At 38.3% G+C, this 144179-nt stretch overlaps 3 protein-coding genes across 4 annotated transcripts in view; all 3 read right to left on the bottom strand.

Annotated features, from left to right (window-relative positions):
• Positions 1–8838, bottom strand: part of mef2ab (myocyte enhancer factor 2ab) — a 53916-nt gene extending 45078 nt beyond the window's left edge. For both annotated transcript variants that reach the window (XM_036585981.1, XM_036585982.1), the window contains exons 1-2: positions 8687–8838; positions 6051–6164 (exon numbers count right to left, since the gene is read on the bottom strand). The gene's annotated coding sequence lies outside the window, so the exon portion shown is untranslated. The remainder of the gene's footprint in view (positions 1–6050; positions 6165–8686) is intronic.
• A 6475-nt stretch (positions 8839–15313) lies between these two features.
• On the bottom strand, positions 15314–35007 carry lrrc28 (leucine rich repeat containing 28). The gene is made up of 10 exons (XM_036587029.1): positions 34915–35007; positions 33234–33459; positions 33105–33145; positions 32735–32772; positions 32511–32648; positions 26294–26500; positions 22649–22751; positions 20348–20523; positions 19491–19650; positions 15314–16536 (listed from the first exon to the last, which is right to left on the bottom strand). The coding sequence occupies exons 2-10, from the start codon at positions 33399–33401 to the stop codon at positions 16467–16469; spliced, it is 1101 nt and encodes a 366-aa protein (XP_036442922.1). The 5' UTR covers positions 33402–33459; positions 34915–35007; the 3' UTR covers positions 15314–16466.
• Positions 35008–38309: 3302 nt separating this feature from the next.
• igf1rb (insulin-like growth factor 1b receptor) lies at positions 38310–131112 on the bottom strand. The gene is made up of 21 exons (XM_036587277.1): positions 131001–131112; positions 127406–127966; positions 72948–73251; positions 71416–71552; positions 70781–70925; positions 69751–69959; positions 68646–68772; positions 68223–68464; positions 67966–68133; positions 67008–67215; positions 60837–61117; positions 60595–60728; positions 59292–59457; positions 58035–58128; positions 57582–57652; positions 55450–55679; positions 55158–55265; positions 54516–54675; positions 54045–54174; positions 49425–49559; positions 38310–45312 (listed from the first exon to the last, which is right to left on the bottom strand). The coding sequence occupies exons 1-21, from the start codon at positions 131092–131094 to the stop codon at positions 44829–44831; spliced, it is 4188 nt and encodes a 1395-aa protein (XP_036443170.1). The 5' UTR covers positions 131095–131112; the 3' UTR covers positions 38310–44828.
• Positions 131113–144179: the final 13067 nt, after the last annotated feature.

Here is a 144179-nt window from a genome sequence, read left to right as displayed (position 1 = left end):
AGATTTAAATTAATGGTAAGCCAGCAGTGCAGTGACATGCCTTCAGAGATGTTAATGCATGTTGGTGACTTAATAATTGATTAAAAATAAGGGCTAAAATTAGTCTTCCATTAGCACTATTTCACTGAAGCTAGAAGTTGCCTTTTATGTTCATGTAGAACCAGCTCTCCAAAGCCTGACCTTATCCGCTGTAACGGAAACGCCACAGCGCTCCCTGATCAGGAGAGAGAAATACGTTAACCCCTTAAAATCTCAGGCCTGTTACATACTAAAGTGTATTGTTCAGTAATTACAGGGACTTCAATGCAAACTGGCTAAGCTATTCCTAGGCTATAAAAGTGTGTAATAAAACTTTGGGCCTGGGGTTAACACTAGCCTTGCAGACCTGGCAACAATGGCACTAAATGTTGCTTCACATCTTCAACTCCACAAGGCTGAAGTTGGCTTCTTATTCGGCAGCTTTTTGTTCGAATTTTCCATTGTACCTTAAATGGTGCAGGAGCTGCATCCTAGACCATGAACAGGCGCCTGAAAGTAACTGCTGCACCTTTTAAAGTGGAACGGGAAATTCAAATAGGAAGAACTTTAGCTTTATTGAAGTTAAGTCATTCGTCTCAAATTTGCGTTCCACACACACATGCCTCCAATCATCAGAACTTGTTGGAATTTAGTGCAGCGGATAGAGCTCCTCAGGCGGTTTGAGCAGTTGCTCTGGTGTCCATGTTAAGCTAAGGCTAACCACAAAAGTCTGTCTATTTGTTTATTTGTTTGTGTCTGCTGCCTTGAAAAATTGACTTATTCAGATGGAACAGCTAGACAGCGTGATCAAGGGACTGCTGCGTTTTTTGATTTTCATTTGAAATGTCACAAACATCCCTGGTTCAGCCATTCAGCTAAATGGGACAGTGTTAGCATGGTTTGCACAATTTGTATGTCGTGTTATCTGGTCTCATTTGGGCCCCACCAGTATAACAGTTAAGATGAAGCAAAAAACCTTAAGAGTAATTTCAACCAGTACACTGGCCACTACTTGTGGACTTTTTAATGTCAAAATGCTTTTAAATGTTAGACAATATAAAAGTTTATCACACTTTACCATATTTAAGTTCCAGTGTTTAGCCTAACGACCCACTGGGTATTTTAGTCAGTGACTACTAGCTGTAATAGATAAAACAGCCAACAAATATACGTGCAACTCATGCCATAGTCAGGTTACGAGGGCCTTAACATGCAACGGACACAAGGGCCTTGGACATGACTGAGAAGTCTGCAGTTGTCCTAACCACAATAGCCGAAGTTAGAAATGATATTTTTCTGTTGTCAATGGGCTTCATTCATCAATATCTTCCTAAGTTTTTCTTTAAATCTGTTCTTGAGAAAGGTCCTAAGAAAAAGTCTATGTCAGATTCATGACGTTTATTAAACCACAGAACTGTTCACACCTTTGTGCTCTTGAGTGTGTGTATATTCGGTTCTTACCTAAGAACAAATTCCCAATAAGAAAACACTGGTGAATGTCAGAATCTTTGTAAAAACTGCATAACTGGGTTTTAAGAAGAAATTTCCTCTTAAGAACGGTTGGTGAATGAGGCCCAATGTCACCTCAACAAGCCAAAATGTTACCACATGCTTATCACATACAGTATCTATAGAAATTAATTAAGTGATCTTTTTTGGTTGAAGCTAGCCAAATTCTTTCCATAGTGTAACGTCTTCCTCTCAAGTCTAGCTAAACACAACACGTTTGGACGCACCATATGCATACAGTCATAAGTACACTGTAAGTATAGTAAATGCTGTGCAATGTGATGATATTTATTGTTATTGTGATAAATTAAGCCACAGTATGTCACAATACTTTTCTGAGCTTGTTCACCAGTACTTAAATAACACTGACCAACTGCATGTTTCATTACAAAGAGAACATAATAAGTCCTGTTTAATTAAAATTAGTCCAACACAGTGCGTGAAACAATGAATAAAAATGATTGATTGCATTGACACCCTTTGCTGTTTTTTTTAAATGTCGAACCACTGGCTCTTTTTTTGTCTGTTCCAACTTAGCAGATGTCACAAAAAATAAATATTGTGAAAATTTCTTGAAGTATTGTCATATTATGTTTTTGCCATATCGCCCATTTGTAGTTATAGTAACTATAACTGCATGCCACAATACAGTGTACATAAGACTAATCTCCTGCGCATGTCAGTTTAAACTAAATATGTCAACTTTTTTACGTTTATGTATTTGGCACATGCTTTTAAGTAGCATTAGGAGTCTTGTCCAAGGACTCATAATGGTGCAGCTAATGGGCATGCTATGCTACACCAACCTCTTCTGACAGCATCACGTTGTTACTGTAGTTTAAGAACTAGGAAGCTCCCCATACATTCTAATTTGTATCTTAAAGGTGGAAAGAACTATTGAAAAATAATAACTGCTTTTTTGCTAGCTAAATAGTGCAGAATAAAGCCAGATATCTAACTGCACTGCTAGGAAGTCAAATATCACATCTATATTTATTAGCTTATAAATCAATGGCTATGCTAGTGGCCGATATCCTTTATCGCAGTGGGTCGGTTCTCAGTGGCAGCACGATGTACTTGCATAGTGCATGCTGGGTATTGTAGTGAGAGAGCATATGATGAATGAAAACAAAAAAAAAAGATACAAAGTTGTGAATGTTTTCTTTAAACCAATCAGGCTGAGTGATACAATATTACAAATAACATAAAATGCTTGTTTTAGGCCAGACTGTCTCTTTACTGTCTACTGTCTCTTCTCCAAGTTACTGGAATGTTTACGAGGGTCTGTGCTGTTACACCGATAATACCATGAAACTGTGATATAATTCTCTTAATGAGACAAAATAGCTAGTGTTGGTGTTAGTGTTGGTTTATTTACATATTGTTTAGTTTTTCTCCATTTTTGCTGATTTTCATTCTTCTATATCATTTCAACACACCAGCTGTCCTTTGTGTTGTGTAAAAATTTCATGATGAATGGACCAATAAAAATGCTTGGAATACATTACTCTTTAACTTACACTGAAAGGTAAGTGTTTTTGCCCTCTCCTGTAAAGTAACCATTTTTTTGGAGATGCTTGTTTTTCTTTGGACAGCAATGATATATGTGTATACACACATACACACACATAACATTATATATATACACACACACAACAAAACTGTCAATTTTAGTTACATCTTCATATAAACCTTTGGCTACTGCCTAATATAAAGTTCTACTGTGAGAAGTTGAGCCTGTGAGATTCTCACATCAACTTGCGACAACATCAACTATTCAATAGTAATTTTTCATTACACCCACTCTAGAGACTACTGGGCACCGCTGTAAGAGGCGAGTAAGCATGTTTACATCAGATAAAGCGGTAATCAAATTTTTCATTTCAGCCACAAGAGAGAGAAATTTAGCTACAGTAGGTTTCCCATGAACACAGCCATTCACTCCAATATGTTTATTACATGTCATACAAGTTTAAAGATGTTATCTAAAGCATGAGTACATTTCAGATCAAACATTTAAGTAGAATTAGATGATTTATTACTTATTTCCATCACTTATTTTGTAGTTTTGGCTCCTTATTTCAGCACTGATTTTCTCAAAGCCCGCATGATAACACCTAAGGCTGCTCAGGTTCAGACCCCTTTCATGCTCTTTAAGTTGTACAAAGCGTGAGCCAGGCGGTGCTCACTAGCAATAAAGTGTAAAGCGGTTTGAAGGCCTTTGCCAGGGCACAGGTCCAAACCCTCGATCCCTCTGGTTTAGACGCCAGCGCTGGATCTTAACAGTAAGGTCAGTAAAGCGCACTCGTGTTGCCGTCCAGTTCTAATACACAGTTTGATTTGGCAGGCGCAGAGGTTTCTATTTACAATCCACAAAAGCCAGCTTCATGCGACTACAGGAAGGCAGATTGAGGAGCTAATATTTGCAGACAATTTTATTTGATTTCTGTATTTATTGAGTGTAATTTCTGAATCGCGGGGAACCTATTTAGCATCAAACGTGCGGCCTGGTGGTCAGACAGGAGGCAGCCAGAGGTTTTTGGTTTTTGGAGCTGGAGAGGTGGGATGAGACTAGAGGGAGACCCCACAAGGATAAGCTTTCAGCTCAGAGCTGAACCAACTCCAAAAACCACAGCTAGGGAGAAGTGAGTCCAGTGAAGATCAAATCGTACGACAGCACTGCTCAGAGACACTTGGGTTTGGCAGCAGACTACATTCATTCTCTCATTCACACTTACACGCAACGGCGCTAACCACGACACTCAGTTTAAGCGTCTTTGGGTTACTTGTGGCTAATATGATTAAAATATAAACTCCACTATAGATGGTAATAACTTTTACAACAGCTAATACTTAGTTTAGTATACCTAAAATATACACACACACACACTTCACTGTGCAAAGGTCAAAGACCACCCTCCCTTTGCTCGTGTTCCAGTCAAAACAGCCATTAAGTACAAGTCAATATTTCACAATAAAATTTATGAGGAGATCAGATACAAGACAATCAAGTTGCATAAAGAAGGAAAAAGTCAAATGAAAAATCAGGAGTTTCCAAAACTAGAGCTCAAAAAATGATTTAAAACTACAGAGAAAATGGTCTCCTAACAACCACCTACAAGACCTGGTAGACACCAAAACTGTCCCCATCAGATTGGTGACCAGGTGTTTCTGTCCATTCTTTTACTGTGAGAAGAAACTCAACATGGCTCTGAAAGGATGTGTAGCTGTGAAGGAGCCCTTACTGAGAAATGGAAATAGACAAAAAAGAACATTTGCACTCAAAGACCAAAACTGTCCTGCAGTTTTACGGACTGGCGAGTCTAAATTTGTAATTGGGATTACTTGGATTATGGAAAGCAGAAAATGCAACCAACATCTAAGACTGAACTTTGGAGGTGTGAAAAATATCCCTGCAGATTTCTTTGAAAAACCGAAAATGAGTCTCCTGAAAGAGCTATAAAAAGACAAAGTGTTGACACATCAAATACTGAGAAAACTGAAATTATATTTAGTTGTTAAGGTTTTCTGTTAAATATATGTTGTTTTTTTTACTGACACTGAAAAATGAATAACCTGTATTTAATGGCAGTTTTGACTGGAAATAAAATCAATAAAAAGGTTTCTGACTTTTACACAGTACTGTACACGACCATATATAGTAATAAATGGCTAATAATTTTGGCTAATACACATAATATGTATGACAGTGTGTACAGTAATTAAATGATATAATGGTTAACACTGCTAGCTAATATACTTAAAATATACAGTGCAGGATATACAATAATAAATTATTGCTGTCTGAAAAAAAACACTCATACCTCCAAAATTGGAACTTAAACAGAGAAGACAAAACATTATTAACTTGTAATGTGAGTTAATGTAACAAGATTATTTTCCAAGTAATTTTGGACTATTTTTATTGGTCCATTCATCATGCAATTTTAATATAAGGCAAAGAGTAAATGGACTTTTCAAATTATGAAAAAACATGAAAAAATTGGCAAACAGAGCTACAAGTTTTTTGCGCAACTGCAACAAAATACTTACAAAAAACCTATTTATTGCCAACTATTTCTACTGTGTGAAAGATTTAAACAGTAATAGTAAACAGAAACAGGAAAGTTAGACTTGAAAATGCAGTGTGATCTTTAGGATCAGATTCCTATTCTATGTGAAGCTAACTTGCCCAGTTTATTAGAGCAACAATAACAGAATAATGAGCTCTGCAGATGTTTTAAAAAAGAAAAAGTATAAAGAATCACCAGACTGAGAATTAATTCCTAACAGATGGTAACATTTTGAGCACAATGAGTATGAAACCAGTCTGGCAGGGTGGTTTGCAGTCATTATTATATAAGCAAGTTTTCAAGGAATAATAGTGAAAAATGAGTCAAATTAGTCCACACTATTTTAAAAGTGATGTTTACAGGACGCACATCTTACAGAAAGATTCATATTAGATAAGACAGGCAGTGTAATAGTGTTGGTCAGTAGTAACAGCCATTTCATAGTCTTACCAGGACAGGAAAGCAGAGTGGTCCTCCAGATTAGAAAGTCCTGAGCTCCAAATCTCTTCAGCTCTGAGCGTGAAGTAGGCTAGTTAGGCTCCTTCTGCTCCTCCTGAAACAAATCTTGAGGAGAATGGGGAGAGAGAGAGCGAGTGAGAGAGAGAGAGAAACCACATTTCAAGGACATGACATTGGTCTTCTCAAATGGAGACTTGAATTACCATCCACTCTCCCCTTGCTATGCCATATCACTACGAGGAAAAAGAGAAAAAAGGGTGCAGTGTTTCAGATATAAGAAAGTACTGTGGCCAACTACGGCGCCAACAAGCACAGCGTAACCTCAAACCCAAGGCATTAAAGCCCCCACCACCTGCTTCCTTTTCCAAAACACAATATACGGATTGAATGACCACATATTAATGTCCACGTATCTTAATGTACCTGTCTCAATGCATCACAGCCTATACTGAATGAGTACAAGTGCATCAGAGCTCAGCACGCAGTAATACACTTATGTTAAATGTGCTGCCTCATGATTTGCCATATGCACAGTGATGCATGTGATTTGTCTGAGCAGGCATCACTCAGCCTAATCAAATCGTCCACATCTCGAAATCTGGAGCACGGCGTTAGATTCTGCCCCTAATGTAATAGCCCAACCACTACTGACCTCAGAGAGCACCAGAAATAGCCGGAGAATGTACATAAACTCAGTGTGCGTGCTATTTTCAAGCCGTGTGGCTGCAAAAAAAGGCCCTGTTGAGCTATTTTGGTTTATGGTTGAGCCAGATATAACCGCATCATTAATGTGCCAAAGAGGCTACACAGGCAGTGTCCTGTGATGAGGTTGAAGGCTTGGGTTTAAAGGGCCCATATCATGGAAAAAAGTTTCATGCACATAAAAACGCACTGTTCCCTTGACCGTAAAGTCCATATATGGAAAATTATTTTTTTTTTAATTATTTGCTTTTGTGATGTTATAAATACCAGCACATTTATACATATCTGCCTATTCAGGCTGCAGCCCATGTGTCAAACACAAGGCCCACGGGCCAAAGTCTTTTAATTTTCCATTAATATTAGCCCATTTCACAATGCACTGCACTACAGTCCCCGGCATGCCAATAACAATCTATGGGACAGCGGTTACACCTCAGTTCTACACCAGTCATATCACCAAACACACTAGATGCATTTCACCTGCAGTTCAACCAACATAAACACCTAACATTAGCCTCACAGTTTAGAAACGGAGCCCAAGAATTAAAGCAAAGAAAAGATGTCAGGTGTGTAGTTCAAGCAAAGAGGCAGGTTTAAAAGACCGAGCTCCTGGGGACATTCAAATTTTGAATATTTCATGTATTTGTGTAATATTTCAAGGTCTACTTCAAGTGTCTATAGTTTGCTGCTGACAATTTGGCGCATTTTGAATAAACAATGGCCAGTTCGGGTCATTGTAAACTGTTAATTAAAAAGAAACAGAAACAGTGGTGTTATCTGGCCCACAGGTTTGCTGAGATTTTGTAATATGGCCCTTTTAGTGGCTGAGTTTGACACACCTGGCCTACAGCAGTTTAGCTCCGCCCATTTATGCTGAAGTTATAAGAAGTGTTTCATCACTCCTTGCTTTTTGAATGAGGCAGCCAATCACAACAGAGATTATTTACATAAAAATATTTTTATAAAAGGCACAGCAACAATACTGCCTAAAGGATAAAGACAGGTTGTGATAACAATAATTTGATAAAAATGATGACTGGTTTTGCTTCACAAAAGACAGACAAATGTTATAAGTGGACAAAATATAAGGACATGGGCGCTTTACCTGACCAATACTGTGATTTTTACAGAGCATATAGGGTTAAGTGGTCAGATCTGTGCAAGAACAGACCAACTGACAGGTCATGATAAATATCCAAAAGCAGAAAAGGCTTGTTACATTTGCACAGAGTAATCATTCACAGCAAGCTCAAAGCAATCATCATTCAAAACAAGCTGCTGCAAATACATCAAGCAGACATTTATGTAAAAGTACAATACTATTAATATACAAATACATAAAAATGAATGCTGTGAAGAGAATAATGGTAGAATGAAGCTGCACTTATGCTTCCTTTTGATTTAAATTGATTTTAAATCCTTTTGAATAGTTTTGTATGAAGCTAAGCTGGATAACACAGCACTTTAATATGGTTATAAACATCTCTGTACTTTGTCAATACTCCTGGGATTCTCTCAGGCTGTCCACAAACCGCTTTCAGCAGAGCATTTGAGGTAAAACCAGTACACAACAATCCGCTTACTGGTTCAACACACACTCTAAATCGGAATTATTAAATATATGTAAACTTTGACACGGCTATGAACCAAAAAAAGAAAACGGAAAACCGTTAACTACCCAATTGTCTCAAACTAGCAAGCAGCACTACTACAACACCGTCGCTATCAGCCCTGACGAGGCTTAAGTTGGCTTCCTATTCGCCAGCTTCTTAATCGAATTTTTCCGTTCCACCTTAAATAGTGCAGCAGTTCCAATGTAACTGCTGCACCATTTAAGGTGGAACGGGACAATTCGAACAAGAAGCTGGCAAATAAGCAGCTGACTTCAGCTTCGTACCGTCCGGACACCCTTCCTACTAACTTACCCTCTTTCTGAGAGAAAAATGAGCACATTCAGCGGCTAAAATCGAAATAAAAGGCAAACATATCCTCCGCCGTCCTCGACTTGTTTAGTGTAAAGCGGTGTAGTAATCCTGAGGCAGCAGCTCCAGCCCCGCGACTCCTCCCTCTCAGCCCAGCTAACTCATTCGAGGGGCGGACACGAGCTCGGAGGGAGTCCCGCTAACCCCCGGTTCTCTGTCACACGCGGAACGTTTGAGTGTTTTTCTTGCTCTAATACATCTAATTAAAGTAATTACTACATTAATAAACCCTACGTTACGTTAGAACAATGTGGGTTAATCTCAAATCTTACTGTTTGGTTGTAGAGGTCATTATTTCCTATGACCTGTGTGTAGGGCATATACACTGACCAGCTTTCCTTGTTACACCTTCTTGTTTCTACATTCATTGTCCATTTATCAGCTCCTCTTACCAGGTGTAGTTCTACAATTACAGACTGTAGTCTGCCTATTTATCTGCATACTTTGTTGATCCCCTTTCAGGACCCCCACAGGACCACCACAGAGCAGGTATTATTTGGGTGGTGGGTCATTCTCAGCGCTGCAGTGACTCTAACGTGATGGTGGCGTGTAAGTGTGTTGCGCTGGTGTGAGTGGATCAGACACAACATATTCACATTCACATTCGATGTAGTAATTTTCTGTGAGGGAGCCTTTAGAGACATTAAAGTCCTCAGACGTCTGGTTCCTATCACCACCACTGTGAGCAATGCTGACTCTGCAAGTTTCGTGCTTGATGATTAAATTATGAAGACTTAAAAAAAAAATAACATAAAATAAAAGATTTACTGATAAATGTTGACTGACAAAGTTACTAAAATGTTAATTCAATAACAGTCTCATTGGGCACCCTTTTTAGCTTAAAGGTTCATGGTTAGACTGACTTTTGCTGGTTTAAAGCTTCTTTTTAAGCTTCACTCAAAGCCATTAGCTTGTTTTCTCACTTCGTCTACACCGCAGCAGCTCCTTTTTTCTCCGAGGTGTTTTGCTACACAGTGTGAAAGAAAAGGGTTTGGAGAGGCTTATTTCCAGCTGCAGGCATCCTCGTACCAAAAATGTGCCACTGAATATATTTATTTGTGACATATGACTAATATAATCACAGATGACATCAGCCAAAGAGATAACCTCTTGTTAAATAACACTTGTCTGAATCTGAACCTCTTTTTATTGAAGATATTGTACCACTGAATTGACATTAGTTTTCAGGTAAAATATCAGATTCCAATAGTAGAATATTAGTAGACATTGGGTCTGAAAAACAGAGGGAGAGAGATAGACTTAAAGCTACACTATGTACGTTTTGCGGAATTTGGAGACCTCTGTGGTGGAAATGTGTAAATACACACAACACACACATAAGAACGCTTTGTAAAATGGGTTGTGTTTCTGACCCCTTCCCTGAGTGGATGAATCTGATGATTGTGAGTGCTTTGAAAGAGCATTCAAAGAGAACTCAGTCGAACTTGGTGAAAGACGTGTCTTCTGAGGATTTGAATAAACCATCTACTGTTGTCATCATATCTTTATCAGTACAATGTTGATTTTGCATTTGAGACCTAAACATTGAGACAGACCTTCTTTAAAGCCCGTACGACGCGGTCTGAAAAACTCCTGACCCGACACCTCTGACTTTTATGTTATCATTGCAGGCTTTACAGACTCCCATCAGCGCACTCGCACCATATTTTAGCACGCTTTTTTCCTCCTGTCATGCTACTTTTTACAATTTTAACCAAAAATAATATGTATTGTGCAGCTGTAAGTCGAGATGCTTTAGATAGAGAATAAAAAGACATTCACTGCTATTAAAACTTAGTCGTATGCAGAAGTTTGAACACCCCTGGTCAAATGATATGTTGATTTTCTAAGTGTAAATAAGTGAACACATCCTGTACAAAGAGCAAACTTAAATACGCCATTTTTCTGCAGATTTGGGTGACACTTTTTGAATGGTCCTTTTAAATGAAACAAACACTCAACTGGATCTCAGTAACACGTCAAAAACATATGAGGGTTAGGGTTAGGTTTTGGGTTGAGGTTTAGGGTTAGGGTTGAGGTTTTGGGTTGAGGTTTAGGATTAGGTTTTGGGTTGAGGTTAAGATTAGGGTGAGGATTAGGGCCAGGATTAGGTTTAGGTTTTGGTAAGGTTGGGTAAGGTTAGGTTTTGCATAATGGATGTAACATATTAACAAGACATCTACTTAATGTATGTAATGTATCAACAGAACATCTAGAAGATATTTACTTCAATGTATTCAGATGCTTCATTACTGCTACTTCACTGATATGTTGTTGATGTGTTACTGATAATCTGTTAAGAGTTTATATATGTTCAATTCTGCAAAAAAACAGTACTTGTGCATTATAATGTACAGAGGTGTGTAACTTATTTTCACCTAGAAAATCAACAAAACATTATCCAAAGTAAACAGAGTCATTCAGAGAGGTTTGGTGTGAAATGCTCTGTTCTAGAGACACTTACAGAGCCAGAATTGTTCACAGTGGTGGTGATAGGAAGCAGATGTCTGAAGCTATGGCATGAAATGGTTACAAATACGCCGATATCTGAGACATCGTTTTTATTTTTTTTGCCAATCATGGTGCAGGGCATTACAAGGCAAATAATAGCTAAAGAAATCAGATTTTCAGATTTACCACTTTTTACCATTTTCAACATCACATATGATTGACAGTTCACAGCAATACCTGCTCATATTAATGTCAATCTGCAGTGAAATAACAGTCTGTATCATTAAAACAACAGCAATGCCATCTGTGATCATATGATAGCAGCATTGAGAGTGAGCCTCTAGTCTTAATTAAAGTATGGTAATTGTCCATGACTAAAATGAAAACTGGATAAAAATTGTCAAATTCTATAATTACATTTACACTATAACTGTAATATCTAATATAATTACATTATAACTGATAACAGTCTTCAACGGGCAACTTTGCTGCCAGGCTTCTTACAGATTTTCTTTAGTGTATTTTCAGCCCATCAGCCTCTACATTATGATTAAACCAGTATTGCGGAATACTCTGATGAAATGACCAGACTGGGAATGTTTCTTTTTTATCCATTATGCAATCTGATGTTCATAGATCATCCTCTATAATTCATCTTGAAATATTCACACATTATGTTAACACTTGGATAGACAAAATCCTTTGGGGGGATGAACAGCTGAACAAGTTCAATAAAACATCTCTACTTTGTGAATCTCAGGCTTGAAATACGAGCTCAAAGACTGTATTTATTGGACGACATGATAACAGATTAAGCTGTCTGAGCTAATTTACTGTTCCATTGCTTTCCAGGAGTGGAACCACACCGAACACCGGTATCTGTCTGTTTTTCCAATCAGCCCCATTAATTATCCCTCACAAAACTGTCAGGAATTTTCCAGGGAGTCCCAGAGATTTGTTTTGTTCTGCTGAAATGAATAGTGGTTCATTGTGGCTACACTTAAAACAATGCATATTTGTTGCTATTATGATTTGTAATTTTTGGCACACACCAGTTTCTTTTAATCAACGTTTTGTTGATGAAGAGAATGATACGGAAATCTGTTTCACTTTAAGGAATATTTCAACATTTTACAAACAAATCTGTGTAGCATACAGCTGATTACCACAGTCAATAACTGATAATAATTTACATGAACCCTGCTACATAAGAATGACAGAACCAGGCAATAAACATGTCAAGGCAGATGTCATGTGATGTCATGAGTTGTCACAGCAATATAACAGTTTCATTACCTTTACTGTTACACATTTGGGGGCAGCCCTGGTCAAATGACATGTTTTGTTGATTGTCTAAGTGAAAATAAGTGAACACAACATCTGCATGATTAATACCTGATTACCATTCATTTGCTTAAGCTGTTTTTGTAAGGTCTCAAAACTTATTTGACTTATTAGGCCTTAATGCAAGTCAGTAATTCTGCTCACAGAATAATCAGATATTGAAAGCAAAACCGCCACATCATTGGCAAGGACATACAGGAATATAAGTTTGGCTGGCATGAAATAAAGATGCACTGTGTGTTTTTGGACAAACATCATCTACAAATCATCATCTATGTATGCAACACAAGTATGCAACACAACACTTAGATCAAGTTAAGAAGAGCCATTTTGTCCTTTTAACAAAAATCAAACCACCTCAGGAGTCACAACATTTTATGTCCATTTTACCATCTTGGCTGTAAATATGTCTCAGTATATGCTGATGTACTAGTATAGGCTAAAAATATAATATAAACGAAAACTCAGACTTTGCTCTGCTTAAAGCTTTAGCTCAGCTATTGCAGCTTTTCTCGCATCCTCAGCAGGAAACGTTTTCTTAAAAGTAGAACAGTTTCTTATAAAATGTCTCTCAACGTTCATTTTTTTATGAGGCTGTAGTCAGCTACTCATTCGCCAGCTTCTCATTCAAATGTTCCTGTTCCTTTGCTCTGCTTTAAGCTTTAGCTCAGCTACAGCTGCTTTTCTCTTCTCTCTGGCAAGAAACTTGTCTGCAAAGTAGAAGAGTTTCTTGTAAAATGTGTCTTAACGTTTGACTTTTTATGAGGCTGAAGTCAGTTTCTCATTCGCCAGCTTCTTGTTTGAATTTTCCCACTTCACCGTAAATGGTGCCCAGGGCGCAGAATGTAACTGCACCATTTAAGGTGGAACGGGAAAATAAAAATGAGAAGCTGGCTAGCGAGAAGCTGACTTCAGCCTTGTGACTTTTTAGTGTTTGACAGTTTCTCGTTGCAGATTAAACGTATCGGGAAACTAGCTAGAGTGATTATAAATGCAAATAAGTCAGATCATCTCCAAATTATTGATGTTCATCTTAAATCTTACTCTTCGCCTTTTCGTTAGGTGCTAGCTACTAGCATTGCTATGGTGACCAGCAGTCTGCACGCCAACCTTCAGGGTAACAAGGTGAATTAGCAGTTATACATTAACTCCAACGTTTAAAACCATTTATAGTTAAAACTGTTAGAACAATCAGCAGAGCTTTATTTTACTGTAAAGGAGGATTATTTTTATTACTCAAAAATCTAATTCTGCTGTGGAGCCGCAACAGGGCAGTAAAAGAGCTGCATGTTGCCGACCCCTGACTTAGATAAACCAGATACATTTTGAAATCAAATTCTGTGGTCTGATAAAACAAAAATGTAACTTTTTGGTTAAAATCACCAAAGGAATGTCTGAAGAAAAAATGAGCAGCATTTGATGAAAAAAACACCTTGAAAAGTGGCAAACAAGGAGGTGGATCAATTATGATCCAGGGTTGTGTGGCAGGAAGTGGCACAGGAAATGTTATGGGGATAAAGAGAAGGAAGGATTCTACTAAATGTCTGGAATCTGGAATGGAACATGATGTGCATCCTAAATTTCTGAACTTAAAGTGTTCTTCAAGGAAAAGTGGGAAATAAATCCTAAATCAAGGACAGGAAGACAGTTAGCTGGCTCTAAGAAACATCTGGAGACTGTGATTTCAGGGGTTTTACTTTTTTCCCCCCAATATATTCAGCAAATAAATAACAGCTGATATATCAGTTGGCTGGTAATGTCTACTGATACTGACAACCCCTGACAAAAATGCTGCAGATGATGCGCTGACTATAAACAACCTTTTTGGCAGAGATCTAGCTAGTACATGCGAACAGACTACAACTTAAATGGTTGGAAGATACAAAAATAAGAAACAAACAAAAACAAAATAGAAACTGATGGTCAGTTGCTTCAGTATGTCCCACTGGCAACTGATCTTTCTGATCTTTTACTAAGTAAAGATGTGGAAATGAGTGTCCACAGTAATCAACTGCAGACAAATCATCCTGTAGACTATTATACTGTTTACTTGATTAAAAACCCCCAAACAGAGAAGAATAAAACCATTTTCCCTCATTCCTGCTTTCCTCACTCCTTCCAGCCAAACTTTCCGTACTGTTTTACGATGCCACAATGGTTTAAAACATATGAACAAACAAATACTCAATATTAGAACAGTTAGGTTTATTTATGTATGTTCCCATGCCTACAGATACCTAGACATTCCTGGAAACATAACCATGACAAATGTCATTTAACAGTGGTCACAATCTGCAATGTTGGACGTGCTTATTGAGAGCTTCAGCTACAAAGATGGACAACACAAACCACATGTGCTGAGTCACAGATTCAAACCACACAGAAGCCTGAATGGTTAAACAGCTCTGGATGCAGATATGGACCCGTATTCTTAAAGGAATACGCCAACATCTCTTCAAACACATCTCTCTCTGACACATTTGGAGGGTTCAATCGATTACTGGAGCAATTTAACCCTACTTAGAAAAGAAGACTCAAAACTCATTTCTAATAGAAGCAAATGGGCAGTTGCTGAACTGTATTAGTAAATGTTTATGCAAAACACTTTCATGAATTATTTGGTTTGTATTTTTCTGCTGTCGCAACAAAACCTCGTATCTCCATTTTTGTTTTTCTGTTTTTGACATAATTTGAAAATGTCTGTTGTCCTTTACATTCTATGTAAATTTTATGATGAATGGACCAAAAGAAGCGGCCCAAAATTACTTGGAAAAAAGTCTGGTTCCATTGACTTACATTAAAAGTAAAGTATTTTTTCCTTCTCCTGTAACGTTACCATTTTGGAGATACAAGGTTTTGTTCCGACAACAGCAATTATTAATTCTGTATAATTTGTATGGAGTTTGTTTTCTAGAGGGAAAAACATGTTTTATCACTTATATGGTTGAAATGTTGGCCATATTTGTCTTCCCTATATATTTTCCCCCTATGTCATTTGTGTGTATTCATGTTCCAAAATCAGTCATATTTTTATTTGCTCTGATCTGATCAGCTGCCCTGTACTGTGCCTTATTTAAAAAAATTCAGTTTTCACTGAAATGGGCCCTCAAAGCAACCGCCCTATGGCCAGTTTTGAGTCAACAGGAAACGTGTCTGAATCATTCTCTGTGGTAATCGAAGGTACAATATAGATGTGGTGAACAGAGACAAGTTTGGGTAACGCTGATGAATTCCTTTAAATAGCCTGTATAACCTTTAACTTACATTCAGATGACATTTCACCGCAAGTTCATAGTCTGCCTGTGGTCCGCTGTGAGCGAATATTCAACAGAATGAAATTATTTTTAATTCTGTCTTTAATAACAAACTAGATTTATTTTTAGGGGTTCACCTGTCATGAAAGCTACTATTCAAAAGTTTCACACAAGGTATCTCCAAAACAGAGATAAATCTCCAGAAGAATAAATATTTTAGTAATATATGAAAAACATCACCTAAAATTGCCCCAAAAAATCCTTCAAGTAAAAATCTCTATTCAAAAATACATCTTTTCATGACAGCTCTACTCTTTCTAGAAGTTTGATGTTCATGAAGATGAAAAATTTTGGAGAGCACCAGCCTTTGCCAGCTAAAAAAGATAAAAGCATTCTTAGCTATTCTCTCAACATTCATTTCGAAAAATGTCTAAGAAACAGAGTCCATACTGACTGCTGCCAGAAGCTGATGAATAGCCTAGTATACTCTGATGGGGTGCTCAAACCTCTCCATCTGCCCCGGCCTTCAGAAAAAAGCAATGTTCTTTGTTAGTCTGTAGTGAACCTTTAGTTTTCAGGTACTTTAATATCAGTTCGGAGTCACAATATTCTCCCATTACTTCTGACTAGGAGAGCACCATGGTGGATGACACTGGGGAATGGCCAGACACTCATCAGCCCTGCAGGTCAAACATCTTCAAGCACTGGCTGGAGCAGCAGTATGCCACAAAACTCACTGTTGTTCTGTTGAGAGAGAGAGCGAGTGAGAGAGAGAGAGAAGACAAGATAAGCATTTAACAAGTTTCATTTGTACACATATATCACTCGAAACACTGATGTACCTTGTCATTTTAATCATTTTCATTTCATATACAGTGAAAAAAATATGATGCAGATTCACCAGTGTTTTTTAGGTGTTTTATTCAACAAAATTTAGTTATTAAATGATAATACACTGTAATTATACACTGACCAGCCACTTCATTAAGTGCACCTCCTTTAATCTATACTCACTGTCAATTTTATCAGCTCCACTGACCATATATGTGCACTATGTTGTTCTGTTCCATCTGCATACTTTGTTAGACCCCTTTACCCTGTTCTTCAAAGGTCAGGACCCCCACAGGATCCCCTCAGAGCACTTAAGTGGCTGGTCAGTGTACATGTACTGTCATTATGTACAGTACTGTGCAAAAGTCAGAGATCACCCTTCATGCAATTTCCGGTCAACATGGCCATTAAGTACAATTTCTTTTTTTTTTTCAATTAATTTTTCAGCATCAGGGAAAAAAAGCAAAAAACATATGTATCAGATATTTACAGAAGCCCCAAAAACAGAATTTATGTCAAATGTTTCAGTTTTTAGTGTGTCCACCATCTGCCTTCATTACAACTTCTTTTCTTTTCAGGAGACCTGCTTGTTTTTCCACACCTCCAAGGTTCAGTCTTAGAAGCTGGTTGCAATTTCTGCTTCACACAATCCAAAAATTTCAACACACTCAGTAATGCGGAGGTCTGGACTCAACATCACTGACTGGTGGTCAGTCCATTGTTCTGAGAACACCAGCAGTTTCTTTGTTTGATGTGTCTGTCTCCTTTTCTCAGTGAGGCTTCTTGACAGCTACACATCCTTTCAGAACCATAGTGCTGAGTTGTCTTCTCACAGTGGAAGGATGGACAGAAACACCTGTGGATTTTTTCAGACCTGAAGCAGCTTGATTTCCTCCTCTCTCTAAAAGATGAAGGCTTTAAGTGCTGCTTATCTGATGGGGACAAAAGGTCCTGAAAAATAAATAACTTGTACTTAATAACCTTTTTGACTGGAAATTAAACAAATAATGCATGGTCTCTGACTTTTACAAAGTGCCGTATCTGCAAGAAAATTGTCTTTGTATTAATGAAAACATTGATTTCAAACTTTTAAATAGTGGTGCACACACACACACACACACACACACACACACACACACACACACACACACACACACACACACACACACACACAGAGACCACTGCTGCTGACTACTACTAAACTATGGGCCGCAGTCGACTGGTCCAGAGGTAATTGGTGGGCCGATTAAATCTCTTAATGCATATGGAGGACCTGAGCCCTGGCAATTAGCTGCTCTGATTGGGTTAGGGTGGGAGATGTTTATACGGAAATGCTGGTGTCCCATTACAAATGGGCCGTGACAGGCAGCGGAGTGAGCCCAGCGCAGAAAAGCCAGCTCATCAGTTTAACCACAAGGTGGGAGATGAGAGGAGATAAAAGGAGAAGCGGGGAGCACAGGGCACAAAAATGAAGAAAAGAAAGATAAATATGATCTGAATGTGAGAGAAACTATGTTCCCATGAGTTTGAGGCAATGCATGGTAATTAGAGCTGCAATGTTGATAAGTCGCTGCTAGTGTTGTGTGTTTTTAATGCTTTAAAAACAAAAGCATTCTATGACGTTCATAAGATACACTGAGTCCTTCTGACAGATTGCAATACACTAAGGAGGAGGGGGCGTAGAGGGTGATATGACTTCTGTTGTTTTTGCTGCACTATGAAAGAAGAAATCTGTCACACAGACAGGCAAAGAACATAGGCAAGGTAAAGAATATGTATAGGACAAAAACTGCAGAATGTTTAATAGCTTCATTAGTGGATTAAATGGATAATTGAATAATCTAATATGTAAATAATCATTAGTTTACTAGCATGTTTGATGTCCAAATTGTGCTTCTTTTAGTTTAGAACTGGAGCTGTGACAGTGTTTTCTAATACTGAAAGTCAATAGTCACCAAAACCATTTCCTTACATTCGTGCAAAAGTTTTCATATATTTGCTTCAAATTATGTCGACTAGCTACATAAATTTGTTTAGAAATAAAAATCTGGAAAAATGACAAGGACAGACATTTACACATTCAAGTTAAACTGGAACTGCATTATCATCTGCATAATGCCCTGTTTTCCAGCTGGTATAGTGTAGTGGGTAACACCTTTGCTTTCTACACTGTACACTGGGGTTCAAGCACTCTACCCTATATCTTTATACTTATATCTATATAAGTTCTTGGGCAAGACTCATAACACCACCTTCGCCAACCTGTGTAAACCAGATCAAATTGTAAGTCGCTCTGGATAAGAGCATCTGCCAAATGTCATAAATGTAAATGTTTTTGTAGACAAAACAGCACCTTCAAACTCTGGGAGGCTGGAGTGCGGGGTGTGTGCTATAAATACTGCTACTCATTTCTTTGTGTGTGTTCAGGTACAAATATATGGCTGAGGCTCATCTGTGCAGAAAATGTGGTCCTCAAATTCATTGCCCAACACTGTATTGATTTTCTGAGTACACATAGCTTCTCTATCTACGTTACTCTACTGTGCGTCTGTGCTATAAACTCCCTTATGGCTCGATCTTTGGTCGTCTTGCGTGATACCAAACTGTGCTAAAGAAAGAAGTATCCTAAATGACTGCCCCTTCTTTTAGCTACACACGATTTATTTTAATGTATATAGTTGATAGTGAGTCATACTGCATTCTACACCACATCAACTTGTCTGTGCAACCTGAATTAAGACCTGGATGCAGTTTAAACAAGCTTGACAGAGGTTTTGGGGATGTATATACAAAAATGGTTTGGGTGACTACTGATTTCCGGTGTTTGTTAGCAACATTAGCCTCGTAGCTTTAATTCTAAACCATACCTTCCATGTACTCCAGCCAGCGCAGTCTCTCTGAGGGGGAAAAGCTTGGGGTAGACAATAGTGAACATAGGCTGACTGCAGCGGTGGCAGTGACCAAGTGGACACTGAAGCAGGTCCAGCAGACTGTTGGGCAGCAGGGATGGGGACAAGAACTTCGCATCTGAGAAGGGAGAGAAAAAAAAAAAGTAAGATGAGGCAAAATTATAATGAAGAAAGGAATGGCAACACTATCTGGCCCAGATTCTGAAGTTATAATATAAAATAGTAGTTTATAGTACGGTCTGAAAAGAGTCTGACTGAGTGTGGTTTTCAAAGATACAATATTTTTCAAATAAGAAGAGTGTCTGTATATGATCTCCCACTCCCCTTGTTGTTAAATGGACAAGGTGGCATTAAAAAAATCTTAAAACTTGTTATTTAGCAAATATTACGAATTATTCAGTAACTACAACGAAACTAATACGTAAGGTATGGTTGTGAGCAAAAGTTTAGGCACCCCGGTAACATCTTGGGGGGGAAATAAACGTAAAATGTGGCCTATGCAAATGTTATAGCATATTTCACTATTTTTTCAAAAACTTCAACTCGGCAAAAACATAGAAATTGCGCTGAAATTCAGAAATTGTGATGTTAACCTATTTTCACTAAAAATCAACAGAGCATGACATTTGACCAGGATTTGACCAAAATTCTGCATACAACAGTATGTGGGTTATGAGTGAGGAGCTGAGATGTGGACCCACATACAGTTCTTTGTAATTCAAGGGCTTAAATTTGTAGGATTCTTCTAGTAAACGGTAAGTGTACATATTGTTTATAGAATAAATAAGTCAGGAGAAGGCTGATGACAGGGTCACCTTTCCTGGGCCGGCTGTAGGCTACATGCAGCGTCCTCATGGCCATCTCCTCCAGGGTCAGCACCCGGTCAGCCTCTGAGCCAATAGATTTCACTTCTGAAGGCAGAGGCACACTTAGATCTCCGAGGGCCAGCGACAGCTGTTTCACATCAGACACCTGCAGGGACAGACCACACCTGCACACATACAAATACACAGACACACACACACACACACAGCCTGTTGAACAAGATTATCCACAAGGAATATTCCTAAAATTTATGCTTTATGACAGCAAAGAGCTTGAGTATAACTTTAACTGTCCTAGGCCTGGTTTCCCAAAAGCATCTTAGTGTTAAGATCATCTTAACTGGTAGAGAGAGTGTTCAGTGTGATGCTTGCTCTACCATTTAAGAAACAACTTTGTCCAAGATGCTTTTGGGAAATCCAGCCCTGATCATGTGAAATGTTAGACTTAAGCCAGAGTCAGAATTATGTGAATCAGAGTATTTGGGAGTAGGGATGTACGATGATCGGACAGATGTTTATATTTTCCAGGTGTTTCAAACCAATATTTGATTTATTTATTGTGCCCTGGAAGAGCAGAATGTTACAGTGAAGCTGGGTTTCTGCATTTTATTCATTTTACTGCATATGTAATCCTACAGAAATAAATGTTATATTTCTTCGCAATGCTATTCCAACTAGATGTAATCCCAAATTGTATATTTTACAAACAAATATGTATCAGCATCACATCCTCTAGAGAGAAACCACTAAATGTGTCATTTTTCCCCTTTTTTTGTTTCTAGTCTCTACTTATTTGAATTTAACATATTGGGGGAAAAACATTAAATCATTAAATTCAAAATATGCAAATATTAAAATGTGCAGAAGTGTGTCTGTACAGGGTGTTTTCACTTAGAAAATCAACACATGTAATTGACCGTGCATGAAAATTACTGGATTTCTGCATTATACAGCCCACAACTTCTATATCAGTGCATGCCTAGGTGGACACTAGGGATGGGAATCTCCAGGCACCTCACGATTCGATTACGATTCAGAGGGCTGCGATGCGATTATAAAACGATTATCGATGCATCTTTTTTTTCTCTACAAGATGTGTATTTTCTTACTGTCTGAGGACTTGGTAGTTTTAAAGCAAAGTATTTGTAATGATCCATAATGCATTTACTTCCAATATCTTTTATTGTTTGGAGCGCATGAGACGCTGCTGCCACTCATCTGCGATAAAATGCGCTGTTAGGGTGAAATAAGATCCATTGGGGATGGATGTCTACGCAGCACGTTACAGCTGTCCTCCCCATTTTCTTTAGTGATTTTATAACTTCGGTTTTGGTCTCGTTGTAGAGAGTTGGGAAATCGCTGTGTCAGTAAAATATCTTCAAGACGGGACGTGTGCAACATAGCGCGAAAGCCCTGTTTCGCAACGACTGAGAATTGGCGTTCAGACTGCAGGTCATCTAGCAACGAGGTTTCGCCAAGCGAGTAGTGAACAAAAAAGGAAAAGAGAAAGACAGACGAACATTTGGAGACGAATGGACTTATTTATAAGCAGCGCAGTTGGTTTCCTGGTACGTTAAATCTGCAACAAGAAACTGTCAAACACTAAAAAGTCACACAGCTGAAATCGCTTCTCTTTCGAATTTTCCCGTTCCACCTTAAATAGGAAAAGAAGCTGGAGAATAAGAAGCGACTTCAGCCTCGTAAAACAGTCAAGCTTTGAGAGACATTTTACAAGAAACTATTAAACTTTTGAGGAAAAGTTTTCTGGTGGAGGTGAAAGAAAAGCGGCTATAGCTGAAGCTTAAAGCAGAGCAAAGTAAATCTGCGTTTTCGTTTATATTTTTTAGCCTATAGTAGAACATTAAATGTAAACTGGACATTAAATGTTGTGGCTCCCAAGGTGGTTTGATATTTGTTGAAAGGACAAAATGGCTCTTCTTATCATTTGGGTTGTGGCTCCTGATATAACCTGGTTCTTAATGCAGAGGGAGCCGGTCGGATTTCTCACTCATCCAGTTGTGTTTTTGTTATGTGCGCATCCCAGACTGTCCGGGCGCTGCACTTCCGCACTTACAGGTTCCGCCTTTTGCGTTCCGTCAACATTACGTTACAAATTTAAATTTAGAAAATCGATTTTTGACATTTGTGAATCAATTCAGAATCGTTCACGTCCGCATCGCGATGCATCTAAGAATCGATTTTTTTCCCGCACCCTAGTGGACACTGACAGGATCTTTCTAATAAACATCAATTTTCAACTCCTACTGTATTGTCATTACTCTGGCTACTCACCCACTGCAGCCAATGACCTTGTTATACAGGTAAGACGGCAGGCCTTTGAGGTGAACGTTGTTGTCCACGAACACAAACTGCAGCTCCATGGAGCGCCCCAGATCTGCCAGGGAGGTCTGCAATTAGTCACTATACAGTCCAATAAAGATGGCTTTTACAAAATCATTGCCTATGCAGAAGCAGTAAGAGTGGAAGCAGAAATATTATGTACATTTATCAGATCTTGAGGGTGCACAGTAAACTCATTCATAGCGGAGCCTGAAATCAAAGCGCTCAGCTGACTGAGGGAGATACTCTGTCCTTGAGGTAAACTTGAGTTAGATGCTATCATGGCTGCTTTGGAGATTGGAAGCCTTTGAAGCTGTGTATAGCTGAGCACAGAGAGAGAGAGAGAGAGAGAGAGAGAGAGAGAGAGAGAGAGAGAGAGAGAAAGAAAGAGAGAGAGAGAGAGAGAGAGAGAGAGAGAGAGAGAGAGAGAGAGAGAGAGAGAGAAAGAGAGAGAGAAAGAGAGAGAGAGAGAGAGAGCGGAAGCAGTGTGAACACCATTATGAGTCGCATTCCTGGCTCATTATCACCCACAATGCCCCTGGGGTCCCTCACAGCGGGCGGCCCACCACAGCACCTGCAGTGCCATGTGACCCCCTCCGTACCTCAAGCTCAACTAACAGCCACAGGCCCTGAGCCCAGCCAGGGGGCTGCAGTCTGAAACGCTGCACACAGTGGAGGAAATAAAGAATGAGGGAATAAGTTTGTTGAAGGTTTTTGCTTAAAAATGTCTTTGCATGAAATGTTGCTTGTGTGTGTTAGAGCTGCAACAAGCAATTACTTCTATAACTGATTAATCTATTGACTATTTTTGGATTAATTGACAAATCAAACCATCATCTCTTGTGAGATTTCCTCTCACTCTGCCCTTTCACTATGTCTGCATCATTCATCACCACGTTCTAAATGTGCAACAAACGATTTAGAAGCAATATTGTGCCCTAAGCTTCTTATGCTGTTAGAAATAAAGGTTCTGCGCAGGTACATTTTTCATTCATCATGGTACAAACAATGTAAATGTTCCCTAAAAGGTACAACAATGGTTTTGAGGTCCAACTGTGAACCTTAAGTAAGTTTTTCCAGGTGAAAAGTACGCATTTGTACCTTTTCATAACCTAATGTTTTAAAACAAAACAGTGAAATAAAAAGCCTGGAGACGAGACGGGGTGTGTGGAGTCAGTACAATTTAGAAAATATAATTTCAATGGATTATGATACAATTATGCTCCTATGCACCCTTGAGGCTACCACCCCAGTGACAAGAGTGGTACTGCCCCAGTGAGAGTTTTCTACCTTTTTCTTTTTTAAAGTGTACCTGAGTCAGGAGAAAAAGAACACATTAAAACATTGTGTGTGTTGCTCTGTAAAGACTGACATATTGATTTAAAAGTCAGAGGCATTAGGTTGCGTTTTTCTGACCGCATCATACATTTTTTCATGTTTATGTCACAGGCACAGGCTTAAAATTAATGTTTGGCTCATTGTTTATATTTTCACATACTTGGAAGACACGTCCTTCACCACGTTTTGACTAAGTTCTCTTTGAATTCTTTTTTCAAAGCACTTACAATCATCAGATTCATCCACTCAAGGAAGGAGCCCGAAGCACAATCACCAATGCAAACTGTTCTTCTGCATGTTTTGTGCAATAACCAGAGAAAGTAACAGTGGAGTTTTAAAGCTAAAACTAATATACTCCTGGGCAAAAAATGGGCCAAGCCCAAATATAATGTTTTTGACTGATGGTTTTCGCTGGTCAGAGTAGATTTAAACCCTATAGAGAATATATGGTCTCATATTAAACATAAACTAGCTCGGCAATGCTTTTCAACTGTCTGAAGCCATCAATGCTGAGTGGTAAAATACTGATTTTTCTCTCTGTAAAAAATTGTCTGCAAATCTTCAACATTTAAAGAAAGCAAAGGGAAAAGCTCTCCCATATTTACTTTATTACTTTATCTATTTGGTTAATGATTTGTTGTTAAGACCATTAAAGCTTAATGTTTTGTCATTTTGGGCCATCTTGGCCCATTTTTTTGCACAGGCGTTTATGTTAGCACATCATCTACTGAGGAGAGAAGACCTTGCATAGAAAACAATGAGCCCTCATCAACATCCAACACTGTACTGGTTAGCACAGTTAGCTCATTAGCTCATCTGAAGAGGCAGCCTCAGTTGCCCATTCAGCACAAAAAAAATGATTTCCCTCTGCTATTTTTGAATGATAAAACAATTTCAAAATTTCCCTCCTAACATCAGGTCTATTGTCTGAAACGTAAGCCTACTACCCTGTGCCAAATTTTGTTTATTGCACGTTTCATATTTATTGCAGTTACTGCATATATCCTAATCTTTTCCTTTGCAGCCTGAAAAATAATTTATTTCACATTTGAATATATTTAAATATTCAACACACAAACCTTAAAATAGATTTCTGAGCCCAGCTAACAGCCCTATTACACAGCACGTCAGTTTTTTCAACTTCTTTCCAGAACTGATGTCATCAATGACTAATCGACTTTGACGACTAATTGTTGCAGCCCTACTGTGTGTGAGATGTCATTCAAGAGTCTTTGTGCTTCTGCTTGTTCACGCCAAATGGACCAACCAGTGAATCCACCTGTGTAACAGACTTGCACCCCAAGCGATCACTCCATATGAACACTTGTTCTGGCAGAGAGACACCTCTACTGTCCTGCCTGCTCTGAATTAAAAAGCCTGACTAGAATGACTCAACATGCAGGTGTAGGTCAGCGGTCACCAATGCAGCTCCTGGAGATCTACCTTTCTACTAGGGTTGCACCTCATGATTATGACTATAACTGATTATCGACTGGCTATTAATCTATTACTCTAAAATACTGTACTATTCAAAGGTTTGAAGTTACTTGTATTAATAGTAGTTATTCACTAATAACATATTATATATAATAAATAACAATTTAGATTCAAACATTTATAAACAAGAAGCCACAACATAAACCTATGGTCTATTCATATATTAGTATTTTGGGGTTATGACAGAATAAAAGAAATAGTAAATATTATTAATTAATTAACATAATTATCTATGTATAGTAATGTTGTCACAAAATTCACAATGAATGGCTATTTGGCCAGACTAGCAAGATTTGGTGACCGCTTTTCAAATATGAGGCATTCTGGATGTTAATTTAATAACAAATTAATTCTCAATGAAGCACAGCTTTATCAGTTATTGTGGAATTATCTACCCCTCCATTCATCATTCGAAAATGTCTTAATTTTTAGTTTCATAGAAATAGTTTGAAACCTTCAGTATATTAGCATCATATAACTGTATAGCTACATCCACAAAAACTAGTTTTATACTGTTAAAACCAACGATTTCAAATGTTTAAATAATGATTCCAAACTTCCGAGCGGTAGTGTAATTTTAATAAATGTGACTATTAATTGACTAATAGTACCATTATGTCATCTTTTGTTTCCCCTAACTTTGCAGTGTGACAGCACCACCATCATTCAAAGTTTTATGGGATTGGGGTTGCAACGGATATGAAGTTAGATCTCCAGCAGGAAGGCTGGTGACCACTGATGCAGACAGAAGGTGGGGCTCACCCAGGGGCAGCGAGGTCAGGCAGTTGGCGGCCATGGAGAGCTCGTTGAGGTCAGGCAGCAGGCAGAGTTGCCGGGGGATGCAGTGCAGCCGGTTGCGGTCAGCGGTCAGGCACTGCAGGGACAGGCACTGGGCAAGCCGCTCTGGAAGAGTCCGCAGAAGGTTCATGGACACGTCCAGAGTCTCCAGCTCCTTCAAATCGCCCAGTTCTAACATATCACCCAGACAGACAGACAAATAAAAACACATCATTCTGTTGCTGTTGCCTAGAAATAAAAATAAGATTCAACTGCACCAATCAGTTATAACTGTATACTTTGATATTCAACAAAGTTCAGTATAACATCTTTATTGTCTTTATTATACTGATGCAAAAGCCCATCATTTATTTAATTGCAAGTTTTTTCAAGTAATTTCATTTTTCAGGAGATATTTCTGAGTACATTAGATATGAAGATAATCCACTGGCATAAGGAAAGAGAAAGTTAAAAGACAAAAAGTGAAAAAACACTAGTTTTCAAAACTTTCAAAAGTTCAGAAAATTATAAAAAGCTACAGAGAAAATGGGACTCCTAACAACAGTGCAAGACCTGGCAGACACCAAAACTGCCCCCATCAGATAAACAGTACTTAAAGAAGACAACTCAGCGCTATGGGTCTGAAAGGATGTGTGGCTGTCAACCTCACTGAGAAATGGAGACAGACACATGAAACAAACACGCTGCTGCTGTTCTCAGAACAATGGACTGACCATCCCAGAGTCCAGACCTCAACATCACTGAATGTGCGGATCATGAAATGCAGAAAACGCAACCAACTTCTAAGACTGAACTTTGGAGGTGTGGAAAAATATCCCTGCAGATTTTTCTGAAAAACAGAAAGCGAGAAAGGAAGCTATAATAAAGGCAAAGGGTGAACACCCTAAATACTGAAAAAAATTATTATATTTCGTTCTTGAGGTGTCCATATAATTTTCTGTGAAATACTTTTTCCTGCCTTTTTTCTGATGCTAAAAAACTTGGACTAAATGGCCATTTTGACTGGGAATTAATTAAATGAAGGTTGGTCTCTGACTCTTGCACAGTGGTAATATGTAAGATTTCTGGATGCACTGACTCATTTGCTGAATAACTGTAACCCATTGTAAGAAATCAGTGTAAGGACAGAATTTTACCCCTGTGGACTGCACTGTTAACATTTTCCAGGATTTGCTGCCCTCTGCTGACTGAAATTGATGCCAATGCACAGTAAAATGGGAGCCAAACATACAGTCTTTTCTGCACTTTAGAAGAAACCTAAATTCAGCACAAGATGTATGATGCTTATATATACAATAAAATCCCATTTCTCTTATCAGTGTCTTCTATGAGGAGATAAAAGCATTGATGAGAGCAGGGAATAATTAAAAAGCATACTAAGCATCTAAAAATCGAGCCATCGGAACGCACACTCAGGTCTGGAAGCCATCATCCTGTGACACCAGCAACACTCAGACCGCAATAAGCAGCCCAAGTTTCTTCAAATTATATCATAATTATATCAGTTTTATGCCATCATTTGTTCTGTAATGAAAGGTAGGGAAGGGAATCACCAGAGGTCCCACAATATGGCACTTTATACTCGAGCCATGATATGATTCTACAGTGATATTTAAAGATTTGTACTGTGATATACTGAGATTTTTTACTTTTCTCTCCAAATTATTTGTCCAAAAGAAGCTTTCCATTTTATCTAATGAAATGTAGAGTCTGTTCTTCTCACTTGTGAAATCAACATTTAAAAATATTGTCATTATGTTTATGTACAGTCAACAGAATTAACGGCACCAATCATGAGAATGAGCCAAAAATCAATATATTAAAAAACCCACACATGCAACGAGAGATATTCTGGGCTTAAACAAATGGTTAAGATGCATACTGTTATTCTTAAACTATGTTTTTAAACCAAAAAAAGTTTTCTTTAGTAGGTTCTTTTGTAGATCTAAAAAATACTGGCACTTCCTTTGCTAATATTTGATGAAGCCTCCCATCAGCATTTTGTAAAGTAACAGCATTGTGTAAAGGTTGGAGAACACCTGGTGAGGGATTTTGGACAGCTTCCCCATGCAGAACATTTCCAGTTCCTTAACTTAGAGGTCTGCATTTCTGCAGCCACAATATCTTGCGGTGCAGGGCTAATTTTCAGTGTCGCGAGCAGATGCAGGTGGTTAACAAGTGCAGTACGAGCAGGTGCGGGATCAAAATAAACAAATAAAAAAATAAAAATAAAAGGAGTTTCAAAGGGCCCTATTTGAGAGACTAGAGAAAATCAAGCTCCACTCTTGCTTCAGCTCTTAATAAAAGTCCACAGATGCTTCTGTTCATCCTTCCACTGTGAGAAGACAACTCTTATGGGTCTGAAAGGATGTACAGCTGTCAAGCCTCACTGAGCAAAGAAAACTGACAAATCAAACAAAGAAGCTGCTGGTGTTCTCAGAACAATGGACTGACCACCCCAGAGTCCAGACCTCAACATCACTGAATGTGTTTGGGATTACTTGGATTGTGAGAAGCAAAAAATGCAACCAACTTCTAATACTGAACAAATCAAACTGACTGAATCACACTGAATCAAAGTTTTACAGTGGCCCTCTAAGCCTCCAGATTGTGTATCCAGTGTGTATTAGAGAGGGCAGTCCACAAGATCTGTCTGGTTCCTACAGATTACTGATCTAATTAGCAAGTAGCAGTAAAAAAAAAACCAAAAAAAAACTCAAGACTTTGAAAAAGACACAAGAACATGCAATCTTCAATCATTTGCTCTAAACACCATCTATGCCTAGTGCTGTAAAAGGAAGGACTCTGTTTAATTAGCCTTTACCTGTGTACGAGGCTGAAGTTGGTTTCTTACAGTCTTATATACCAAAATGTAATTGCTGAACCATTTAAAGTGGAACAAGGCTGCCAAATAAAAAGTCAACTTCAGTTTCACCTGTTTTGTGCTGTCAGTTGTTACAGTGCTTAATAGTCAGAAACATTTACCTCTGATACTGGCAACAAGTAGGTACTTTTTGAATGGCTTTGCTACAATGAAGTAGGCTAGTTGGTGGTCATCATCCTCACTATAGTGATGCCTCTGGGACATAATGTTTGCTAGCTGGCCCCTTTAACCTGGCTATGTAAGTACTCCAGAGCAATTTACAGTGGCAGATGGAAGTTTAGGAGTTTCCCCAAAGAATCGTATTACAATTAGATTGAAGTTTCCAAGTCCTGCCCAAAACCTTGTGACAGAAACCTTGGTCCCACCCGAAAGATACAGCACCAGAGCCAGTTTATGAGGAGGCTGGCCTCTTCCTATTTCCCCCGTTATATCAAAAACAGGGCTGCAAAATGCCCGCAGGGCACCCACGAGTGAGTCCTCAACAAATGGGGGTGAATGGAGCTAAACAGCTAAAAACAAAAAGTTAAAATAGTTTCTAATCACTTACACAGAACTTTCCTTTAATTTTAGAATGTAGAAGGATGTATTTTACTAAAAAAGCACAGAAAACTAACCCCTACATTTTTTTTTCTACAGCAAATGGGTTTTGGGCATTAGGACGCTAGCATCTTTTCTACTGAGTGCTGATTGGTTGGTGAGCGGAGAAGCTCATTGGCTGTTTCACGCTCACAGATGTCATGAATGTACATGAGGTGCCATTTTAAAAGAGTTCAAAAGTTCTTAAAAATATAACAGCAGTGTTTATGTTTTGTACTGTTCTGTGTTTGGAAAATGAATGTATTATTTTTATACTAAAATGTTTAAGCATTTATAAACTATGATTTTGCTAAAATGTTCCATCTTAACCCATTCATTTTGGACTCACTTGGGAGCACCCTCTAGCATTTGAGAAACCTGGAAGACATTACAGAGTGATAACTCTTCCAAGTTCTCTAATAGCACCTCTAATTTTGTGGATTAAGACAGAAAAGCAGTTTGGTAATCTAACTGTCAAACAACAGGCTTAACACACTGCAATTAAAACAATTAAAAATATTAATAATTAATTTACCTGAACCTCTGTGTATCTATACCATATTTAAACCTAAAATATTGCATATTATAACGTATTGCTTTTCTTTCACCTCTACTAATTAGGCTGTAAAATGATGAATGATGAAGCTGTAATAATAATCAAAGCTTATGAGGAATCACCTAAAGAGGATTTTGGCTGTACATCCTGCACCGTCTGCTCTGGAAGAGAAAAACACGATCTGTGCTCTCTGAGCACCTGCCTGAGGTATCAGACTCTATTTTTACAGCAGATTTTTACTCACTTCTGCTAAATTAGGAAAGCAGAGAAGGAGAAGGAACAGAAAGCCTTTGCCAAAAAAGCAGGAGGCTGATTTAGTGGTGGTGCCAGGGCCTCATCACCCAGCCCAGAAACATACTTCTGCCAAGGAGCAGGAGCAGGGTGTGCTCCATCTGACACCTCACTGTACTGGTGCTGCACAATATATCACCTGCTAATAATAATTGCAATAGTGAATTTGCTGAATACTGCAGAAAGCGAACAAGTCTGTACAACATCTCAAACATTCCAGATGAGTTTTTGTGGCTGTTTTGATGACACAGTACAATCAAAAGCCTGCCAAAGTGTTTTCCAGACAATGCTAGGCATACCACAACTGCAGTATAAAGCAATATAATTGTAATATGCTATTCTTTCCGTAGAGAAACATGAAAATCCAACCTCAAACAACTCCCAAGAGACTCATATAAGTGACAATGCTAACAAAACAAATAGTTTATAAAGGCATCCCATTTTTCAGGACTTCAACAATACTGAGAACCTTTGTCACTACATGCCTCAAACTAATTCAAAACAACAATGAGCCTCTTCTCTAGGCCACAATGGAAGTCTGTGGGAGACAAAACAAAGCCTGGTTCCAATATCTGAACTCAGGGAATCAGCTGATAATGAAAGTAGATCCGATGTCAGTGCACTGTTTAGTAGGGCTACATAATAATACCAATATCATATCAGAATCGGCAGATAATTGCTTTATCATTCTGATAAGACATTATCAGCTTCAGAAATATATTTACTTTGACCAATAAATACTTCAACCCATGTTCAGTGATGAAAAACAGAATGCTCAGGTGAAGCTGGGCTACTGGGCTAAAATATCTGCATTTTATTCATTTTACTGCATTTGTAACTCTACAGAAATAAACACATTTCTCTGTAATGTTAGCAAAGTCCCCCAAAAATATGCAAACAAGAACACATAGTAGATACTAATGTAGCATGGTGGAATTCATATTTTTCAGGCTTGTGACAATTTTTAAATTACAATTTGAATGGCATTTATAATTGTTTGTTTATATTAATATGTTTATTTAATAAGAACCATAATTAGGAAACATGCTTGTCATGTCTGATTGATAAGGTTAGTATTGGTTGTCACCTGCGCAATGGAGTAAATGGAGCAGATGCACTCCCAATTTCATTTGATCATAAATGTGACCTTTAAGGGAAATAACTGTGTGAGCATGATTTTATGAAGTTATATTTTCCATGTATTTTTATAAACTTACCATAAATCAAAGAGTTTTTCTGAGATGATCAGTGATAATGCTTCACAGTTTGCTGTGACATCTAAGCAGAAATAAGTCATGCCACAACGCAAAGGAGTACATTAGTCTGGAAGCCTAGTCTCACCAGGTAGAGAAGAAAAATGTCACCTCTTTTTTCTGCTCTGTTGCTGACAGGCATGTCAGGAATTTTTACCTCAAAATAGCTTGTTTTTAGAAATCTTTATTATGCTGAAATAATATTTTCTTGAGTTTTGACTGCTTATGTCAAAATAATTGCTTTGTTTTCTCAGGATTTTGACTTATGTTAAAATAATGGCTTGTCTTAATTATGACTTGCTATGTACAAATACTGGCTTATTTTCCCGATATTTTGACTGATTATGTCCAAATAATGTCTAATTTTCTTTATATTTTGACTGTTATGTTGAAATAATGTTTTTTTTTCTCTAGATTTTGACTGATTATGTCAAGATAATGTCTTGTTTTTTGGGAGATTTTCACTGATTATGTCAAAATAATGTTTTAATTTCATATGATTTTGACTGACTATATCCAAACGTCTTATTTGGTCAGCATTTTGACTGTGTTGAAATAAAATCACTACATGAAATAAAACCCCAAAATATTTGCATTATTTATTTATTCATTAATACACACCTTGTGGAAGGAACTTCAGCTGGTTGTTGGCCAATCGCAGATGCCGTAATGACCGCAGCCGTCCAATCTCTGGGCAGATCACCTGCAGTGCATTGTCACTTAGATCCAGAGACTGCAGTTTGACGAGGTTCCCAATAGCTGTGAGTTCAATTACAGCCATTAGTTACATAGAAAACCTACACAAAAATGAAGTAAAATAGAAACACAACTGATTGTGAAACTACCTTGCGGAATGATGGCAATATTGTTTGAGTGCAGATACCTACAGTTTAAAAACAGAGATTTGGGGCATTATTTGGGACCAGGAACAGAAGACGACATAAGCTATTTGTTGTTAGTATAAATGACAGACATTCCATGCATGTTTTTTAAGTAGATCACTCACACGTCTACATGCTCATTAGGTGACATCTGCTGGTCATTAGGGATATTGAACGCAAGTCGTTTACACTTTCTACAATATACAGGCAAGAACTGAAGAATACTGAGATCTAACACACAGACTTTCATGATCTGGATCCAATGCTTATCATTCATCAACAATCACACTTGCCACTAAACAGAACAATCACAGGACAACAATTCAATACTCACAATTCAATCAGGTTGGGAAGCTTCTGTGCTAGATTATCAGGCTGCAAAAAAAAGCAGAGTTATAAAAAATAATATTCATGAGTATAAAGTCAATACCCATCAGTGAAAACCAACTTTATCTTGTCTTACCAGTGTCGTGAGGGAGTTTCGTTTCATGTAGAGCCTTTCCAAGAACTGCAAACCCTCATCTTTAAGGAGCTCCACGGGAAAGATGTTCAGGTTCCTATAGTTTAGGAAGAGGTTCTTGTGTCGTTCTTGTTTGGCTGTGAATATTGCTTCGTGGAGTTCTGAGGCCATGGTCACAGCGGGCCTGTGGCCAGGGGGTTCCCTCTTTCGGTACCAGGATGATCAGGGCCTGAATTAAGAGAGGAAATAGGAGTGCAAATTAATGCATAACACATCTTTAAAGCTGTACTGAGTAGCTGAGCACTGAGGATGTGGACCTTCAAGCTACTGAAGCATATCAACAGCTAAAATGTGATACGACATTGATACACTGTCCAAATGATACAGTGTTGTCCATTTTTCCTAATGTACCCACACAGCCCTTTTCATTAGTGAACTGAGCCACTGTAAGCACCCACAGCTTGTATAATCTCCATAGAAAAGCACTGACCAAGAGAATGGGACACTAGCAGCTGCACATGAGCCTTAGGTTTTACCAGAGTGGTATAAAGCCTCCCAGCAATGCTGTGGAGCAGTGAAGTGATGGAGCTCCATCTAATACCTTTGGGATGAGTTGGAGTTATCCAGAACTGTTCATCCAACATCAGTACCTGACCTCACTAATGCCTCAGTAGCTGAATACAGCAATGTTCAAACATCTAGTGTAAAGCCTTCCCAGAAGAGTAGAGGCTGTTACTGCAGCAAAGGAGGACAAACTCCCTCTTAATACTCATGATTTCAGAGGAAATGCATTATGAACGACTGTCTACAAACTTTTAAACATGAAGTGCCAGTTCCTAAACACAGATTAAGCCTATATCTAGGCTAAAAAGCATATCCAGCGGTAGTTCTCCACTGACACTGAAATTTAGTCCAAGACTAGGCTTAATCCAGGCCTGGGAAACAGGTCCATAGTGTACATGACAGGTTGTGAATGTCATGGCCATTGCAGGCTTCAGCAAAGCCAAACAACATGACACTGGGCATAACGAAAAGCTCTGGTACTCAGTACTCAGTCATCTGAATAAAGGAGGGAAGAGGCACAGATCTATTTGCTATGGTCCGCTGTGACACCGCAGCTCTTATTTAATATTTAGATTATTATATTTAGATTTTGTGTGTAAAAGTATAAAACTGAAGGTTAGCTGGCTCGCTAATGTGTACAGCTGTGAACAGCTGTAAATATCACGCAGCTCGAGTCAGCTTCTTGTTCTAATTTCCTCGTTCCACCTTAAACAGTGCAGCAGTTCCATTCTGGCGCCTGAGGCTGGAACGCACCTGTCGCACATTTTAAGGTGGAATGGGAGAATTCGAATAAGAAGCTGGCGGAAAAGAAGCCAACTTCAGCCTCGGGTAAATATCAGACCCAAAAACAACAGGTGAAGCAAATATAGAGATTAACACCGTTAAACATGTGTTGACTAAATCAAGTTAATGATTCAGCTGCCAAACATTTTTAAAACCTTTTTATGTAACGTTATAACGTTCCAGTTATTCTCAGCTAGCTAGCTAGCATTAGCAGCAGAGCAGCTCACAACTACGACACTACAGACTATAAATACAAACATTCACATGCAGCAGTGCAGTTACCAGTAAGTATACAGCTGTGTGTTTAATTTGTTAGTTTATATGCAGTTTAACTTACATTACATCGCTGTTTAATAGCTGATAATGCTTCTGTTATTCTGCACAACGCTCTGCTACCGCTGCCTTTCCGACAGCTGCGGAATACGTCACATCCGGCGGACCGGACGAAGGTACTTCTAATGATGTAAAAGGGACTTTTTTATAATATAAAACCATTTCATGTTTAAATGGTTCTTCAGACTGATCCAGGTGGTACTGGTATTGTATATGGTTCTATATAGAACAATTTTGAAGATGGTGCTATATAGAACCATATACAACAATCTGAAAAGGCATTTCACCCTGCAAAGAACCACTTCAGCATGCAAATGGTTCTTTAACCTTTTCAACTCCTTGAGACCACCGGTGGTCCCAAAACGTACTTCTTCATATTCTTCATAACTTTCATATTTCATAAGCTACATTTAAAAGGTGGGTGTCATATGAGAGCTGTAACTGTCCTCTTTCCAGTCAAATAGATGGGTAATTTTAAACCCTTATAATAAAAGAAGCTGAACTCTGGGCTATGAACTATAAACAGATGGCGTCTCTTCAGTGATCTGCTCTGTAAACATTTTTTTTTATAAAATAATACAAAGAGCATTTGAGATTTTTCGCTTTCAGCAGTAAATTGTAAGCATATAGCAATATGTGTATGATCATAAAACGTGTTAATTTGAGGGGAGCTTTTACAAAAAATAAATTAATTAATAAAGTAAAAAAATTTAGTTATTTCATGCAGTTACTGAATAATTTGCCTTACGATTTGGTGTAAATTCAGATGGAAAAACCAAAATATGCCCTGGTCAATAAGAGGGTTCATGATTCTATATAGAACCCTCGTGTCTACCAAAGAACCCTTGAAGAACCAATCTTTTAAGGGAAGAAACAGACAAGGGTGTCACATGGAAATATTTTCTTTTATGAACTTACAATTATTTTTCTGAAGTTGTGTGATATTTTATGCTTCTTTTATTGGGCAACTACAGTTAGCAAACATTACCAATTTAAAACATCTTTGTTCACATTTATCAAAGCTGCATTACAGGATACTTGAAACATTAACTTAAGAAATACTGTATTAATCATATATTTATCCAAGTATTAGACAGTGTTACAAAGTATATTGTATGCTTTTCAGTGCTGTTCTGTGTAGCTGACTGAAGTGGCTGGTGAAGCTTACTTAAGCACAACACCATTAAACAATGAATACTGCTAATGTTCCTATTAATCATCTCGATATTTGTAATGTTCTCTTTCACTTCTTTCAGTTTCACAAAGATAAATACAAGGAATTCAGAGCAAACACGATCAATTACAACCAACATTTTCTCGAGCCGTATGTCGGCTGTCAGCCAAACTCTGCTGGGGAATCGTAAACACACCATGAGGGCAGAACATTTTTAAATATCTATTCATGGTGGACAGATTTTTTCAGGGCACTGTGAGGCAAAACAGTCCCCAAAGAAATCGCATTTTAATCGCATTAAATTTCCTAATTAAAAAAATGTTCAAAATCTTGTTCCCATAGCTTACATTAAAATGTTTTTTTCCTTCTCCTGTGATTTCGGAGGTTTTGTTGTGACACTGACCCACAGCTCCCACCAGCACCACTGTAAAGAAATCTGAGTCTGTAAATTAACCATTTCACATCAAACCACTCTGAATGACTCTGTTTACATCTCCAAAATTTCATTATGCAGAATTTTAAGGTGGAATTCATCGTAAACTTGCTGCTAGAGCATTATCTAGGGACCAACATGGCTGCAGTGGCACCTCCAATCAGGCAGGGAAATTAAAAAAAGTTACATAATTTAGCTTTAAAGTTAAGCTGAAAAGTTCTTGTTTTGTTTCCTCTCATATTTTACCACACTGGAGTTTTTTGCTTTATCTGATTTTTTTACATTGTAGTGCTTTTGTTTCATATTTCCGTGTTAAGAAACCAGCCTGAATGGAGGAGACTGAACTCCACTGTGCCAGTCCAGAGAGGCCATGAGGTAGTTTTTCTGGACTATCATCTTGAGATCTCAAGATAAACACTTGTGATCTCAAGATTGTGATCTGAGTTGTGATCTGGCGAAAGCAACTTTTATCTTGAGATCACAAGAAAAATAAGTTGCTATCTGAAGAAAACAACTTTTGTTATCTTGAGATCACAAGAAAAATAAGTTGTGACAGAGAAAACAACTTATGTTGACATCACAAGCCAAATAAGTCATGATCTCAAGATAACAGTCCAGAAAATGCTGACTACTTTATGGCCTCTCTGGAATTCTGCAGTCCCATTCTGAAGTGTTATTGTCCTTTAATAATGCTGAATGAAAACGTAAACATTAATATATTAACATAAGGCTCAATATTAGGCACTCATACTGAATCAAAAGTGTTACATTGCAGGAAATCATTTTAATCAGAGATCTATTATATGGGACGACTGTATATGTACATCAATATAATCAAACGTGGAATATTTTTTCTTTATAAATACCCAACCATTTAGCCTAGAAACATTATTTATACAGTTGTATGCAAAAGATTGGGCACCCCAAAGTCAAAATAAGTGAACACATCCTCTACAAAGAACACACTTCTGCAAAATTTAATGCAGAATTACTGTTTACTGTTAATTTAACATATTGAGGAAGAAAAGATTAAAACAATGTGGCCCATGTAAGAGTTATGGTACATATTATGTACATATGTACCATAACCATGTATATTTTATTATTATGTATATACATTCATGCAAAAGTTTGAAATATATATATATATATATATATATATATATATATATATATATATATATCTTTCCCCAATATGTTAGACAAAAAAACAAAACAAACTTGTATTTTAACTTGTACTATGATTGGGGGGTGTACAAACTTTTGCATGACTGTATAATGCTAAATAGTTTTAAATACCAGTTAATAACTCTCAGTCTGTACACAGGAACACAAATTACAAAGCTGGTGATCTGAATTTATTATTTTTTTTCTTAGCAAGTATCACATACACACGCGCGCACACGCACACTGAAAAAAAAATATCCAGCAATGTGCCACTATGAACAAAATCTTCATTATTAATCTCCATGTCATTCTTGGGGCACTTTGTTGTATTTTTTTATTTTTATTATTTTTTTTTTACAATGGAAAGTGAAAACAAAGTAATAAGTGCCTGTTTTTTTCCTCATATTTCTTTCTATATTTTAAACATGGAACAACCAGGCTTGAAGAGGCTTGGACCACAAACCTTTCGGCACCCTCCCCTCTCAAATATGCAACATGTTGGTTTCCATATCTATAATGAATCCTTTGTTAAATACGTTTGTACTGCTCCTTGTCACATGAACGGCATCACCGCGTATCTTCTGTTGTACAAATATCAGAATGGTCACTGGTAAAAATGTTTACATGGAATAAAGTGTATAAAAGTTGTTTTTTTTTTTTAAATTATTTTTTTGTTTTTTAAGAGATCTAGATTAAGCCATCGTTTCCCATCAACGTCATCTACCCTCTCTTGTCGGTCGTCATGTACTCGTGGAGTACGCCGTAAGTGTCCAAGAATTCGGAAATGCATTACATAAAAATGATCGGAAGCAGCAATATCATCAGCAGCAGAGCAGAGAAGGCTCTTGGGCCGCTCAAGGCCCCTCCTGTTCCGGGATGCCCCCCAACCTTCAGCCCTGAGTACATCTAGCCCATAGTGGATGGGGCCACGGATTCGGACGCCATCACTTGGAATGGTATTGCAGATTAAAGAGAGAGAAAGACGAAAAAAGAGAGAGAGTGGGTATGTTTGAGTAGAGACAGAATTACTGAAGTTCTGAGTGAGGAGAACCAGGATCATCAGGACCAGGTTTGTTCTTGAAGCACTAAGCAAAAGTACTGTATCTGCTTAAAACTCGAAATTTATGGGAATATTCCAACATTTTCCCACCAAATCTCCATCTTCAGCATCTGCAGCGTATGACCGACTACCACAGACAAGAGTTTACCCAAACTCAAAACCACTGCAAACTCAGCCAAAACAGAAGCCAGTGGGCCAATGTAAAACATTGAAATGTACGGTCATATGCCAAAAGTTTGAACACGCCTTGTTATGTTTTGTGGATTTTCCAAGTGAAAACAAGTTGACACATCCTCTACAGTGAACACACTTAAATATGGCATTTTTCTGCTGATTTTAGTGCACAATTTCCATTTATTTATTGTATATATATATGTATATTCCATATATGTATTTGTAATTCTGTATAACTTGCTCGTTCAGAGGTCGGACTAGTTTGCCTCAAAATCAAATTTAGTCATGTATTTCATACAGTTAATTCACAGAACTGCCCAATGATGTCTAGTATAAGTGAGTTGAGTCAATAGTCTTTTTTCTTTCTGAATTCAGGCAATGCAACAAAATTATTCTCTACAATATCTCCATGGCTTTACCACGAGCCCGTCGGCTTCTACTATAAGCGTGTTTCTCAACAGTTTTTCTGTTTGTTTTTGGCCAAATTTTCACCCTAATTTACACTCATTAAAAAAGGTGAGCAATTCCACAGAAGAGTCATTTTAGCTCTATAAAGAATCTCTTCTGTAAATGGTTTGTGTAAGCGTGAAGAACCTTAACTGTGAGCATAATGTAACGTTCTCTTGGACTCCTGGCAAACGGATGGCTGTGGCAACGCTGGGGGGCGAACTTGCAATCTCCTTGTTAGACTTTTCAGTTCTAGGTGTGCTAAAAGTATCACCCACGACAATCAACGATATGCTACAGATGCGGCAGGTAGAGACCAGATTTAAAAACGCTGAAGGACGAAAAAAGAAGAAAGTTGGCATTTTTGATCACTCCGTCCTCTTCAGCTACCTGTTTCATCAGCAGTCCTGAAATTGCTCAGATTGACACACATTGTGCCGTTATAAGCAGCGATTGTAGAAAGAGAGGGTGATGATGATGACGACTAAAAAAAAAAAGCTACCCAGACCACCCGTCATCAAACCCGTTTTCAAACAAACCCTATCCGTACTGACTGTTGGCTGCATCATGTAAAAGAACAAGGGAACGTTTTCTTTTAATTACAGTTAAAGTGAACAGTCCATCCAATGTAACTGCAAACTCCATCAAGATTGATTCTGAAAGTGGTTCAGCTTTCCAAGGCCCAGAAAAAAAATCAATGAAATCTCACCAGAACATACATTCGATACACCTGACAAACAGCACCGGATCATAGGCCAACAATATACAGTCAACAGCGTTCGTTGCGATTTGCAGCAGAAGTGTTTTCATTTCGATTTGTGTTTGGATTCCAAAAAACATCATAGTGGAAAAAAAAAAGTACAATGAAAATAAAGCTTGAGAGAAAAGACTACTAACCAGATGATCGAACACCAGGGGAGGAGAATAAAACATGAAGAAAGGACCATATCACTCCAACTGTAACTCAGCACGTCCCGATTTGACTGTTTAGGTTTGTGTACCGATTGCTCCCCCCCCCGTCTTAGCGAGACAAAAGAAGAATAAATTAATTGTCAGCAAAAGTTCCAGCACATTTGAAGCTAACTCATAAGGCCTGTCCTTTCACGGTTTAATCTCTCAAATAAATAATGAACAAATTGGAGATTCTTATAGGGAAATAAGAAAAGCAGCCAGTTTGTACAAACGTCCACAATGCCAGCACTTCTCCACTGCTAGGTTTGTGGTTTTGTAGTGTTTGAGGTTTACCCAGATACACAGAGCAGTAACATTGTCCATTTTTCGGTGCGTGTGGGGGGTTGGGGTGGGTGTTGGGGAGGAATCAGATGAATTTTCTTTATATACAGGTACATATATATTCATAAAAAAGGGTGAGGTAGATAAATGCTTGAAGGAGAAATGAAAAAAAAGTCCCAAAGTCATGAAAAAAATATATAAAAATATCTCAAATGTAACACTTAATCAAAAGGGGATTTGTACAGTGATTTTCAACATATCACGAAAAAATCAAAATAAATAATGAAAATAAAAAGGGAGGAGAGGGAAAGAGGAAGTGAATTAGGCTATGAAAGAAATCCTTCAAAACAAACAAAACATACATAACTGGCGCTAGTTGATTGACCTTTGATTGACTGTGAAATGTATGAAAGTGACCTCTCTAATGTATATTTGTAACATTTCATGTTAACACTAGATCTGCATAGAGATGCAAAATCATATCCTTTTCAATGCTAGCAGGTGGGCAACTGAGTTTAGATAAACATGGTGGCAATGAAGTATAAGGTCTACACATCTCTGGGAAAGTGTTGCAGTCAAATACATGCCCATAAAAGGAACTCCAGGTCTACACCATTTCTCTCTATGGGGAAAAATGAAACAGCATTTTCAAAAATCACCTGATCACAACCTGCGGTAAACAAAAGAGCTTCTAAAGCGAAAAAAACACACAAAAACCCACAATATCTGTAAAGCCTGAAATAGACATGTAAAAGCCCGAGGTGTCAGGTCGTATTTAGTGGGGGTTTTCGGATAACATTTAATTTTCCGCATTAAATGTTGCACACAAAGGCTCAGAAAGATGTTTGGGTCTCAAATACAAAATCAACGTTATACTGATGAAGATATGATGACAATAGTAGATCATTCTCTCACATTGTTGGAAGACATGTCTTTCACCAAATTTTGACCAAGTTCTCTTTGAATTCTCTTTCCACACGTTCACACCCATCAGATTCATCCTCTCGGGGAAGGGGTCCAAAACATGACCCATGTTACAAAATGTTCTGTGCGCAATTAAACATTTCTACCAATGAGGTCTCCAAACCCCAAATCTTTTCCCCCAAAGCTTTAAGTACGTGAAATATGAATATTGCTACGTGTAAGCTTACCAAAATACCCCCACGAACCAAGAAGCTGTGTCAAATGTGGCACTCAACAAGCTCTAGCAGTACTTAGCAGACGCTGTTATAGAAGTACAGTAGCAGGGACACACAAAGAACGGATTTGGGCAATTTTTGCTCCCAGCATGCATTTGGCAATCTGCCATTTTATTATTTTTATTTCAGCCAATCAGTGTTGTATTTTCATTATGTAAATGATGTGAGCTGGGTAGGTGCACTCAAACTGTATTTGAAAGCTGCTGATAGACCTGTACCAAAATATCACAGCATAATTATGGAAGACTTAATGTTCTAAGTAGCCAGTTCCCTCTCAATTTGATGTTTCATGTTGTTTAGACAACTGATTTTTCATTTAAGATTTAAAAAAAAAAACAGTCTGTCTCAAAAAAGCGCAAAAAATGTTATTTATACTGGGATAAATTGCTAATCTAAGGAAGTGCTGGAAATTTGCTAGTGTGTTTTAAGTGTTTAAAAAAAAAAAACAGAAAAATTGGCCAATTTGGCTGTAAAATTATTGGAATCCACCATAAAAATTAAAACCTGAGCATCCCTATATAGTAGTAGTCTTTCATGCAACGTCATTTCAATGCTTAGGAGTATTAGCTTGAACTAGCAATATTCATATTAGACCCCTTAATGAGGATTCAGTGATGGTCATGGGAAAAACTGACACAGGATGTTTTTGTTTACACAGAGATTTTTGAAAATGCAATTAAAATTTTCCCACAGAGAAAAACAGCTCAGACCCAGAGCTCCTTATTTGGGCATGTTGTGACCCACAAAATAATTCATAACTTCAGGGGTCTACATAGTAGTCTACTAGTGGTTCTCAAATCAGTCCTCAAGGGGACACCAGAGGGTCCACACTTTTGCTCTATCCAAAATCCTTACACATATGCATATAGGTAAAACATAGACCGTCTGGGGGGCCGTGAGAACCGGTTTAGGAACTAATGATAAGATGCAATGGGAATAAACCGGTAAAAATATAGCAAAACAAATGTTATGATAAGATGCCTTTGCAAATGAGATGAAGGCAGAAGTAACTGAGGGGGGAACGATGGAAATGAGTCTGCAACTTTGAATTTGACCTGAGATTCTGGTTGATGTTATGTAAGACACAGTGCTTGACTGCTGACCAGGCGTCTAAGAGTTCAGATGGTGCCACCATGAACTTAATGACGAATGTCAATTTGTAACCAAGTGACAGGAAAAAGCTCTAATTTCAGAAAAAACACTCAATACTGGGTTGAGATAAAGACAAGGGAAGAGAAGATGGGGGTAAAAACTTTTCACTTAGGGGCACAAATTATAAATAGTATATAGTTTTTTTCTTTTTTTTTCTGCAAAAGTACAAGCATAAGAAAATGGACTGTAGTGGACACAGTAAAGGATTCAACCCGAAGGATCTCTTTTACATATAGATATATATTACAACCACAAAAGAAAATGAGAATAAAATAGCAGCTTCTTTCAGTACAGACATACAGATGTTCATCTGAACTGTAAAAAAGGTACAAAAGTGACACAAACAAAATGATGTGTACGCTCCGTGGTCCGACATACAACTGAAAGACCAATAGAGAGATGTCTGAATTACGGTAGGGGAAATGTGACGGGACTACAAAAATACCTGCTCTCCACAATGCCTCAACTTTACGACTGAGAACATACGAATAAACCTTCAATTCAACTTTTTTTTTTGTCAATGCTAATCTCTTCTGGAGTTTTCTTGCTTTGTGGTCGTTGCATTTGTCATCTTTTTTAATCTTCCTAGGTGCTCCTTCTCATTTTTGCATCTCGTTTCTGACCGAATGCGGCTAGCTCACCCAATGGAAGTTCTGCAGTAGAATCGAATGTAAAAGACAAACAGACAGAGACAGACAGACATCTGGTCAAGAAAATAAAGAGGAGGCAAATTCGGTGAAATGCTGAAATACCTCTCTACTGATCACAACTGTTAAGCACAAGAAGAGCTGGAAAAAATTATATATAGATATATATATATATATTTGTACACCAGTGTAAAAAAAATGAAAAATGTGGAGTGTTGCATTTGCTTTCATGCTCTCTGAAGAACACAAAAGGGCCGAGAACAGAGACTGAGAGAGCGAAAGAGTGTATCTTTTGGCCAAAAAAAAAAAAAGAAAAAGAAATGGCAGGTTTGAGACTTTCTGCTCTACCAATTTGAATTTCCGGTAGGATAACTCCAACAGTGAGGGGTTTTGACTACCGTTGCCCAGCTCTACCTCAGCGGGCCCTGGCTTAAAGCCACAGTTATAAGGGGCCACTGAAAACCCCCCTGTACTGCTCTGAGGTGGGGGATACAGTGACATAAGAGCACATACTCAAGAAAAAACCCCTCTGGCACTCTCTCTTCAGTGCCACCACTGACTGTACAGCATGTCTTTGGACACACAGACCAAAAACAAAGACATGAGCATCCTCCCCAACCCCAAGTGCTTCTCTCTTGGATTTGCTTAAAGATATGCTCCATTTTGCGGTACAATAATGCCACCTTACCAATGACTGATTTCATTTAGGCTTCTAAACTCCTTTTTTTCCCTATTTGGAAATTTATAAAAGTAACAAAAAACAGTATAAAAGCAGTCCAGCTCTCAGGAGGGAGTTGGAAACTCCTTGGAAGTTATTATTTTCTTTTTCTCTTTTCCTTTTCAGTCAGAGTTCTGTTTCTCTGTACTTCTACAGCACTTCTCCGTACTTCTGGAGGTTTGCGCCACCTGCCTATGAATCAATGCAGGTCAGAAATACATAAAGAAAAACAAACCGAAAAACAAACCAAAAAACAAAAAAACAAAAAAACAAAAAAAAACCTCAAAAACAGCGTCCATTGAGGTATGATCGAAGGTACAGCCTGGACACCTTTCACCATGTTTTTTAAACCATTATGCCCCGCCTACTTTCTTTTCTGTCCATTTCCGTTCCAGAAGGGACGATGTGATTGGACAGACCTTGTGGGGCAAGGGGTGCTCCAGGCAAAAAGAGAGAGGCTCAATGTGATCTAGGAAAGAGATCTGAGGGGTGAAATGAGGGGGGAGGGTGTGGATCAGCACGCTGATGACTGGGGCAAGGGCAAGGCACGCTCGTTTTTCCGGCCGCCGTTCATGTGCGCGTAACGCTGGTTCTCGTCAAACGGGCTCCGCAGCACCACGGCTGGCCCATTGGCCGAGGAAACTGACCCCGAGCTGGAGCCCGTGCGTTTGTCCAGCCCCGAGGAGCCTGGGGACGAAGGAGGGGGTGAAGAAGGTCCTGGGACGGCCGAGCCCTGGGCCTGGATGCCCTGCGGGGGCGAGGCTGAAGCAGAAGTAAGCGGCTGCAGGCTGGTTGAAGGCTCCAGAGGAACGTTTTCCATGGTGCCCACCTTCTCCATGTCCAGCTCCTCTGTGTCAGGAGGCTTGTTCTCCTCGCTGTAGAAGAAGCTGACCTCCCTGAAGGGCGGCTCCAGGTCATCTTTGATGCTGCTGATAATCTCCAAGAAGGATGGCCGCATCTTGGGGTTGTACTGCCAGCACATGCGCATCAGCTCGAACCTAAACACAAAAACATAAAAGAAACAAGCATTTAAATCTCAGTAAAAATGCAGTGACGCATTATGATAGATGGAATTGTTTCCTTAAGAACTGCCATGAAATGGAATTGCTATAAGATCAGAGATTTACACCAGAAATTCTAAGATATCTCTATAACAATGTCTTCCAGAGAGTTTCTCAACTACGTTTCTGAATCAAATTGGGTTCAAATTTTACATTCTCTGATATTTTACCCTGCATTTCCCCTAGTTTAATTTTTTGTCCTTACTTCATTCTTCATTCCTACTTTCCCTACCAGTTTTTAATATTCTGAGCTGAAGTTACCCACGCAACCTTTTGACAAAAACTAGCAGTGAGGTTTGTGAGAAACTGGATGTGAGAGAAATAAAACAGCAAACTGTTTCAGAAAAGTACAGTTTACTGCAGCCAAAAGAACGTTTACATTGGTTTGGCCAAAAACATTTTTATATGTTCAATATGTAATATGATCTTTGTAAAGGAGAGGAAGGCTAACTCACTGTAGAACTGAGTAGAGGACAGTTTACTGAGACTAAAAATGTGTAGGATGTGGATCAAAAGCACTGTTTGGTTATTAAATCCAATTTAAATGTCATTTCAGACAGCTGATTATTTTATCATTTTTTAATATTCTTTATTACTTATCTGTGACCCGCCGACGGCTACTTAATGGTGTGATCATCAGAAATATGTGGTTTTATTCTACATGTTGGGTGATGGTCCCGTTTGGATCCTGGATTTGTTCCTTCTAAGAACTCTGTATTGCTGAAAAGATATTTGCATCTAACTGCAAAAGTCATATGCAAACAAAACTATTTTCTTTCAGGAACTTCCAGCAGGTTAAGAACTCTTCGATGTGTTTCCCACTCTGACCAACAGGTGGCAGTGTGGAGGAGAATAAAACATGCTCACTGACAGCAGCTACGGGCCAAACACAGCTGCAGTGATCTCATAGTGAATTCCAAAGGCCTGCTGCACTGCAAACCAAACACAGCACTTGTGATGAAATCGCAAGGCCAAACTGTTAAACAGCCGTAAAAAAGGCAGAGGCTGGCAGAGAAAAAACATAGGAGTAAGACCTGCTCTTATTCTAACACACGTACAGAGAGAGAGAGAGAGAGAGAGAGAGAGAGAAAGAGAGAGAGAGAGTGAGAGAAAGAGAGTGAGAGAAAGAGAGCGAGTGTAAGCGTTATAGTTTACACAGTGAAGCATTCCATTTCACCACTTTTAATTATACACAAACAAGCTAAGAATACCAGAGTCCACACACTGCTGCAATAAATACCACCCTGCTCTCTTCAGCAGCTTCACTTCAACTGATCTCCTACACACACACTTGTTTTATACAAAAAAATGTTAAAAATGTGGGGTTGTACATGTCCAGTAAGTATAATATATATAATATTATATATATATATATATATAGCAATTGAAATGTAATGTATGTACTAAGAACATGGTAAATCTAACCCCAGCCTTAACCTCAGTAACCAAAAAATAAATGGTCATGCCATTTGTTATGCTAGTTTTAAAAAAATGAAACATGTAGCTTTGCTAAAAAGCCTATTGTAAAGTCACTGTCACATTATAAGTTAATCCTGTTTTTCTCTGGTTTTATTTTTGTCCTGAAAATGTACAAAAACAAACACACACACACACACACACACACACACACACAAAGTGACAAATGCCAGATCTATGGTGCACACACATACAGCTCTCTACTTAGAGACAGGACTATTACAAACATCAGCTGACAACACACACACACACACACACACACAGCTCCAAATCTGAGTGCGGTACATACGCTGGAACACACACTACTTCAAACAAACCCCCGTCCACTCTGCCCCACCGCTGAGAGAGTGGACCCAGTGCCCTGAGCTTGTTTTTCCTGCATGGCACTTTATGAGGTTTCCACTGAGGGGGAGCGGCTCCAGGACCTCCACAGCTAAAATGGCTGCAGACGCTGCATTCTGCTGTTGCGCAATATATTCTTCAAAGCCTTTTCAATTCCACAGCATGGTAAACAATTCAATATTAATAAATTCAATATAAAAAATCTAAATTCAGAGTTTTTTAGTCAAATCTATGTTGACGGTATATTTTGACAACAGGTGATTCAAATCACACATTTAGCTAAGTTTAACCCCACAAACACTGGGTGTTCAGGCACCGACAAGTACTTTACATGTTTTGATTAACCATTGTGATAGAATACAATACTACATTATATAATCAGTATACAAGAAAAGTAACAGCACTCTATAGAAAAAAGGTGGTATTCAGAATAGACACATTATAAAAATACTGTGATCACTAGCAAGATTACACTAATACCACTGAAAGCTGATTTCTTGCTTGCAGTACTGTCCATGAGCGAAATTTGTCTGCTAAAAGCAGATCTTGCCGTGAGGGTTTTTTCCCCTTTGTTAGAGTTCATCACTCATCACACTGTTGCAGGTGGAGAAGGGAGACTCGCACAAAGTAAAAAAATTGTTATGACAAACAGAATGCTTACTAATCATGCTAACTCAAACTGCTAAATCCTAAAATTCACTTCTTTATGAGGTAAATGTCACTTTTCCACCAGTCAACTGAAAGGTTTAAACAGCTTGCTTAGGTAGGAAACCCACGTCATTTATCTGAATGTGATTTTAAGAGTAGTTTACCTTGCACGACAAAGAATGTAGAGCTGAGGGGGCTCAAATACTCCAATATTTAATTTTTATATTCCAAACTATGCAGGACTTTAATACTTGATTATTTTCACCAATAAATTTAGCAATAGGAGGCTGATCTACTGAAATGGTTTCTCTATGGTGTTGATTTAATTATATGACTTTATGAAGACAAAAAATCCAAAGGTAATGAAAGGTAATCAGATAACATTACTTCAATCGAGTAATCCTTTGGATTAAGTTACAAAATACATTTTTAAACAGCAAGAAAATGTGACAAGATACACCCAGATTAGCATTATGGATAGATGTACTATTTCTTTCTGTAAGGTTACAAATGTAGTCCAATGAATAAAGTGCAGACATTTTAGTAAATTAGCCCTAAACATTCTGCTCTTACACTGTACTATAAATACATCATCAAACACTGGTCTGAAATATTGGTCTAGACATCATGTCAAAGTTTAAACGGCTGCTTGCCGCCATCGATTGTGTACCGTGTTCTGCTGAGGCATGGAACAATGTTTTTTTTCTCCCAATGACCAGACTCTTAAGCAGAGTGACAGTTTCAGAAAGTAAAAAACAGGTCAGGCTTATAGTTCAGACCATGTGTGAGTGAGTGTAAGCTACACCTGAATACCATCAGACTGGTACCCCCTTCTACTGCTCTCACTTTACTGAGAAGAAACACACACACACACACACACACACACACACACACACACACACACACACACACACACACACACAGCTCCATGACGTCAGCCTCACATTATTTAAAACAAGTCAGTTCAGCTGGGTAAAACCGCAGAGGGTCTTGTGATACAGCTATGGACAGCTGGCCAGGGCCAGTAGTGCACACTCTCAGGCACGGGGGAGAAGGCCGGGAGCCAAGAACTAGCTGCTGTAATTGGACGCAAAAAACACAGGCAATAGCTGGACCCCAGAAAGTGGAAGGTCTCAAATTAAACGCGTTCCTTGGTTTTTGCTTGAGGAGCATGGAAATGACCCCCAAACAAGCCAATGTGATGTAGACTGGCCTGGGACAATTCACTAAAACAAAGCAACAGAGAGCTAGCACCCGAAAGCAGTTACCTTTTTCCCCTTCTATTATTAGGAATTATGCAGTTATTTCATTTTAACTGTAATGTTCTGCTCATTTTTCTGTGTTGAGAGTTTGTAACTAAAATGACAAAAGTGCTGTCAAATACCCATCTCACTTGCCAGCAAACTGCTGGTTCAAACGCTCCTCTATGGAGACCCTAATACAGCTGAATACTGACGCTAGTAACACAGCAGGTGGCAGGCTTGGTTCTTGCATTAAGTTACATCAGTTCCTCGTGCTTTAGCTGTCCAGCTCCTGACCTCAGCAGGAGATAGAGTAACAGAGAGAAGTACGAGGAGACTCACAGCATATCTGGGCAGTTGTCAGGCTTGTCCAGCAGGCCTCCGTCCATGACGAAGCGCAATACCTGCTCATTGGACATGCCCTGATAGGGCTGCTCTGCCAAGGTGGCAATCTCCCATAACACCACCCCGAATGACCTAGAGAAAGAGTGAGAAAGAGAGAGAGAGATTTAAATCCTGCTCTATTTTTGCCAAATGACAGAACCAAAGTGAACATTAACCTATAAAAGTCACAGTTATTGGTGGAGAGAAAAGCATGTAAATTTCTATTAATTATTTCTCACACATTGAAAAAAATGGAATTTTTTTTGGAAAGTGCAGATTCTAAACATTCAATCCATATCACATTTATCAGAGAAAATGACGTATTTTGTTATGATTTGAGTTTTGATGTCATTGTTGTGTGTACAGTCTTGTTTTGCTGGAATAAAAATGTCCCTTTACTTTTTTTCCCCCCCATGTTTTTCTTGTCATTTTGTGACATTAAAATGAACTGAAAAAGACAGAAGTCATTACAAAAGCATAAATATCAGTGGCAAACTGTGACTATTACAGTGTTTACACACCAAACGCAATGTATTTGTGTAATTTATCTGGACAACAGTAAATTAACTGATGGTCTCTTGCACACCAGCGTTTTTTGCACGCTGAAAATGGGACATTATTTTATTCGCCCTCTGTTTAATTTCTGTGAACTTTCCCCGGTGACATGAACTCAACGACCAATTACAGTCCCCTCTGCTATTGGCGTAATGACTACCAAGATGACAGAGCGGCTCTGTTCCAGCAAATAGAACTTTTTCACAGAAATCGGAGGGATCAGAATCTCCGAAAGCGGCTCAAACTGGACCACAAACATCAAAGTTAAATGTGGAAGAAAAAGTTTCAGCTTCTGAATAAAGTGATGAAGCTCTTCACGCTACTTTTACTTTTGGACAGTAGCCCAGTGTCACTGTGTGTCCGTTCTGCTGGAAGCAAAGAATTGGACCTTATTTGCACTTAAAGACATTCAGCCCATTTGTTTTTTGCTTTTTGTGCATGTCAACTGTCACGGTTTGCCTGTTTCTTGAGGAGAAAAGGATCTTCTTTGATATAGTTAATATATATTTGACCAGTATATATTTTTAATACATATTCTGCCCATTTTTCACAGTGTGATAAACAGCAGCATTCCAATAAAATCACGTTTTGTAGTTTTGATGTGAAAAAATCGTGTTCAAATATGTCCTTTCCGTCTTTTCGCGTCATGTACAGTGAGTAACAGCCTTTAGAGCTAGGCCTTCAGTTTGGGCCATAAATATCAAAACTCCATCAATAACAAGAAAAAAACATTGATGAGGTTTCTAATAGTATGTTAGCACTGAGCTTACATTGGTGCACATGAACTTTTTTTCGGCTGTTCAGGATTAAACCTGGACATTTGAAGCTTGTATCAGATATTAACATATATTTTGACCTTCTATGTAGCAGTTTTACAGTAACTATTCATATAGAGGTGCTGCTGTTCTAACAAGTGACAACATCTGATGCACTAAGCTGTCTGTTCTCTGAAGGCAGACTGATTTGCTTTATATGGAACTAAATTACACTGTCAATGAAGGTGTTTCAGTGAAAATCCTTTTAAATTCTTGGACTTAAAGTCTATTTTTAGCATGTTGGTCAAAAATTGTACTCAAACACAAGTATTGTTACTTTGAAATAAGTAAACTCAAGTACATGCAAAGGTAATTAAATGTAAATAATTATTCCAGTGAGAGTAAGTGCATGCACAACACTTCTATAATGTCTGGAATCCAAAGGCACTAGTCATGTGACTTATTTAAATTAGGCTAAAGTAAACACAATATAATTCATGTTATAATAATATAAGATTAAAGACTAAGGAAATATAATATCAATGTTTGGCCCAAACACAACTTTGATACAAACTGCCTTTGATGATCACATTCTGAAGAATAAAACCACACTGTTGAGATGGTAAAAAAAGGCTCAGGATGTGGGTGTGTAGTGAACTGTCTTCAGGAAGATGGAGTGGATTGTGATCAATATGCCGATTTAACAGAACTTTGAGACAGATACTTGACATATTGAGATTTAATGGCATTCAGCTGGGACTACAGCACTGCTCCCTTAAGGAAGCCAGCAGCACCAAAAAAAAAAGGACAACAAAGGTGTTACTCACTTGGAAACGAGTTAATTTGTACCGTGTTCCCATGCAATATTTTTCACCTCAGCCCTGTTTTTCCTAAGCTATGAAGTGATCAGCTTGATATATTCTTTGCAGAGCTGTTTTGAGCACAATCCATACATGGAAAAGGTCTATTAGTCATTGCAGCACTAAAAATCAAACTATCTGTAAACATTTAGGCCCAGTCCAAGCAGGGTTTATTACTCACTCAAGATTTAAGTTGACACTAATTCAAATATTGGGATGACTGGATGAAAAATAAAGCAATAAACAAAATCCTCTCCTCAGCAGAACAGTACAGAGGGAAGGGAGGCTTCTTATGGTTACATGGGAGTACTGCATGATGTACTGAAAGGTTATTTTTTTTCAATAAAATATCAGTAACCTAATTCTTTATCTAATTTTTAATTTCTTATTTAAAGAAGCCAACATTTACAAGGCATTCTGCCTGTAGGTGAAATAAAGCGTGCAAGGTAACTTGACTCAGATGGGCAGAGACACTCATTAGCATATCTGAAACATACAGATGAAGTTTTCTTCAGTAACTGTGATCTTATGTAAAAAAAAAAAAACAAAAAAACATTCAATATAAGGTATATAAGGTATACCCTGTTTTGTTGTACACTGCTGCTCCAAAGTTTAGAATCACTGCTCAAAAGTTTGGAATCACTAATACAACCAATAATACAACCAATTTTGTTGCAGACACATGTATAAAATTATTCTAATATGATGTCATCTATATATATATATATCTATAGTGCTGTTTCAGTACAGAGCACTGATACTACGCTTTTATTATAAACCTCTGGCATTGTGACAACTCTACATGGGATAGTAAACTGATGTGAGATACAGAATGTGCAGCTGTGTACAGTCGCCTGGTCTACTCCCTGAGGTTTCCTTTGAAAAACTGTCTAATGGGAGGAGCGGGAGGCCAATGTTTCTACCTCATGTCCACTGTGATGAGGCTTGCCTGCCAAATCTGCTTGAAACATATAGGGAAAAATATCCCTCCATTTCCTACCACATATATGTTATAACAGAAAACATGTGTCTGTGCTGGATGGATATGCCTCTCATCTAACGGCACCCTACTAAACAGTGCAGTCAGGGTTTAAGAGAATGATATCATTCAAAAACAGCACAGCCAATGATAACAAATAACAGCGTAATGCAAATCGGTCTAATTGGCTTGCACTGTCAGCACAGTTGGCATTTTTGGAGAACTTGTCCCATAACAGTAGCTTGATTCACAGCAAACACTAAACCTGAAAATTAACACTGTTCTAAACACACAAGTGCATGTACTAGGGGTGAATGATCCGAGTCATCCAGAGTCAGAATCGGCCATTATTTAGATCATTTCAGCTGATCTGTGATGCAATTTCATGACTTGCATAATGTAAACCAGTTAAGCACATGGTTACTGGATCCATATTTTTTTTTTGCCATTGCTTTGGCTGGGAATTGATGATGACAATTTAATTGTGTGTTATTGAAATGTCTGAATTTTTAAAAAAATAGTATTTAACTACCTCAACAAAACACAAAGCACTAGTATTCCACAGCAGTCCTCAATTACTCCTATAGTCATCTCCAAACCTACTAGCACAATCAGTGTAGTCTTTAGGCTTAGAATATTCCATAAAGTTCATGAGTTTTTCATTTTTCTGTCATATAATCATGACCTTTTTATTAAATAGCAGTATTTAATGTAGGACACAGCACAATGTGTTTACTATAGTTAAGAGCTGTTTACTTTATATACATGTGATTTCTAACTGCAAGCATACAATATGTTCAGTCAAAACTTGACCCCTAGTAAAAAAGCGCTAGGAGTCGTATTTGTTAAGGCTATATGAACCATGTGTTAGTAGGGCATTAACTATAAAATCTGTGCTCCTCTGAATGCTTTGTCTAAAGTGCATGCATATCTGTGCATTTGTTATGACTGCATTTTGTATTGTGTTCATTTAGCCTGCAAATTACAAGCTTCGGGTAAAAAAGTAAACAATGTTTCTGCCTGTTTATTTATTTATTTAATTTTTTAAGAAAAATAAATCATTATCTAAATCTGCCACAGAAATGTATGATTAACGCACTCGTAACATGGCCCAGGACAGCTGATGAAAACACCACTTACCAAAATCTGATAGATTTACACTGAACTAAGGCGCACTGACCCCGTTAACCCCTTAAATGATCCAATCTCTATTCCACACCTCTATAAATGAAAAATAACGACATAAATACTAAATAAAACTAAACAATAAGACTTACAATGTTATTAGCCTGAGATTTTAAGGGGTCAAATAAACAAAGTACAGTAAGAAGTCTTAAACCTACAGTATCCTTAAACAAATGTGTACAAGTGTTGTAGAGACAGAACCTCACAACCTAGAATAACAGACTAAAAGTGAACCTGTGCTTACCACACGTCAGACATGGTGGTGAAGACTCCGTCTTTGAGGGATTCTGGAGACATCCAGCGCACAGGCAGAAGTCCCTTCCCACCCTTTCTGTAGTAATCGGTCTCGTAAATGTCCCGCGTCATGCCAAAATCTACAGAGCCGGGACAAATGAGGTGAGATTTCTATAGAGTAAAAGCTGTCCCAGAGCCAAACAAAACCTGGAGCTTATACGCTTACGCTTGCGCGAAACTTTCACTGGTTCGTTACTGATTGATAGAAAAAAGGATTCTGAGCAAAGCTCTGCCAGACAGCGAAATTCATTTGAAGGAACTGAATACACATAAAGGATTAAACACATCAAAAACAGATGTTGTAGCCTAGCTACAGAATAAATACACAAATGCTAATTTGAGAAAACCTTTCTTTGTTCCTTGCTGGATGTGCTTCAGCCTGAACCAGAATAAAGAATTTTTAAACTTTTTTGTTTTATACCTCCGATTTTGACTGTGAAGTCTTCAGCCACCATGCAGTTCCTGGCTGCTAAGTCTCGGTGGACAAACTTGTTAGCGTTGAGGTATGCCATGCCATCTGCTATCTCTCCAGCCATCTGAATCATCTTCTTCAGCGGTGGCAAAGGCAGGCTGGATGTGCTCTATGGATGAGTGGAAAGGCAAGGTAAGAGAAGGAAATTATTCTGCCACTGCTAATAGATCTTCAGCAAGAAAAACAGAAAAATATCATTTTGAGTAGCCAAACAGTGAATGACAACTTTTTGTAAAACAGCACAACAGTCTTCATTCACTTCTGAAATCCTGTTTTGTTACCATCCTAATGAGCATTTTTTTAATGTCAGGAGGAAGATCCTCTGAGTATGAAACTGTACTAATGTGATAGTGCAGTGACACCAGAACTACTCTATATATCTAACAACCCCTGATAAAACTGCAAGTTATTTGATTAAAATGCAGTGACGACATCTCAATAACAGGAACTGTGTGTGTTGAGTATCAATGTACATCTTACTACTGAACACTGGCACATCTGTTAACCTGTATATAAAATTTTATTAAAAAAAAAAAGTCTGAGGGCAGTTAAATTAGCAGTGTGTAAAAATGGACTCCATTGTTTGCTTACCTCTTTGGATCGTAGCGTTCGTAGATAACTCTTCAGATCTCCCCGTGTCATGAGCTCCATGATCACTAGAGTAGGCTGTCCCTGTGAGACCACACCCAGCAGACGCACCTGCACCAATCACCACATGTTAGAATTTTTACATTTTACTGAATTAATCAGCTAATAAAACAAAGGCTTAATATCATGACAATCCACAAATCCTTTTTCAGGTTTAAATCCAAGACTGGTGCACAGAACCTATTACACAACCAAGTGATGGTCTACCATGATCATGATCCAATATCATCCATACCACATGGTGACAGTTAAACTCCTTCATGACAGATGCTTCATTAAGAAACTCGATGCGCTCGTGCATGCTAGCCGACTCGTTGACCGTTTTGATAGCCACCCTGGTTTCAGGCTCGTCCTTGACGACACCCTTAGCGATGCCCTCGTACACCATACCGAAGGAGCCCTGGCCCAGTTCTCGGCACATGGTGATTTTCTCTCGTGCCACTTCCCACTCATCAGGTACATACACTGGTGGAGGGAAGCAGGACACAAGTTTATGGACTGATGCATCTATACGTATACCTACATGCTCTTCATCCATATAGAACAATATAGCTTTGCTGGTGTAAAACGGGTGTCCAATGTTATCCATAAAGAGCCAAGCTGCAGGAGCACACAGGATCAATTATTTGAAGATGGAGAGCAACTGATTAAACAAGTGGAATCAGGTTCGCTGCTGCTTGATTGGAATAAAAACTTGCAGCTACACAGGCCCTTTGTGGATAAGACTGGACATCCCTGGTTTAAGACATCCTCAGAATCTTCAAAACAGCAGCTTTATAGATGAACAGCGGTAAAAAAAAAATCTGAATCAATAAATGAATGCAGACATTTTCTCATTAGCCAGCTTCAGTATTCAACAGTCAAACCAACACAAGCTGCTTGAGTGAGACTTATTCGTGGCTGTGACTAGGCCACACTTTTCATCTTTAGCCCAGCCGTAACCTACAGTTACCATTCAGTGTTTTCGCTCTATGATGAGCAGGCAGTAACTGTACAGAGCTGCAATTGGAGTAGTTCACTCAAAATCACATTTGGGCCCTGTTAGATGTGGATGTTTCTAGATGGACCAAACAGTTTATATATCAATATAAATATATATTCAACATTTTTTGTTTTTTTTCTCCAGCTGGTTGGCAAATTATAATCAGATTTCTCTCTTTATATACACTAATTGACTTGTCGACATAAATTTCCTCAAAACATATATTTCTAAAAAGTAAGACATTAAAAAAAACAAGAATCTACTTTTCTTCGCAAATCTCAGTGTATTTCTGTTGTGATCTGGTTCATTTTCTTCTTTGTGGTTTGTAGTTTTGGGGGGCTGGAGGTGGGACAAACCACTCGTTTCCCATTGGTTTCCAAAGTAAATTGTGTCAGAACACTGCTGCAGACGGCTCTGTTTTGGTTACAGTAGCTGGTTAGTGCACTTAGTGTAATTTGCAGTAAGAGGTGTGTTGCTGGTTGCAGAAATACTCCACTGAGATGTACAAATCACTGTTTATTTCCACTCATTTCCTCTGAGAGACAGAGATTTGTGCAAATTATGGCTACAAGCAATACAGCAGCCTAAATTTAGTGCTGATGTTGATATTTTTTGTCATATTACCTCAATATCATTGAGAGTCTGCCGTGATCACTTTGAGGCAGAAGATTACTTGAGGAACCATCTGAAACCAGGAGCTGTACACTGCTGTCCCATTGATTCATGTACAATCTTTAGAGGTAGGTTTGTTTTTGAGTAACATTATAAAATCATTTTTGGTCTTCATACAGCAACTTTGTGAGTAGCACAGGCAAAAACACATGTCTGGGAAGTACTCCCGCCATAGCTGATGAATACATTTGTGTTACTGAAGTATGCAAAGGCATAAACTATATGCTCCATTAACCTCCTGGAATGTTTTTTCAAAAGCACTGACAAGTCATAAAAGTTAATTTCTATCGGTATGTGTGTAATATGTATTTTGGTGATATATGGTAGTGGGGGAGCGGTTTTATTTGCACTTGTCTTAAAATGATTTAAGAAATATACCTAGAAATAGACCATTAATAGACCAGTTTTCTTAATATAACAATGCTTGTTTTGTAACAGAATGCATAGCATAGTATGTGCCATAGACTAAAAGTAAGAACATGCCATTGCAACTATTCCAGATGAATCCACACCATTTTCATTGGCCTGTTAATCAGGAAATATTTAAGCAAATATGAAAGGAAGCTAGGACATTATGAGAGCGTTCAATATATACACAAACATGCACAGAAAATCTAGTTTTAGCTCTTCAGTTCTCTTCAAAATAGGATGACATAGGATGAGGTGTTCTGTTCCAAAGACCTAAAGCCCACAGCCCATGGGATGGTACTTACTTTCAGCAGCGCTGAAATACTCTGGGTTGACTGAGGCATACAGAACTCCGTTTCCCAGTCTGTCACTTTTCCTGCAATTTTAGAAGACCACTCTATTTACTAAATGCAACACTAAAAACATTTAACACAGAACAAATACAAAGTGTTTTCGAACAATTACTCTGTTTTTCCTCTGACTTGCTGGCCTAATGAAACCTCACCTCAGTCTACCCACAAAAGAAGGAAAAAGCAGCTGCAATGTTTCAGACAAACCCCTGAAGCTCACACTTAAAGTGTGAAAAAAGCCCTTCATTAGTGTTGCGCTATTAAACATGTTGAGTGGAAAGAAAAGTACAGCCTGGCTTCTTCACGCTGAGGCTAAAAATAGGGTGTTATTTTTCTTTCTTTTTTTAGCGTGTTGCTGATGCTAATTACTAGACTGTAGGGGGTTAGAAAGAGCTAGAAAATGCATACCTTTTCTTATTGACCAGAGCCAGGGTCGCAGCAAGGAAGGCCAGAAAGATCACAGCGATGGGGATGATTATTAAATACAGCAAGTTTTCGTACCCTGTGTTTCCAGACAGAGAGGAAAGGCATCATCATTATTTTTAACTCTTCTCTTTTGATACCACTGCTGGGAAAGGTGCTGCTACACAACACTACAACCAGGGATTAGGAATGGTTAACACAGAACCAAAACCAATGTTTTTCACAGAACATAATTAAAAACAGAAACAAAATCATTTACTATTTCCAGAGTGAATCTTTCTTATTTTGTTCATGTTTTAGCTGCATCAGTGATTGATCTACTGTTACTGTCATCATCAGCCTTAAGAAATGGATTCTTTAAGGATTCTTTAAATTCAGCAAATAAACAGCAAAGCACAGCTTCACTGCGAAGATAATTAGTTCTGAACAGCTCTCAGCTGCTCATTAGAGCAAGATGAAGGTGGAAACAGATCAGATGTGTTGCTTTTCCACCATTTACTGGCTCTAACGTCATGTTAGACTCTGCTGCCATGTTAACTCTGTATGGTTGTGCCATGTTAACTCTTTGTGAAAAAAGAAAAAAAAAAAACCCCACATGAATTCCGATCTGAGCGTTTTCATTAAGGTCGCATGGCCACGATTTGGATACTTATCTGATGTAGGACACTAAACTGGCTTAGATCAGATCTGCGTGTCCACATAGCTCTGAAAATGTCAGATCTGTGTTACATTAAGGCAAAAATCTGATTTGTGCCACTTCAGCCTTGTAATGTGAACATAGCCTCGGTACATCTTGTATATACACTCTTTGTTACTTTTTATCAGGTCCATTTCTGGTACACTGTTCTTTTATTTTGTTGTAACAGGTTACTAACTGGAGAGATCAGCAAGAACACCAAAGCAGGAACAACAAAAACTACTGTTCCTGTATATAATAAACTCAAATGAAGAGAATGTTTTGATTCTGTGAGAAAGATCCAGAACAAAATAATAAATGTGGTTAATTGGTTAACCACTTTTTAAAATTGACAAACTTTAAAACATTTAACATAAAAAAATCCTGCTTTCAGTTATGCTCTGTTAAGATCAATTATTGTTCTCTGTACTGTTTTAAATCCCTCATTACAATTTACCAAAAGTTAATTATGGGTAATTACACCACAAAATGTGCATGCTATTTACAAAAGCATTTATAAGCCAGGCTGGCAGTCATTTTCAGTAACAGCAGTGGAAGGTACTCACGTTCAAGCTGTGGCACATAGAAAGCTATGGGTTCCGTCCATGAGCCGTTCCCTGCCAGCGAAGTGGCCCGCACACGGGCCGAGTAGTTCCCTGGCCCCAAGTTTGTGAGCCGCACACCTCGGTGCTCCTTATAGTGCTGACGTGACACACACTCATGCTTCTCCAGCTGAAACACAACAAGGTCAATTATAAGACTAATCAATTAATCAGTACATTATGATTTAAATCAATCAATTAACTGGGAAAAAATGCATTTACATTCATTTGTCAGTAATTAACATTAAAAGTATGACATCACATAAGGTTTTATTTTAAAAAAAAAGGAAAAATACATTTGCATTGCTCTTAAAACCTCTTTTTTTTAACTCTACAAAAATGGCAAAACAGCAAAGAAACTAATTATTGCCCTCTGAAACGAAAGCCAAGTTAAATGAATTAATTTCTGTGCAATCAAACCTGATATTACTGACCACACAGAAACAGCCTGGTCATCAGCCATTTTAGACATGGCAGCTAATCGATAACATGATTCACTACTAACTACTTTTTATTATCAACATACTTTAATTGATGTGTTGCTATAGCTTTACTGCTTTCACTAGTATAGTTCTTCATGAGTGCACAAATGTACCATTACTACTTGTGCATCAGTGTGAATTAACAGTCAGTGATGATTTTTTTCGAACTTCTGATTCTTAAAATCAGAAAAGTCTTAAGAAAAACAGCACTTAACAGAAATTTAGTTACACTCACCCTATTACCCGTCGACATAACAGAAAACATGCTGTTACAAGATAAACTTGTGTAATTACATGAGAAAAGTGAAGCTGATACACGTGTATGTAGATATGCTTTACTACTGTAATCCATCAACAACAATTAATACACAACCAGTAGTTACATTGTTGCATGTGTAGTTAATGTATAACTACACAGTTATTAATGACAATACAAAGTGGGACCAAATTTTGTAACATTAACATTAAGAACATTATTGTCTTCTCTGGTGAAAAGTTCTAGAGATTTGACTTTTTTTTTTATAGCAGTGATGGCATAGATACATAATTAAAAAGAGCCAAATCTCTGACAAGAGGTAAATATTGCATGCTGACTGGAATCAAAATATAGAAGTGTTTGAAACATTTGATCTTTAAAACTATCACTGTATTACTATTCCTCAGCTACCAACATCCCAATAAGTACACTCATCAGTGTCTGTGACAAATGCCGATCACAAACCAAAAACTAGTGCAGCTACAGGTGTAATGGCTGCTACAATGACAGAAATGCAAGAAAGGACCACCTCGGCGCCCAGGCGGAACTGGATCTCGTAGAGCAGGATGAGGCCGTTGGGCCTGACTGGCTCTGGCCACTTCAGAATGACCGTGTCCTCCTGACCTTCCCACGTCACTGGGCCAGGAATGTCATCTGCTTTGTCTAGAAGACAGAATGCAAAAAAAAAAAACGTGCTCACACAGACTTTCTAAACAATTTACACACACTGCAACTGAAATGTTCTTTTGCTGGTCCTGTTGCTCCTCTCACCAGCCGGTTTGGTCCTGGAGAAGACGAAGGAGGGGGCGCTGCACTGCTGGACCTCCTCGTTGCAGGCATGCAGGTCGATGCGGTAGACTGTGAAGGGCTGCAAGTCACTTATATCAGCGTTCCTCTCCTTCACCTTCCTCTCAAAGAAGGAGAATTCCCACCTGGGATGCTCCGGGTGGGAGAAGTTGCCCTCTGATAAGCTACCATTAGGCCCCAGCAGGGTGTGGATGAACGTGGCATTGGCCACACCAAACAGGTCCCTCCTCCGTCGGTCATGAGGCCTGAAGAGGGAAGGAGCGGGATGAGAATTTAGATTAGAAGCTGAGGAGCTTCAGGTGCAATCAAGAATGCCTTTTCTTCAAGAATGAGTATGTTTATTCAAATACACAGATATTTGAATTCATCTTCAGCCCTGTTCAAGCTGTTTTAGTTTTAGGAGGGAGTTCTATAATGAAATGTGAGGTCTGAGTGGCCGATTCATGTGAGAGAAAAGACATATGTTATAAAATGTCCATACAGGACCATACAGAACTGTCGGACTGTAGAAAACTATGGACATTTATGATTAAAACTGAATTAAAATTCACACATGTTTTTGGTAATCACTTAAACTTCAGTACCTTCCCAGGTAAAACTAATCCTCCTCATGCAGAGCTTTATTATTCATTTACTTTTCCTTTTGTGTGACAAATTAAATTTAATATATGAATACATGAACAGATGCAGTTTTTGACAGATTTGACATAGAACCACAATGAACTGTCGATTGTGTAAAGGGTGTTAAATCACATACTTCTAAAAAAAAATATATATATATACACATCAGAACGTTAAGAGTATGATTAGATCAACGTTTATGCTAATCTACATGTTAAACTTCCAAGTTAAGGTAACTAAATCTAGCATAACTTGAAGCTGGATTGGTTTCACTAAGCCAAGACAAATTTATTTATATATCACGTCATTCACAAGGGCAAATTTAGTGTTTTACATAAATAAATGCAAAATAAAAATTGTACTTAAAATAAAAACTTAAAAAGAACAAGCACCCTAAGTGAACATCAGCACTTGTAAGATATTAATCAACCCGTGGTATAACAGTCTAGTACAGAGGTCTTTAAATCTAGACTAGAGCACAAAAGCCTAGACTGGAAACTGGTGTAGCATTTGACATCTAACAGAGTTTTTCAAACAGTACAACTTAAAGTAACGCAAACCTCTACGGAAGAGATATTTTTCTAAGGTCTGGATAACTTACTAATGTAAATTAATGGCAACAGTGGTTGCCTTTTTAATGCTTAACTAATTAAATATTTTAGGCAACTAATAAAATAAGACAAATATAAAATATAGAAATATATTTTCAAAAACTCTACGGTTTTAACCTCCAAGAGTTGGAGTGAAGTGTGCACTGTGTATCTATGAAAATATCAGATCAGACTTGGTAACGCCAGATACTCACTATTACACTCAACCAAGAACTTGGATTGATATCGGGGGAAATCAGGGTTTGTTAGGACATCCTCAATTCGAACAGCAAAAATGCTTACAATGTCCATTGTAAAACTGTAAATTTTGCACACTTGGAGCAGCCTCATAAAAGACAGGGGGGGTAAGGGAGGAATCTGTGCCTGAGTGAGTGTGGAGGGGCTGGGGGCGAGGAGCGACAGCCGCCTGCCTGTTCTAAGCCTCCCCATGGGAGCGAGTCACACAATTGGTTGCCAAAGCAAGCACGGACTGTCCTCAGATGATCTGGCAAGGACGCTACAATCCCCCTCCCTTACTCCCCCCACCCCCTCAAGCCCGCCTTCCATACACACAAACACATCCCACCACAGCTGGTCCCCATTCCTCCAGACTCTATCACACTGGAACACTGTGGGGCTAAACCGGCCATAACCAGCATGCCTGACACAGACGAAGGCAGCATCGATTAATCGATTAAGCTACACTCATCATTAATCGACTAACTGAATCATTACACCTTCTGAAGTTTTGTCTCATTTGCCCAATTTCAGCACCACTATCTTTCAAAGTTTTGACTGTACTACTTCTCATTTCTTCTTTTGTAGTGGCTATATGGTGGTATTGTCCCCTGCACTCCTTACAGCAGAGGTCTCTCAGACTTGAATTATCTGGGGGCCAATAGAGAAGCGGTCTTCTCCAAGGGTCAACCATTGAAAAAAATGCAGAGAAACAATCAATTGCCTCAATTGTCTGTTTTTTTATTTGTGGAAGCCTCAGCCCAAGTATGAATTTTAATGACATGATATACAGGGCCTGAATTTCAATGCAGGATTGAGGGTATTGCGCATAATTTCATCGATTCCCACAAATCTAACACTTACAATGCGGGGAAATTCCCACAGACATTTACAACGATGTTTAATAATGTTCAGCCAACATTTGCACCAGTGTGGAATGCGGGACGACTGGCCGAACGGACCATATTCCGCACTGGACAACACACTCTCTCCCTCTATCTACATCATCTGAGGTGGAACCCGTTTCAGACTAAGTGGCTCATAATATATCCGTGACTCAAACTTAACAACAGTGAAATGAGCTGCTCGATTTGTAAAATGTACGGTGCTGCGCCTTTTACCAGCTGATGTCACAAAACGTCAACTTTAAGGTGCCACTCAGATAGCATTGCTCATATGGCAGCCTTGAAAAGAAAGCATGCAGGAGATTCGGCTAAGAACGTGATGGCTAATGCTATTGAAGTTGCACAGTAGGCAGTGGGAGGAGGAAACGAAGACGTTTCTCAAAAATGCCTACTTTATTGCAGAAAACAAATTGGCTAATTTGAAATTTGGTCATGTGGTTAAATTTGTGAAAGAGATGGAGTGTCCTTTTAAAAAGCTTTCAAAATGAACGGGACAAGGTAAGATCTATAGTTAAGCTCACAAGTAGTATCCCCCCCAAAGTGTATAAATCCCCCCTATGTGAAACAATGTTTCGCCTATGTGCAACATTTCATTGCAAAATGAATTTCAGGTCCTTATACATACACACACTCACTTGAGAGCAGTGCAGTCAGATAATTAGCAATTGTTCTGTCATAACAAACCCCAACTACTACTACTAATAAAAATTATACTTATTTGTCTTATTATTAGTACCAGCAGTAGTTGAATAAATACATAGTGTTCGATTAAATCCAGTAAACTTGCATTTAACAGCAGAGTTATATGGGACTCTTACTGTGATAGAACTGGCATTCTTGCTGAACGCGTGTGAAGTTGTGAGTGAAGTGTTAGCAAAACAAATGTAATTCTGTGTTCTCAGTGGATTCAGTAGATAATTACATTAATTTTGACATGAAGTATCAACCGCTATGTCATGAATGAATCCACAAAGGCAGGTTTAACTAACTAGGCCTAAATCAGAATGACAGCTAAGTTAGTTATAGCTAAATGTGCAGAATTCTTGCTGCATCAGGATTTCTGAATGGTCCCTCTAGCATGCATTTTGTTCTTAACATATGCACCAGTCTAAGCTGATCTTATGTTGGGTCACCAGCCACAGTGTCTGAGTAAAGCAAATTTATGCGTCATTTAGGCGTTTATATCAAAGATTTACCTCTACTGTAAAGATTTACCTCTCCCCATAATAGACATCCGTGTGCTTCTGCTAATGAGAGATGAGCCACTTTCAATCCTTTTCTCTCTTAATTAGTTTGAGTCACTTTGCTCTCTCTCTCTCTCTCTCTCTCAGGCCTAAACATACGCTCTCAATTTTTTCCCTTCTTCCTCCTCCCATCTCCCATCTCTCACCCCCCTCGCATTTCCACAAAACATCTTCCTATCTTTCTCTCTCTGTCTCAGACCCTCTCTCTTTTTCTCTCTCTTTTTCTCTCTCCCCAGCTGGCCCCCTGCCTGCGGAGCGGCAGTCATTGATCCGGCCCGCTCTCCGGCTGGAGGGGATATTCCCTTTATTTCATCGGTATTCCAGATGGCATTACTGCGCATTTCCTGGCAGCCGGTCCAGCCCGAGCTGTTTAGCAAGGAAACTGCAGCTGAATGAATATGATTTCCTCTGCGCTCTCTCTCTTCTTGCTCTCTCTCTCTCTCAGAGAAATTCTGAACTTCGAGGAAACTCTGTGTACTCAATATTTCAGTGTTCAATTAGAGAAAAAAAAGAATAAAAGAAAAAAAAAAAAACAACACACATTGTCCTAGCTGCTAGCACAGCTACAGACATATTTTTCACTTGCCTGTCATGAGTCTGGCACCAGTGCTTCTCTCTGACAGCCAGACAATGACAAAAATGCTGAGAAAAAGGCAAAAAGGCGAGACAGGCACAAGACGATCCGCCGCAGAACAATGCAGGGTGGAGACTGGGTGCCATTTCTGTGTCCTGAAGTCATTTTGTTCCTGCTCTGCTTTAAAAGTAGGCCAGAGAGGCAGCTGGATCACACTTATTCACTTCAACAAGAAGCCTCTAAAGTAACATTAGGTTTAACGTCAAGAGAATGAAAGAAAATGGACATCTATAGACACACAAACATGTTTACACCTAGACAGAACGTGAGGCTGTGTCCATAAAGCTGCATGCAAAATTTTGAATATCCTCGGTCAAATTACATACATTTTGTTGATCTTTTTAAGTGAAAATAAGCAAACAGCATTTTAATTGTGGGTTTTTTTGCAATTTTAATGTGAAATGTCTAGTTTGTCTAGCACACTGGGAAAAAAAAAAAAAAATATATAAAATGTGCCATTACTTTTGCATAGGTCACATTTTATTTGAAAATGTTTTCCCAACATGTTAAGTTCAGCAAATAAACAGTAACTGTGCATTAAAATGTGCAGAAGTGTGTCCTCTGTAGATGTGTTAACTTATCACTCCAAAATATAGCAACTCAATTTATTATTATTTTTTTTACACCATTTTAAAATACAAGTAGCCCTTTACAATGTGTGAACACAAAAATTTGATCATTAATTATCTTCTCTCTAATATTATACATTCTCATAAGAACCATGAGATGTCTGAACTCTATACTCCACCAGAGGGCCTGTGTCTTACGGTGGAAACCAGATTGTTTTTGTAATGTGTAAAGCAAGTCCATGTGCCTTTAAAATAATGCCAGACAAAATTTGCCTGAAATGCCTAACACAAATAAAAATAAACATTAAAATTACTATTTCAGATAAATGAAACCTATTACGGAAGTGGTCACCAACCCTCCTCCTGGAGATCTACTTTCCAGGTTAGTTTAGTTCCAAACTGCATCTAACATGCAGTCTCCTCCACCATACCTACTCTAGTGCACCTGATCTAGCCAATGAAGGCCTTCAGAAAAATTTAATTAGATGGTGCAGGTGCGGCAGATTGTGGTTTGAACTGTAGTCCACAGGAAGGTAGATCTTCATGACCAGGGTTGATGACCACTGCACTACAGCCACCTAAATGTAAGAATTTTCTTAACCTAATTTTACACTCAAAAAATATTTCCTTTTGCTTTCTATTTTTTAACTTTCATTGAAAATGTAGGAAAACAAAAGCAAACAGCAAAAAGTGTTTCAAAATAATGAATCTGTGTTTGTTTAAGCAGCAACAAGACTGTAACCCTGTGTTCTGTAAAGGCTAATTCAATGAAGAGCATCTGTCTATGTCCGTGTGCTGCATCCACCAGCCTATACAAAGCAGGCAGGTAATGAGACACAGATGTGCTTTCTTAGTGCAGCACAGAACACTCAATGTGTTACACTTTTCAGATCAGACAGAACACTCAAGGCTCTGAATCCTCTATTCATTTAACATGCCTCTCTGCTCTACTTCACCCCCGAGATGCCACAGGTCAGGCTTCAGGATCGAAGGAGGCAATTACTAAATGTGCACTAGGGAAAAATGTTCACAAACGTGTGCTCACACAAGAAACAAATAGCCATTAAAAAGCTTGAGTTAAACCAAAGATAAAGCCTGTTTTCACACTGCAGTTCTTACTACATTTAGTCTACATGAAGCCTCTCAACACTGTTTCAAAGCCAAGGAAAATCAGCCAAATGACGCATCTAAGCACGGCATCCCAAGGTTGCGTTGTGTGGGTGGGAACAAAAGGGGAAGGCAGTCGTGATAGCTTTAGCTCCACTGGCCTTGAGTCTGAGGCCAAATCCAAGGCGACTAAAGCCATGACGTTAAATGGAACTGTCACGTCTTTACCTGGGCTTGAAGATGGAATTGTGGAGGAAGTTCTCGAATGCTTTGCGGTAGTAAGTGTCATCATCTATCCGTTTCAGCTCCTTTTCCGTCTTGGGGCATGGACAGCAAGGGGTTTTGTCTCGTCCCACTGAGTCTGGATTGGTGGGCATCGTGTCCTCTGTGATGTCCATTACCCCTGTGGCTGGCATCCTGATGGGAATTTTTAGTTCTGTGAGGGAACAGCGAAGAAAAAAAAAAGTTCCATGTGAAACTAAGTACAAGACTCATTTTACAATCTAATTACATTTTAATAGAAGGATTAACAACAAGAACAATATAAGATCAAAATTACACTGAGAAAACAAAGTTCTTTACAGTAACTGACTTGCAGCAAAGATGATGAACTACACAAGCTAAACTACAAAGCTCAGTGACAAAACGATTATATGATAATGATAATGAAATCAAACTTTTTTCCATACTGATAAAATGCATTTGAGAAAATGTTTTGCTGTCATGTTCCTCAATCCAGTATTAGCATCGAAGGCCTAATCTATGACCAGCAGCCATTCCAGTACACTAGGTGGCAACGAGCGTCTTCTACTCGATAGATGGAGAGCAAACTATCATCTAGTCATTCAGCATGACAGTTGCTGTTGTCAGTCCTGGAATTATGAAGAGTTGAAAAGGTAGTGAGTTTAAAAAAAACATCTCTAAAGAAAAGGAGGCTGTAGACAAATAGGCTATGAGTCTTCTGCAGTGTGAAACTAGTTCAAGTTTTTGTTTTCTTCTGTCACAAAATATTCTTCAGGCTTATAAATTAACATAACAAAATTACTGATAATTATCAGCATCAAATAATATGTAAAAATATATTGTGATAATATTTTTGGCCATATTGCCCAGGCTTACAATACTTTAAATTACACTAAACAAGACAGAACAACTCCAAGTCAGAAAGTATCTTCTCAGCACAAACCTTTGGAACAGTAGTTGTGTTGGTAGAGTTCACGGTCTTCCCCCTGCTGTTGCCAACGAAGTAGATAGTAGGTGTGATTCCCATTAGGAGACACAGGAGGAGACCATCGGACTACCAGACTTGTGGACCAGTTAGAGTAGGCGCGGACCTCGACAGGCATTGTGGGTGCTAATGGAAAAGGGGGAAATGGTTTTAAAACTAAAGATTTTTAGAGAGAACTATTTCTCTCTGGTTTGAGCTTGAGCTTCATTCCTTACCTGAAGGCTTCGTCTGAATGTACACCAACTCACTCTTAGCCCCGAGAATGTGTCTGTCTTTGTCCTCCACCACCAATGTGACAGCCTTCACAAAGATGGCATACTGTGTCCAGGGCTTGAGGCCAGACAGGTGGATTTCAGGGTTTTTGTTTTCGTCCTGGGGCAAGTCCACATCTACCGTCATCCAACTATTGGATCCACAGCCATCCTGACCATCAAACTCGGTGATGTTCTGAAAAGGCCTGTCACACAATGTAAGAGTCAGTACTTCAGGTAGATGTAAAGCCAATGTGCATTTCAGTACTGTTTCATGTTGATACTAGAGCTATTCCCAGGTTACTAAATGTAAAGTTATTTTCTCTAAGCTGTTTAATGCTGAACATTATGTCTGGTGTCTAAGGAAAGCAGAACCAGAAGACTTACGCTTCTTTGTAGTACACTACAAAACTGACAAGGTCCCTGTAGTCTGGCGGTCGATAACGCTCCCACATCAATGTTATCATGTTACTCCGAGTGCTATTGTTGATGAACTTCAGGATTTTGCTTTCACCTGGGGGGGGATAAAAATGACATTTCTTAACAAATGTAACTAATTCTATATCAGCAAAGCCATAAGTAATCAATGGCTATTATTGTATATTCAAATAGTGAATGTTGTTTAAAAAGTAAGTAAATCAGTACATGAGCAGGCAAGTTAAGGGAGTAAGGTGATAAATGAGTATGAATGGTAAGTGAGTAAGGTAGTGAGTGAGTAAAGTAGCAAGTGAGAAAGGTATCAAGTGTGAAATACAGTAAGTGAGTAAGGAATAAAGTGAGTAAAGCTACAGGTGATTAAGTCAGTATGGTAGAAAATGCATAAGGCAGTGAATGAGTAAGGTAGTGAGTGAGTAGGCAGGTTAAGTGAGTAAGTGAGTAGGTGGGTAAAGTAGTAAGTGATTAAGTGAATGAGCAACAAGGCAACAAGTGAGTAAGCCAGTCTGCAGGCAGTAATGTAGTAAGTGAATAAGGGAGTTACTGAGTAAGAGTGAGTAAGGGAGAAAGTGAGTTAAGGAGCAAGCTAATAAAAGAGTACGTAAGTAAGGTCAGTCAGTAAGGTACAGCAAAAATAAGACAGCGAGTGAATGACTAAGGCAGTAAGCAAGTAAGGTTCTAAGTAAGCAAGCAAGTAAGAAAGTAAGATAAGTGAGTAACACAGAAAATGGTGAGGCAGTAAATGAATCTGTAAGAAAGACAGTAAGTTGCTAATTTAGTGAGTAAAGTAGTAAATAAGTATGTATGTGAGTAAGATAAGAGAATAAGGCAGCGAGTGAATAAGTGAGTATGGTAGCGAGTGAGTAAAAACTGAACAAGACAGGATGTAAGTGAGCAAGGCGGTAAGTGAGTAAGCAGGTATGGTCATAAGTGACTAAGTTAATAAGTGAGCATGTATGTGAGTAAGAAGCGAGTATAGCAGTTCATGAGTAAGTGAGTAAGTAAGTGATTAAATAAGTAAGTGATTAAGTAAGCAAGTAAGCAAGCAAGCACTTACAGCTTGCACGGTCTCCATTATTCCGGAAGTCTTCTTCAACGAACTTCTCCTTGATGCCTGTATTCAGCCACATCTTGCGAATCTCAGACATGCACAGCTTGTGGTTGAATCGGAAGAAGAGCTTCCCTGTATAGATGGTCAGATTGTGCTGTGACCAGTCCCACAGAAACTGGAGGTGCTGGTTATCCACCGCAGAGAAGGCATACAGTCTGCAGGAAGGGAGGTGAAAAAGACACTAATGTTATGATGCTTCAGCATTTGCCTACGGCTGGAACGTCGCGTTGCTGAGCTGCCCAGCGGAGGAATACATACTGCAGAATTAAGAGACGCACCACAGTGACGTAGAACAGCAGAAACAAACAGTTTCAGCAAATAGCTACGTTTAAAATGTGAATGCTTAACCTGCACAAACAACATGCTTTAGGAACTGCAGGAGACAGAAAGCCTTTTGCTGAACTTGAATAACACTGAAAACTTTCCACTGTGTAGTGACTCATGTCACCTTGTGAATTTGATTTTTCCATGTAAAATTTAATCTGATATATCCTTTGAAAGTTATACAGAAAAGTCAGCATGTTTAAGACCAGGCTGGGCTTTGACAGCTAAGACTTTAAAGTTTCCCAAATCCAGATTAAGCCTAAAAAAAACACCAATTTCAAAATAATAAATTGGCTGATTGCCAACTGCATCTCTGTGCTACCTGCATGAGTCTAGCAAAAGATGTTTTGGGTTTTAGGTACTTTGGTCACTAACCATAAACAAAATAGGAGGTTGAACAGTGGAATATCACTGGCGTTGTAAGTTAGCCTAGGCTTAAACCACGTCCACAAACGCAGCCTTAAAAGTTCACAATAGAAACTAGACGCTGCTTTGAAGTAGTGAGCTGGTACTGTCAAATTACTCCTGATTAAAAGGTTAAAAGTAATGTGGACAGATAAAGGCTATTATATAGGCAAGGATCATTCATGTGCAGATTGTAGCTAATGTGAATCAACTGCAATCAACACAACTCATTGCTACAAACACTCACTCGTCATAGAGCTCCTCTCCGTTGATATAACGAAGGCTCTTGAGGAAGGACAGCGAGCCCAGAGTGTGAGAATGACGAATCCTCACATATCCAGTCACTGTCTTGATGAGGCCTAGGAAGTTCTCCAGCTCAGATGCTATGTTATCTAAATGTATGAGAGAGAGGTGGATGCAGGTGGGAAAAAGTAACATACTGAGTGTCAAAGTACAACAAGGGGAAACTGATCGTTTGTAAATCATTTACTTTAGGTATGAAAATCTGATTGGCTGTTTGTGTGTGTGTGCAATTCATAAAAAGCATGGCCTCTTGTATATTTGTTTGACCACAAGTTCTTTTTTTTGCCCAGATTTCTTTACAGCCAAAGTGACCAACAACTGATTTCTTTGGCCAATTTTTATTACCTATTTTTTCCCTTTTTTCCTGATGCTCACAAAGTGTGGGCCAAAAAACACTAGTACCAGTTATTTTCATTACCCAAGATTACAACAAAATAAACTACTGGCTCTTTAATTGGCAGCTGGTATTTTAAACTCATCAATTCACAGCCAAAATTGGCCAAAGTCAAAATAATATATTGGCCAATCGTGCTACCTGCATCAGACTAGTGAGAGAGGCTTTGGGCTTTGGTTACTCACTGCCACGGCGGATGTTGATGTGCAGGTTGCCTTTAATAACAGTGCAGCCCTTTAGCGACTGTGCAGAATCTACAGAGTCAATCACTTTTCCATCGCAGATCTTGTCACATAAGCCATCACAGGCACTGCAGAACATGCTGCAACACAGAAAGAGAGGGAGAAATTCAGCACAGAAATAACTACATCAATACATTTCAGTATTTATCTTTTGGTTCAACACAAACAATGCAGTTCAACTTGCTTAAATATAACTGTTGAAAACTTTTACATTTTATGGTAAAGAAATCTAACACACTGCTATCAGTCTAATATTTCTCTATTTCCCCACCAAGTGAAAAGTTAGAAATTAATCTTTTAGAGTACTACATGTATTCAAGTCTTCAACCTCATCCACAGATTAAAATGCTTGTTAATAGATTTAAACGCCACAACCCTCCGCAGAAGAGGCGATGTTATGGAGAGTGGTCTACAAAATTCCTCTTAATAGGCTTATTGAATTACAAATAGCTATTCCTGGCTTAGCACACGACCTGTATACTGCAAGCTTGCTGCATTCCCAGGCCACTAGCGCTTTATTGGACTAACCTACTTCAGGTTCACAGTGCGAGTGCTTACAACCACAGCAGAACGTCAGCAAGCGCGCATCAACGTTCAGTCCTAATGCCAGAGTGTTCCTAAACGAGCTGGCAGGACATGGGCTGAGCCAACTGATCTTCCGATCATGTGGCAACTGCGTGTAGAGATTAAAATAACTGGAGACAGCTATGGATTAGCCTACCAGCTCATTTCAAAAGGCCACTGGCTCAAAGACCAAAGGCTAGCGTCTTGGCACCAGGCCTTGCTGTCAGTGTTAATTTGACCAACAATGTACAATGTCTCTCTAGGGGTGGGTGATATGGCAAAAATGTAATACTACAATATTTAAAGACATTTTCACTGTGTGTATTATGATATTTAGAGCTCTGGAACAAGCTGGAAGAGAGCCAGTGTACCTAGAGATAGCATATCTGTACTGATAGGTATCGCTATTCTGGCTCGCATTTCAGACTTTATGAAAAATCCATTTGTTATTTTGCATGTATGAATGAAAAACACTGCTCGCTTATCAATAGCACTGGACATGTTTATAACTCATTTTAAAATGACAATTTTCTAACCTTTCTTTTTTTGCTTTCGTTACTGTGCCCTTAAGACTGACGTATCTAAATGACCTCTGTTCTGACTGGCTGCCCCATATTGTGTCTCATTTAAAAGCAGTCTGGGCTTAAACAGTATGGTATTTATAATGGTATTTCTCCACTTGCACTTTTGGTTGCTGCACTCTGCCAAACCGGACTTCTCTGTTCGCCGATGGCCGGAGTTTCTTATGGAAATGAAGGAATCATATTGGACATAACCTACAAGTCCCTATAATAGGGGAGCTCATGCCAGGCCAAACAAAAGCAACTGTGGCTCAGTTTCTGTGATGTACTTCACTGTAATAATGACATCGTATCGCCTGTCCCTATGTGTCGTGTAACCAGTCTTCGTACCTCTGGCTCTCATTGCGGGTGAATCCTGGCGGGCAGTCCGCCATGCACTCTCCTCCGTGGATGACGAAGCGGTCGTAGTCGGGCAGGTGGACTCTGGAGCACAGGTCCATGGTGATGCAGCGCCAGCCCTCAAACTTGTAGGTGTCTGCGGGGCAGTCCTGCACGCAGCTGCCCTCATGGTAGTAGTGCTGGCAGGCAGCACAGGCCCTGTCACTGTTAGGCACTGTGCAGCTGCCCAGGCACTGAGGGTGGCAGCACTCGTTGTTGGCTGTGCACGCCCGCTGCCCGCACTCTTTCGGACACACTGGAGAAGAAAAGGTAGAGAGAAAGACAGTAAGGCCACAAGCTCACATTAAAATATCACCCAACACATTAACTTTTTGCTCAATTGTGATTTTTTTTGTCAGATCTAATTTTTCGGTAGGGATGTATAGTGATACTGGAATTACATCCATATAAGTAGACAATTGCTTTACAAAAAATGTAAGTACTGGACAGATGTTTAGATTGGTACATGAAAATATCAGCCCACAATTCCCATATCTGTGCATTCCCGTGCTTCAGCCTTTAAAATTCACATTTGTGTTTGTGCCATTAGTGTGAACAGACTGCTGCCCTGAAATCACCCGCAGGTGCGCACTTTGTTATTGAGTTAAAGCTGCTGCCAACACTGGGTGATTACTACAGTGATATTTGCATGTGCAGAGAACGATTAAAAACAAGAAAAACCAGAACTGACAGTTATCAAATGTGTCCAATTTAAGAGTACATATGAAAAAGACTCAAATCTGATTTGACTGATTAGATTTGTGTTTACATAGTTTTGTGTCATATTTGGGCAACTTCAACTCAGCAACTATAATTTTAAAGATGGCAATTTTATATTTTTTGAGATGGCAACAATCTGACACGAGGCATCATATCAGGATGATATCAGCAGAAAATGGTGAAACAGAGAGGAATGAATCCCATCCAATATCTGATCTTTATAAGTGTCAGCTAATACTCAGGGTTGCAACATGAGTACCGCTACTTAGGAAAAAAAAAAAGTCCCATGTCTACTACGCGTACACCCTATAATTCATGAATTCAGCTACTTTTACTGCAGTAGTTTCCAGTCCGTGTTCTTTGGGTGTTACAACGTCCAACGAGGAAACAGACCTAAAGATTTAAATAGACTTAAAGATTTAGCCATCAAAGTGTAGCCGAAGCCACAACAAATCCACCACAGTCATTTGAGAGGACTGTTTTGGTTTTGCCAGAGGCGCCAGTGGCATTGTGAGCGAACGAGAAAGCCAGCTGTTTTTCTGAGATTTGGAGTAAAGGTGGCGCCTCTGCCAAGGTTTGATGGGTTCTGAAGAGCTTTTGCTTCAGGCCTCCTGCAGTAAAAAAGTCAAAGAACCAGCAGCAACAGGTACTGAAGGTTCAAACAGAGTTATCAACCAAAACTAGCTGGAAACAACCACCACCAAGTGTTTTGAATTCAGCATCAAATTAAGATTCTACAATGTAGCCACATTTCTAAGCAATAACAACTGCAGCCAATCTCAGAGCTCCCTGTTTATTTAATGCAAAATGTAAAGTAAATCACCAGAAAGAGGTCTGCAAAAAAATAAAGGTTGAATTTGCTTTCTATTTGATTAATTACAGTAGTATAAAGATTAAACAAAATATTTTCTATAAATCTCATTTACTGAGAACAGAGAGTAGCCTATCCCATTAATATCAGGACAAAATCCCCTCTCATTTACCCAGAAAAGCCATTAAGTCCCTGCTTGAACCGGGATTTAGATTAGTGACAAATTTGCACAGCCTGAAATTTGACTTGATTACTGAACCCACATTACCTAAGATATACAGCACCAATGCGCCTGCCTAAATGTAGCCAGTCAAGTAGTGACCATTCGTCAGAATTTGCAGTTCACTCACTATTCTAGCTACATTGCAGACACTTAATATTGTTGCCATAAGTAAGAAATTTTTGTACTAGCGTATCAAAGGTAGGGTTATCATTATCAAATACCAGTAAGCAAAAACTTGAAAAATTATTCATGATAATGTTTTAGAAAAAGAATAAACAATATAAATGGAGTTAACTGAACAATTGTATAACCACCAATAGCCTTACAAAATATCTAATTGGGGAAAAAAATAAAATAAAATAGGTAGCCCTTAAAATGCAATAAAAATTCATTAAAAGAATTTAAAATACGCATGATCATGCAGAATGACAAGTTACTGCCATTTCATCAAGAAATATTTAAATTGAAAATGAAAGACTAATCCATTAATTGCAAAAATAAACATATTTATTTGCTGTTATTTTATTTGGCCTTTTTCCTAAATGTTCTTAAATGCTATGGTGTTTTTGCTTTTTCCCAAAATATTGTTTTTATTAAATGTTTTGCTTGAATATTGTGCTTTCATTGTTAACAGCACCTTGAGATTTATACTTAAATAAAAGATGCATTACAATTAAAACACATTATTATATTATAATTAATATTAATATTATACAATATTAATATTATTGTTATTATTGTTGTTGTTATTATTATTATTATTATTATTATAACTAAAGGTATCCATACTGCAGACACATAATATGGACGATGTGTGGAAATGTTTCTAAAAAGCTTTTTCCTATTATGTTAAAAAGACAACCACAATTTAGTCATTAATAAAAAAATTATTATTTCTCTCAGCTCTGATCTGAGCAAACGTAGGCTAATGCTAAGAGCCTCAATCCAGTTTACACACAATTCCAGTCCACAGATTCCACCCAACCAAGACTACGTATAACTCAACCCGAGTCCTCTGCTATCATTCTAAATAAGAGCGCATTGTAACGGGGGAGAGGAAAAACTGATTCAGGTCAGAGCACCAGCAAGGAAAACACCAGCTTTAGCACAAGACTGCCCTACATTTAAAAGAACCACTCGGGCTCAGAGCTCCTCACTCATGTGCACATAACGTGGCTCTTGATGGAGGACACATTCACAGTTTCCAAAATGGCCATGGGCAGGCATTAGAGAGGGGTACTGCACACGGAATAAGGGAATACCTGTGGTACTGAAACTCTGTCAGCAATTCGACAGCAGAAAACAAACACTCTTTTTTTTTCGTATTTTCCCTTAATTTCTCATTTCATCAGCACTGACTTAGCTGACTCCTCTAAAATTAAGCCCACACAAACTGGACGAGGGTTTAGCAATGCTGCAGAGGTGGCTTCCACCTGTAAGCCACAGTGGCTATTAGAAGGATGTTCATTTCATGATGATGTACCCAAAAAAAAAAGGTCTAAAATGATGTAGAATATATTCATGCTACATGCTACAAAGAGGATTTCCACCATTTACTTCAAAATTTCCTGCATAATTAAATGGTTAATATGTAAGCAAAGTCATTCAGAGTGGTTTGACATGAAGTGCACCATTCAAAAGAAACGTACTGTATTCGTATTACAGTGGTGGTGACAGGAACCAGACAAGTTTTTAACACCTCTAAAAGCGCCCTCACAGGAAGATATTACATGGAATTGTTAAGAATACGCTGCATGATGCCTGAGACATTGTTTATAATAGATATGAAAGCCCAAAATATTTTAAAATATAAATTCATGGTAAATTCATGCTTTTGGATAGTAAATAAAATGACCATACGTGGTGTTGCAGACATTACGGCCTCTGGTTCATATCACCACCACTATGGTGATATGAAATCTGAGTCTTACGTTTCTCTACAATTAATCATTTCACATCAAACCACTCTGAATGACTGAATGACACTTCAACCATTGAATTATACAGAAAATTTGAAAATCCTTTTTATCTCAAAGGATTCACATTCAAATGAAGAATATTTTCCCTTTCTTGTGTGAAGCTTGTCCTGAGATGTTTTGTTCCAAAGGGAATGATTTGTTTAAAAACAACATAGTCATAACTGCATAAATGTGCAATAGTACAAAACAGCAATGTTTAGACTCGAATGAAGTAGAGGTGATTTGTTCTTGTGATGGAACCAAAGCATAATCTAACGAAGTCTTCCCCGAGCAGACTGTTTGTACACCAGAGAAAAACTGCTTTCCATAATTTGCAGTTTAATTTCAGGGATGAAGTGGGCGAACTTTAAGCTCTATGTTATTGCTAAATGTGCCACATGCAAATATCACTTTGTCTTACACCCACAGATGTAGTTAATAAACTAAAACACAGCACAGCAACAGAGAACATTTATAGTAATGGATTAGGGATATAACAGCTGATTTAAAGCATGACACCAATACTACATAAACATAAGTGCTCACCATACACATTTTAAACACTATACTAGAGGTTGTAACCAAAGCATAACAGCATATAGCCGCCGTCCGACAGCCTCTGTGGTATCTGAAAACGTTTACCATGATATGGAAGTTATAAAAGGGCACAAAACAGCAAGTGTGAGAAAGCGCGATAGACATACAGACAGACAGAAAGAAAAAGAACAGAAGTATGATAAAAGGTTGGAGGCTGCGAAGATGTAGATAACCTTGAGGCGAGCTCCAGCAGGCCACGGCGAGATACAGGCAAAAACAGGAAGCAAAACAGCACGTTCACTCTGGAGACATTTTACTCTCAGCAGCCTTTTTGGAGGACGCTTGTCTAAGCCATCAGCCACTGATTGGTGGGCTAATGGGTGGAAAACACCCTCTGAATGTCTGTGGACATATCTCAGATATAATACAAACAGTGAGAATGAGGATTAAGCATGAAACAGCAGCTCACCAGGCAGATCTTTCACATGCTGGCCAATCTTTAACCACACCACAGTATTGATTGATCATTTTAAAGGGCCCACATCATAAAGACAGAACATTTAAAACATTTTTTAGATAAGGAGTTATATGTATAATATGATCACTCCCCAGTCCAGTATTAACCTTAATGTTTTTGTGACATCACAAAAACCAAAACATTTACATACATCCAACTAATCGGCCTACAGCAGCTTAGCCCTGCCCATTCACACTGAAGTTAAAAGACACTTTTCAGCCTGGACTGCCTTTCAAACGAGTCACAATACATGATAGGCAATCAGAACTGAGGTCATACATGATCATAAGTCAACAAGAAATATGTAGAATATAAGCATACAGCAATAGCTACATGTAGCAGTAGAATCACAATGCTACTATTTTGTCCACTTCATTAAGTCTTAACATTCAGGTGAGTTTTGCAACAAGGACAACTTCAGATATCATCAGAAAGGGAAATTGAACAGTACAGGCCTTCCAGGCCTCTGAGCAGACATAAAACTGCAACATGCTGCAACAGTTCTGATCTGGACCAAGTCCACTTGCAATAAGAAGGTTGTGCCTCCTTACATACGGATACTCTGCTCACTTCCTCAGTTTGTCTAAATCAACTCCCATAACCCCAGCAAGATTAAACCCACACAGACTCCCTGAGGGCTTAGCAATGCTATAGAAGTGGCTTCTACCTGTGAACACGTCAGTCAGTCACCGTTGAGCCAGTATAAGCATGGAAACTATTCTTCATATGGGCTCTCTGCTCAACTAAGTGTACAGAACATGCTGTTTCAGTGCAGATTATCTGGGGTTTTCAGCCACCTTCAGGAGAAACTATACTATGAAACTAAGCAGGTGGAAAAAAAAGAACCAAGAGTTGTCAATATAAAAGTGATGGTTTATATTCTGCTTAGCCAAATGCAGCCAATCAGCCAAGGTATCCTTTGTGTTCGAGTTTGCCTCTTTAGTTTTGGATTGGAGCTGATGTGCTTTCTGACGCTGAATGACATACTGTTATCACATGGCTATGAACAGTATTAGCAATCATTTTGAAGCCTGTCCAATTTAGATGACAATATGTCACACAGTTTCAAGTCTATTTGACATGCAGAGTGGAAAAATTCCAGGTAATCTTGTAACCAAGAAGTGAAAATGCATTATTTACTACACTGAAAATCTAAAAACGAGAACAGGTACCTCACATAGCCCACACATAGAGATGATAAAGCTTTGATCAGGGTGCAGCCTGTGGCTCCTAATGTACCCAGTTATAACAACTCCTTATGAACATCCATGGGTTTATATTGGGATGTCCAGCAAGCTCATATAGCTGTGTCCACATATTTTATTATTATAATTTTTTTTTTATTTTTACCACACAGTGTATGTACATTAAAGACACTGGATATTCACATCAGCCCACAGTTCTCATATTGGTGCATTCCTACTTTTGATCAATCATCAGAAAAGACTATAAAATAGTAAAAAGTGTAAAATTTTGCCAAAATATAGTTTTAAACAACACTTATCTATTTCACCAGCCTCATGCATTCAGTCCATCTCTTACCTTTTCAGAACGGAAACAAATGACTTGTCTGGCGAGTGTTAGCACTGTTTACAATGCATTGAGAGAATGGAGCCCTGGGACCCAACTCATGTCTTTTGAACTGGGATAAATGAGTTGGTACACCTTTAGAGCTGATGGTCAGGGTGGTGTGTATGGACCCTGGAGCAGTCAGTGTTTTTTTGAGAGAGACAGACTGGTCAGCGGGTGCATGCATGCATGGTATTTCCTATCACCTTGCCGGCATTCAGTAATAACACCACGGGGCGTTCACTCTAGCCTAAAGCCAGAACAGCAGCAATGATCAGACTATTGTTTCCAAGCTCTCAATGCAAAAAAAAACAAAAAACAAAAACCCCCACATACTTTAGGCTCAATTATCTGTATACTTTGCTACTCGCTTCCTATAGCCCAGCTGCAGGATTCAACTTCAGCTGCTCTGAGCTCAGTCACAGAGGACCCAGCACATATAGTCAAAAGCAAATACTTTCGTCATTTACTAAGTGAAAATAAGTTAATATAAAAATTTCAAGCTGACACAGTTCTGAACATTTTAGAAAAACAAATGTGCCAAATCTTTTGTGCAGGCCACATTTTATGTTTTTTCCTCAATATGTTAAATTTAGTAAATAAACTGTGATTGTGCATTAAAATGTGCAGAAGTGTGTTCTTTGTATAATTGATAAAAGATTAAACAAAGTCTTAATTGAACAGTAACAAACTATGCAGGGCTTTCCAAAAAGGATCTAGAAAGTCTTTAAAACATAAACATATATACACACACACACACACACACACACACACACATTTATTAGGGGTGGGAATCTCTAGGCACCTCACGATTCGATTACGATTCAGAGGGCTGCGATGCGATTATAAAACGATTATAGATGCATCTTGATGCATTTTTTTTTCTATACATGATTTCTATTTTCTTACTGTCTGAGGACTTGGTAGTTTTAAAACAAAGTATATTTGTAATGATCCATAATGCATTTACGTCCAATATCTTTTAGTAATAAAACAAATGGAAGTGATTTGGCAAGTGAACTAGAAGGCTCTCATTCACTGCTCTTGTTTGGAGAAGCTGCTGCCACTCATCTGTGATAAAATGCGCTGTTACGGTGAAATAAGATCCAGTGGTGATGGATGACCACGCAGCTCTTCATATATTCTTTAATGATTTAATAACTTCGGTTTTGGTCTCATGATAGAGGCGGAGGAGCGCGAAAGACTGCAGGTCACGTTGCAATGAGGTTTCGCCGAGCGAGTAGCGAATGAAAAAGGAAAAGAGAAAGACAGACGAACATTTGGAGATGAATGGACTTATTCGCATTTATAAGCAGCGCAGTTGGTTTCCTGGTACGTAAAATCTGCAACGAGATCTGCGCCTCAGTCAGAATTTAAGGTGGAACGGGAAAATTCAAACAAGAAGCTGGAGAATGAGAAGTGACTTCAGCCTCATAAACAGCGGAACGCTGAGAGACATTTTACAAGAAACTATTCAACTTTTGAGGAAAAGTTTTCTGTCGGAGTTGGAAGAAAAGTGGCTATAGCTAAAGCAGAGCAAAGTAAGTCTGCGCTCTCGTTTATATTGTTTAGTCTATACTAAGACATTAACACATAATGAGATATACTGGACATTAAATGTTGCGGCTCCCAAGGTGGTTTGATTTTTGTTGAAAGGACAAAATGGCTCTTCTTATCATTTGAGTTGTGACTCCTGACCTAACCTGGCTTTTAATGCAGAGGGCGCCGGTCGGATTTCTCACTCATCCGTGTGTGTTTTTGTTATGTGCCGCCACAGACTGTGCGGGTGCTGCACTTCCGCCATTCCAAGTTCCGCCCTTTGCGTTCCGTCAACATTACATTATAAATTAAATATTTAGAAAATCGATTTTTGATATATTTTTTTTTTTTTATATATATTAGGGGTGCGGGAAAAAGTCAATCCTTAGATGCATCGCGATGCAGACGTGAATGATTCCGAATCGATTCACAAATGTCAAAAAACGATTTTCTAAATATTTAATTTATAATGTAATGTTGACGGAAAAACACTGGCAAAAAAAACAAACAAAAAAAATACATAAGTGAGTGAATATCAGACTCTGTTGCTTACTGTAAAAGAGCAGCAGGAGAATTTAAAATATGCATTGTCATCACGCAAACTGGCAACTAATCGTGGCCAATTCACTGAGAAGGTTAATTTTAGCCAATTTTTTTTTGTGAACTGCATAAAACCATAGTATCTACACAATAAACCGCTTCTTTAAAATAAATCTAGTCTCTGAAAAACCTGTACTTGGTGTGTGTACATAAAGCATTTAATTACCTTCTATTACAGTCAAAGTCTGCCAGTTTAACTTAGCATAGGCTAATTCATCTCGCACAAACATCTGAATGAATATTTACTTTCCGTTGCATCAGACTTTGCTCCGCAAGTCGCAGCAGCTGGAAAGTCAAAACCGCTCAACAGTTCCTTACAACAGCTGCAATGCATAAGCCTCGTAAGACTTCACAGAACGTGCAGAGCATTTATTTTCTTCTGCATTCTGGCACTTCTGTCACGTTTCAGTCGTTTAAACTTGTGGGCCCACTCTGCTCTGAAAATAGTCTACTGCCTACAGTAGAAGGCAGTCTGTTCCATCGACCGCACTGTTCAGCAGTGTTCTGTGGTAGGAATCACATCAGTATAGTCAGATATTAGCTTAAGAAAATCAGCATTGAACAGACGTTTAACTTTGACTGATATATTAACTGATTATTTTATGATATATTGACTGCACTCCAGAAGAGCAGACTGTTCAGGCGATTGTGGGCTGGGGTAATAAAATATCTGCACTATATTCATTTTACTGCATTTGTAACCCTCTACAAATAAATGTTTGACATTTTTTCCACAACGCCAATCCAGGTGAATGCAGTCCTAATTTCTACATTTTGTAAATGTTTATGTACTGGCATTGCCAGATATTTATATAAAAAATATTGTATATCACGTTGGCCCAAAATTCCCATAATCAAGGCATCCCCAGGCCTCTCATATGATGAGTAAGTGGCATATAAATAAATAAAATTTGTTTACTGTATGCACCTGTTAACAACACAAGCCTTAAGTTGCCAAATTAGCTGGTTAGCTATTTCGCTTCCTAACCTTCAACACTTCCCAACTGACAAGAGACAGTTTGCGCTCAAATAAACAAACTTTACTCACTGCTGCCTTCTAAAGTAGTGGTTCTCAAACTGGTCCTCAGGGCCCCCAGACAGTGCACATTTTTGCTCCAACCTAACCCACAATGCAAAGACTGAGCAACAATGTGGACCATCTGAGGGTCCAGAGGACTGATTCATGAACTACTGCTCTAAAGGTTTTAAAGCACCAAGTCAGAAGTTTGCTGTTTTCCCAAGCTCCATGATGTCTTAATAAATCCATTTTCTGTTTTATGTTTACACGTATTTGCATGTATTAACCTCAAACCAACCCATTCTGTTAGTCATAATGTAAACATAAGATTGTGAAAGCCAACAACTGTGGAAAATAACTGCAATCAGGCGATTACGTAATAACTGTGACAGACCTTTGCATCCCTAGTCTGTGTGAAAGCACATCTGTAAAACGAGGTGCATCTTTGAATGCTTCTCTACCAGCTAGTTCAGTTGTCTTTTTGCTTGCCTTTTGAATTTTTTTTTTGCAGGGAGAAAGTCGATAATCATTAGCTGACGGAATCCTGGATCCATACAACAGAACAATGATAGATTGCACCCATTTTCCAAGTTCTCTGAATATTTCCCAGCCTACTGGTGGATACTCTGTTCAAAGGGTGCATACATCACAGCAGGAAGAAGAGTACTGGTGAGAAAAATGAAAATCAGATCAATCCACTTCAACAAACTAAAGCACAGCATTTCCATTTGTACCACAGCTGATGACAGACAATATCTGACAGGAAATCAGGTCTATGCATTTCCATAACTGATAGGAATCACATGGACAGTGTGCTATTGTCTGTCCATCAGCAAGTTTTCCTTTCAGCCTCTGCTCAACATCATATTTCAATGTGGGTGATATGCCAAATAAGTAATATTGTAATAGTTTTAGGCATCCTTTCAATGCACAATCAGTATTTAGTTTTTTCAAAACAACAAAAACCCTGAAAAACCGAGCAAAAATATTTTTTATTTTACTTTTATTCAAAGTAATAATGAACTTTTAATTAGTATAATGTCTTATCAGCTCCACATTACTGTTCAGTTTCATTTTAACAACAGCCATTGTTTACAGGCTCTCTACAACCGGTGTACATCTCTTTATTATTTAAAAAAAAGGCCAGTGCTCCAGAAACACCTTAGGAAAGCATATAATAACAAAATAATTGAAAAGATTGTAACATTTTTAGGCAGTAGAAAAAATAATTGTCGCAGGTGTCTATTTTACACAACAGTATGCCATTCATGTATCCAGCATTAAACACGACAGACTGTTCTAAACAATATTATTTTACTGTATCACTGAGAAAGTCAGCTAATTACCACCTCCCCCCAACCCCTGAGCATACAGCGTCATGGCACAGACAGTAGAGCCATGGAATGGACGCCTCAGGCCTTTTTTATTTTTAGTCAACACAGTCACCTCGGCCTCTCTTCCTTATTAATTCAGGAAACTCTCCAAGTTCATCTGAGGTCTTTCCATCACTGCTGATCTTGGCTGCCACAAACCAGCATGTCTGAGGAAAACAGGTTGCATTCGCTGGCACAGTGCGTCCTTTCTGCTTCTCTTTCCCTCTCTCCCCCTCGCTGAAATGAGTACAGGCAAGGGAGCATGCGCAGGGGATGTAAAGGACAAGACAGGCACAGTAAACATGCCTCAAGTTACGGGTGGGCAATATGACTGTTATTGTTATCGTGATAAAATGTATCACCACATGCTTTTCTGAGTATATTGTGTGTATTGTGAGTACATCTGAACAACTGAACAATTGCATGGGTCATTAAAAAGACCAATTATAGACAGCATGCAAACAAGCAGCTTATAGCAATCCTAAAAAACTGCACAGTACCAAGTAGCTGACTGCATGTGAGCCCATTATGCCATTATCTTTAATTATTGTATGTAAGTTATTATTAACAAAGTTAATGAACCTATGATTCCTGAGTATTGATTGGTAGACCACGCTGAAGAAATGTTTTGTCCATTTTTTTCAGGTGAAAATGCTTAAAAGTGGCACTTTCGGTTCTCGGTCAAAAAGAGAGAAAGATTAAAGAAGCCAACGACAAAGTGTCAAACCTATCACTTATCAAATAATTTGGATGCTAATGATACTAGAAACAGTGGTTAAAAACAGACACACTGAAATATTTTAAACACAAGCAAATTAACAGCGAAAATGTCAGCTGTGTGAAACTATGTCACTGTTTCTATAAGGGACATCAGACAATCGATTTATAATCACTATTTATGCTAAGTATCAAGAGAGAGTACAACGCCCAAGAACTCTGATACCATTTCAAAACCCGACATCCCGCTCAAATATGCAGAATACAGCAAAACAACAGAAACAGAAAGTAAAGTCCCTGCTAGCTCCAACGCCATCTGTAGCCACAGTTTTGAACGTAAAGAAAAGTTTATAAATACTGCCAAAGTGTAAAGCATATTTTAAAAAAATAACTAATGGAACACATTGGTATTGAGGATTCCTAGGCATTTACTGTACTTCAATAGTTTTGTCCTACTGAAAGGATTGATATCAATAAACTGAACTGTTTTCAAAACGGCTCAGTCTAAACAATCTAAACTCTCACAACAATGAAATACACAGCAGTTAAATATGTTTTATCTATCAACATTGCAAAAACTACAAATCAATAGTTTTGCATGACACCAATACAGGTATACCTGTATCGATGATATGGATGATGCCACTTGAGGAGTATTTCTGGGCAGCAAAGCACAGTAACTGAACAATATCTAGGTGTGACTTCCATGTATGAGCTTAGAACATGAATGCTCCAAGGTCACATTATTGTTTTCATCTTCAATGTAGTGACAATGAAAATCCAAAGAGGTGACTTTTTTTCCCCTCCTCACACAAAACCAGAACAGACACTGTGAACTTCCTGCTCAAACTGCCTCAGGACTGAAACTGCACACGCAGTATCAAGATCAACTTTCCTTCATCAGCTCTGACACCGAAAGAAAGCACGATCATTGATCATCGTACACATCAACTAGAACGCCTCTAGCAGAGCAGCAAAAAAGCTCAGCTTCTCTCATAGCATTGTCTGTTATGAGGGTAGCAGTGCATTATAGGTTAGAGTGCTTCCCTCATCTATGGTGGTCCCACATCATTAGAGGCACTCTGAAAGCCAGTGGATTAAAGAGCACTGCCAGAAAGCATAGGGCTTCTCTCTCTCTCTCTCTCTCTCTCTCTCTCGCTAATGTAAAGTAGCTTCACTTCTACCTTAGAACAGACACAGTGAGAATGTGAGGAAAACACAATAAATCAAGCTTTCCTCAGACAGAAGGGGCTGGCAGTGAGATAGCAAAAGCACAAACATTTCCTGCTTGCCTCAAGGTTCAGGTCACTTGCCTAAACATTTTATATCAACAAAAGCCTTGAGTAATTACAGCCTGAGGCCTTAAGCCCACTAGAAACCATACAATAACAGCAGTCTTTAGGGCTGTCGCTACCGATCATATTAGTAACTGAATAACTGAGTAATACAGATTATTTTGACAATAAATCAAGTTTGTTTTTTAAAAGTCAAACAGTAAAAATGGAGTTAACTAAAGAATAACAAACCATGCACAGCTTCATAGCTTTTCTAGATAAACAAGGAAGCATTTAGAAAGGCTTCATGAAATTAGAGCTTGAGAGAGAGAGAGAGAGAGAGAGAGAGAGAGAGAGAGAGAGAGAGAGAGAGAGAGATGGTTAAACACTAATATTACAAATAACGTTAATACAATTAATAAAAGTGGTAATTTTAAGTATATCAATGTGTTTCTTTGCTTAACCATTTCCAAACCTCTTTTCATGACTGCCCAGTATTATTTACAGTTACCATTCAATACCTGCTTAAGCTAAACAATACTTTATTTAAGAGAACCAGGTGTGCCAGTATCTCAAATTATATACACACCAGGGGACGGCAACCTGAATGTTAAGAGCAGCCATTTTGAAAACCCACACAAATTTTTTTCCACTAATGTCCTACTATAAGCTAAAAATATGAACGAAAATGCAGACTTACTTCACTCTGCTTTAAGCTTTAGCTCAGTTATAGCTGCTTTTTTCACATTTCTGGCAGAAACCTTTCTACAAAAGTGGAATAGTTTCTTGTAAAATGTTTAACGTTTGCCTTTTTACGAGGCTGAAGTCAGCTTCTTGCTCGAATTTTCTTGTTCCACCTTAAATGGTGCCTGAGGTGCCAGAATGTAGCTAACTATGTAGCTAACTGCTGCACTGTTTAAGGAGGAACGTGAAAATTTGAACAAGAAGCTGGCAAGAAAGAATCTGACTTCAGCTTCATGACTTTTTATAGTGTTTTTATGTGTTTTGACAGTTTCTTGTGGCAGATTAAACTTATCAGAAAAGCAGCTAAGTGCTTATGAATGCAAATAAGTCCGTTCATCTCCAAATTATCAACATTAGGTGAGATTGGTATCAGCGCTGCTATGTGGCCAGCAGTCTGCGTGCCAACCTTCAGGGTTAAAGGGTGGATAAGCAGTAAGACATTAACTCCAGCATTTAAGACCATTTATTGTTTAAACTGTGTCAGAATGATCAGCAGAGCTTTATTTTACTGCAAAGGAGGATTATTTTATTTTTACCTACAAATCTAATTCTACTGTGGAGCCGCAACAGGGCAGTAAAAGAGTCGCGTGTTGCTGACCCCTGAATTTTACTTTAGTTTTATCATTGATATTTATTATTTTCAAAAATGGATAATAAAGTTTATTCTATTCTATTCTGGATTTTGGCTTTTCAGTACATCTTGATTTTTCAAAGCAAACAGTTTTGATTAATTTGCTATAGTTAATTTGAGCAGGTTTGTTAAGTGCATTTTTAAACGGTTTAATTTAAACTGACCATTACTTTTTTGCCACAGCGGGCGCTGGGCTACAGGTGAATAAGGTACAATGATTATGAGATTGGGTCAGAGTGCCATTATTGGGAGATGTCGGCACTCATAGAATGCCTCTCAACCCATGAAGTCAGAGTTAACTGTGGTATAATATACTGAACAATGTAACGAAACAGTATGAAAGGATATGAGACATCCTAAGACACAGGAACTGAATATTCAAGAGCAAAGGACAAATACTAAAATGAGTGTAGTAATGGTTGGAAAAAAATAAACATTAAGTCAAAGAAAACACTAACAATGCAGAGCAGATGATGCCATCTCCTACTCAATTAAAGAAGAGAGTGCAGACAGACTTCGATAAGAAATGCTGACACTAGCTTCTATATTACTACTACATAGTCTAAGCTACACTGAAAATATGAAAAGAACAGCTTGGTAAAAACAAACAAACAAACAAAATTTACACAATTTCCCCCCAAATGTAGTTGATCAGGCAGGACATGTTTGGTGTATAAGACTAATGCAGCTAACAGATAACAGCAGCTATGCACCTAATAATATACCTTCCTCAAATGTTGTGAGTTGATCATTAATCTAGAGTTCTTATGTGGTTTTGCACATGGACAAAAGTATATTATGTGAAAACGTTAGCTAATAACAGTAGCACTCATCTTGAAGCTTTACAAGTTTATGGACTTATTTTTTTGCTTGACTTTTTCTAGGCTTTATGTTCCACCTTCCCAAACAAAATTGGCCCACATGGCTGTACCTCCACTGCTACCTCCGTTTAGAAAGACAGTGCAGGGTTCTGTATTTCTGCCTTGTTTCTGCACTTCCTTTAACTCTTTCAATAAGGCCAACAAGCACACAATCACAATCCTCAGAGCTGGTTAGATGAAGGAGGACGGGACAGTCACTGTAAAGCAGACAGCTGGAGGGCTAACAATCAAGCATAACACTGCCTAACAACTTCCAGATTTTGGGCCTCAATATGTTAAGTGTTGGGGGGCTGCGCTCCCGCCCCCCTGCACTTAGCCATGAGCGACGGCTGTTTTTGACGAGTCCAAGGGCCTCTTAATGAACAGTGTTCAACCTTACTCCTGCCCTGGGACTGACTCACTCAATGTCACCAGCACTAATAACAGAGCGCTCGCTCAGACACTGTGACTACTATAATCACAAATTCTACAGACTACAGGCGACTGCTGCATTATTATACTACAACATCACAGTACCACAATAGAAGAATATGAACTATTTAACATAGCTCTGCAATGCATTAATATTCTGTGTGATTATAATGAAGCAGCAAGGTTATATAACATTGTAAAATAATATTATGGGGCAGGACAGTTGACACCTCCGTAATAGCAAATGGCCTAAGCCTAAAGAAAACAAAAATGTGACATTTAGGACCTAATTAATGAAAAATACTTAAGTAAAGTGCATTAAAATGGGTACAATTAAAATTGATCACTACAGTTAACAGCTAAAGCGAAATTACTAAATAACTAAGCAGTTAAAGATGCAAACAAGCCTCAACTGACAACAACTGACTCTAGACACGCTCCCAGATACACTGTTTTTGCTAAAGTTTTCAGAAAAAAATTCTAATAAAACAATTTTTAATATTCATGGCAGAGAGATACATGCAGAACATTAACATTACATATAAAAACTCAAAATAGGTGTAGGTTCACTGGTCACTTTGGATAGTAAATAAATTGGCTATATTTGTTTTGTAAACATTGCCACTACTTGTTCCCATCACCACAACTGCAGTGCACCACTTCACATCAAAACACTCTGAACAACTTTGTTCACATCTCAACCATTGAATTACGCAGATATTTTCCAGAATCAGTGGAATTTCCCTCTAAAACAAAACAACAAATATGACCATTTTTATTGGTTTTTAATTGCACAGCAAAATTTCAATCTCCAAACCTTGTGATCAAGTGTATGTTCATTCATATCAAAAAGCTAACACTTTATCAAAAGAACAAGAAGTTTCATCAGTGTTAGTGTCCTAAGATGGTGGGAAAAAGGTCACCTGAAGGGCAAACGAGAACGTGTTCCTGGCAGTGGGCTGACGCTCAAATCCGAGAAGGGCCAGTGGGTGTCTGTTTGCTTGGTGCACTGCAGGCTTTTGAAGATGCATTATGTTCAAATAGCACAGTGTAGGGTGCCCAGCTCCTGGAGTTTGGCACAACAGGCTGGCTTGGCTGGCACAGCTGTCACCTCTGCTTTACCATCTCCTGTCTCTATGCTCTCCAGAAGCAGAGTCTTCAATATCCAGGACATCGATTTAGGTAGCCAGGTTTTAACAACGCAGCAAAGTTAACCTCTGCCACTTCTCTACTTTGCAGTCAACAGCTAAGGAGTTTGAGCAATTAGTGCTGCACAATCGTCTGTTAAGTGTTAACAGAATATTGGCCTTTGCAGTCCTGATATTGCAGATGCAAAATGAGCCTGCTAATGCATCACTGCTTTTCTGAGGGTGCGTTTTTTGGACCATGATGAGCATTTCTGTGTGTGTGCACGAACCTACGTATTTACATAACTTAACAAAAATTATTTTGGTCAAAATTCCTGACCTTTCAGGAATTTCAACTGTTTACTCAACAGGCAAAACAGGCCGTCCTAGAAATGTCATCATCTTGTTTTGTATCTGTAACTCATGTTCCCAGATGTTTTATTTGTACAAACCCAATTGAAGAGCAGCTGGAACACTACGTGAAATGTTAATAAAAACAGAAAACAGTGACAAAAACAAAAACATAGTATTTGGTGTGTTACTTTATAAATCTTTTTTTGTACATACACGCTCAAGTGATGCCTGCAACACTTTCGAAAAATATGGGAATAGGAGGACGTTTACCATTTTATATCACCTTTCCCTTTAACAACACTTGATAAACATTTGGGAAGTGAAGAAACAAACTGACCCAGTTTTGAAAGCATACTTTTTTCGCCATTCTTTAGTTATACAAGTCTTTAGCTGTGCAACAGTACAGGACCTTCGTTGTCGTATTGAGCTTAATGAGACACATTTTCAACGGGAGACAGTTCTGGACTGCGGGCAGGCCAGTATAGCCCCCACACTCAAGTGGCTTGGTGTTGTCATGCTAAAATCATCATGGATGTCCCTGAAAAAGACGCCATTTAGAAGGCAGCATATGTTGCTCCACAATGTGTTCAGTGTAATTGGTGCATTCACAGATGTGCCGGTAACCAACCAAGACACCCCTCATACCATGACAGACCCTGGCTTTTGAACTTTACATTGGTAACAGTCTGGATGATCCTTTTCTTCTTTGGCCCAGCGAACACAATGTCCATTATTTCCATAAATAATGTGAAAAAGTGACTCATTAGACCACAATGCATGTTTCCACTTTGCATCAATGTATTTCAGATTTTGTTTTTGTTTGCATATTACCACCAAACTTTTTTGCAACTTTGTTTAATTTCTTTCTTTTCTTAAAATTTACAAAACATTCAAAACAAACTTAAATTACATATCTTAAACCTGAACAAACTAAACACAGCCCATTACTGCAGAACACGATTATAGATTCCCAGTTTCATGCAATTAATCAGAATTAGTGGCTGATTGATTGGTGGTTTGATAAGTGTCACGATGTACACAGCCTGTAGAAAGTTCTGCTTTAAGAGTTGCTTAATAACTGGCTGCCTGACTGCACGGCTGCCTCTCACATTATCTCTTTAAGGCCACCAAGGATCAGCTGATACTTGGGGTCCTCGGTGGGGGCACCACACAAAAACATGAAATTTCATCCAGCGAAGCAGTCAGTGAAAGGTGAGAGAACAGGGCTCTGCTCCAGTCTGCCAAGAGGGCTGCTGCATGTCAAACCCACCAAAAGAGGCAGCTGAGGAGGGTGTGGAGAGGGACAGCTGAGCCTGGTGGTAGGCTTTAGCACCACAGTTTATGTTGCTGCTCTTCCTGTTACATGTATTTGGGGAAAGAGTGGTTGCTTTAGCAATAATGTAGCCTATTTATATCCAAAAGGGCTATTAAAAAGCATCTTTAAATAAACTAGATTTATGCAACTACATCTGTATTTCCAATCTGGAGTTAAACCTAAATAGAACTGTGATGTCCATAATCCACATCTTAACGCTTTAAAACAGGCAAGAGTGATGTGTCTTTTAGGCATTTTGGATAACTTAAAATAATAAGTGTAAGTATTTGATATTTTAAGTATAAACATTTGATATTTTACGATGTATAGAAAAAGATGTTTTTTGGTAGCATAGTAACACTGACCCGCGTACAGCCTATCAACAGGTTAGCTAAGACACCTGAAATCCGCTCTAATGCAGCAAATGTAAATAGTACAAGACACTGATTCATAACCTAATAACCCACAAGTAACTTGCCAAGCAGGCTAAGCGCACTGCATCTGGTCTTTCTGCTCAGCCATGGGGAGCCACCATCTGAATTATGATGTACTAGCCCAAAGAGCCTTATTCTCAATTTCCACTTGATCATGATTCCACATTCAGGTTGTGACCCACTTCATCGGTCCGCTTGTTCAGCAGTACCGTTTGTGTGTTGGGAGGTTAGTTAAGGGCGGCACGTGGCAGCCGAGTGGAGGGTGGGGTAAGGGTGTAGTGGCAGTAAACAGCATGCAGCTTAGCCACGTCTGAATCATAAGGATTGATCCCTGTACCAGACAGGTGTCCTGTTCCTGCAGGCACAGGATGTGCACTCCCTGAGTCAGTCAGCCATCAGGATTAGGTCTGCCAGGAAGATTATAAGCGAGTGAAATGTTGAATGGATGGGGGGTAGTCCTGGGGGATATATCACCTACACCGGTATAGGTGTCACATATAGTTTCGTTTTAGCCGTGCTCATAGGTAAGGAGTATTTTAATATCATGATAACATTATCACATTAATTAGAGATACCCCTGTTTCCAAAATGGTCGAAATCCACAATCAGCCCATGGTGGATAACCCTAACAAAAGAAATTCACTGCTGTTCGAGTCTTTTACCTGTAAGCACCTTTTTTGACCAGATCAGCGATGGAGGGCTAAGAAAAGTACTGGCAAAACCAACAAACAGGAGGAAAAGTTACTTCCAAGACAAAATATAGTATTTGTTATTTGCTCCCCCCAAATAACCCACTGCCACCTCTGCTGGTGCAGCATGTTGAGCTCTCATTATGTTACTAATAAAATAACTCATTTTTCATTTCACAATTAACACTATAACATACATAAATTGCAAAATTATTATTCTATTTAAAGTTAGGGCAAGCTGTTTACCATGTTCTTTAGTGTTCTTCTCTTCTGTGTTTCAAATTGTTATGATTTAATAAAACCCAGAATTTTTCCCCCCGGAGGTATGAACTGAACCGTAGCTCAAAAATCAAGATCTGCAACCGAGGATTTGGAGAATCGGTACACTCCTACTAAATGGTGATGAATACACGGCCAGATGCACGAGACATTATTTCAGAACTGTTGTAAAACAAAGAAATAAAGTTTCAGCCTAAGACATTTAAAAAAAAAAAAAATACATTCATGGCTAGGGAGGTACAAGAAGGGTGTTGCAAAGGCAAAGTATGCTCCAAACAAATATTATTTTTTCAATTCACCAGTATTTTACCATAACCAGCATTACATATAAAAACTCAGAAAACACGTGTAGGTTCACTAGCAGTTTCGGACTGTAAATAAAATGGCTATATATTGTACGCATCACAATCCCTGGTTCCCACCACCACAACCACAAAAGTCTGAGTCACTTAATTTCTCTGCAGTTAACTATGTTGCATCAACCAACTCTGAATTACCTTATTTACATCTCAATTTAGAAAAACTGGTTCAATTCCCTCATTAAATGGTCATCAAACACCGCAACTCCAAAATATATCTGAACATATCATGACACGAGACGCTAAGTAGAGGTGTCGGGTATGGCAAAGCTGCAGACAAGACAATCTTCGGGCCTACACTGTAACTGGTTTCTTTAAGAACACACAATGCAGCCAAGACGTTGGTTCCAAGAGCAACAATGTGGCACTGGTCCCCCACGCTGCAACATGAAGCAGGAGCCAGCAGACAAAGCCCAGTCGATTCAGAGTAGAACAGGCAGCCAGTGTGCTTGCCCAGATAGTGGGACACTGGAGAGGACTTGCTCAAGCAGAACATGGCACTTTCTTTGTACACCCTGATGAGTGTGTAATGGTGAAATGAAAAGAGAAGAACTGTTTCGGCTGTTGCTGCATTGAGGTGGTGGGGGAAGGGCGGAAAGCAGCAAGGAAGAACTGCGATGTAGATACCATGCTCTCTTTGGAGACTCAGCAATATTGGCAGAAAAAGAACATTGTGTTGAAGTGTAGGACAAGGCAAGGAAGAAATGAACATGGGTGAACTTGCATGTAATAAGGTAATAAGGTTCTTAAACACGATTAACAGCACTGATTAACAACAGAAAATAAAGCTGTTGACTTGCTAGTCAAGCCAGACAACTAGCCTCTTCGTAAATTTCGTACTGGTGAAAATACACGGACACCTAAAACCATAACAAATGAGTCAGTCTTTCTGAATGTGGGGGTTGATTTCCCGCAGGACTGATTCATCCTCTCAGCATGTTGATTGCTCCGGTGTGGCGTCTGGGGGCTTTTCAGAGCACTGAGCATGCAGACATTACTCTGCTGGAATTCACCATGCCTTTCATGTCTGAAGTGGCCATCTTGACACTTCCATGCTAGAGCATGCTGCCAAAGACCCAGAGCACCGAGTTCACCTAGTGGAGAGCCCATTTCCAACCAAATAATCCAGAAGTAGCAGAGGGAACCCAGACCAACATGAAGGCAAATAAGCTTATCTAATCAGAAACAAACCAGTCTGACTTCAAAGTAGAGGAAGAGCCTAAATGGAGTTCCCACTTAAGGGGCATTACAGCCGCCTCATTTTCTTAAAGTGACAGATATCTGTTCATTCAGTAAGTTCAGGACATTTTTGAGGCATGAACAATTGTTAATGCAGTTTCTTGCAAATTTACACCTGTTGAAACACCTTAACCGTAGCACAAGCACAGGACGTGATATAAGGGAATAAACGGCTTGCGGTTTAACATTTTAATAATTCTGGAGAATCAGATTATAAATTCTGGAGCATTACTAGTCACTGATATTTCTGCTACCAAAAATTTAGAATTGAAGTTTCAATTTAAGCATTTTTGTGTCCCCCTTTATCATTTAAGTATTTTTTGACATTCCTGAACTTTATCAGTGCTGGTGTAGCACCAGAAGGACTACGCTATCATGTTTTATTCAATAAGTTTACTCGCTCGTTGCCTAAGTGCAATGTAATTCAAATACGTGTCTATGACGTCAGGTTTTCATGGGTCCATTTCAAAATAAAGATCATGTAAGAAGAGAGCACTTCAGTGTGCCAGAAAATGCAGTTAGGTATTCCCCTGCTAAATGAATAACCTTTTGTAGACAAAGAGAGCGAAAGACAATGCTCTTTATCGGTGCTGGACATTATCCTGGAGTGAGGTGAACGATATAGCATGGTGGCAGAACTTGCCAAGAGAAATCTAAACCTTTTTCCACCCCTTGTTTCTGACCATTCTACTCACCCATATTACTCACACCATCCTGCCTGAACTATCTGCTGACTCCATCTCCCAGGACTGTGGGAACTCACCTGTGCAAGCACTTTTTGTATTCAGCAGGCTGGTTATGCCACAGCTAGGTACTGCACAGTCCTCAACAGTTCCTCTTATTAGGGATGGGTGCAGCTATTTGAATGTAGGGCTATTCAAATCATCTTAGTGTTTGCTTTTAATCAAGTATTTGAATAAGGCACGGACAGCTTGGAATTAAAAAAATAATAAGTACAACTAAGTTTTTGATTGCAATGTAGAATCTGAAAGCCAGAACACAAGTATCTAATGCTGTTTCTCACATTTGGCAAAATCTATGCAGAACAACCCATAGAAATTTCAAACAATGACTGCCCCAAACAGCATTTCACAAGCTTAGAATACTCACTGGTATTTTTGATCAAGTCCCCGAATAATCGTTCATAAAATTACCCTTAAAATAATAATATTTCATAATCAACCATAAGTTTAAGTATGTTCTTTACTGTAGTTTAAAATATATCCAGTAGGCATCAACGATGTATTAACAGAGTACACTGGTGATATCGCAAATTAACTGAAATCAGCCGTGGTTGATCTGTTGCCACTCAAACTGTTTTAATGCGTCTGTGAAGACCAGGGCAGGAAAGCGAACAAAGCTAAAATTAAATTCATCTTCACAACATTCTTTTTCAAAATTTTCTTTCCAATTTAAATTGTGCGGCAGTTACAGGGTGTTACCCAGAAGCTCCAATATGTAAATGCTGCACCATTTAAGGTGGAATGGAATATTCAAATACGAATTTGGCGAATATGAATCTGGAGATCTGCTTTAGTTTCATGGATCGCAAAAGGAATAAAGAGGGTTCCTTTATTCCCTTGAATAAAGAGATGACTCTCTCATTTTCATCACCATTAAAACAATATGTGAAGTTTTAGACTTTGACACTTCATCGCAAAGCTATTTCATTTTCTTTTTACTACTTTTTTTTTTTGGTCTAAATTTTTCAATGCATCCCTACCTGAAACACAATGATAAATCACTTAACCAACAATCACCTCTTGTTTTTTATTTATTCATAACAGTATAAAATATTTTCTCATAAGGATATTAAAATAATAATTAAAACATTAACCAATAAAATTTAAATCCCAAACTGTTGCATGTCTCACCCACACATAAAAGCTAAAGCCTTTTAAATCAGTGACCACAGAGACCTTAATGACCACAGGGGCTGCTAGACAAAACACAAGGGCACATTTGGTCCTCTTAGGCACTGCTGCTGAAATAATGGCACAGGCACTAGAAGGACAGCTGCTTAATGTAGAATGCTGTGCTCAGTCTCATTAACAGCCAACCAGGGAAGTGCCTGGCAGAACTGACTTTAATGTACATCATAATAAACTCAAAAGCATATTAAAAAATAGTCATTTTATTTGCAGCAGGCAAAAGACAAACAATCAGCTGGAAAGAAAACTCTGGCAGCCTTAATTAGCCTTAGTGACCTCATTAAAGTCTAAAACTGGTGCACCACCTAATTCTATCTCCTGCCCTTTCTAGTGCACCATCAAAATCGTTTAAGTACAAGTCTAAGTGCCTTTACTCATTGTATCTCAAACAGTTAAAATAAGCAAGTGGTGAACACTGACCTAACCAACAGCAAGGCACTGATCTAAAACAAAACCAACGCATGCCATCAGTCTGCGTAAGAGAGGACGGGAACATGTGAATGGAAAGGACTTGGTGATGTGGCACCCGCTAAGGACTACAGTTACGATGCCAGCTATGTGGAAGCACAAGCTGTCATCACAGGGACAGGTGCTATGAGTGCGGTGGCAATGAGACCAATAGGCTAGTGGCCCAAGAAAGACTAGCACTTCCAGTCATGCTAAAGCAGACGTAATACAAACGTGCTGTAGTAAGAAAGTCCTCAGATTTAATTCCTCTGACTTTGAAATTGGGAAATTAGACATTCCTGCTAGAGCCACACAATTACAGCTGCTAAATATGGGTCACTACAACACCATCAAACTTACCCTCCATTACATCAATATAAAGATTGTTAAATACTTCTTGGTAATTTGTGTCAAAGCTTTAGATTACGTGAAGGTTCTTCACACTCACAGATCAGAAAAATTGTTTGTTAAAAAACCATCCACTGACGGATTCTTCAGGGAACCAAAAGTGGTTCTTCTATGGCATCGGTGACCAAATTTTATTGCCTTGGGCATCTAAAGTGCATTGTTTGTGGTCGGCCAAGGCCCAAAAAGACAAAACAGTATATAAAAATACAAGGTAGATAGGTTTCTAATCAAGCTTAAGCTTTTTTGGGGAACATGTTTAATAATATTACACTATATTTCAACAGAAATTAAGAATTTAATAAAATACATAGCAGGAAAATATGTTTGTTCTCTCAATGGGGTGGGATTAAGGTAACTTTCCGGTGGAACAACTTCAGCCTATAGGCCATAATCTGGACAGCCTCTTTGATTCCCTTTTGGCAACTAAATTTTGTGTTGCTGTCAAACCAAAATGCTAACTCTTATTAGGTATAAGAGTGCAGTACAATACATTTCAAAAAGTACTTAGTGCTCACTTAAGTGCTGTAAAAATTTAAGACAGTGACTACTAGAAACTGTAACTTTTCTGGATTGCAATTGACATTAAGAGTGTGAAGATAAAACAGCCTTAGGTAAAGAGATGTAAGGGGAAATATTCTGAACCTTTATCATTCGACCCCCCCCCCAATGTCATTTACACGTTTCAGATTTCCTCTGTTCTATTGAGCTCCCCTGATCTAAGCTGAAGCTCCCCTCTCCCCCCCTTCTCTGCCTGGCTAAGGTAGAATTCCTGTGAATGGCAGTGCAATACACAAACGTGAAGAGTTAAAAAAGAATCTCCGGAATGAGACAAATACAGACTTGAGATAATCCGCTCATAAATAAACGTGGATGAATGAACACCGCACAGTGTTGTGTCTGTCCTTAACTGGCGCCAGGACTGGATGCAGGGTGTGAAGCCATAACAAGCTGCGACTTTGCGTATGTGTGAAACGCACAGCGTCACGGGTGGACCAGTGGCGAATGAGAACAGCTGGACGCCACTCAGCAAAGACGCGGAAAAGCAGCGAGGTTCTATGCACTCGGATGAGCTATAATTCTACGCTCGCTACAACGCTCTCTTCCCCCGCTCCCCCCTACGCCACCCTCATTCATAAAATGGCCGCTACACTACACCAGCTGCTGACACAGGATTTATGGATAAAGGGGAGTGAGAAGAAGGCTGGAGTGCTTGTTTTCATCTCCCCCACCCCCCGCCCACTCCGTTTCCATACACACAGTATTATACAATGTTAAGAGTGTCTCCTGTTCTCTTAAAAATCCCCCTGGCCCCTCAGGCTTCAGTAGCGAATATTTTGATTACAGTGTAAGCTGATGTAGCACCTACTCCATTCATTATAGGACCGTGACGGACTTACAGCAGCCTGCCGAGAACTGTGCGCACACAGAGGTTTGTTTATGTACAACGTTGGGACAGGACGTTGGGTCAAACATATGTAATATACAGTTCTGAGCTTTGGCCATTTTAAAAAACATAGAAATTTATCTGGGTAGTAAGTATTTATTTGTTCACTAACATCAGAATAAATATAAATAAACAAATGTTTAAGATTTGATGTGTGAGAGTGAGTTAATATACCCATTTCCAAAGCTCTCCATGGGGAAGCCTAATATTTTACAGTTACCATCACCAATACCTAGGTTGTCCAAACAATAATAATTTTTGTTTTTAGGCATGCAGGGTGATATTGGAATCATTGTGCAGACAATAGCTTAAAAATCATTGCCACTGGACAGATGTTTAGATGTTTATGAACATGTTCAAGAATAAACTAAATAAATAAAATTAATATTCAGGATTTCTCACATTTCGAAAGCCATAAATCACAAATCTCCAGGCAGATAAAACTAGGGATGCAGGACAATACTGGAATCATGTCAGTATCAGATAACTGCTTAAACAACAATTATTGGTATGAGACAGATGTTTAAACTTGACCTATATTTAAAACCAATATTCGATATTTGATAAGTTTATAATATTCCAGCAGATCATTTAGGCCATGCTGGGCTACTGTACTAAAATGTCTGCAGTTTATTCATTTTGCTGCATTTGTACCCCTACAAAAATAAATGTCGTTTTCCACAATGCTAATCCAGGCAGACGTTCCAATTTCTCCTTATTATAAGTGAATATATATTGCCATTGGCGTCAGCACTGGCACATGTGCACGTATGTTCATGAAAAATATCATATTGGCATCGGCCCGAAATTCCCATTTCAGTGCATGTGTACTTATTCGTATTTATTCTAGTGTTATATAATCTTTTACTAGCAAAACCAAATACATATTGTTACAAATATTAGATAGGCAGACAGACAGATTTAACCTATATTCTTGGCTGCATGAGGTATTGCACAATACTGTACGAATTACACGTTTGAAACAAACTATATGCAATACGGATGGTGTATTAGCACATTTCTCCCCCCACGCTTTGAACTTTTTCCTGATGTCATTTGTAAACACAAGCTACCCTTTCACTGTGTGAACACTTCACAACGACTGAAAAAAAATACTGAATAAAAACGTTTTATTAACAGAAATCAAAATTGAAATCAAAGTCTTCAAGATTTTTTTTTTTTAACCATATCTACTGGTCCATTTGTCATGAAATTTGGATACAGTATAACAGGCAGCTGGGATGTTCTAATTTTGTTTAAAAAACACTTACATAAAACAAAAAAAAAAAAATAAAGACAAATGTGGAGACCTAAGTTTTTTTTTATCCCAATACTGACAATATACACCCACTAAGCACTTTACTAGGAACACTACACTAATAGTTAGTAACATTCCTGAGAGATTCAGGTCCATATTGACAATATTGCATCATAGAATTCCTATTATTATATATTATTATATAATATTTTTTACGTACACTTTCATGCTGCAAATCTCCCGTCTTACCATATCCCAAACGTGTTCTATAGGATTCAGATCCAGTGACTGGAAAGGCCACTGAAGAACACTCATGTTCATGAAACCAGTTTGAGAGGACTTTTGCTTTGTGACATGGTGCACTGTCATGCTGGAAGTAGCCATTACAAGTTGGTAAACTGTGGCCATGAAGGGATGCACATGGTCAACAACAGTACTCAAATGGGCTGTGGCATTCAAGCGATGATTGCTGGGTATTAATAGGCTCAAAATTGAGAAGAAAACATTCCTTCCACCATTATACCACCTCCACCAGCCTAGACTATTGACACAAGGCAGGTTGGGTCCCTGGCGCCAAGTTTTGAACCCACCATCACTGTGCCTTAGCAGAAATTGAGATTCATCAGACTAGGCTATGTTTTTCCAGTCTTCAACTGTCCAGTTTAGGTGAGCCTGTGCCCACTGCAGCCTCAGCGTTCTGTTTTTGGCTGACAGAATTGGAACAGACATGGTTTTCTTCTGTTGTAGCCCATCCGCTTCAAAGTTCGACACACTATGCATTCTGAGATGCTTTTTCTGGTTATCTGAGTTTCTGTACCCTTTCTGTCTGCTTGAACCACTCTGGCCATTCTCTGTTGACCTGTCTTATCAACACAACATTTCCATCTGCAGAACTACCACATACTGGATGCTTTTTCTTTATTGCACTATTCTGAGTAGATCAATAGTTACAGAGGTTCTCAAACCAGTAGATGTACAGGGGTTCCTAGTAAAGTACTTGTGTATATGTAATAGGAATTTTCTAAACCTAATCTTTCAGCTTAACATGAACCATTTTGGTGGTCCTGTAGACTAGCACCATCTTCCTTGGTCTCTCCTCAACGTTTTTGTCCAGAAAATATCTGAAAACTAACTCACACCACACACACACAGAAGCTTTCACAGGGTAGCATAAATATTTCAGGTCCTAATTAAGGTGAGCTCAAAAGGTAGATGTTGGGGCACACAATTAGTGTGTGCGCGCCACTACACGTGTGTTTTACCACAGCAGTGATGATATGGAGGAGGCCAGAGGAACAGCCTTCCGCACAAAAGGCTTTTTGAAAAGGCCTACAAGTGAGGAGTTCCGGGGCCTTTGTAGAGGCTCCACGCTGCAGCCACAGGTCAGCCAGTGTGGAGAAACTAGGCCATGCTGTTTGTCACACAAGCGAGGTGAGGGGGCCACTGAAAGGGGCAAGCAGGCGGGGTGGGCGGTGTGTGGGCGCGTCATCCACACCCCCTCGCCCTGCCTCCCCACCACACACAGCAAATTCCACAACGTGCAACTGGACACCTTGGAGAACATCACGAGCAACGGCGACAGTCATAGTGGGGCACAATAATGTCACCCACAGTAACAACACTGTTTCTAGCAGGATTTTACATTTTGAAACAGCTATCATTGAACAAGAATACAACTAATAGCTTGTGGCATAACTTTGTATTTTATTAAATTTTAGGCAATTTAGAACACAGAAAGTGCTGAACCAATGCTGGTCAATGACAATGTTGATACCGAAGATCTGAAGATATACTGCAAAACTTTTTTCTATAGCCTCCATGTAAGAGCTGCCCATGTTCATAAAATGTAAAAAGCAGCAGGAGGTTTTGATATGAAAGCAACACAAAATAAAGGTGCCAAAAAAGGTCTCTCTAGAGCAATCCCATAGAACAGGGCTATCTAGAGTGTGGCCCACAGGTCGAAATTGGTCTGTGAGGATGTTTGCTTTGACCAGCCATAAAGGTATCCAAACCTCACCCCCTCACCTAATGAGAAAACAAACACTTTTATACTATATGTAGATTCTTAGTTACCTGTAAAATATGTGAAGTATTGAAGTACCAAAATATAGTATAATGTTATAAAATACATTTTAAAAGTCAACCTAAAACCTATCCAATGTCTTTATTTGTACATAGTTTTACCTTTTTGGCTTTGATCCCAAAGACAAAAAGTTTAGGCACCCCAACTCTATGCATTCTGCCACACAGAAAAGAAACAAACAACAAGAAAACCATATCAGTAAACCTAGATTTTGTAATAACTGAAGTGTTTAAGCGTTGTTGAATTTTATCAAGACTTTATCTTCGAATTTAACCAAGCATCAGCAGGATCATACCATCATACTGAGGCAGCACAAAACAAGATATCTAAGCAACTTGATATGTTTGCAATGTCAAAAGACAAAAAACAGAAAAACTGCCTGCTAAATATACAATATAGCCTATAATAGGTATTTGTGCTGTTGTAAAAAAATTTAATATCATAACAGTTACAACTCATGGTTTACAATATAATCACAGTACCATATTAACTCTAAGAGTGACTATTTTACTACGTCTGCCATTTTATCTACTCTTTTACTCTTTTATACTGCTGTTGCATTAATTATTTTTATTCAGTTCATGTCACAAACTACAATTTTAAACAAGAACACATGTGAAATCAAACTAAGTCAAATTAACAATAAATACTCAGAAATCTGAATTATGAATGAACTTGCATGTTTGCTCAAAAAAAAAAACATGGCAAAACCAACAATAAAAGAAGCCTCCTAGATCTTTTATATAGTGATAGAAAATAACTGTATAAAGAAAGCCCCAGTTCTACACAGTGATATCGTAAAAAGATTTTTCATATGGGGACGTGCACTCTACATAACTCCTCTGGCAGTAGATTACACAAGCAGCTTTCTTTTTGTTTGTTTTTAGGCCTAGTAATGGGCTCGTCAGGAGCATGGGCTTAAGAGGAAAAAATGCTATACAGTTACATTCATGTTCTGAGTGTCAGTTTTTAATAATAATAATGTTGGCGGTTATACATTTTGGTGATTTCTATCTTTGAAAAAACTTTCCCGATAGGACTTGTATAGCACACGGCACACCAGAGTTCATACATTACTGGATTCCTGTTGGTGTTTATTTATTTGTTTTGTTTGTTTTCTGGGCAGTTTCAATGGGGACCAGGTCCTTGTTTTCCCTTAACTTTTTACAGATTACATAATACAACGAAGAAGGAGTTTGTTAAATACTGTACATATCTTAAATTATATTTTAGGTTTCACAACATTCACTAATCATGTGTGCTGACTTTGCTGGTATATAATTTTATTAATGAATATTGGTACATTTTGCCTAGACATACGAAGTGTCTTTTTGAACCAGATACATGAACACAGTAATTATGAAAATATAAGAAATTGTGTAAAATCTCTCTAGGGGTGGTCGTGTTCCAAAAGAAAATGATCAGAACCTTTTTTCCTGTGTTTCAACATGGCACAGTCCTACTATGTTGGCCAGAGTGCCTTGAATGTTGGATATTCATGATAGCCAACAACAAACTACATTAAAAAAATGTGTATATATGCAGTTTCTTGTGAGTGGTCTCACGACCTTTCACTCAAAACCCCTACTCCACCGAGTGGAAACGTGCTAGGAGATCTGATCAAATCCGAGAACGAATCAATCACAGTGTGGGGTGCCAACTTCCTCTCGAGTGCAGATAGTATCGAAGCCCGAGGACATGGAATAAGCTCCCAGATGTAAGTACCAGGTTCACAGATGTAAGTACTAAGCTGAAAATGAGCCCTTATTCTCCTGAAGCACATCAAAGGGAGCCTCACTCAACTCTTAAAGTATCCCTCAGGCTCTCTGGCTTGAGACAGGAGTTTTAATAAAGAGCCAAAGAACTTCATGCTGATAATTACAGCTTGGGCAAGGGCTATAAATCTTACTAAGAAGGCTGTGCAAGGTGTTAGCCAGCAGGGGAACAGGATTAGGCCATCACTACAGGATACAGGAAGTGAGGAGTGTTCCCCTTTATTACATTTCAAGGGGAGTGTTGGGTTTATTTCACTGACCTCACCATGCCATGTGCAAACAGAACTAGAACATACTCCCTCACCCAACGCTGGTAGCTTCTTCCAAACCTGCCCATCTTCTTGTCCTTGGAGAATGCTCAAAGTTTACTACATGCATGGGATCATGTTGTGAGGGAAATGAAAGGCTGGGTTAATGAGGTGCTGTAAACCAAGAGACTAAGGTTTATCTTTAATGGGCATTATTCTCACGGGAAAAAACATCAAGTGGGAGAGCCTGCAGCGGTCAGCAAGGATGTTAACGGTTAACTGTTGTTTGATTAACAGCTGATAAGAACTTTTTAACTGATTAAGCCTATCGGTTAAAACGGCTAATTTTGAGTAACCCTGTGAAATGTGCATGCTGCGCCAGATCTGAAGGCTTATTATCAGGTTTACTGTGAGAAAACATGTTGTTCAATTAGATGAACAGCCTACGCTGAAGTGGAGCAGCACTTTGTAAATGAGGAGTCACAATGTGATTCGAGTCAAGAGGAAGAAGAAGAAAAGGGAAAAAAATAAAATCAAATGCGTAGCAAGGCTGCTTGGGTCGCACTACTAAGACGAACCGCCAATTTCAAGTGCTATGAAGTTATATTAACTGTTATTTTATTCAGAAATTATATAATTAAGAATTTTGGGAACAATAATGCATTAAATAAGCATAGCAGTCCAACATCGCCTAAACATTCTGCTTTTTTGGAGTATAATAAATATAGGCCAAACATCTGTCTGACGCCAATATTTATTGTTTAAGCAATTATCTGTCGATACTGATATGCTTCTGATATCATGCTGCCCTAATATGTGCCTTGAGATTTGCTCACGACTTTTGAACTGTAAGGCATTTTGGAAGTTAACTTTATTTACTTCATTAATCATGTATATTTATTAACTTCATTAATTATATAAATTCAACCATTGTTACTTTAGTTTTCTAGTCAGTTTAAGTTTGTAAATGAGGGCTACAGATGAGGGACAAAGTTAGGTTTAAGCGCCCCTGTGGACACTTTATAAATCCCCCTCTCATCTTAAACTAAATAGTAAATGCATTAAAATATTAAATCCAACTGAATATAATAAATTCTATTTCACTGAATTCTAAACACATCCCTAACTTTACCAACAAAATTAGTTTTAGGTATTGGGTCGAAGTTAATCACCTGGGTTTTACCAGACAGTTTAACAATTTCAGCATTTAGACAGTACATAATCTATAGGGGACTATCAAAACAAAGCCTAACCTATATTTGTCAAGTAAGCTTTTATTTTAAAAGGGGCAAGAGAAGCTATCAGCTATCTGTAGCTCGCCAAACTGGTTACAGAAACAAGAAGAGGAGTTCTAAGAATTTCATCCATAGGACCTCTGGGAGGTTTCTATAAGCACACCAACAATACCCAAGCATAAAAACACTTGTAGGACATGGCAACAATGGCAAATACACAGATATCCAAACTTCTCTTTTAAGAAGCCTTTGGCATCGCTAGTAGTCGAATGTGAGTCTCAGCAAAAAGATGCAGAAGTTGCACCACTTTTGAGCTCAAACAGAGCTTGCTTAAAAAGCATTACCACTTCCTTAGACAGTTTGACTTTGCATTCTTGTGCAGCTTTTAGGTTCACTTCTAGAACCTTAAATGTACAACAAAATTGCCAGAACAAACTCCTTCTATATTCACTTGCACCAAAAAAGTTAAAAGCTTTTTTAGTCTTAAAAAAATAGAAAAAGATAAGTCTTGATGCTGAAAAGGCTTTTGATTGTGTGAATTGGAATTTCTTATATTTAGTGTTAGAGCGATTTGGTTTTAGCAAAGATTCAATTCAGTGTATCAAAACTATATATCAAAACCCAACAGCTAGGATAAAAATTAACGGTAGCCTAACAGATAGGATAATCCTCGAAAGGGGTACTTGCCAAGGGTGTGGTTTATCTCCTCTTCTTTTCGCCCTATATATGGAACCTTTAGCACAAGCAATACGTCAAAGTACAGAACTGAAAGGAATCACTATGAAGGGACAAACACATATCATCAGTTTATTCGCAGATGATGTTATAATTTATTCAGACAGACCTAATACAGGTTTCCCATGCCTGATGAAAATCTTGAACATATATGGCAAACACTCAGGATATAAAGTGAATGTTAACAAAACACAGATCTTGGCCTTTAACTATTCTCCCTCTCCAGAAACCAGGAAGTTATTCCAACTGAAATGGGATGCAAAAACTATAAAATATTTGGGTGTGACCTTAACAAAACAAATATTTCAACTTTTTAAAACAAATTTCAATCATATCCATTTACAGATTAAAAGAGACATTGAGAACTGGTCCACCCTGCCACTAGATTTTAGCTCCAAAATTGAAATAATTAAAATGAATGTTGTTCCTAGACTCCTATACTTATTTCAATCTCTTCCTATTAAAATACCTCAAGAAAGTTTTCAAATGTGGGATAAGATGATTTCTAGATTCATATGGAATGGTAGGAAGCCAAGAATAAAGTACTCCACATTACAGTTGTCTAAAGAAAAGGGTGGGTTGACACTACCAAATCTTAAAGACTATTTTCAGGCAGCACAACTTGGACCATTAATTAAATGGTGTGATGAAAGCTATAGTGCAAGGTGGAAAGACATTGAGAAGACAGTAGAACAATTACCTGTCCAGTCCCTCATTGGAAATAGGAAAACTTAAAAAGACATTACAAGACTCACTAGATCCAATAAGCTCCCATACATTAGATATTTGGTTCGATTTAATTAAACGGTATAAGTTTGAAAGGCAAATAATACTTATAAGTTGGTTTGCTTATGATGAGAAATTTAAACCAAGCTTGACTGACCAGAGTTTTAGAAAATGGGGAACCAAGGGGATCACTGCAGTATGTAGAATCATTAAGAATGGAAATGTGATGAGTTTTCAGGAACTGAAAGAGAATTACGGATTAGAAGATAAAGACTTTTTTTTAGATATTTACAACTAATTATTTTACAACCGAAATACAAAATGCCCAAATTTTCAAGTCTTTAAATGCAGTGTTAGGTGTAGTAGTGAAGGTATACAGTGGGACAAAATTTAAGGTGACATCCCAGCTTTACCGCGGCCTGAGACAATGTCAGGCTTCCTCAACTCTATACATAAAAGAGAGAGTTAAGCATTGATATTACAGAGGAAGAGTGGACTAAAATGTGTATAACACAGCACATGACCACTAACTCAAGGATATGGAAAGAATTTGGATTGAAGAATTTGACCCATTATTTTATAACTCCTGAAATACGCAGTAAACAAACTGGTTATCAACAGCCATGTTGGAGAATGTGTGGGAATAAGGAGGCCAATCATACTCATATTTTTTGGAAATGCAATACACTGTACTCTTTTTGGGAAAATGTATACAATGTGGTTAAAGACATTTTGGGTTATTCATTCCCTAAAGAATTCAGAGTAATGTATCTTGGACATATAGATAAACATGTTATGGATAATGATAAATATTTGACAAGAATACTTCTGACAGCCAGCAAAAAAGCAATAACACGAAACTGGTATAAAATTGAACCCCCCCCTCAACAGAACAGTGGGTGGAAATTGTAAGACAAATCTATATACTAGAAAAAATGACTTACCAACTACGATTGAGGGAAAACGTATTTGCAAACAAGCGGCGTAAATGGACAGCATATGACACCATAAGGGATAAATAGACATGAATGCAAGGATATAGTATTTTTTAAACATGATCATTTGATAAAAGTTTTGTAACCATAGACAACCCCTTTCTCTCTCTCTCTCTCATCCCCCCACCCCTCCCCCCCCTTTGTTCGCCTTCTTTTTTTTTCCTGGTGTTGTCCTGTCTGTGATGTTTCATCATTGTATACATCTTACATCTATGTCTACTTGTGTAAAAAAAAAAACTCAATAAAAAATTAAGTGTAAAATAGAAAAAGCCACCCTCATTGAAAGACAGCTTTCATACAATACAATTAAAAAAGTCTGGAATCTTCTTTGACATTTAACTTTTATTAAAAAATAACACACTGTGTGTAAAGAAGACACTAAATATAAAAGATATTTTAGGTGTTTCTGGCTAAAATGTAAAGTTATTAAATGATAATATTTCTCAACAAATTATCCACCTCAAGATTCAATCACCAGTTTTCAAATACAAAGCATCCTGGACATTATTATTTTCTATTTCATTTTCAATACTACACAGCTTTCTCAAGCATTTGATATCACCACTATTTGAAACTAAAAATTGTAGAATGCATCCTAGAATCATTTTACACTTACATCTGCAACAAAACTGGCTTACATTACTGTAAACGGCGATTCCAAACTTTTGGAGAGTGGTGTATCTTGAATCTTGAGCTTGTTGTAAAGTCTTGCCGAAAACTTGAGTAAAAGCTTAACATGGAAGTGTGAGAAAAGCTCTTTAAGAGGAAACACATTTAAGCAAAGAAAAAGAGAGGAAGTGATAAATGAAGAGATGACCTGTGAAACTACCACAAAGGCAAATCTGCAAAAGACTTACTATAAATCTATGTATTTCTATATGGCTTGTATTTATTTGTATTAGAAAAGTCTTGGGACTGATCCACTTTTTCCTTTTACCAGTTCTATTATGTTAACAGAACAATTCTTCCTCTGTGTGACCTTTTCCTCTGACCACATTGGCAAAACAGAATGGGTTTACTGGCAATGAGAAATCTATGTGCAAATGTTACTATTTTGACTGTCTGCTGCTGGACCAGAGTTACGATCCACCTCCAGTCACTGGGTTCATTTATTATTTTTTTTGGTGAGGTCCACACTTGTCCAGTAAAACAGTGCACTCTGCTTGTCAACCATGCCATCCTGCTCTCCACCTCCTCACCATCTGAGACTGAGCACTTCCAGTTCTGAACAGTCTATTAATTCTTTACACTTGTCCTGAAAAACCCAGTCCTCCAGTAGAATTGCTGGGAACAAAGAAACAAAAGGTTTCCCCTGAGGGGTGGGTAATATGGTGAAGTGTATCACAATATGCATATTTAGGTTTCTTGAGGTCTAATACTTTGGAACATGCAAAATGCACTGGCAAACCATTAGTGCCACATTTAAAAAAAATGTTATCAAGAACTGAGTGCGCGTATTTTTTTTTTAAATTCAATATTCAGTAGTACACTGAGTTAAGCAGGGTCACTTATGCTTTTATTGACTTCCAGCACAATTATTCTTACAATGATTTTACCACCACAACTATTACATGATTGCCTGTTCGCAACTATTTGAGCTGACCGCAATCATTTTTCCACAGTTGTTAACTTTCATTTTTCTACTCTTTGCTTTCATAACCATTTTTACATCACAACAAACTAAACTGGTGCTACAATTGGTGCAGCAGTGAGGAACATTTGTTAATGGCTCTAGAGGGTGGTAGTGAGTAATATTTATGTGATTATTGTCAATAACACCTTCAGAGGGCAGCAGTAAGTACGGTTTGTTAATTTGATGTTTGTTAACAACACCTTCAGTGGGCAGCAGGGAGTAATGTTTATTTGAGATTTGTTAACACTTTTTGAGGGCAGCCTTGAATAAGGTTTGTTTATCTGATGTTTGTTAATAAAACCTTTAAAAGGCAACAGTGAGTAATGATTGTTTATTCAATGTTAATATCTTTAGCGGGCAGCCACGAGTAATGTTTATTTGATATTTGTTAACACCTTTAGAGGGCAGCAATGAGTAATGTTTGTTTATTTGATATTTGTTTAAGAGGGCAGTAGTGAGTAACGTTTGTTTATTTGATGTTTCTGAACACTTAGCGGACAGCCTTGAGTAAGGTTTGTTTAACTGATGTTTGTTAACACCTTTAGAGGGAAGCAGTGTGTAATGATTGTTTATTTAATGTTTGTTAATATCTTTAGAGGGCAGCCATGAGCAATGTTCATTATTTGATTTTTGTTACTAACACCTACAGAGGGCAGCAGTGAGTAATGTTTGTTTATTTGACATTTGTTAATATCATCTTTAGAAGGTGGGCTTAAGCAATTTGTTTAATTGAGCTTGAGCTCGTCAGTTGGGAGCAACCAAGTATCAACAGCTAAGACGTAAGAAAGCTAATCAGCAAATGGCACTCAGATTTGTACTTTAATAGCTACATAAAATGAACAAAAAAAGGACAATTTTATTGTTAATCGCAATTGTGTATACGGCAATTAATCATCCTAGATATCACATCATACTGCCCACCTCTACTTTACCGGCTAACTCTTGGGTACAAGTTTCCATTTTTCAAATGTCGGTCACCGTATGAAGATGAGCTTAAGTATTTGTCCATGCTTTTAAACGAAAAGAGACTTTAAGCTCTGAGCTCACCCACCTCTTTAAAACTCAGAAAGTTACACACTGTTGGATTCAGAAATGAACCTTTGTGTCAGGGTCATGAGAGCAGGGAGACACCTGAGTGCTGGTTTACTCCTTCAAATGGCATGCAGTGTTGTGCCAATTTCCGTGATGTTCTACCATTTCGGTATGGCTAGAAGCCTCAGTGCCAAAGCAGGGCCTGGGAACTTTAGCACCTGCATCTGGGAGCGGCAAGAAAACCGAATGCAAGAGAAACGGAAGGACAAGTGAGGGATCCCACGAGCCTGCACAGATGCACAAATACAGCTGCATGTTATGAGCAGTGGCAGTTTTAAACTGTTCACAGTGGGGATAGAGACACTACGTAATTACAAATTGCCTTTGCAGACATTTGAGAAATCCTCAGTGACAATGGTGAGAAGTGAGCGTGGGATAGTCTGCCTCATCCTGTGACTTTAAAAGGCTGCCCAAAATGGGCTAGCACAGTTCTTCCATTAAATGGAACATCTGATAAGCCCTTGTGTAACTGTTAATGCAAAAATAAAAAAAACTTATGTTTTGCAAGTGGGAAGACACAAAGCAAAGCTATGCGCAGTTTCTACTATATTGTTGTATTATAGTAGCCTCTTTTTTTATTCCAGTTACTTTTTAATCATGAAATTACGAAAAGCACAAAACTCTCAGACATTAAGCAAAGACTGTTTGACTGATTTCTTAAGCACATAAAGCTAAAAGACAACTTCAGTCCTCTGAAACAAATGCTTATAGTAATAAAATGTTGACTAATGGACAGCAGTTTGCTATGCAACTTCCCATCAACCACTGTCCACAATGCGGCTAAGTAAATACATAAGCAAAGGCCAAGTAGACGTTAAAGCCATTAAACACAGTCAACTCCACAGGCTGGATAAGCTAACAGCAGCGGAGAGGTCAGATAAGGACGCCACTCACCATTATTCAACACTTTACGGAATGTTTCAGACTCAGGTGAAAGACTATCCCCTTCTGCTTCCTCTATTCAGCCAAAGAAGCTTGTTCAGTGGTGTAATGATGCTGCCATGATATTTCAGAAAAGCAAGACTATCACGTGCAAGAGTGAACATAGAGCCATTATGTCTTTCTGAAATAAAACTTACACCATGTCATTTTAAACATACCATGTCCTTTTAAATATAACTGAATCCTCTGAAAACATACCAAAATCAGAAATCATGCACATGGAACAGCAGCATTTCAATTTACACATTTTTGCACTTTTTATTTATTTTATTATTGTAGATTCACATTATTTTATATATTTTATATGTTTTATATACTTGTACCATCATATTGACACGTTTTGCACCTTTGTCATGTGACTCCATGACACTAGCATGGTACCACACTTTGCAATGTTTTTGATTTAGCTGAACTGGATGCTCATAACTTTCCTTGCTTACAATGGATTGAAATGGGGCTGTCACAATGACTTGATTGCACTCTATTATTTGATAAATTAAAAAAAAAATTATAATTGTTTAAAATATAAATTCTAAATATCTCCATTACAGCAAGAAACAGAGTCTGGTGGACAATTTGTATATTGCCACTTTTTTTTTTTTTTACGGAGGCACTTAGATGTGAATTGTGGGAAGATACAGTTATCTGATATTTTTCTACAGATCTGCTGATGCATAAACTTGATATTAAGTCCACTTGGATGTGCATTACAGAGAAATGTGTACATTTATTTGTATAGGGTTACAAATGCAGTAAAACAAGCTAAATGCAGAGATTTTATCCCAGCATCACCTAAACATCCAGCTCTCACTGAACACAATAAATGAAATATCTGTCAAATCTAAACATCTGTCCAATGCAGATAATATTTTAAAGCAATTATCTGCCAATAGTGATATGATTCCACTATCACGTGCATCCCTAATATTGTTCTAAAGAAGTCTTTCTTTAGAAAGACCCCCAAGTAAAATACTTTGGAAACTCTGCAAGACTGGTTTTGTTGTTGTTTAGCTCCAAGTCCATTTTATTGGCCTTATTGATTTGAATAATCTTCAACTGAATCTGCAGATTACTTGGTTACTAATACTGACTGCATTTATAACAGATTTATAATGAATATTACAGATACTGCCTTTATGACTAATTTAATATATGACCATTTTATATGGAAAATCCCCCTTTAGATTACATTTAGGCATCACACTGAAGCAGGAGTGAAAGTATAGGAAGTGGCAGCCTTACTAATCGGAGGAGAATCCACAATCCAAACCCTGGCAGAGCTCCAGTGCCCTCAGAGAGATCCATCTTTATGCCACAGAGTATCCTAAGGATTCCCCCATAATCCGTAACATCAGATGACTTCAAACCAGCTATACTAACATTTAGGGTAGAGCAGTTACACTAGATCATAAAATTTTTGATTCCACAATAATAAACATGCAATTAACTTGGAGAGAGATGAGCGATATGACCGGTCATCTAAGTGTAGGTACTGTTGATTGCTGTGTATGTCAATCTCCAACTAATCCAAAAATATTCTATATTAAATATGATTTTATATATATATATATATATATATATATATATATATATATATATATATATATATATATATATATATATATATATATATATATAATAAAATACAAATATATTTTACCGTCCACCATACATGACCTAACAAAAAATACTGGCTTCACCCTAAGCGCCCTAATTCTCATAAATAACTTATGCACAGTTATAAATGGGTGACAAATCAATACCTTTTCCTATCTGTGATGCAAATAGTAATACAAAAGATTAGGGGAGTACAGAACGTGCCGGTAATCCACACGGTTTGTCCTTGCTTTAAAAGGTCCATATGGATCAGGCTTATGGATCAGGCCTATAAGGTACATTCTGTACCCTATCTAGCTATATATATATATCTGACACTAAGCTCCCTCTAATGATTAAATAGTAAAACAATTCAATGATCCTGAATTAATCTCTGACCTCACTGGAGTAAGGTAAAGCCTGGGATCTAATCACATACAGCTAAGCAGCCCACATGCTAGCTTTCACCTGTGGGATATCTCAGCTCAGACGGTAGGCCACTTAGCAGCCAAAGCAGCCTCCCCCTGCATGCTCCTCACACAAGAGCTGGGAGCGCTGAGCGGGGTTCTTAATTACATAATGCCATAAAGTGCCAGGTTGCGCTTCCTGAACAACAGAGATCTTACAGAGTGCAGTGCTGAGTTGGTGAGAAGGTTCCACAATATTCAATAAAAGGCAGCAAGCTGGGGGAAAAAAAATAAGTGTCAGGCAACCTTTCAACTAACTTGAAATAAATTCATGAAAATGAACCTTAAATGAAGTTTAACATCAAGCAATCAAAAAGCAATTTCTGTGTGATCACAGTGGTGTTAGGAGGCTAAATCATTCAGCAGCACCAAGATTTAACAGCATGCACAGGAATGACTTTGAAAATGCGTTTTATTCAAAAATAATAGAGGGAAACTGACGAGTAAGGCGTTAGAAGAGTAACAGAGGTTAGCTCTGCATGATGAACTAATATTATAGCTAACCGGTACAACAATAGATGCATGTCAAGCACCTGAAGCTTCACATCAAGTTAAATTTGGCCATGCAAATCCGAATGGAGGAAGCATTAACTTCAGCGATTCTTAATCCTTGTCGCTTCTTCCCAACTGGCTGTAAATTAATATATAAAAAGAAAGGCGGTATCTTGCAAGGTGACATGAACTGCATTCTTCCAGTTCTATGCTTGGGATGCTAAACTCTGGTCCCCGAGGGCCACGGCACTGCAGAGTTTAGAATTCCACCTCATTTGACACAACTAAGCTAATTAGGAAGCATTTAACAAGTTGAATACAGAATTCAGCATCAGACCACACTAATCTCTTCAGAGCTGTGGTCTTCCAGGACACGAGTTTGACACAGTTATCCTGAGCTAAAAGCTGTCAGAAGTCAGAAACTGACGGTTAGCACAGATGGAGAGATGAGGAGTGGTAGTCTCAGCATGAACAGTGAGGAAAACTACTAAACTGGCTCATATAGAGCAGAATGTTTAACAGTGAGGTTACTAGAGTGCACAAACATTATACACAGCGACAGCTACCGTCACAGAATGGCACTGCTACATCCGCATCACTCCAAAGCTGGCCACTGGGAATCAAAATGCTGGTGCAGTCTCATTCATATTCTATTCTATGAATGAGAACAGAATTTAACTGCCATCAGACAATTTCCTAACAGCTGTTTATTAGAAGGCTTACATGAATGCAGCATACTTGCCACTGGTTTAAGTTTTTGCTGGTTAAGACAGCAATGATTGCAGTGGGAGAAAATGGGAAAAAAAACCTCCCTTCATTTCTGGCATTTAGCTCAGACTGTATGGAATCCACTACAGAGGCCAGGCTGCTAAACAGGAAGTAGCTACAAGCTCACGTTTTTATGAATGAAACGTTAAGTGCGTGGGCTGAATCACCCTGTAACGTAGTCTGCAGGCAGCTCACTCCACACACCAGACCTAATTTCCTCTTCATGAGCGGCAGCCGCGAGAGAGACAAAAAAACGAGGCGGAGGCAAATTACAGTCAGAAGCAGAGCTATTTACTGCTCTTCCTGCACATCTCCTGCTAGAGTTATGACAGGCAATCCAGAGAGAATATTTTAAAAAGGTTGAAAGACAGAACAAGATTGCTTGTGTGGGACAAATCACAAAACACAAGGACTTAGGGGTGTCAAAATGCACAGATACATCATGATGCATTGAGCTGAAGGTTGTGATTCAACCTTACTGATTGTACACTGCTAGAATCAAATTTGTGCTGATAAGTCTGGGGGCAACAACAGGAGAAAACAGCCGACATACAGCAATATAAACAGGAAACTAGGTGAACAAAGAACATCTACAGTTAGAACTACGCCACCGTCATGATGTCTAATACTCTATAAGACAAAATCAAAACATTAGAAAAAGCACTACTAGCTGGAATCCCATTTTCTGATGCATAATCGGTTTACAGATTTAGTTTTATTGCTTATTACAATGTCATTTTTCTTTCCACTTTCAAATTCCTAGTCTAATCTGCATGTTGCTTTACACACACACACACACATACATATACATACACATATATATATATATATATATATATATATATATATATATATATATATATATTAGTTGCCTTCGTCAAACTTCTTAAGTCATTTGTCTCATACGTGCATCCCATACAGTCATGTCGCCAACCATAAGACACCGCTGGAATTTTGAAAATATTATTATTAGTCATTCCTGATATCAAGGAGGCAGGCCAGACCTACTGCAGCACTAAACTGCATCTTTAACAGTGAACCTTTACTGAAAAACCCTCTTTTTCTAAGAATTGCTTCAAGCTGTATTCAGGATCAAGAAAGCCCAATCATCACATGAATACCACAAAGATTTAATCCTTAAATGATTATCAAGCTAAAAATAGGCTAGGCTAAATAAGGGCAGGCTTGCATTATAAGATCTCTGCCCGGGTTAAGACCTACTGGAACATGCCACTGCACTTAACTCTTCAGGGAAGTCTACCGGTGTAAACACTAAGACTTCACTAACATACCAGTGCACAAAAAATGGAAAAGATAATTGACATGACCTGTTGCTACCTTTCTGAAATAAAGAGAAGTGAGTGAACTCAAAGGGTATGCTTAGGGGATGGTTCTACCTAGAGCTGGCCATCATCCAAAATGTTTCACATCTGATTCCAATACATTTACTTTAACATGAATACAGATTTTTCTTTTCTTAATACCTTCTTTTAAATTACAAACAAAACTGAGTGCAGCATAAACCAGAAATAAGTGCAAGTGGCAGGAAGTTGGTACATCTATGGTTTATGATTGCAGACTAATCAAGAATTTTTAACACTAATGTTAAAAATATGCATAATTAATGTAGTCAGCCAATCAGCAGTCTACATTTTAAAACAAGCATGTTGTTTGGCTCAGGGATGCTGAGACAAGACAAACTACGTGGATACTGAAATTTGGTAGTGGATATTTCAATATTCGATACATAGTATTGAAGTAATGCAGCTGGAACCATAAAAGTATTGCATTTCGATACAGCTCTTCCTCGGCTCTGGTGGCCTGCAGTACAGATATATTTAGGAGTGGGTGATATTGCAAAAATGTAGTACTGCAATTCTTGCTGACATTTTTATAATAATATGCATTTAGGTATCTAATCTATCTGAAGTTTACCTACAAACAAGCAAAACAAGCACCAGCAAAACAGCAGTGCCAAATTTTCATAACATACTAAGAATTAGGGCTGGACCAATGTGGAAACTGTGGGCCAATGGTGATGTGATATTTTTCATGTACATATCTATGGATCTTGACGGCAATTCAGACACAAACATTTATAAAACATATTATACAGGGTTTCACATGCACTAAAATAAATAAAATGCATGTTAAACTTTAACATTTTAGCAATGTTACCTTAACATCACCTTAATGTCATCTCAATATTCTGCTCATCCAGAGCACAACAAATATGCCATCAAAGATCGGTTTGGAATATTGGTAAAACCTAAACTGTCCAATGACTATGATTTTTTAAACAGTTACCAAAAAAGTCACCGAAAACGCTTTGAAGTACGATGATATTTCTGCCACATCGCCCGCCCATAGGAAACTGATATTATAGTGCACCTCATTAACATCTAATCAGCTCCTTCATACTATGAGGTTTTAAAGGGGAATTTCACTAATTTTTTGAAAAACTCAATTAAATCTTTAAGATGCAAAGTCACTGAGAGTGGTTGTGAAATGCTCCATTCTAGAGAAATTTGTCGAGTCAGAATTGTTCACAATGTTGGTAATAGGAACCAGATGTCTGAAGTGTTTAATGCCTCTTTCAAAAAAAAAAAAAATAAATAAATAAAAAAACACAACCTTACTGAAAGTATTACATGAAATGGTTACAAAAATGTTGCTTAATACTTAAGACATTGTTTACGATTTTTTAAAAGGTCTAGGCCTAAAACATTTTTTTTGAAATCCATGGCGGAGAGGTACATGCAGGGTGTTATAAGGCAAAATAGTCGCATAAAAAACTTTTTTTAGTTTCGGATTTATCACTACTTTACGATCATCAGCACAACATATAAAAACTCACAAGACACATGTAGATTCACTGGTCATGTTGGATAGCAAATATAATGGTTATATTTGCTTTGTACACATCATGATTCAATCATCGTGATTCACCACCACTGTAAAGAAATCTGAGTCAGTAAGTTTTTCTACAATGAACCATTTCACAATAAACTGATCTGAATAACTGTTTACACTTTTTAACAGTTGAATAAGGCAGAATTCCCCTTTAATGAAACAGTATGTCAACAATAGCTGTTCACAAACACTCTACAATTGGTCCAAATGTCTTTTTTAATGAAGTATGCAATTAACCAGTGTTCAATAAATACTGTTAGCATGCTCAGTAAAGTGTACACAGTTAACTGCACTAATGCTAAAATATTATAGTGCCCTCTCTGAATGACTGTTTACATTTCAACAATTGAATAATGCACAATTCCACTTTAATGAGACAATATGTCAACAATGGCTGTTTACAAACTCGCTACAGTTGGTCCAAATTCCTATTTTTTAATAAAGCATTCAATTAACCAGTGTTGTATAAATACTGTTAGCATGCCCAGGAAAGTGTATTGTGACAAAGTTGACTGCAACAACGCTAAATTATTATAGCTAGCACTCCTAAATGTCAACAGTTTTTGAACTTCACGCCTCTGAGCAGCAGCTGCTCGACCAAACAAAAGTTTAAAATGCAACTGCGCTCAGACCTGCAGCCGAGCACGCACTCAGCACTCAGCTGCCTGTAGGGGCTATTAAACCACGGCTCAGTTAATCTCTCGCACTTTGCGGGTTGCGGCATCATGTGGCGTCCGCTCAGTCTAACCTTGAACTTCCTCCCCCACTCATCCCCAGACCACACTGAAATGCAGCATCAAAGGGATAAAAGCGATGGCGCTTCCTGTTTTTAACCATCACCCAGCGCTAGACCATTCCTAACATGTTTGGGCAAAAGTCTGGAATCCTGCTGCTTAAACAAGCAGTCGCTGGATGACACAAGCCTAGTCTGCCCTCCTCGCCCTTTCCTCACCATTGCCACAGCAACTCCTGCCCCCGCCAGTCATTTTCACACAACACATTCTTGCAGAATGATAGACCAAGTCAGTAGAGTCTGTGATCCCTGTATGGTGGAACCACAGGGAATCACCTCAACCACAGGGAATCGCTGCTTAATTGATCTCTGTGCTCTGTGCATTTTTCATTTTGTGGTTATCTTTAATAATCTATATCTTTAATGTAATCTATATATTATATATATTACATACACACACATACAAACACATACAAACAATCTTAGTTAACATTCCTATGTTTACAGTTATTATTAACAGCAGATCATATTTATTTTGTCAAAGGTCAAACCGATAGGACAGATTGGACGTATTTTCTGGTTGGTTAACTGAGCTTTCACTAGAATGTCGGCAAATTCATTGTAGTCATTTCCAACCTAACGAGCTTTGATTCACTGCAACAACACAATGCTGGGGCTAGATTCACAAAAGTGTATGTAAAAAGAAAATCTTAATTGTGCCTTTTGCTTTAAACAATATACTTAAGAAAAAGGTTAAGGTAATTACTATTAAAAAAAATCATAAGAATTCTCTTCATTTCATTCTTAGTTTTTCTCTTATGAACATTTGCTTTAAATAAATGTTCTTAAATGTTTTCTTTCTGACTTTGCATGGGATATTCTGTCAAGAATGCAGGCGCGTTAGTTTGCTTGCAGCAATGGTCGTATTTCGGCTCCTTAACGACCTCACAAATTCAGAGGAAAAAGATTTTGGAACGTTTTGTTTACCACATGACGCAAAAGTGGAGATTCTCGAGAATGCTATTCATTTTTTTCCCATAGGCAAAAAAGGCTTAGATCCTGAGATCCTAACATGGGCACGTCACTTACTACAAAATGATGGACGACTTGAGAGGTTTCAATTCTAATGTCACTACAAGCTGGCTCTTCACTTGCATTACTGTGATCTTCGCCGGAAGTTACTTCACTGTGCCTAAAAAGGTTATCTGCAAGTTATCTGAGCCTCAAAACTCAGCAAAACATTGAGAGAGAGAGAGAGAGAGAGAGAGAGAGAGAGAGAGAGAGAGAGAGAGAGAGCGAGCGAGAGAGAGAGAGAGAGAGCGAGAGAGAGAGAGAGAGAGCAAAACAACAGAACAAAAGGCTCCAGTTCAACAACAAAACTAAAAACATGCTTCAGCCTGCAGAGAGAATGGCTGATGGCTAAATGCAAGAGAAAATGCGTCTGCGATACAGCCATGGGCAACTAGCCTAGATGACTCAAGGCTTCTACAATCTAGAACATGCAAATCTAATGACTAACGTAGATAGTCATGACACTGAAATTTCTTGCAGCCACATGTGGCGCAGACATATTTTATCACACAGACTGCAGACTCAAACACGTCTCCTTCGTGAGGAGCAAGACACCAAGGCTGAGGAGTGCTTGTTGGCAGACAGTCTCTTTTGACCTTGACTCTGGCATTGAGCAGGCCTGGCAAAGACACAACACTAGAGCCACGGAGAGGGCTTTATCACTTCACAAGGAGAGGTTAATGAAGTATGTGGGCAGAAGCTGAGCACAGGCAGACACAATTGGAAGTCACACTATCGTATTGCCCGCCCATGCAGAAAGCCAGCCTTTAACATGTGGGCAGATAAATGGGCGGTAATTAAAACAAGGCTCCATTCTCCGGTCTAAAGCTCCGACCAGCCTTAAAACCCACCCCCCCCCCTCCCTGAAATCCCTCCTCATGTGTTGGCTGGGAGTTTGAATGTTTCCGGTGGTGATGCAGAGCGGATGAGATCACTCAGAGACGGCTCATTAAGTGATGAGAGCTTTCCTTCTGCCTCCCCTCCCCTGGGCCTCCCGCCGAGGCTGCTCACACTTCAGCTGGACAACAAGGGAGTGTTGACTGAACTTTCTGTGAACTGTGCAAACCTTCCACGCAACCATCTATTCTTTATGTCGCAACACAAGCTCCTGTTTACTGTAACTCACGCAAGGCACATTTCATAAGGTGCATATTTCCCAAACATACACACAAGCCTTGTAGATTAACGTTCTCCAGAACAGTCTTCCATGCATGATCGGCGCAATTAGCCGAGAACTGAGAAGCAAACTGCAAATGCAAAAGTTTGGACGCTCCTAGTCAAATTGAATGTTTGTTGATTTTCTACGTGAAAATAAGTTAACACATCCTGTACGGAGAACACACTTCTGCAAATTTTAATGCACAATTACCATTTATTTGCTAAATTTAACATATTAGGGTGAAAAAAAAAATGAAAATGAGCAAAAGTTATGGCCCATTTTAAGTTAGTCAGCAAAGATTTAAATGTCATTTTTAAGAGTGTTCTCTGTACAGAACTCATTTTCACTTAGAAAATCAACAAAACGTAATTTGACCAGGGCGTTCAAATGTTTGCATATGACTATGTGCATGTAACCCCAAGGCAAAATCCACCTTGCCTGGGTTTCTCACTGCTGATGCCAACTTAGCAAGATCACATTTTAGCTTCACTGTTGCATTTGTTGTAAAGGGTCATAATACTCTTATTCCAGGATATAACAAACTCAAATCATCCTGCACTTCACAAAGAGACATTACTGAACAACTGCCGACTACTTCATCAGAGTCAGATCCTAACTGCAAAAGATCCTAACAATCATAACAAAAGCAATTAACTCGTCTATTACTGCTTAGCAAGATTTAGACCTGTCACAAGAACTGGTACTTTGGTGCCGAGTCAATGGCAACACTTATTTTTTCAAATAGGATTAATACTTTATATGTTACCAGTATTACCAAGGCAAAGTTGGTTTTACATTCCCATCCAACTGCAAGAAGAAGAACATTTGAGAAAGTGAGAGAAAAGCAAAGTCACAATAGCGCCTAAATGTGCAGATACAGCAACAGCACCAACACATGACACAAACAAGAAGAAATCAGCCAAACTCAAAATACTTTGCTTTTGAGACAGGTAAATGTAATGTCACCAATGCTTAATAAAACAGTCTGCAAACAATGTCATCAATCACTTCAAATGGAAAGGAAAGAACGTCATTTTAGTAGTGTTTTTGTTCGAAATGATTGGTATTGTTTTACATTTCTGTTTTAAATTACTGGCACGCATTTAATGTGTCTTCATAAATAACTTTTAGTTAAGCTAAATGCTCTAATGTCCTTACTGCTCAGTCATGTGTGAGCAAAATATACCATGTGTCTTTTAGGTAGACTTAACCTGTTTTCCTGCTACCATTAACCAAGTAGTTATGCCTTTTTCTTCTACTGAAACTATTTTGTTTACCTGAAGAAGAAGAAGAAGAAGAAGAATAATAATAATAATAATAATAATAATAAAGGGCAATCATGATGATATGAACCAAGCAGGTCCATTTTGAAATGTTAGCAATGTTTCCATACTACATCTTTTATTTAAATGTGTTTTTTTCCCCAAAGAAAAACAGAATTTCAGCATTTGTTGTGATATGGTCATCAGCATTAATTTTAGCGTTGTGACATTTCTTGTAGGATGAAAATACTAGTAATTAGATTTGTCAAATAAACCATATAATCAATTGTAATCCATTAAAAAATACATACAAGCAATAGGAAAACAAAGGGCAGCCAATCAGAACAGAGATCATTTACAAATATGATTCTTAAAGGCACAGTAACAAAACAGCCTGTTCAAATCTAAAAGCAAAAAAGAAAGGTTGGAAAACGGGCATGTAAAAACGAATAATGATGTTTTTGGTACACAAAGCTTTACAATAGGTCAAATGTTGACAAGGGGAACAAAGGAAAAAAACAGAAAAAAGTAGGACACAAGCTCTTTAAAAAGTACACAACATGTATAAAAAAAATATTGAAAATCATTCCTCCTGGCAGCATGTTTCTAATGAGTATAAAAAGTTACAAGCCATCAGGAAGTTAGCCGCAATCATCCTTGCCTCAACAAAGTATAAAACTGCATGAAAGAATGCCTAAAGTACAACAAGTGTCACTATGAGTAGGGGTATATGAGGACAACAGACACTAGGGGACACCTGAAGCTCATCAGTGTTTTTAATACTCTACTACTGTCAGAAAACAAATCTGTTATGTACTCCTAATTCACAAGACACGTCTTTATGAGCATTCGAACACTATTAACTAAAATGCAATAGACTTGTTTTTTCTGTTCTTTGTGTCTCTAGAGGACGGCTAAATGAGTAACGGTAAACTTTTATCTATTCTAAACTCCTCTGAAACACTCAGTGACGGCCTGGTGGACAGCAAGCCCTGACCGGGTAATTAAAGACATAGGGAGAAGAAAGGCCAGGCAGACTGACTGGAAACCACCACAAGCCCTTGAAGAAACATCTGTGTCCAAGAAAAACAAGGTAATTATATGGAAGGAAGGAGGAACTGCTAAAGTATTTTTCCCTCAGAGAGAGGCACCATGTCTGCCATAGTAACATCCCGCAATCCATGGAGACCACTATAGTGGCAGGCAGTGACTCGCTGTCTTTCAACAGTCCCACTCTCCAACCCCATTCTACCTGCTGCACCAGCATCGCCATTTTATCTTAAAGGACCCATATTCTGGAAAAAACGGATGTTCTGTACTTCTTTTTAATTAAAAAAGTGTCTGATGTAGTATGCAAACACTGTTAGAGTTTCAATACATTCCACATATGGAAACTAAACTAAGTTTTGAAATAAAAAAAAAAAAAAATGATATTCACATTTATCTGCCTAATCAGCCGTCAGCATTTTAGCCCCACCCATTCATTCTGAAGCTCTAAGGAGTGTCTAACTTTTTGAATGAAGGGAAAGTCAACCAGAACAGAGCTCATTTACATATATGAGTCTTAAAGGCACAGCAAAAATGAACAATGGCAAAAAAAACGACAAAAAAATTAGAACATGAACCCTTTGCAATATACCTAGTTTACTGCTTTTGGCATACTTCACACCGTTTTATGGCACCTAAACTTTTGACATTTATTTTTAGTGTATTACTGACTAATCTGGTGGAGAAAACAGGTAAACAAACCAAAAAACAGTGCAGAAAAGTGTGCACTGTACTGTGATACTGAATTCTTGTACACACTGAATACACTGATGGTGTTTGAGATCAATTTGCATATAAACCTGAGAACATGCAGTGGTTTCAAGCATCTTGTTCCTCTTTGGATCAGTCCTTATATCAAATTTACATTGTCAGACAACATTCTCATGCCACAATGCTGAGAAACGAGACATTTCCTGTAGTTACTATACTGCTAACCTAACTGTTCATGTAAACAACCCCAACACAGTAAGGCATACATACAGATGCTGAGTAAACAGATAAGCTGTGGGCACCTAGTCTTTTAGCACATTTCAGACTGACCATGGTGATCTGCTGACAGTCAAAAGAAGTAGATGCTATACATTTTGACACAGACAATATTAAGAATATGGTTTAAAATAATACTTTTGGAAGTACCAAGGAACCAGTTTTGACCCTTCATAATAAAAAAAATAATAATTTTAAAGAAAGATATTACATTTTACATCTGCCCAAACATCCTTGGAGAACACAGTGAATGCAATTTAAAAAGTTGAACAGACAGGACACATCACCAGTGTCCATGATGTTCATTTGATCTATTCATCCTAGCCCAAAAAATAAATGAAAACAGCAAAACTGTTGTGCCACCTTTAAAGGAAAAAAAGCCTTCATGATACACAATATGTCACAGTATTCATTTTTGGACATCTGATAAGCTGCAATAGACAAAAAAGAACCAGCAGAGGCACATTAACTATTAAAAAACAATACAGAGTACAAATGATCTGACATTTCACATACTGTCCACCACTAAATCAAATTAACCAGGACTGATTATGCGCTCTTCGTAACAAAACATGCAGTTGGTTAGTCTTCTAAAAGTACTGCTGACATCCACAACATACTCAAAAATAGTGTGACATACTGTGATGTAATTTATCATAATAGCGATAAATATCATTATATGGCCCAATCCTACACTGGTTGTTGATTGCAATCTCTAATTTATGATACATGCTGCGTTGTAGAAGTACTGACCATACCCATGATATATTATGATATACACCGATCAGGCATAACATTATGACTACCTCCTTGTTTCTACGCTCATTGTCCATTTTATCAGCACCACTTACTATATTAGGTGCATTTTGTAGTTCTACAATTACAAACTGTAGTCCATCTGTTTCTCTGCATACTTTGTTAGTGCACCTATATAGTAAGTGGAGCTGATAAAATGGACAATGCGCGTAGAAACAAGGAGGTGGTCATAATGTTATGCCTGATCGGTGTATATCGTCAGACTTGCCTACCTAGGAGTGTATGAAGAGGAGTAGATGTAGCTTGATGTGGCCCACTTGGAGGCCTGGATGGGGTTGGTAACCTTGGCTAACAAGAGGTGTGGTAACAGCCAGTCTGTGGAGTGCTGCCTCTGGGAGGACAATATTTCCAACAAGAATGCCATCAGAATTCCAGACATTCCATGTTTTCTCTCGAGTCATGTGGTTTAACGTTAGAAGAGCGAGAATTAGTCAATACAAGTGCGTCAGCTTTTCTTTAAGGAATGTATGCGACAAGTCATCCCTAGTCATGCCTCTTTCACTATCCTGCCCAATGAGACTGTGAGCCATTCCCTCTCAGCGGTGTACAGTGAACAAGCCAAAAAAAGAAAAAAGGCATAAAAATATGGGTGGCATGTGATGCTTAGTCCAGCCACGGAAAATACAGGTCTACACATGGAAAAACAATTCCAAGACCAGCATTACCTGTGTAAAACACAATCGCTCCATCTAAAAAAAAGCACACATACACAAGAGATCTGGGCTGTATGAGTAAAGGACTTATGACTGTTTACTGAGAAGTTTCTATTAACATCCACTTTATAACTGTTAAAATGCTCAACCTAAGACTGAAACTTGTTTAGAGAAGAAAATAAGCTTTTTAAACTAAAATTTACAATATCTGTCTGGAGTCAAACTGGCCCAACACGATAAACATCACATTTTAGATATAATAATGTAATATTAGTATATTGCAATTGTTATAACTTAATGAAACCAACATTACATCATATCAATAATCAAATACACTGCATTTTATTATTGTCATGGAAAGAAAGAAGGTGTTAAGAAAGAAAAGCAGGGAGCTGTTTCTACAAACATATCAGCTCAGCAATATGTATAGTCTGCAAATATGTGGACAATGAGACAAATTCTGTTGTTTTGGCTTTGCACTCTACTGTACAGGATTTAAAATTAAATGACTATAAGGTAAAAATGCAGAATGTACGCTTTCATTTGAGGGTGTTTACAGCTATCTTAGGTGACCCATAAAGAAATCACAGGGATTTTTGTAAACAGTCTTCCCATATCAGGGGGCCAAAGTAAGTGAATAAATGAACAATCAATTGATCAATGGATATTTGCCCTGGTGAAGTCCTGCCAGGCCTCTAACACAGCCTCTTTTTTGGTTATTTTGGGGGCTTTTTGTGTTCAGTCTAACCTTCAGTCAGTGAAACACTGCTCAGTGGGGTTCAGGTCAGGTGACCGGCTTGGCCAGTCAGGAACATTCCACAAGATGCGTCTGTTTCAGAATTCATCCTGCTGTTGCTGTCGACAGTTGCATCATCAATAAGGACAAGCAATGTAGTTCCAGTAGCAGCCACACAGCCACCCATGCCAACATGTTTCACAGATGAGGTGTTTTGCTTTGGATCATGACATGAGCGGTTCTTTTTTTTTTTCCCCCTCCATACTTTCCTCGTTCCATCAGTCTAGTAGAGGTTACTATTGTTCTTATCATTGAACAAGATGCCCTCTAAAGTCCAAAGACTCTGAAAAGGTACTTTTCAAGTGAACTGTAATTTAGACTTTCTGTTCTTTAAGTTTAACCAGTGGTTTGCATAAAATGGTGTTTTCCCTCTTTTCATGACATGACAGGATTTTTTCACGATGTATTCTTTGGTCATCCTTTACTATGGTCCAGCTGGTTGTTTGTTATTGTCACCAATGTGTTTTTGTTCGATTATACAGCCAACAATTCTGACACACCTGCTGTTTTAGCCATCTCAGGTCAGATTTTTACTGGCATACTGATTTACTGGACAGGGAAAGCAGCATCAGACAAAAGACGCAAAAGCCACATAATAGAACTAACCTCTGAACCTACTGTCGGCTCTTTCATGCACAAACTAACAATGAAACTACACAGTTGGCCAAGAAAATACTGAGGAGCCAACTGACCAATTACTTCTGGTCACCTGAAATGGGAGGACTATATATATAAAAACAGCTGCAATTCCTACACAATTCACCCAGTATGGATTTAGATACCCTTTTATTAAAGCTGGTAGTCTAAACTTTGACTTCAGAATCACTGTTTTGTTTCAATTTCAATGACGCATTGGAGTAGAGAGGCAAAACAGAAATGAGAGTAAGAGAGAGAAAGAGAAAGAGAGAGAGACGTGCCCTGTTTCAACCCCATTCCCTCATTGCTCTGCAAATGAACTCAGATGCATTAGGTAGTCTGAATACGCAGACTGCATGAGGATGAATTCTGAGTGACCCCTTTTATTTATTCATCAAGTTATTTTTTAAAACTAGAGAGATGAGCAACTAACTGCAGTTAAGGCCGAGATGACTGGACTAGACCAGACAGCACACATCACACTGACCTATTGTCAGCAAATTCCATCTTGCAATAAATCGTCTATAAAAACAGAGACTTGAAGCGACGGAATGAGCATGAAGCACTTATTTCCATCCAGAAAAAGTTATAACATCAGAGCAAAAATCAGCCTGAAACGTCTGCAAATTAAGCAAGCAAGGTCTTCTGGACACATAGTTCAGAAAGCAGACACAAACAATTAAATACAGACAACCGAAAGCGCAGACGGCATGAAAGCATCTCAAAGTTCCACTAGGCCTTACCTTTCTGACAGTGGTTGGAGGTCCAGCAGCGGTCCCTGCTATTATCGTTGAAGGTGGTCTTGATACATAGCGGTTTGTCCTCCATGATCCCTGGGCAGACATCTCCACACTCTTTGGCCTTCTTGTTTCCCGCAATGATGTTGTTAAAATCAGCATCCATAATGAGGGACCAGTCAACAGAATCCAAGTAGCAGAGCTCCGGGTTCTTCTCGATCCGTATTGCGCCTCGAGTGATGTTCCGTAAGCTGTAAAGGCCAATGTCCTTCAAGTTGTTCATCTCAAATATGACAAGGGCATAGTTGTAGAAGAGATTGCGGCCTCGGATGACCGTAAGGTTCGGGAAAAGGGTGCTCAGGCTGTCCAGACCAGCAACACGGAAGAGGAGAAGATAGTCTGTAATCATGGTCAGCTTGGGAAAACTGAGGGTGCGGAAGACCTCCTGATTGTTGTTGTTCTTGCCTCCGATAAGAAGAATCTGCAGGTAGCCCTCAACCACCGTACAGTTCTCCAGTTTCTTGAAATCGCTGATTTCGTTTCCAATGTCGATGGCTGGACCACAGACTAGAGGAGGAAAACAACAAATGTTTATGCTCAGTGAAAAGGCAGCATTCGTTAATAGCATTTTTACTTCATGCATACTACTTTTATGTACCATTTGCAATTTGTCAAGACCAGTGAAAGCAAAGGGTTAACCTACATTATTACACGACATGGCGAAGAAATAATGAATATAATAGAATCTGAAAAGCAAAAGCATCGCTCTGCTGGTAGACTGAGACCGCAGTGTCTGTCTGCATACTCTTCCATTTTCACACTGCTGAGCAAACAGTGCTATCTTTATTACTTTGATGGCACTCCAAATCTCTTGTTTACATTTGATAACCTCATCCTGCCCCGCCACCGCTAACTCTCATAGGTAACAAGCTTTTGGCACTCCAAAACTAGGTCAATCACTGATGTCGCCGTTTGGAATTAACACACAAAAAAACCTGAATGCCTAAATGCCAGAGCAAACAATAACAGCCCAAGCCTGGCAGCCAGACCTGACTTAGTAAAGAGTAATGGAAACGATGGCATTTACAACTCTAAAATGACACTGTATTACATGCGGTGAGGTAGACCTTGATGACACCAGCTATATACACATGCAAAACTCATGTTGTACAGATTACTAAATGGCCATTTCAATAGTAGTCACTGAATCATTTAATTCTTCTAGCCCAATTACCAATTTCTTGCATAATCTACATGAAATAAAGATTCTTCAATAATTCTTCAATGACAGTCTAAAGACCCAACATTCACAAGGCAGGAGCAGCTGTGGTCTGGTAAAATTAAATAAGATGAGAAAGATTTGACTGCTAAGTGATTAAAAAAGCTGATTCATGCACTGATACACTTGCAGCCACTTCAATGCGTTAACCACAAAACAATGCCAGTGGTTTCCACATGTTAACATGCAGAGAAAGACTGGAAATTCTTATGACCTGCATAAACTGGTCAATGTATGGCATTTTAAATCAGAAAACAGCCAATATTTCTGTCAAACAAAACAAGAACAAGAAGGTCAACCAGTTCCAAGCATAAAACGATAAGCTAGTCAACCACTTTTCTGCCACACTAGGAATCTTTTCCCTGTCCAAGCAGCAAAAGGTACGTTATACTTAGGACCTCGATGGCGAACCTCCGCTGCCACCCTGCCCTGCAACCACTGGGGTTAACAGTAAAACCCAATTACACATGCTTCACAAACTCCTCACTCTTCCAATCAACAGAACCAAGTCTGTTTTGCTAGGGAAGGTGTTTTTACATGTTCTATTTTAAAACCTTAACTTTTTTTTCCCCCCCTTGATGAACTGGATGAATCAGGGAGTCTTGTTTGCAGTTTACTTGGAAACATGGAAATTTTGTGGTGGCGAAACATGAAGGGAAATGCAAAAGCTGCCCTCTTTCCCCTCCTTTCTCAGCATTGACGAAGTTATTGATTTAAAATAGACATATTACGTGGTCTATGCTCATACAACACACTGAAGTGATTACATGTAATGTCCCTTCTTTTGAAATTAATGACGGCTGTTTGCGCTCTCCTTCCTACTTAGCGTATTATAGCCAAAAAAAAAGCTACAAAAGCTGTAAACAGTCTTGTAATTTGGTCAAACAGCATGAATTTATCAGATCTAGCTAGCCCACACTGACAAACAAATAATCCACAAGGTATGTCTTCTATACATTCATCCAAATTCAATCAGCCAAAAGGTTACCCCATGTAAATAAACACAGCTATTAAAATTAATTTAAACCAGTGATTTGCCCTCTGTGTCCTAAACACTTAAACCTGTATCCTAAATGTGATGCATTTCATGACATTGTGATGAAAAACCAACAGGAGAAAAACACATTTCAGGGCAAACTCAGCTTATATCAAGTAATAATGGAGCAGAGGTTAAAAGCCTACTTTGACCACCTTTCAAAAATCTGAATACTCTGTCAGTTTAGTATAAACTCAACAACATCCTTCACAGTAAACAATTCAAACAATCATAACAGTTGGTATTTCACAGTCAACAACAGAAGTAGTTAAATGTCTGCTTAGACCATGATGTCACAAATGTCACCAGACGTTACAACAAAAAATATGCCATAGTGACAGACTTGGACTGTGGCCTGACCTATATGAAGCAAATCTGCTCAATGACAGAGAGAATATGGTTTACTCCATTATGATTTACTGTATTCATTTGAGTCTCCATTTGTGTGGTAACCAAGCCATTTAGTCATTCAAAAACTGGAAACCGTTGGTACGAAGCTAATCAAGCAGCTTACTAGTTTTAACTATTCCATGTGGAGATTTTAGTGGTATTTGGGAAAACAACATTAACTAAGATCTTACTACTGTTCTTATAGGAAATGCCAAGCCTATAGTGTGCTGAGTCTATTATGGGTTTTATTTCACATCTAATGACCTTATTTAAAAGGTAGACTAACCTTGCTAGCTTTTAACTCATAATTTTGACTTTTTTTTGTTATGAAAAGGCACATATCCTGTATTTTTCTCCCAGATGTCCACTTATGTTATCTGGCTGCGTTCCTTTACCAAAAACACTCATAATTCACTTTTACATGACCATTTTCCATCTTATATGTATCCCCTAGAATTAAACAGGTTACACCTTTAAGACTGACATATGTAAATAATCTGTACTCTGGTTGGTTGATCTGTATTGTGCAGCACTCCTTATAACTTCAATGTAACTTGCTAGCCTGAATAGATGGGTATATGTATATGCGTTCATGTTTGTGACATGACAAATATGCAAAACATGCTGCTTTCCTTGCTTAGTTGCCATATATGACTGGGAGTGTGTGCAAGTTTCGAAACAGTGTTTATTTTTTTAACGTTAACATTTCCATTATATAAGCCCTTTAAAATACTTCATAAACAGCTCTTCGCTTGCTGCGTCCTGTCTAAAAGTCACAGGTAAAAGAAACAAGGCAATTTTCTTCTTTTAAAGCAACATTTTTCACACATAGGTGCCTGCAACTACCTCTGGAAAGCATTATTCAACTTCCAATTTCTATGACTTGAGCTACTTACTTTCTCCGTTTGCGGGCCATGGGCAAATAGTGGAGAGGGACAGCAGCAGACCACAAAACAAGGTCAAACGATTCCTTGCTCTCCAAGACCTCATTCCTGTAAACACTTGTTTTCTTTAGAGTGAGAGAGAGTAAAGAAAAAATAAAGATTCAGAAATGAACTCGGCGGTTGGAGCTGAGGCTGAGGTCTGTAACGTAACGTACTTCACAGCGTTTTGTTTTCTCTCTGACTTAAAAAATCCGAAACTGAGCAAAATTATTTTAATTTATTATCTAGCTGGCTTGGCTTTGGTTTTCTCCCTTGGCGAAGAAGAAAAAAATGCTTTTTCAGTCTAGAAAAGAAAAACAAAAGCCGAGCAGCAGTGCTGCTGAAGCCTGTAGGAATTCGTTAACGTTAGTCCGTTGCTATAAAGTGATCTTTCAATCCAGTTAGCTTAGCGTAGCTTGGGTTAGCTTAGCCTACCAAACAAACGTTAGCTCGCCTTTTCTTCGGCATGGACCGCCAACGGGCGTTTTAGCGCTACTCGGTTCCGTTTACTATCCGTGAAAGACGCCGAACGAGGGATATAGGAGAGAAAAACACGACGAGGCGATTTGGGAAGCCGCATCTTCGCATTCCATTTCTTCGCAACTCTTCGGCGCCGAGAGCCGAGCCGAGCCGAATAAAAGCTTCGCGAGACGCCGGCCAGGCTAAGCTAAGCAGGAGCAAAGCAAAGCTAGGCTAGCTGGGTGAGACGTGGATGCGAAAGGAGGGGGATGCGTGGTGATCTTCATAGGCAGCAAGGTGATTAGTTTTCCTCAGATGAATGGAAAGAGGAAAAGTCCTAACAGGGAGAGGAAGATGGACGGAGGAAATATGTAAATAATATCCACCAGTCGGGGCTGGAAAAGAGAGGCTTTAGCCAACTGTAAGCTCTCCGTCCTCCGTTTTCCCCTCTCTCTCCGCTCGCCTTTACTCCCGTCTGCTCGCTCTGAGATTTTGAATTACGTTAGCAAGCACGCTAAGCTACCCAAATTTTTTCTTCCTACAGAAATGGGTGCTCCGTTTCCCTAATTCCCAACCAAATACGTTTTCATTGACAGGTCTGAAGGTACATCCTTCTCGCTGTTATCACCACCGTCCTCCTCGTTATCATCATCTCAGATAAGCGCGTAGTAAAGTCCTGTATCTGCAGCTCGGCTCCGCTGAATCGTCGCTGCTGTAAACAAGGCTCGATTTCTCTTTCACAGATACACACAGCGTTAGTGGGTTACGCTGGTTGAAGGCGCACGGAAAAACTGGAATGGATCACAGCGGGATTTTTTCTTTTGGGCTAGAGCTGTTTTTGTTCCTGGTCAGTTTTCCAGTCAATGAAAATCAGCACCTCTCCACTTGTAAGAATCAGAAATGATTCCTTTTCCTGGAAAGGCGAATGTCTATAATTTAGCCCTATACTTTCATTAAACATCTTTTTCATATAACAGAAGTCTCACAGAAAAAAAAAAAAACATTTTCAAAGCTATTTTGCTTAGAAATGAAATCTAAAACTCATACTGGAGGGAATTTAGAAAAAGTAGTTTTCTGTTAGCCGGTTGAAAAACATTACAAAGATGTCAAAAAAAACTCTACTATTGTACTATTTTTCCTACTTTTTTAGTACTTTTTTGTTTGCATCTTCCAAAAAAAAGTTGCATTATGATTTGGAGACTAAGTGCAAAAACTCCACTATTGTACTTAAATATTGTACTTTTTTGGTATGTTTTTTATTATTTATTTATTTATGTTGCCATTTCCAAAAAAACAAAGAAAAATGATACATACATACATACATACATATATGTATGTATAAGTTTTATTTATTTGTTTGTTTTTGTAAAACTGTACCTATATTTCACATAGGTTTTTTTGGAAATGACAAAATAAATAAATAAATAAATAAATAAATAAAGTACAGTTACACTTTTACAGTTAGGTTTTGACCATTAAGGAAACAGAAGTGTAAGTTTGTTTCCTACAGATTTTCACACTAATTCAAATCAGTGAATCATTGTCACATGGAAATTTACCCTATTAAACTATTAAATAATACACATTATACATGAAGTACTTGCTTTCCTTCTGATACTTAAGTGCACATATCACTGGCACCAGGCAGTGAATTCATAACCATTTCATGTAATAATTTTCTGTGAGAGAGCTTTTAGAGGTGGACGTCTGGTTCCTATCACCACCACTGTGAACAATTCTGACTCAGTAAGTTTCTCTAGAATGGAGCATTTCACACCAAACCACTCTGAACGACTTTGTTTACATCTTAACAACGTAATTATGCAGACATTTTGAAAAATTGGTGGAATTTCCCTTTAACTGGTGAAGTAATGACATTATCTACATAAACTGTTTTGTCTCTATGCTTCTGTGAAGGCTTTACTCTAGATGTTGGAACACTGTTGTGAGGAATCGATTGTATTCATCCACAAATGATTTGATCTGGCTCACTGCAGCTCATGCCCCCCCTCTTAAGGGGGGCATTTCAAGCTAAGTGAGTCAACAATGATTGAAAACAGAAAAGAGGCTGAATAACATTTCTTCATTTATTTCATTTACGTGGTCATTTGTATATTTTCAAAGACGACACCTCCCAAGACCCCTGGCAGTCAGAGACGCCTGGACACTGGCCCCAACGACCTAGTCAGTCATTTATCCCTGAGTAGGGATGGATGACTGACTACTGTTACTAATTGACAGCTGTGACTGTACTGTATTTTTACCTTCATTTGATTCGGTGCATTAATCACACATACGTAAACTGAACTGAATAAGGAAGCGTGTGCTCTTTCGTGCACCGACGGCAGTGACTGCTTGCCGTACCTCAGGTTATCATCTACATAATGACCTCCAGGACCATGAGTGCAAATTACAGTCACTACTCAGCAACAAACCTTCCAGTCAGTCAGTGGTTCAGTAAATGGCACCTTCGTGAACGAGATGGAAAACAAGATCTTCTCATAAATACCAGTGCATTGTGGGAGTGTTTATATTTTTCAAAACATGTTGCTGACTATTTTAGTAACAGTATCCTGAAAGGATCTATTTTGGAAACACCTGCGAGGGGAATCCTTGGCAAAACATAACAGGAAACTAAACAATATTTGAGATGTAAACAATGTCATTCAGTGTTTTGATGAGAAATGATTCACTGTAGATAAACTTACAAACTCAAATGTCTTACAATTATTACAAACATCTTTTTCATATGAAAAAAGCCCTGCAGAAACAAATGTATTTTAAAAGCTGCTTTGCTTAGAAATGTAATCCAAAACTACTAGTGGAGGTACTTTAGAAAAAGTGGTTTTCTGTTAGCTGGTTGAAAAAAGTTACATTAAGAAGATGTTAGTCCAACACCTCCACTATTGTACGTAATTGTACTATTTTTCCTATTTTTTGGTACTTTTTTGCTGCTTCCTAAAAATACAGAGAAAAGGGTTTTGTTCAGTGTTTAAACAGTGACTTTATACACACACACACACACACACACACACATATATATATTTATATATATATATATACATATATATATATATATATATACACACAAACATGTATATATATATATATATATATATATATATATATATATATGTGTGTGTATACATATATAGTTTTTTTTAATGTAAGTCAGAGTTTTTGCTATGTCATTTTGGGACATTTCTTTTGGTCTGTTCATCATGATGAAATTTACACACATGCTCAAATGATGTAGAAAAGTAGAAATCGAAAAAAATGGAGATACGTATTTTTTTTTTCTTGGACAGCATATATATATGTATATATATATATATATATTAGACTACCATTGGCCATTAAGTACAAGGTATTACTTTTTTGGGACATATTTCTGAGGACATATACATATACTGCCAAAAAACAAAACCTGGTATCTCCATTACATACAAAATTTGAAAATATCAGCTGTGTTAACATTTCTTGATGAATGGAAAAATAGAAATGATCTGAAATGTGAAAAAAATCTACTTCAACTAAAAGTCAGTAGAGTTTTTTCCATGTCCTGAAAACTTGCCATTTGGGAGATACAAGGTTTTGTAAGCTCTGTGTTCTTTTTGGTGTGAAAATAAAGATAAAACATCAGTCATTAACTTTTACAGTTAGGTTTTGACCGTTAAGGAAATAAACCCTTGGACTCGATGAAACATCACAGGTTAGATATGAAATACTTACTTTCCTTCTGATACTTCAGTGCACGTGTCTCTGGCACCAGGCAGTGTATTCATAACCAAAAAGAGCTGTTTTACTGTTACGATGTCAAGCTTGTAATAAAAGAAGAATCTTTTTGGTGCTTTACAGAACCATTTTCAGTTCTCAAAATGTTCTATATAGAACCATATGTAACACATTCCCCATCAATCTGAAGAACCATTTCACCATGAAAGAACTCTTTAAGCATGAAACGGTTCAGTATAGAACTCATAGTTCTATACTGAACTATTGCCTTTACTAAAGAACGCTTGAAGAACCATCTTTTTGAAGTGTGTATGTAATGTTGAAGGTAAAATATTAGTAAATCTGAAAAAAAAGTTTTTTTTTTTACATCGACCTGCATGTTTCTCTCCACCATTAATGGATTTCAAAAATACAATTTAGGTTAAACTGTGTTTCAAAACTAGCATAAAACAATATCTCAGCATCAGAAACATATTGATAACCATAATAACTTTCAGTGACTGAGCTTTAAGAGGCATTATACTCTTCAGATCCAGTTCCTTCCAACACTGTGAACAATTCTAACTCTAAGTCTTTCTAGACTCTAAATGACTTTGTTTACCTCTTAAATTATGCAGAAATTTTGAAACATTGGTGGAATTCCCCTTGAAAGGAATATTCTTTCATCCTTTCCCACCTAATTTCTATCTGCCATATCTGTCGAATTAAGACGGACAGTACACACTTCCCTGTACTTAGTAAAACAACTTATAATAGAAGACAATGGGCAGGTGCTGAAGCCACTCTTCATTGGCTTCTATTATAAATCAGTTTAGAGTCAATAGTTTCCCACTCTTTCCTAAACGCAGGGAAACGTCCAATTTATCGTCCGTGGTAACTGACCCTATGATACAGATGCTGAAGGTAGAGATTAAGATGAAAAACACTGTAGAATTAGTTTAAGTAGGCACAGATGAGCTCTATTCAGTTGTATTTATTGCAGCATACAGCATGTTTTCCACCACAGAGGAGCTCCACAGGGAGCGAAATCTGCTTGTACGTTGGTGGTCCACTCTGTTATGAAACAAGAAAGGCCTTTTTGCTGTAGTATAATCTGTGACAGTTTTGATTATCTCCGTAATTACAGAGTTCTTTCATCGGCCCATAGAGGAGAGCACAAAAGAATTATTTTAATGCCACACATTACCTCAACTCTGGCACACACAGCTAAGCTTCTGCTGCATTCCTACAATTACAGAGGACAAAGAGAGAGAAAACACTCTCTATCTCTCTCACTGTCTCTCTCTCTCTCTCTCTCTCTCTCTCTTTTTTACTCTCTCTCACCCTCAGTGTCTCTCTCTCTCTCTTTCTCTCTCTCTCATTCTCAGTCTCTCTCTCTCACGCTTCCCCCTCTTTCTCTATTTTCTTTTTATTTCTCTCTTATATCTATCTGTCTCTGCCTCTTCTTTCTCTCTGTCTCTTTTCTTCTTTCTTTCTGTTTATTTCTCTCTATCTCTCTTTCCCTCCTCTCTTGCTCCTCCTCCCCCTTTTTCTCTCTCATGCTCCCTTCCCTCTCTATTTCTCTCTCTCTTTCAGTCTCACTGTCTCTCTTTCAATCTCTGTCTCTCCTTCACTCTGTCTCTCTCAGTGTCATTATCTCTCTCTTTCACTCTGTCTCTCTCTCTCTTTCTCTCACTCTCGCTGTCTCTCTCTCTCTCACTCTCTCCCCTCATTTTTCACTCTCACTCTCTCTCAATCTCTCTCCCACTTTCTCTCTGTCATTCTGTCTCTCTCTTTTTAACTCTGTCTCTTTTCTCTTTCTTTCGGTCACCTATTATCTTTTCTTTCAATATCTTTCTCTCACTTCTCTGTCTTCTTTCTCTCTCTTTCTTCCTTCTCTGTCTTCTTTCTCTCTCTTTCTTCCTCCTCTCTCTTCTCTTTGTCTCTTTCTTTCTTTCATGTATCTGTCTGTCTCTGCCTCTTCTTTCTCTGTCTCTCTCTTCTTTCTCTCTTTCACTTCTCATCCTTCTCTCTGTCTCTCTTCATCTTTCTTTCTGTTTCTTTCTCACTCTCTCTATCTCTTTGTCCTCCTTCTCTCTTGCTCTCTCCTCCTTCCCCCTTTTTTCTCTTTCAGGCTCCCTTCCCTCTCTCTATCTCTCTCTTCTGTCTGTCTGTCTGTTTCTCTCTCTCTCTCTCTCTCACTCTCTCTCTCTCTCACACACACACACACACACAAATACATTAAACAATAGAGTTAACATCAGTGGCCACCCAAGACCTCATGTACAGTGAGTTAGGCCTCAAAAGCACTCACACACACACACACACACACACACACACACACACACACACACACACACAGTCCCCTCTTGCCCCCACCCCCCGCCCCCTGCCCAAATGTTTTGCCTGTCCACTTGCATTTGTTAAGTCCTCATAAAAAGCTCCCATAAAGATGGTCTGCAGGCCCACCTACTTTGAGTGCCTCTTTTTCAGCCTCATTCTGCCCCTGCACTCGAGTGGAAATCAACGTGTTTACCGCCAGCAGGTCACACATGCTAATGAGCGGCTGTTTGTTTTCTGAGGAGGAATGGAATGTGGGATGAGACGGGTTGGGGTAAGGGGGTGGGGAGGGGTGTATTAAAAGTGATCCCAAGACATGACAAGTACAAGACTCATCTTATTGCTTGTGAAACTTTGATGGTGGTTACATTTAAGGAGGCCTAAAAATGGCTAAGATGATGGTTCATGGTACATTTAGCTAATATGAAGGTAAATATGGCTATTATCAAAGTAAATATATGGAACATATGGCTAATGTTACAGTAAATTTGGTAAATATGATGGCATATATGCCTAATCTGATGGTAAATATGGTAAGTTTAATAAGTTCTAAATATATATTATATGATAGTATGTCCAGCTAATATGATGGTAAATATGATGGTTATGTTTACGCAGGCCTAAATATTAGATAATATGGAGGTAAATATGGCTAATATGATGGTCAATGGTATATATGATCTATAATGTGTTCATTTGACACACTGTAAGCTCAAATAAGTTCACATAACTGGTTTGAGGTAAACTGTTGCCCTAAAAAATTAAGCATTGGTGCAAAAACCAGCAAGTTCCATGTACCTAAGATACTAAACACTGCATGCTAGAATAAACAAGTTTTTTGTGTTAGAGTAACGGAAACACGTTTCTGCAATACATGAATTCTAATTATTTTAAATTAACTTTTTGAGCTATTTAAACCTAAAAGCCCAATTTAATTATACATTTCATTAGATAATCAATACATTTTTTCTGATTAAGTGATATTGACCACTTTGCCAAACACTGCAGGTTAACCTTTAGTGTAATGAAAACACGTGATGTTGAGTGAAACAAACAGAAACAAACACCCAATGTGCAAATAGATGGAGCCAGGAGCCAATTGGATAGAAATGTTTTAGCTAACAAGATTGTGTTAATAAAACAATAATGTTGCTGTATTTCACTTAAACAACACAGCTTACTTAGTTTCACTCAGTTATCTACATTTGTTGAGTAACTGTAATGAGAGAAAAACGATTAAAATCAACAGCAGTGCAGTTTCCTTTTCTGAACGTTATGATTTCAAAGCTGCCATGGCAACAGAGTAAACTCAAAAATGCCATCCGAGTGTACAAAATAATCAAAAACATTTCCTTAACTTAAATACTTAATACGTGAGATATATTCAGTTTTACGTATGGATAATATGACAAAAAGGTACATATGGCTAACATTATAGTAAATATGGGAAATGTGTTGGCTAAGTTGAAGAAATCCTAAGTATTGCTAATATAATGGTAAATAGGACCATTATGATGGTTAAATTAAGACTAAAGCTAATATGATTGTTAAAATGATGGTTACGTTTAAGGAGGCCTGAATATGGTTAATATTATGGTTAATGGGAAATATGGCTGCATTTATTGTTAATAAGATTATCAAACTTAAGGAGGCTTGGATATGGCTCATATGATGGTTAATGGTAAATATGGGTAAATTAAAGGTTAATCTGATGGTTGATTTTAGGGAGGCCTCAGTATGGGTAATATGATGGTTTTCTATCACGTTATCTACACGCTTTTCTGCCATATATTTATATTGAAATTTTCAGTTATGCAAATACACAATAGAACATATCTATGAACAGTCTATGAGCAAAAAATGGTATATTTATATGCACAATTTACAGCGCAGTGCTGAAAGTGTAGAATGATTCAGTATGTTTTTGTTGTAATCATCTATCTAATCACAAGGTGGTAGTGTTGCCTTACAGTGAAGGATGCAGGCGAACGACTAATCAAATTTCTTTTTTTATATAAATTATACTTAATAAGCTGTATAGTGACTGGCCAATCCTGGCCTGTGTCCTAACCTTCAAATGAACACTAATTCTAACTGGCTTTGAATGTACTGTATGTAGTATTTTCACAAGCGCGAAAGTTCTAGTCACAAAAAATTTAACATGCAAACTTAGAGTCAGTTGATTTTTGAACGCAGCTCTGTCCCAGATGGCGTTCTTGTTATGAATGCTTCAGCTCTGGTCCTGGAGGCTGGTGTCCGGCACAGTTTAGTGATTTCCTTGCTCAAACACAATCACTACACCTGGTAGTTAACAGATGAGTTGAATCAGGTGGGTTTGAGCAGAGAAATCACTAAACCATGCTGGACACTGGCCCTCCAGAACTAAAAAAAAAACACTGGTGCAGGGTGTCCCATCTCTAATTTCCAGTTCAAAGGGACACTCACTATTAAAGTATTGTATTATATTATAATATCAATAATACATTTTTCTTGTATTTTACTTTTTCTACTTATGACATTGGTGTAGTGTTATGTATCGAAAAAGTCATAATTCATTTTACATAACCATTTTCCAACCTCTCTCTTTCCCTCACAATCAAACAGGCTGTTTTTTGTTTCTGCTCCTTTAAGACTGATATAATGTACATTACCTCTGTCCTGATTGGTTACCTTGTACAGCATCTCATTCAAAAGCGGTGCAGGCTGAAACTTATAGCTTCAGTGTAAATAGGCTTAACTGCTACAGGCTCAGCACTGCCAGCCGTCATGAATTCTAAAGGTAGGCACTCTTTACGCCCTATGAAATTTGACACTAATTTGGCCATAAGGGGGTGCTATTCATACACACTTAAAAAAGATGGTTCTTCGAGGGGTCTTTAGTTTTAAAAAATTGGGTCTACATAGAACCATGAACACTCAAAAAACCCTGTGTGTGATTAAAGGGTTCTTTGCATCATTAAATGATTCTTCAAACTGATGGAGAGTGTGTTTCATATGGTTCTATATAGAACCTTTTTATACAGGCTTGACATCGTAACAATAGAAAAACCCTTTATGGTGCAATATAACGGTTCTATGTAGAGCCATCTACAGCACATTCTCCATTAATCTGAAGAACCCTTTATCAATGCAAAGAACCCTTTAATCAGCAAAAGGTTCTTTGAGTGGTCATGGTTCTATATAGAACCATTTTCTTAACTCCTGCTATTTGTTTGATTGTACAGATTCTCCAAAGATGAAACTGATGAATCACAACAGTTTCACTAAACTGATTAAAGAACGATTGAAGAACCATCTTTTTAAGCATGTATTTTTATTGCAAAAAGCAAATTTCTTTAATGCCAAGCATCCACTGAGAGTGGCAATTTTGCAAATAGAAAACTTCTTGGAAAAATGTGGAAAATTTATTTTCTGCAGTTGCAAAATGCCATTTCTGAACTACTCCTTTTGACTGAAGGGGCTATAAGTTTATCAGGGATTGATCAATTGTGACCAAACATGGAACAAAGAATTCCAAAAAACGATTCCTAGTAATGACAATCAGTGAAAATTGGGATCTAGTTGGTGCTTGGCCCTTTCTTGTCACCCTATGTTTATAATGTCTGAAAACTGTAGCACTGGCAAAGGCCCACCATTAAACTGTCTGCCTTCTGTGTGCATTTGAGTCACTAGGTAGGCACGGAAGTAACATGTAAGCATTAATCAAAACACAGTGACATTTTTTAACAGTATGGCCATGTTTTCCTATATTGCCACCTTCATTTATATTGTCTCAAAATTGCAGTACTGTAAGTCAGCTATATTATGCTTATACACATATCTTTGTCAGAACCTGAAACTCAATAATTATCAAAAAATATATGAACACCTTTAAGCAATGTGGTTACTGCAGGCTTATTTCTCTTATTGAATGTAGACCTTAGTTAACCAAAGTGATGAAAGATCAGGATCTCTTTAACTAATTCTCATGATGCTTAATATGCTTATACCTTAAAATGTGATTTTAAAGTACTATCCCAAATTTACCCCAGTTAGTCAATAGGGAGCGCTATAACACAAATAACTGTTTCTCAGCCACAATTCATCGGAAGAAGCTGAATTGATAAGACATTGTGTGAACGATGTCTTATTGTTTTAAAAACAGTAGAACAGTGTCATTGTGTAGTGTGATTATTTTCCTAAAATAACACATTCAATGCTGTATTACAGCAGTGTATGACACTAGCTGTGTTTTTGCAGTATCAGTAGTATAAAACAAAAGCACAGTGTAATATGTGTTTAAATAGGACATGGAATAGTTGCAGCACTTGTTTATATCAATGTGCATGTAAAATATATACAGCCACTGCATTTCCATGTGCACAAATTATTAGTATAATTTGTACACATGGAATATCATACAATATTATATTATAAAATACAATAATACGAATTATTAGTATTATTGTTATTTTCTCTTTTTATTCTTATTATTGGTATTATAGACGATACTGATGATAGTTTGGGTTAGTTAACAGCAAATCAAACACGTTTTTCAGGTTGAGAACCTATAACGATCCAATTTACTCCCACTCCTGCTATTCGTTCGATTGTACAGATTCTCCATAGATGAAACTGATGAATCACTACACTGTCTGTTTTATGTGCGTGCACTCATTTTACGAATGCAACTTTGATGAATGAGAGCCATTGTGAATAAAAAATGTTTCTACCACATGTTTCTTCTAAATGATTTACCACTAGATGGCAGTAAGCAGTTTCAGTGTTAATCGTGTCTGAGATTCAAACACAAGTCATAAACAAAAGCCTACTGAACATGGGGCCTCATTCACCAACCGTTCTTAAGAAGAAAATTCTTCTTAAAACACATTTAAGCAGTTTTTACGAAGTTTCTGACATTCATCAGTGTTTTCTTATTTTTTGATTTGTTCTTAGGTGAGAAGAGAATCTACATACTCTCAAGAGTACAAAGGTGCAAACAGTTTTGCGGTTTAAGAACACGTCATAATCTGATGTAGACTTTTCCTTTGGACCTTTCTCACAAAAAGAAGAAAAAACTTAAAAAAAAGAAAAACTTAGGACGATATTGGACAGCGAGGCCCATTGAGCCCAGCCCTGAGTGTGAGATCTGCAGTCAGTGAAGACTATTTTACTACATTAATTTATTAGAAGTAACATTATAGTTATTTTACATTTCAGACCTCACTTCACACTTCTACGATTGCAGCAGTCAAATGGTGACAGCATTCCAGAAACATCAGGAACGCACACAGGATGTGTACTCCTTTTAGAAAAGAAAAAACACTTCTCTAATGCAATGTGCTCACTATGGGTCCAATCTCTTGCCTATGGGTGGGCTCCATCAACAAAGATTACAAGTTTTCTCAGTCGCTTGAACACCTTTGTCGATTCAGAAGCCATATTCTGTAACAGTTAACACAGAATATTAAACAGAAAACGCTGCCCAAAATGACACAGTCTCTTTACAAAATAGATTAATTCCCACAAAACACTATGCACACGCCACAAAAGCTTTTCCATCAAACAATCAGGAGAGCAAATTCCTTCAATAATTTATTAAACAACAACCAAATTAACATAAAATACAGGTTTCAATTCTACCTATTCAGCCTTCAGTAGTGCTGTATATCTGTGCTGTACTATCTACTGATACTTTAGTGTGAATAATTACTGTAAATCTGTCTAAAAATTTGAATATGATGGAGAGGAAACTACTATTTTGTCTTAGATAATTCACCCAAAATATTCAGAAAGAAACATTTTTCCTGCTTTTTTCCATACCCTTGAGAGACAGGTGAGAGGGGTGGATGGCAGCACTGCCCCAAAATGATGCCATCCCCAGTCCCGACTATTTGTCAGTTTAGGGACAGACTGTGTCAGAGGAGCCCAAACAGAACATACATACCATGAACATACATACCATGCAGAGCTGAAATTTACACTGAAATTGAGACAAAACAGTTACAGACCAAGTCATCAATCCAGAGCCAGCTCTACCTAATAAATGACGTAAGCGGCTGCTTACACCTTTTAAGTAATTACTGTGAGTTATCATAATGTTGTCTACAACCCCTATTTCTAAAAAAGTTGGGATGCTGTGCAAAAAGTAAATAAAACTAGAATGCAATGATGTGCAAATCATTTAAACCCTGTATTTAATTGAAATTAGTATAAGGACAATATATTAAACGTTGAAACTGAGAAATTTTATTGTTTTTTGAAAAATATATGCCCATGTTGTATTTGATGGCAGCAACATGTTCCAAAAAAGTTGGGACGGGGGCATGTTTTCCACTGAGTTGCATCACCTGTTCTTTTAACAACACTGTAAGCATTTGGGAACTGAGGAGACAGACTGCTGTAGCTTTGAAAGTGAAATAGTTCCTATTCTTGCTTGATATAGGATTTCAGCTGCTCAAAAGTTTGGGGTCTCCTTTGTTGTATTTTTTGTTTCATAATGCACCAATTTTTTTCAGTAGGTGGCAAGTCTGGACTGCAGGCAGGTCAGTTTAGCACCGGAAGCTTTTACTACGAAGCCATGTTGTTGTAATACATGCAGAATGTGGTTTGACATTGTCTTGCTGAAATAAGCAAGACCTTTTCTGAAAAAGATTGTCT

The sequence above is a fragment of the Colossoma macropomum genome, unplaced genomic scaffold, assembly GCF_904425465.1.
Source record: "Colossoma macropomum unplaced genomic scaffold, Colossoma_macropomum, whole genome shotgun sequence".
NCBI lineage: Eukaryota > Metazoa > Chordata > Actinopteri > Characiformes > Serrasalmidae > Colossoma > Colossoma macropomum.
Note: the sequence above shows the minus strand (reverse complement) of the source record. Positions and strands in the feature narration are given on the sequence as shown.

Excerpts from the sequence above, each read along its gene's own strand:
- lrrc28 (XM_036587029.1), bottom strand. The coding sequence starts at position 33,401 with ATGGCCTCAGAACTCCACGAAGCAATATTCACAGCCAAACAAGAACGA. Across the intron at positions 26,501-32,510 it reads GCTGAAGTTCCTTCCACAAG|AACTGGGCGATTTGAAGGAG; the intron begins GTGTGTATTAAT and ends GTGATATGTTAG. Across the intron at positions 16,537-19,490 it reads CTGGCTGGAGTACATGGAAG|AACAACAGTGAGTTTTGTGG; the intron begins GTATGGTTTAGA and ends CTCTCTCAACAG.
- igf1rb (XM_036587277.1), bottom strand. The coding sequence starts at position 131,094 with ATGAGGTCTTGGAGAGCAAGGAATCGTTTGACCTTGTTTTGTGGTCTG. Across the intron at positions 127,967-131,000 it reads ATGGCCCGCAAACGGAGAAA|TCTGTGGTCCAGCCATCGAC; the intron begins GTAAGTAGCTCA and ends TTCCTCCTCTAG. Across the intron at positions 71,553-72,947 it reads ACCCGCAATGAGAGCCAGAG|CATGTTCTGCAGTGCCTGTG; the intron begins GTACGAAGACTG and ends TCTGTGTTGCAG.